The 144,179-nt window shown below is 44.9% G+C and overlaps 2 long non-coding RNA genes across 13 annotated transcripts; one reads left to right on the forward strand and one right to left on the reverse strand.

Moving 5' to 3' along the window:
* Positions 1 to 12,732: 12,732 nt before the first annotated feature.
* On the reverse strand, positions 12,733 to 66,452 carry LOC140454077 (uncharacterized). 5 transcript variants are annotated; one of them, XR_011952614.1, is made up of 9 exons: positions 66,336 to 66,452; positions 65,233 to 65,347; positions 57,776 to 59,061; positions 48,308 to 48,444; positions 44,747 to 44,875; positions 38,881 to 38,984; positions 33,704 to 33,838; positions 23,691 to 23,818; positions 12,733 to 18,355 (listed from the first exon to the last, which is right to left on the reverse strand). It is a non-coding gene; the product is annotated as an uncharacterized lncRNA (long non-coding RNA). The 5 variants fall into 5 exon arrangements; XR_011952613.1 differs by lacking the exon at positions 38,881 to 38,984 and having other exon boundaries at positions 66,342 to 66,452; XR_011952611.1 differs by lacking the exon at positions 38,881 to 38,984.
* Positions 66,453 to 66,972: 520 nt separating this feature from the next.
* Positions 66,973 to 106,313, forward strand: LOC140454078 (uncharacterized). Of its 8 annotated transcripts, XR_011952622.1 has the most exons (7): positions 66,973 to 67,101; positions 73,950 to 74,043; positions 79,541 to 79,666; positions 85,889 to 85,997; positions 89,250 to 91,355; positions 92,711 to 93,283; positions 103,841 to 106,313. It is a non-coding gene; the product is annotated as an uncharacterized lncRNA (long non-coding RNA). The 8 variants fall into 8 exon arrangements; XR_011952616.1 differs by lacking the exon at positions 103,841 to 106,313 and having other exon boundaries at positions 92,711 to 93,487; XR_011952621.1 differs by lacking the exon at positions 103,841 to 106,313 and having other exon boundaries at positions 89,250 to 89,336; positions 92,711 to 93,487.
* Positions 106,314 to 144,179: the final 37,866 nt, after the last annotated feature.

Below are 144,179 nucleotides of genomic sequence, written 5' to 3' on the forward strand. Positions count from 1 at the left end.
GGAGGCTTGGCCGAGAAGATTAGGATGAATCCACAAAAGTACTTTAAATATATTAAAAGAAAAAGCAATAGCTCCAGAGAAAATAAAACCCCTCAAAGATCAAAGTGGACAAGTACGTGTGAAACGATAAGAGATGGGTGAAGTCCTCAACGAATATTTCTACTCTACGGTTACCGTGGAGAAATGCATGAATACTGGGAAATTGAGGAATTTAGCCGTGATATCTTAGGGACAATCAATATCAAAGTAGAGAAGATTTTGGACGCAATTTCTCTTTAATGCCCAATACTTTGCAGCCCTCGACTCTCAGATGTGTCAAAATCCATTGACACCCACTCGCACCCCCCAAACATTTCAGTGATGTAGCCTCCCCTAACTGTCTGGTCCCAACCCTCACTACCATCTGAGAGAAGGAAACGCTCCCACACATATACCTTGGCCAATTGATATGAACAAAAGATATGAACACACCATCAGAGTGATTGGCCCTGATATCATGGCAGTAATTGACTGAGCAAGGTGTCAAGGAGACTGAACAAAATTGAACTTGATGGGAATCAGTTGTAAACTCCCCACTGGTTGGATCATTCAGAACACAATGGGGCTGGTGGACATCAATCCTCTCAGTCCCTGGGTATCTCTGTGGGCAATCGCAGGATAGCTTCTTCGGCACAAACATCGTCAGATGCTTGATCAATGTCTTTCCCTCTGTCATACGGTCAGAGGTGGGGATGTTCTGTGAAGATTATATAATGTTCAGAACAATGAGTCACCTCCTAAGGTACTAAAGTATCAAATCTGGACAACATTCAAGCTTGTGCTGTTAATGTATAGGTAACATTAATCAAAAGTACTGCTGGGCACTAAACATCTCCACGGTTAAAAAGAAGGAACCCTTACTGCAACTCTAGCTGGTTTCACAGTAATATAAGAAAGCCATTCTGCCCTTCAAAACTATTGGATAAAAACAGGTGGACCACATTTCCTCTCTCCTGCCTATTCCACAATAAGACAATTTAAAAAATACAGCATCTTTGAATCCAAAATACACACGCAGGAGACTGGAAGAACAGAATAATCAAGGCAGCATCAAGAATATAACTCTTCATCACCCCTGGGGTTAGGAGAAAAGGGGTCTATAGATAAAGGGGCGGGTGAAGGAGGAGGAGGCAGAGTGGCGAGATGGGCATAAGTGAACACAGATAAAGGGTATCAGCCGGTTGGTGATGGTGGGACTGAATCCAGTTTGTAGCTGGATCAAGTGTTGATCAGAGGAAGGCAAGGAGGGGAAGGCGTGGGAAGGGGATCATAGGATTAGAAGGAAGGGTATTTGAAATTGGAGAATTCAATGTTGAGTCCCCGGGGTGCAGGTTGCACAAGTGACATATGAGATCTTGTTGCTCCAGTTTTTGGTTTGGTTCGTTGTGGCAATGGAGGAGGCCAAGGATGGCCATGTCAGAAATGGATTGGCGGGGGAGGGCGGGGGAGAGAATTGAAATACGAAGTGATTGGGAGATCAGGTCAGCCCTTAGAAGCCTGACTGCAATACTCTCAAATCATTCACTTCATTTACATTTAGTCTTCCTGATGCAGTGAGACCACATCGGGTGCACCAGATGCAGTAAACTAAGTTTGGATCCCACCACCTGGCACATCTGCTACAAAACTGTCCCCGTCGTTATCGTGCCACACTCCACACCAATCTCCCCCATAACCCCCAGGTACCTTCTCCTGCAACCGCAAAAGATGCATCACCTGCTGGCACACCACCTCCTCCACCTCCTTATAGGGCTTCAAACAGTACTTGCAGGTTAGACAGAGGTTCACCTGCCTTTCTTCCAACTGAGCTTACTGCATCAGATGCTCCCGATGTGGTCTTTTCTACATTGGGGAGACCGAACATAAACTAAGTGCACATTTCACCGAGCATCACAGCCGGGCCTGCAGGGGCCAACTTGACCTCCCAGTCACCGCCCATTTGAATTCCTCTTCCCACTCCCTTTCCGACATAATCACTCCTGGCCTCCTCTGTTGCCTTGGTGAGGCAGACCGCAAATTTGAGGAACAACAGCTCATCTGCCTGGCAAGCCTACCACCTGGAAGATGTAACATTGAGTTCTCCAGTTTGAAATAACCTTACTACCCATCTCCTTACTCCATTTTCTGCCCATACTCCTCCCTTCCATTCCACCTAACGACTCCGCCTTACAGCTCCCAACTGGATTCATCCCTCCCATCGCCCAACCAGGTTGCATCCATCACCTGTGTCCACGTAGCCGTACCTCACCATCCCGCTGCTCTCCCCATCCCATCCACTCCCTTCCCTCTTTATCTGCAGCTCCCACTACCTCCCACTCCCAGTCCTGAAGAACTGTTTTACCTTAAATTTTGACTTTCATACCTCATGATGCTGCTGTGTTCTTCCCTCCTCCTGTTTGTCTCCTATAATTCAGGAAGATAGAGTCGAGTCAGCACAACATGCTGGTAGGCAGGAACCATGGGTTGCCCATTGAAGTCCTTGAACCTCTGCCCTCAGGCCAGGAGTAAGACATTTTGTCCCTCGAGACACTGACTCATGATCAGAAGAGGCCATTCAGTCCCTCCTAACTGTTACACTGAAATACGAGGATGTCATTGATCCTGCAACATGTCAAACCAATGAGGCATAGACTGCAAACACAGACTGCTCCATGTTTTTCATCCTGGCTCCATTGCTATTGGTGCACATTTGTTCTGTTAACATGGTTTGCTGACCATGAGGAGGGAAAGTGATTAGTTTGTACCAAGTCCCAAGGAGGCATCTTCCATCTTCGAGATATTACGGCTAGACCACACAGAGCATTCTTAAGCAGGCATCCCAGAGCATAACTTTGAAACTTGTGTCGGTAAGTGTACAATGAAAATTACCCGGAGTACTTTAACTCGGTTGACTACAGATTGTTAAACAGACAAGAACCTTATTCATAATATTACACAATGAAACACTGATGTGTTGTTTGTTTGCAATACTGTAGCCACCTGAACCCCACATCCCTGCCCCCACCAAAAAAAAACGTAATCAAGACGTTACGATGCTGATCTCTCCTCCACTAGAATAGGTATCAACCAATAGATTTCCAGTGGGCATATTTGCACTCCATTGCACAAGAAGTGTGGATTTGCCTGGGTATTTCTCTCGTTGCAATAAGGCAATTTTGTATCTTCAACACACAATGCGTTTCTGAACTGTTTTATAAATTCACAAACACATTAATACATTTGATTGGCTTCATTCAGTAAGTCTTACATTTTTTAAACTCTGTCCAAAGCCAAATGTGACATGTTGTCACAAAGCCGGTCCCTTTACAAGGTTTTCTTGTCCTTGATTTTCTTTTCCCAGAGACGTTATAAACGACCCAAGTTTCCAACATTCCTGAATTTTGAATGTTTCACCGGGGCCCCTTTTGTTTATACCGAACAGATAATTCCTCAGGCAGAAGGCTTTCAAGTCTTTCAAGTAAAACTGATACAATGAAGGGCGCGTGGCCAGCTCTCTGGTTGTGCAGGTCAGTTCAGTTCAGGGGTTAGTTGAGTAAGGGTCACTGTTGAAACGGGACGCTATCCCTCCCCTTCTGCCCTTCCGATTTTGTAACATGTAAGCGTTTTGAGTCATTTTTACTCTTTATGCTAAGGGGTTTGTTTTTTTGGGATTGTTGCATGTACTTTGGAACAGCATCCTTTAGTCGGGATAGCCTGTTGGGTTTGGATAGGATGAGTTGTTCGGTATTCTGTTTTCGGTTCATTTTGTTTCATTCCGTAATTTCGTAAATAAATGCTGTTTGTTAAAAAGTCGGCAGTGTGACCAGCTAATTCCCTCATTGAATATGCACTGTTCACTTACATTCAAATACCACAGTTACGGTCTGGGTTACGTGCTTCAAAATATTTGAGGGGTCTGGCCTTGTCCTTAACAATGTGCAACAACCTTGTTCATTATAACCCAAGGATTAATGCGTCAGGGATGGAACGAATCTGATATTGGCTGGGAGGCAGAAAGGACTGGAGCCAGTGGCTGAGCAGACGTGAGGGGAGGACAGTAACATCTCCCAGTCAACCCTAATTCTTTCTCACAAATAGAATAAAATGCAATGCAGAGAGTTAGAACAGATGACATTTGGGCGATGGAATGCTGAACGACAATGTGAATAGAAAAGGCAATTTTAAACGTGATGGATAGAGTTATAATTTACAGATTGAGTATTCAATCATAGGCTGTACAGGTTGATAGGATAGCTTATCTTAACAGGATATTCAGAATTAAAAAACAGACACATAACAACATGAGTGGGGTTACAGGGAGTTACTGCAGAATAAGAGTGGGGATATTGCTCATTCAGAACTGGTATTGAGATAATAGTCTGAGTGACCACCACCTTTGTTGTAATTAATTTGTGAAATGTATTTAAATGCTTTCAGAGCATGTGGGGACAAGCTTATTAATAAAGGACACAAATGATGTCATCATCAATAATCTATTCCTGTTGTTTCATAAAGTGTGGAAGTGAGGACTGCAGATGCTGGAGATCAGAGCTTAAAAATGTGTTGCTGGAAAAGGGCTTATGCCTGAAGCGTCAATTCTCCTGCTCCATTGATGCTGCCTGACCTGCTGCGCTTTTCCAGAAACACATTTTTTGTTTCAAAAAGTGTAGCTATCTCTAAAATGTCTTTCAAATCAAAATAAATGTGTTGAGATTCGAGCATTTAAGTGGACCTTGACAAAAAAAAGTTATTTTTAGATCTTGAAGAAGAAACAGAATCCAGTTTAATCCGAGTGTCACCGGCACAAGTCACGGGAACAGGAATGGAGCAAATTGTTCAAATATAACATCTCGACCCATCCAGAAAAGCAACACATTAGAGATAATGGAAATCAGACATACAAGCACAAAATGGTCGAGACGTGCAACAGGTAAGGCAGGATATGGAGAGAGAAACAATGATAACGTATTGAGGCTGATATGAACCTGTTCTGAGCAAGTCATACTGGACTCAAGATAGTTAATTTTGTTTCTCTCTGTTCCAATGCTGCCAGAACTGCAGAGTTTATCTCCAACACTTTCAATTGGCATCATAACAGGCCACAGAGAGGAATGGTGGGTGGTTGCTTTTAAGAGTGAGGCATGTGACCAGCAGTGTTCCACAGAGGCTCATTTTGGGTTTTCATTGTTCGGTCATTTATGAAAATGATGTGGCTGACAATATAAAGAGCATGGTTCGTAAGTTTGCGGATGACACCAAAACCGGTGGCACAGTGGACAGTGAAGAAGCCTTTCTAAGATTACAAAAGGATCTTGATCAAATGGGTCAACAGGCTGACAAATAGCAGAGACAGTTCAATCTGGATGATTGCGAGGTGAAGACAATAGTGTCTGTTTGCCGCTGTCTGATGCACTGGGAATGGAATGATGTTATTCGCCATCTGCTGTGGTACAACACAAAAATGTCCTCCCTAATCTTTTCGAGGCCTTGCCGTCTCCCTTGTTACCCTCTTGCTCTTAACATATTTGTACAATATATTTAGTTTATTCTGAACCTTATCTGTCCATGCTCTCTCATGTCCCCTTTTTGCTTTCCTCATTTCTCTCTAAGTAATGTCCAACACGCTTTATATAGTTTAAGAGATTCGATTGATTAAAGTTGTCTATATCTAAATTAAGATTATCTTTTATTCTTGAGTAGAGCTTCAATACCTTTAGTCATCCACTGTTCCTTATTCTTACCAGAGTAACCCTTCACACTAACAAGAACATAATGCCTCTCAGTTCTCATTATCGTACATTTGAATGTCTTCCACTCGTCACACGTTCTCTTCACCTGCTAAAAAACTCCTTCAATCAAACTTGGAAGGTCCTTGTCTCATGCCATTAAAGTTTATGGTACTCCAATTAAAAAGATAATATTAATGGAAGGCTTATCCTTTTCCATAACCATTCTGAAATGAATAGAATTATGTTCGCAACAGCCATCATATTCCCCCACTTTTACTTCGGTCACTTGCCCTGATATTGCACAAAATAAGGTCTAGTTTTGTTCCTCCTCTAGTAGGAGCAACCACATATTGCTAAAGAAAATTTTCTTGAACACATTTGACAAATTCTTCATCGTACAAACTTTTAACACGAAGGTAGTAGCAATCAAGTTTTGGAAATTTATTATCCCCCCATTATTACAATCTTATTAAGTTTACATATATCTGAGATCTCCCTACATATTTGTTCTTAATTTCTTCCTTACTATTGGGGAGCATAGAGTACAATTCCATCAACGTGTTCATTTCTTTCTGACTTTTAATTTCTACCAATATATTTGCACTGGACGATTTGTCACAAACGAACACTTCGCACAGTCTCTTCGAAGTGTTCTTTACTTTCTTATCTTAAATTTCTAACCATATATTATAAATGAACGCATTTTTAGTAATATCTCCCCAAGTTAGAGCAATAATTTATTCCTGAATCAAAATTGACAGTCTTGCCCCCCACTGCTCCCCCACCCCATGTCTCCTTTTCTGTCCTTTCTGTAGCATCTAACACCTGGAAGATTGAAGTACCACACTGAGAACAAAAAACATAGAACATAGAACAAAACAGCGCAGAATCCCCCATTCGGCCCTCTATGATGCGCCGACCTTTGAAGTATTCTCAGCTCGTCCCCTACACTATCCCAAAGTCATCCCTGTGCTTATCTCAGGATGGTTTAAATCCCCCTAATGTGGCTGAGTTGACTACATTAGCAGGTAGAGCATTCCAAGCCCTTACATCGCTCTGTGAAACAAACCTGTCTCTGACATCTGTCTGAAATCTATCACCCCTCAATTTGTAGCTATGCCCCCTCATATAGGCTGGCATCAACATCCTAGCAAAAAGACTTTAACTGTCTACCCATCTATTCCTCTGATCATCTTGTATGTCTCTAACAAATTCCCTCTTAGCCTTCTTCTTTCCAATGAGAACAGATCCAAGTCTCTCAGCCTTTCCTCATGCGACCTTCCCTTCAGACCAGGCAGCATCCTGGTACATCTCCTCTGCACCTTTTCCAATACATCCACATCCTTTTTGTAATGGGGCGACCAGAACTGTACACAATATTCCAAGTATGGCCGCACCAGCGTTCTGTATAATTGCAGCATGATATTGTGGCTCCGGAACTCAATCCCTCTATGAACAAACCGTATGCCGCCTTAACAGCACTATCAACCTGGGTGGCAACTTTCAGGGATCTATTTACATGGACTCCAAGATCACTCTGCACATCCACACTACCAAGAATCTTTCCATTAACCCAGTCGTCTGCCTTTATGTTATTCTTCCCAAAGTGCATCACCTCACATTTAGCTGGATTGAACTCCATTTGCCACCTCTCAGCCCAATTCTGCTGTTTATCCAAGTCCCCTGCAACCTGTAACATTATTCCAAACTGCCCACAACTTCACTGACTTTAGTGTCGTCTGCAAATTTACTAATTCATTCAGCTGTGCCTGCGTCTAAGTCATTTATAAAAATGACAAACATTAGTGTTCCCAAATCAGAATCTTGTGGCACACCACTAGTAACCGGACTCCAGGCTGAATATTTTCTATCAACCACCACTCGCTGCCTTCTTTCAGAAAGCTAGTTTCAAATCCAAAATGCTAAATCACCATCGATTCCACGCCTCTGCATTTTCTCCAACAGCCTACCATGTGGAACGTTATCAAAGGCTTTACTGAAGTCCATGTATACCACGTCAACTGCCCTACCCTCACCTGCATGCTTGGTCACCTTCTCAAAAATAAATCAATATGATTTCTGAGAAATGACCTGCTTTTGATGAAACCATATTGACTATCTGAAATCAAATTGTTGCTTACTAGATGATTATAAATCTTATCTCTTATAATCCTTTCCAAAACATTTCCTATAACAGATGCAAGGCTCACTGGTTTATAATTGCTTGGGTCATCTCTACTACCCTTCTTGAACAAGGGCACAACATTTGCAATCCTCCAGTCCTCTAGTACCAAACCTGTAGACAATGATGACTCAAATATCAAAGCCAAAGGCTCTGCTATCTCCTCCCTAGCTTCCCAGAGAATCCTTGGATAAATCCCATTAGGTCCAGGGGGTTTCTCTACTTTCATTCCTTCCAGAATTGATAACATCTGTTCGTAACTAACCTCGATCCTTTCTAGTCTAATATCTCATACTTCATACTTCTCCTCGACAATATTCTCCTTTTCCTGAGTGAAACCCGATGAGAAATGTTCAATTAGCAACTCTCTGATCTCCACAAGGTCCACACTCAACTTCCCGCTTCTGTCTTTGACTGGCCGAATTCCTACCCGAATCATCCTTTTATTCCTCACATACCTCTGGAAAGCTTTAGGGTTCTCCTCTATTCTATTTGCTAAAGACTGCTAGTGTCCTCTCTATTCTCTTCTTAACTCTCTCTTTAAATCCTTCCGAGCTGATCTGTAACTCTCCATCCCCTCATCTGAACCATCTTGCCTCATCAACACATAAGCCTCCTTCTTCTTCTTAACAAGAGATGCAATTTCTGTTGTAAACCACGGTTCCTTACCTTATCACTTCTTCCATGTATGACAGGGACATACCTATCAAGGACACACAATAACTGTTCCTGAAACCAGCTCCACATTTCCACTGTCTGCATCCCCTGTATTTTGCTACCCCATTCTATGCATCTTAATTCTTGCCTAATCGCATTGTAATTGCCCTTACCCCATCGATAACTCTTGACCTGTTGCATGTACCTATCCCTTTCCATCGCTAAGCTAAACATAACCGAATTATGGTCACTCTCTCCAAAGTGTTCAACTACAACTAAATCAAACACTTGGCCTGGCTCACTGCCAAGCACCAGATCCATTGTGGCCTCCCCTCCTGTCGGCCCTTCGACATACTGTGTCAGGAAACACTCCTGTACACACTAGACAATAACTGATCCATCCGATGTACGAGAGCTATAGCATTTCCAGTCAATGTTAGGAAAGTTAAAGTCCCCCATAATGATCACCCTGTTCCTTTCACTCCTACCCAGAATAATTTTGCTAATTCTCTCTTTCACCTCCCTGGAACTCTGCGGAGGGTATAAAAAAAAACTCCAAGCAGTGTGACCTCTCCTCTCCTGTTTACTAACCTCAGCCCACACTACATCAGTAGACGAGTCCTCAGCAACAGTTCTCAGAGCCAGCATTATAATATCCTTGGCTAAAAAGACCACACCTCCTCCTCTTTTACCGTTTTGCCTGTTCTTATTGAAAGATCTTGAACATCTTTCACCCAGGTTCCTATAATAGCTATGATATCCCAATCCCATGTTCTCAAACATGCGCTGAGTAGATTAGCCTTCCCTGTAAATCCCATTGCACTGAAGGAAATGCATTTTAGTTCTTCAGAATTACTATATAATCTGATTCTCTCATCTTTCTTTTCCAACTGGCATGCTCTCAGCATATTCAGAGATATCTTCATCCATCCTGCAATTTACACTACTACTTAGAGTACCTCAACTTGCCTCATCTGTCAATATAAAGTCTGGCTTTATAGGGTGAGCAAATCTCCCTGCTAAGGTATCGGTGGCTTTCCGTTTAGATTAGATCAATCCTTTTGGAGCGGGCCTTTTCTATTCCAAAAGACATTCCAATCTCCCAAAAATCTGAATCCGTCAACAACACAGCAGCTCGTCATGCCATTGAATTTTCTCATTTAACCTTTTTTTTTTCCCTTCCCCGCTTGAATTTGTCATTGGGAGCAAACCAGTAATTACTATTGTAAGGTTTTGTTTTTGACCCTCTACATCACCTCTTTAATTAACTGCGGACTGTTTTAATCTTTTCCCTAAAAATGTCATTCATACCAATATATACAATAATTTCGGGCTTCTAAATCACACCTTCAACAATATGCTTGAGACTTTCTGGGACGTTCTTAATCCTAGTACAGGGAGAACAATAAACTATCCTAAATTTTCGCTGACTGTCACAGAATCTCCTGTTTATGCCCCTGACAGGGGGCATAATGCTGCCTAATATAAGATTTATTCCAACAGTCCAATAACCGATGGCTCTTCCATTTTCCTCAGAGAGACTAACCCCTTCATCAGTTCCAAAAGCTAGATATCTGTTTGATAGAGGAATTGCCACCGGAGATTGTTGAACTACCTTCTTACCTGTCCTGACAGTCACCCAGCTATCTGACTGATTTTGTTGCATAACAACTTCCAGCCATCTCCTTCTCTTGCTTACATATATGGCCTTAATATTATTATACCTATAAACAGAATTTTTCATGACATTAAAATAGAAAATATATCCGTATACATATCAAACATATAAAAAATAAATAAAATCAACCATTTGAAAAACTAATTCAACAAAAATATTCCTCTTCAATAAATTTCTCGAAGAAAAAAGTCTCCTCCAGAGCTGAACGCGTGTAGGACTCCTGAATAAAGGCACATCTTCATTTTAAAAAATAGTTTTTGAAACAAAAAACTACTTTTGCATTTAAAACAAAGAAGAAGACTTTTGAAACATATATAGACTTTTCTAGTTTATTTTTGTAGACCCACCCCCCTTGAAAAGCTCGTTAAAACAATGTCTGTTTTGAAAAAAAAATGATTTTTTTTTGCTTGTTTTCTTTTGGTTTGTTTTTGAATTTTAGTAAAACAGAATGGAAAAAATAATCTTATATTAATAAACTATATGAACTTCATTAAATGGGAAATAAAAACTATAATTAATCTTAAACTATGCTTGCAATCCAAGGAGCAGCTGTAAGATCCATACTGCTCTAAGAACGCGTATTAAAACTGTTTTTTTACAATTTAAAGAAGAGTGGGCATATGTTCTAATAATTTGCTTCAAATGCAAGGTAGACTTTGCGATATGATTTGATCTCCTAACATGTGTATATGTGCAGCATTTATTTGAATCTTTATCCTCATCTCTCCAGCTCTTTCAAGCAATCATATGAGCCTGTGTCCATTCTGCAGATGAACAATTCCTTCAGCTCTGAGTATTGCAGGGAATGTTACAAAGAACATTATCCAGGTCCACGTAAAATACAAATGTTGCAGACGAAGTAAGCCCAACACTAGTCCAATATTAAACACATGCAAGCATTATGAATAAAACATACAGAGACGAATAGTATAAAAGGAGAATTCAGCTACATGTCAAAAAAAAATCTGTGGCTCTCCAAAAAAAAAAATCCTCAACTGCATCACGCTGTAAATTCACCAGAATAGGAAGAACAAGAGACTGAAATTCTTAATTCTTCTCCTTTGAACAACATCTGAAGAACACGAGAAATAAGACAAGTCTTATCTGTGAGCTTCATAACTGATGATGATGAGAATGTGAGGGATGGATTTTGGGGGGAATGATAAATAATGTTATGGATGACACAAAGATTAGGTGGGTGGTTCACAGTGAGGAGGAACATGTTCGTTTAAATATGATATAAATGGCTTGTTCAGGTGGCTAGATCAATGGCTGATGAAATTTGACTGATAAATGTGAGGTGATACATTTCAAAAGTAACCAGACAAGAGAGAGTACTCAAACGATGATGAGGAGTTAGATGTTTTTGAAGCAGAGGAGGTTGAGAGGGATTCCTGATTGAGGCATTTAAGAGCATGATGTTTATGGACAGTTTGAACAGAGAGCAGCTCTTCCCCTTACTCGAGTGCTCAATACAAAGGAGACATAATATTGAAGTGAAAGTGATCTCACCATTAATCTGTAAAGCTTAATTGCAGATTGATGTTGAATTTAGATTCCAGCATTTGAAGTGGCGGCATTGGAATCTGAGTTCCCAGAATATTATCTTGATCGCTGAATCAGCAGTTGGCGATAATACCACCAGAACATCACTTTCATCTTATCATAGTTTTCTTTGTTAAGGTATTAATAACGTTTTATCTTTTTGCAATTCCTCTTCCACTCAGGAATAAACTTTAATTGATGTGTTTTTACTATCTTCCTAAGTATTTGCCATTATTCTTCAAATGTTCTGCCCTTCAATGTTATTTTTTCGAGTCCACTCAGGCCAATCCTTCCATATAATTATCACTGCCCGATACTAAAACCCTTGTATCTTTGAATCTGAATGTGAAACTCCAGCATGTTACAGTCACTCTTTCTAGAGGATCCTCTGCGATAAGATGATTTATCACTCCTTCCTCATTATTCACACCAAATTTAAAAGCCAGTGTTCTTGTTTGTTGTCCTAAGAAATAATCCCTCATACATTCTGTGCATCGTTATTTGAGGCTACCCTTGCCAAATAGATTAATTAAGCCACAGATTGCTCACTCTTGTGCCCTTCTCACAAACCATAGTTATTCCCTGGTTTTTGAAAGTATGTTTGGAGGATGGGAGTATTGTGGCATGAAATTACTCCTAGAAGCAGGTTTGCTTCCATGTGCTTTATTTGGATCCAAACTGATTTGTCATTTTGGCCTCCCGCGCTAATGTCATTTTTAATGCAGCCTTGATATCATTCTTAATCAATGCAGCAACTCAACCTGCTGTACGTTCTTGTCTGAGTACTGAGTACCCTTGGGCATTTCACTTCCCAACACTGACCTTCCTGTAACCACCTTTCTGTAAGCCCCACCAGGCCGTATCGTTTTAACTCTGTTTGTGCTGTCATTTTTTCCAAATATTCCATGTATTCAGGTACAAGGTATTTACATAAGTTTTATTGGATTGGTTTATCTCCTTTAATACTTTTGGCGCACGTCACACACTCCATTCTTATTTTTTGATCTCCGATAATACCGAACATATTATTTCCACTCACGTTTTTTAAATTGCTATGATTATTTTCCTCAGCATAGTCATTAGTCTGGCCCTGCCTGTCTATTCTATTAAACTCTAATTTCAGCTCAGTTGCTGTCCTGCTGCTCTAATTTTCAGTCTCCTGCATTATTCATTTAACTCCACCTAAGATGCATCATCAAACCTCCCTGCCAGGATGTTGGTGGCCCTCAAGTTAAAATGGACCCTGTCCTTTTTTACAGGTCCCACCTGCCTTGGACAAAATCCCAACGAGCCATAAATCTGAAACCCTCTTCCTGAACCAGTTCTTCAACCACATATTAAAGTTTTCTCTCTTCATCTTCCTTATCCCACTTCCACCTAGCACGAGGAGTAACCCAAGATTACAACCCTGGATATCCTGCCTTTCCACTCAGGCCACTCCCTGCACTCTCCTTGCAGGATCTTGTTACATTTCCTGCCAATGTTATTGATACCAATGTATACCACTGGCTGTAAACCCTCCCCTTCAGTATGCCCTGAGCATTCTTGGAGACATCCCTGACACTCGCACCAAAGACACTTTTTGTGAAGAATGCATAGAATCGTCGAATCACTATATTGTGGAAATAGGCCATTTGGGTCAACATGCCCATACTGACCCTCCAAAGAGTAACCCACCCAGACCCGTCAGCCTATTCTCATACTCTACATTTACCCCTGACTAATACACCTAACCTACACATCCCTGAACACTATGAGCGGAGTAACCTGGCCAGAGCCAGTCTCCTACCATATATGGATTCTGTTTTCGCACCACAGATACTGCCAGTACTTCTGAGCATTCCCAGCAACTTCTGGTTTTGTCACCAATGATGATCACATACTGATCAAAACGTATCCAACTCAGATCTGAAAAAAAAACTGAATTCATTTTCTCAATAAAAATCCAAATATTTGATCATTCAAAAATCACCGCAAATATCCATTAAATTATTTTTGTTTGGTCCATGATTGTCATTTGTTCACTTTGCCAATCCATGAATAAAAGACATGTTTGCATGTTTTGTGCATTATCTTTTGGGAGGAGGTAGAGAGAGGTGATGGAGGGGCTGGGACCGGGGGTTGCTGGGAAGTTTAATTTCCCACCATAAACGGACTTACCTGGAGCATCAGGCCTCCATTTGCAGCAACGGTGAGAGCGAGGAGCGGAGTGGGAGAGGACGACTTGTGCGCTGGGATGGTAAGTGATCTGACATATTTTTCCAGCGATTGAACGAGAAACACTACACATGTACAATGTCTCCCACCCCGAACTCCTCATCTAACCAAAGCAAAAGAACTCTGTACTGTGTTGATAAGGTGCTTCTCTTCTTTTTTTTAATCCTGTGATTGGTTAAAGAAAACCCTTCCCTTTACCGTATATCAAATTTAAGACCAAGTTAAGCTTTAGAGTAAAAGTGACAGGAGATCTCAGAGCCATGTTATGCTCCACTTGCTCAATGTGGGAGCTGAGGGACACAGCTGCTGTCCCTGTTCTCATGCAGGACGTGTGTCCATATCCCTGCACTCTCCTTGCAGGATCTTGTCACGTTTCTTGCCAATGTCATTGGTACCAATGTGTACCACAGCCGCTGGCTGTTCAGCCTCCCCTTCAGTATGTCCTGAGAATGCTCGGAGACATCCCTCAAACTCGCACCAAAGGCACTTCTTATGAAGAACACATCGACGGGATGATGGCTCTGGAGCGGCGGATGGACTCACCTTGGAGCACCCACAATGTGGGGTAGATAGCACATTCAGTGAACTGATCACATCACAGATTAGGATTGCTAAAGGAGAAAGGGAATTTGTGACCAAAAGCAGAGAAAGAGAGGTGACTCTGCGGTCACCTCTCTCCTTAGCAGGTATACTGTTTTGGATCCTGTTTGGAAAGATGGCTCACCAGGAGAAGACAGCAGTAGCCCCGTTAAGTGCACCGTGGTTGGACCTGCTGTTCAGAAGGGCGGGAAAAATACTGGAAGGGCAAAGTCATAGGGGATTCAATTGTAAAAGGAGTAGATAAGCATTTTTCTGTTCGAAGTCAAGTCTCCCGAATGGTATGTGGCCTTTCAGGTGCAAGGGACAGTAATGCCTGGGATCGACTGCAGAACATTCTGAAGGGGAAGGGTGAATATCCAGTTTTCATGGTCCATGTAGGCACCAATGATATAGGTTTAAAAAATCAGGATGAGCTCCTACAAACAGAATTTAGGGAGTTAGGAGTCAAGTTAAGAAGTAGGACCTCAGAGGTTTTAATCTCAGGATTGCTACTAATGCCACGTGCTAGTCAGAGTAGAAATGAAAGAATAGAATTGCTTGAGAGATGGTGCAGGAGGAAAGAGTTCTGATTTTTGGGACATTGAGACTGGTTATCTGGGAGGTAGGACCATTACAAATTGGACAGCCTACACCTGAGCTGGAATGGAAATAATGTCGTTCGGGGTACTTTTACTAATGCTGCTTCGGAGGGTTCAAACTAATGTTGTAGTGGGATGGGAACCAAATGAGGAGCTTCGTCGATATTAAGGAAATAACAACTGCAGCCTGTAAGGAAATAGATAATGAAGTCAGCGTGAATTAGGGGAAGAGTCGGCAGGGAGGAGATGATGAACACAAAGGGACAGGTTATCTGAGGTGCATTTGTTTTAATGCAAGAAGTGTAGTATTTGCAGATAAACACAGGGCTTGGAGTTGATATTATTGCTATTACTGATACTTGGTTGAGGGAAGGGCATGATTGGCAAGTAAAGATCCCAGGATATCAATGCTTCAGGTGGGATAAACTGGGGGGGGGGGAGTAAAAGGGGTATAGGAGTTGCATTACTGGTCAAAGAGGATACCACAGCTGTGCTGAAGGAGGGCACTATGGAGGACTCAAACAGTGAGGCAATAAGGGTAGAGCTCAGAAATAGGAAGGGTGCAGTAACAATATTGGGGCCTCCCAACAGTGAGCGTGCGCTGAAAGTACAAATATGTAAACAGATCATGGAAAGATGTGGGAACAACATGGTGGTGGTGAAAGGCGATTTTCGCAACATTGACTGGGGTTCACTTAATATTTGAGGACTGGATGGAGCAGGATTTGTAAAGAGCAGCCAGGAGGGTTTTTTGAGCAGTATATAAACAGTCCAACACTGGAAAGGGCCATTTTTGTCCTGATGCTGGGGAATGAGCCTGGCCAGGTGGTTGAAGTTTCAGTTGGGGATAACTTTGGGACTATTCATCACAATTCCATACGTTATAGAATACGCAAGGACAAAGACGAGAGTTGTCCTAAAGGAAGCGTGCTAAATTGGGGGAAGGACAACTATACCAAAATTCAGCAGAAGTTGAGGAATATAGATTGGGAGCAGTTTTTTAAAGGTGAATCCACATTTGATGCGTGGGAAGCTTTTAAAGAGAGGTTGATTAGAGTTGAGGTCAGATATGCTTCTGTGGAAATGAGGGGTAGGAATAGCAAGATTAGGGAACCATGGATGACAGGTGTAACTGTGAGACTAGTTTAGTGGCAAAAGGAAGTGTACATAAGGTCTAGACGACTGAAGACAGACAAAGCTTGGGAAGAAAGTCGGGAATGTAGGACCAATCTGAAACAAGGAATTAAGAGGACTAAAAGGGGGCATGAGATATATTTAGCAAACATGATTATGGAAAATCCCAAAGACTTTAATTCATATGTAAGGAGCAAGAGGGTACCTAGAGGAAGGGTTGGACCACTCAGGGACAAAGGAGGCAAGTTATGCGTGGAGTCAGAGTCAATGGGTGAGATTATTAATGAGCAGTTTGTATCAGTATTCACCAAGATGAAATGTTGAGATTAGGTATGGATGCTTGATACCTCTAGGTCAAGCTGAAATAAGGAAGTGTTGGTTATTCTAAAAGGCATTAAAGTGGCCAGGTTCCCAGTTCCGGATGGGATCTTGGATGAGGGAGGAAACAGGTGGGACCATATCTTTGCAGCATCTTTGAGCACGGGTGAAATCCCGTAGTACTGGGAAATTGCTAATGGTGTTCCCTTGTTTAAGAATGGCGACCCTGACGTTAGTGGTATGGAAGCTGCTGGAGAAATACTGAGGGATAGGATATATTCCCAGTTGGAAGAAAATGTGCTCATCAGTGATAGGCAACATAGTTTTGAGCAGGGAATGTCATGTCTTGCCAACTTAACAGAATTATTTGAGGAAGTGACAAAGTTTCTTGTTGAGTGACGGTAATTAGATGTCATATAAATGGACTTTAGTAAGGCCTTTGATCGGGTTCCCCATGATACGCTGTTTGACAAAGTGAAGTCGCATACGGTCCAGGCTGTACGAGTTAGATGGATAGTCCAGTCCCCTATTCCCTTTCTTCTTCTTGGCTGTCTTTTCTGTAGCGTGATCTGCTCTCTGTGTGAGCTATTCCTCGAACTCTCAGCATCACAGATGTCCCATAGAGTCTCTAGTTACTATCTGAGCTCCAAGACCCAGTGTCCATCTAGGACACGAGCAGGGGCTATGACTTCCCAACGGAACAGAACATACTTTCCATCTAACAAACATGTCTTGTCATGTCTTAAAATGCAACATTTCTAGAATAACTTAATTAATTACTTAGAATTCAATTAACATCAGGGGGAAAAAAACCAATATGGTTAACTCCCTTATATAACTGTGGCTTGCTGAGGGTAATATATATATTGGCTCAGAATTTCACTTCTCTCTCTTATTTCTGAGTTCAATCCTTATTTCAGAAGTTGAAAAAATAAATTTGCTAACTTCTATCAATTTACTGACAGTCGCTAATAATCTGCCAATGAATTTACAGCCTTTTCTGTGAAGGCTCTTGTACTTCTTCCAAACTCAGTGCAGGCAGGTCCCAGCAGCAGAAAGTTATCTCTGTGACGCCCAGGTAAGAGTAATCCTCCAGCTCCCACTCCACTCTGCTCCCTCACAGGGTCACCGTCTCTATGACTCCCAGGTCCGTGTAATCCTCCAGCTCCCCCTCCACTCTGCTCCCTCACAGGGTCACCGTCACTCTGACTCCCAGGTACATGTAATCCTCCAGCTCCCACTCCACTCTGCTCCCTCACAGGGTCACCGTCTCTGTGACTGCCAGGTACATGTAATCCTCCAGCTCCCACTCCACTCTGCTCCCTCACAGGGTCACCATCTCTGTGACTCCCAGGCACGATTTGGCCATGATCTGCAGTGCTGATTTATATCCTCCCACTTTGCTGCCTCTGTAAATCCCAGGTGTGACTGAGCCTCATGCTCCTGCTCCAAGTTGCTCCGTCACATGGTCACTCCCTCTGTGACTCGGTGCTGATTTCGAGCCTCCTGCTCTGCTGCTTCTCCAACTCCGAGTCCCAGTCAGCCCCGATCCTCGCTGCTGATTAATATTCTCCCGCTCTGTGCTGCTCTCTCGCAGGCTCTCTCCCTTTGTGACTCCCAGGTAATGATAGGCCTCAAGCCTCAGCTAAGATTTTCACATCCCATTCCGCATTGCTGCCTTACAGAATCGCTGTTGTGCCTGGAAGACAGTGGGAAAGAGGAGGATTAGACAGAGCAGAGGGTGTTACAGTGGTTGAGCGAGCTATATGGGGTGGAACAGGTTATCTGGGGAGCTAGGCAGACCTGCAGTGTCGAAAACAGGTTATTGGAAGATACAGTGAGAGTTGCAGACACCAAAGAAGGCGAAGGAAATAGAGATAGTAGCTTGTTCATGATGGAGCTCTGTAGAGTCAAAGTGTTTTTTCTGTGCTGCTTACAGAGATGTGTAGACTTCAACAAATACAAATTGAGAGCCAACAAGTGTTGTTTGGTAGTGGAGACTGTTGGGTGTTACAGAGTTAGAAGACGTAGAATAACTGGGGGGAATATAAACTTTTGGAGCATTGGTGGTGTTCAAAGACCCTCAGGACATGAGGAGGTGCAGAGAATGGGAGCATTCGAAATAGTGGGATTGTGGGGGCTGGAAGTCCCGAGATGGATAAGGAGGATGAAAAGTTCCAATTTACCACACGCAACCATCATAATTATAGAGATTTAAGGAAGGGTACCTGTGCTGTCATTGATTACAGTTATATGGAGAGTTACAGAAGCTGAAGGGGTTACACATTTAAAAAGGGAGAGATTTTAGGTGATCAGAAATTTAAACAAGAATAAAGAAATGTTAGAGATCTCTAACACAGATGGGAATGGAAGAGATGAGATAGTGTGAGGAACTATAAGAGTTATAAGTCGGGGAGGATGTCAGATATAAAATGGACAGCTGCATTGTCTGTGTGCAGTTTGAGACATGAGGAGTGTTGTAGCGCCTGCTGGAGGCTACATGGATAACAACAGTCCCAACTGCTGGTGCAGTGACTCAGGAAGGCAGCTCACCACCACTTTCGCAGGGACCACTCCAAATCAAAGCTCATGTTCACCAATGAATGCAGGAATAAAAGATCTACAAGTAGCACTGAGGTCACTCAGGAAGGCCCTTTCAACAGCACTTCATAAACCCGGAACCACTATACCCTGGAAGGACAGGAGCTCCAGGTGCATGGAAACATCTGCATTTCCATGGTGCCCTCCAAGGCACGCACCATCCTCCCAGCACTGTGTCTGTCCCTACACCCAAAGGACTGCAGTGGGTCAGGAAGGCAGCTCACCACCACTTTCTCCAGGGAATTGCAGATGGGAAGGTAATGGTAAAACTCTGCTGTTTACAGCCAGATAGAAAAATAAATCTAGCAGTGTGTGTGAAATGAAATTTCCGTTTCAGAACAACTTGCTGAACGTGGATAGATGATTTGTCTGATTGGCACAAGGCAGAGAGTGTGAAGAAAGGGGTCTTTTTCACGATGGGAACTGGTGATGGGGGGAGCACCGCAGGGGTCAGTGTTGGGACTACACTCTACACGTTATTCATTCAGAGTCTGAACAAAGGATGTGAAGGGGTAAGAGAAATGGTTTTCCAAGAAAGATTTCAGAGATGAAATTCGTGTCATATGAGGAGCAGGTGAAGTCTCTGGGTCTGCACTTGATGAAGTTTCAGAGGTGTTGGCAGAATCTCATTCAAACTTACAGAATACTGAGGGGTCTGGATGGAGTGGACGTGGGCAAGATGTTTCCACGAGCAGGAGAGACTAGGGGCCAAGGGCACAGCTTCAGAATGAAGGGACGACCCTTTAGAATAGAGATGTGGAGGAATTTATTCAGTCACAGGGTGATGGATCTGTGGAACTCACTGCCTCATGGGGCTGTGGATGCGAAGTGATTCAGTGTATCTTACTCGGAGATAAGCAGGTTCTGGATGAATAAGGAGGTCAAGGGTTACAGGGAGTGAGAGAGTGGGGTTGAGAAACAATTCATACACAATCGAATAGTGGAATAGACCTGATGGATTGAATGGTCTAATTCTATCCCTATACATGATGGTCTTATGGACTGCGCTTATTCCATAAGTTTCTAAGTGTGCAGTTAGTATTTCTGGCATATCGTTTAACATACCTTCCAGCACTTTCGTGATTATTGCTGTCAGCTCTTGGTTTCAGATCAACTGCAGAACGCTACGCTCTGGCGTCACTTGGGAATCCTGGTGTATAAATCTCAGAAAGGTAGCATACAGGGACAGCAGCTCATAGAGAAAGCAAATGGAATGCTGGCATTGATTTCAAAGGGAATGGAGAATAAAAATAGGGAAGGCTTGTAATAAATATAGAGGACTCCTGTCAGCCCACAGTGAGAATATTGTGCACAGGTTTGGTCCCATATCTGGAGCGAAAATGCCCTTGCATTGGAGGCAGCCCAGAGAAGGTTCACCAGGCTGATCTTCAAAATGGAGGGATATTGATGAGAAGAGGTGGATAGGTTGAACTTGCAGTCGTTATAATTTAGAAAATGTGGCAAATTTATTGATACACCAAAGATTCTTGTGTTCTTACAGATTCTGTACTGAGACATTGTTTCACTGAGCAAGGATCTGTAACCGGAGATGAAGAGGAATACAGTTACCAGAGAAACTAACAGAGAAAAGCTGGGCTGTGGAGACTGGAGGATGTTACAGAGTTCGGTGGTTTGAGATCACTGTTGGTGGTTATAGATCAGGTGGTTGTCGGGCTGAAAAATGTCAAGTAGAGTTACAGGATTATCAGTTCTGAAGGATTTACAAAGACCGGGAGGAATATAGGGACTAGAGATGACACAGTAGTAGTTGGAGCTACAGAATTTTTAGAGCAAGGGAGTGTTATAGACACTGGAGGGTAGACAGATGGGGTGGTATTTGGAGCTACAGGCGTTTATCGAGAAAGGAAGGATTGGAGGGACTGGAGAGTACACAGGTAGGGGTGGTTGTTGGAGCTGCAGGTGTTTATAGAGACTGGGAGGATTGTTGGTGCTGGTAATCACACTGACATGGACAAGAGTTGGAGCTGCAGGAGTGAGTGAGATAGGGAGGTTTGAAGGGGCTGGATCAGTTCACACAGCCAGGGAGAAGTGGAGGGATTGGAGGAGACAGAGATGCTGAGGGTTGTAGGGCTGCAGAAGTTCAGAGAGTTACTGAGGACTGTGAAGGCAGGTTTGCAGCATTCCCATCAGTTACACAGAGATGTAGAGTGCTGTTCTGGAGTGGGTTACAAAAATCAAGAGGGTTGCAGATACTGGAAGATATGACAAAGACAGTGAGCTGCAATATTTGAGGAGGTTACAGCGAGAGGATGCGTTGAGGAGTTAGAGGCTGCTACAGGTGTTAAACATGCTGCAAGGGATCAATAACCTTACTCGATCAGGGGGATTTGAAGCTCTGGAGATAAAGGATGAGAATTGCAGTAACTGAATAATATCACACAGATGGGGAGAAACATATGAGTTAGAGGAGTTATGACATGAGATGGGCTGTATTCAATTGAGTCAGGAAAGATACAGCGAAATCTGAAGGGACCACAGGTGATCAAAAGGACAGGGAGGCTTCTCACTGTCGGATTGGGTCAGTTTAAGCAGGCATGGGGTATTTTATGGAATTGTGCTACTTACAGAGATTAAGAGAGTTGTATAGAATTGAGGAAAGAACAGCGATATGGAAGGCTGTAATTAATGAAGACTTTTGTTGATGTCAGATGCTGAGGTTCTGGAAGGAATATGGACCGGCAAGCTGTACAATCTGTCAGAGCGTACAGAGACAGGAATAGCAATAGATTCTGGAGACACAAACACAGATAGGGAACATTGCAGACACTGGAGGAGGTTTCTGCTTTAGGGATGGTTGTAGGGGAGTGTAACGTTTACACAGATAGGGGTGTAAGAGCAGATGAAGGTTATGGAAATGATTAGATTGATGGGGAGACTGGATGAGCTTACATTGATAGGGCGGGTGATAGCGACGGGAGGATGTTACATAGATAATAAGTCTTGTAGAAACTGATCGGGAGTCACAAGCATTGGAGCTGGTTCCACAGATCGGGGGTTTTACAGGGTCCTGAGAGGATTACGCAGATATGGAGGTTTGTAGGATGTCCACATTTTCAGAGTGTTTCAGGAATGGGAAAGGTTACACGGTTAAGGAAGGATGTTGGAGCTCTGGGAGTTCACAGAGACTCGGAGGTTTGAAGGGGTTGGGGCTGATTATGGATAGATGGATATATTTAGGGGCAGTAATATGGAACACAGAGGGAGAGTTTAGATTTGATTCCCTACAGCATGAGAACAGGTACTTCGGCACAACAATTCCACACCAACTCTCCAAAGAGTAATCCACCCAGACCCACTTCTCTCCGACAATGCACCTAACACTATGGACAATTTAGCATGGCAGATTCACCTGACCTGCACATCTTTGGACTGTGGGAGGAAACTGGAACACCTGGAGGAAACTCACGCAGACACAGGGAGAAGGTGCAAACTCCACACAGACAGACAGTCACCTAACGCTGGAATCAAACCTGGGTCCCTGGCACTGTGAGGCACCATCGATCACCACTGAGCCACCGTGCTGCCCCAAATTGCAGCATTACACAAAGAGAGAGTGTTTGAGGTGCTGGGAAGACTGTAGGGAGTGGACGAGCAAACAGAGATGTGGAGTGCTGCTGTGGCTTGAAAAGGGTCTGGAGGTGTTCATATCGGTAAGGAGGTCGGTAGGTTTGGGAGAAGGTTACTGTGGTCGGGTGGTGCTATAGGCCAGGAGGCAGGAGTGTGATCGGACCTGCAGAAGGTTACAGTGATATCATGTTTTCTTGGGGCTTGAGGAAAGTACACAGGTGGGTATTTTGCTCCAGGCTGTAGGATTTTACAGAGACGGGGTTACTGTAAGTATTGTGCAAAACTACAGAAATGGGAATTATTGTACTGAGTGCAGGATGAGATTGGGCATGTTATCGATATTGGAGCAATTTACATACAGGGAGAGTCGTCAGCATCGGAGTAGTTTTCAAATATACAGCGGGAATTTGGGAGGGGTGTAGGTTACAGAAATAGGAACATTTCTGGGAATTATGAGCATTCAAGACATTGGCACAAACAAGTTAGACCGAAAGGCATGTTTCCTTGCTGTATAACTATCACACGACAAGAGATAGCGTGAGGAGGGAATATCGAACAGAAAGATCCCAGGTTTCAATACCATCTCCTTGAGGGAGGCCAGCTTTCCCCTCTGTTGAACTGATCCTCACGAAGACTGCACAGGCCTGAATTTATAACTGTCAACTTACTGTATTGACACAGGAAGGCTCAGTACAGCAGAGATGAAAATTATCAAGAGATGGAGTTTGAGCCTGGGACCATCATGCTCTGTGTTTACCCTTCCACACTGAATCTGTGTCACGTCTTCTAGACCAAAGTTCGATCCCTTAAATGCACTCTGTTCTGTTCACTGTGAGTGATCTTACCTCGCTGCAGGATTTACTGAAGGTTCCAGATCTCACACTCCATCTCTCTGGTTGACCAATTGTCTTGAGTGTGGTGATGGACAAGACAGGAATTGGGAATACTGTTGAGTCAAGAGCATCCTGAGTATCTACAGGAGATAGAGAAACAGACAGAATAGGAAATTAGACTGATGCAGTGAGGGTTACTGGCACTGACAATGGCACTGAGTCCAATAGAGATCTGCAAAATCCCAGTCTCCATCCCTGGTCTGTGTTGCCTTATCTCCCTGGAGTGGAGAATTCTGTTGGCTCAGTTAATGCTGTCATTCCATCTGCCTTGTTGCAAATGCATGGCGCGTGCCACCGAGAGAGGGCATTTGAGGGATGGTTAGAGGTCACAGAGTGGGAGAGATGTTTGGGGGCTCGACAATGTTGCAGGGTTGAACGTAGTTACAGTTGCTACAGAATGTTCGCAGGACAAAACATTTTATTGTTTGGAGGAAGTTAGAGAGATAAGGCGTCTTTGATTAGACTTCAGAGATAGGGATATGTGGGGTTGTGAATCGTTACATGGACTGTGTTGGTCAGGGCGTAGAAACATTCACATAATTCCAGGATGTGGTACATTTAGCAACAGTTGTGGGATGTGGAAAATATCACAGTGATAGGGACGATGGTATGGACTGGAGAATATTACAGGGAAAGGGAGGGTAGTATGGACTGGAGAATGTTGCAAGCACATGGAAGATGATATAAGCTGGAGAATGCTGCAGCAATAGAGGGGAGTATATAAACTGGAGGATGTTGCACGGACAGGGATGAAGTTGTAGACTGGATACAGTTAGAAGGAGAGATGAATTTATGCACTGGAAGGTATGTCAGAGAGAGTGAGTGGTGTGCATGCTGCAAGATACGACAGGAATTGGGAAGTTTCTTGAGACTGGAGAAGAGAGTGATAGAGAGTCTTGTGAGTGATCAGATTCACTTATGAGCATAGGATGTGCTACAGTGAGTAGAGCCTTTTGCAGATATAAATGAGGATAAAATGGCCACAAAGCCGTAACACCTATATATAGGTATATAGGAACTGAAGGAATTGAAGAGATTACACAGGCTAGGAGTGTTGTGTGCAGTGGAGGAGATTAACCTGATAGGGAAGCTTTTAGAGACTCAAAAATGTTAGGAAATAATGGGAGTTGCAATGGTGAGAGCAGGTTTCAACAATTCGGAGGATATAGACCTGAAGGAGCTTTGACAGATAGCGATGGTACAGTAAAGGAATTGTAGTGGCTTCCGTTTCATAAACAATCCATAAGCACTTAAAACAGCCTGTTTGACATGTGCATTATCTCTCGACCATTCATCAGACAGCGCTGCAAATCTTTCACTGGCTCTGCCTACCAGCTTAGACTAAACTAGCATTACCCAGAAGACCTCGGGCCACTCTATCTGTCGATGCAATATTTCAAATGAAATACAGAGTTCCTTGACAGTAGAGTCACAGGCAGTTAGGATAGTGAAGAAGGCGCTTGGTATGCATTCCTTTATTGGTCAGAGTATTGAGTACAGGGGTTGGGAGGTCATGTTGCGGGTGTACAAGACAGTGGTTAGGCCACTTTTGGAATGCTGCATGCAACTCTGTTCTGCTTCCGATCAGAATGATTTTGTGAAACGTGAAATGGTCCAGAAAAGATTTACAACAACGTTGCCAGGGATGAACGAAAGGGAGATTTTGAACAGGTGATGGTTGTTTTTCCTGGAGAGTCGGAGGCTGAGGGTGACCTTATAGAGGTTTATAAAATCAAGAGGGGCATTGATAGGGTAAATAGACAAAGTCTTTCTCCTGGGGTGTGCGAGTCCAGAATTATAGGGTAAGGTTTAGGATGAGAGTAGAAAGATATAAAAGATAAAAAGGGGCAACTTTTTCACGCAGAGGATAGTACATATATGGAATGAGCTGCCAGAGGAAGTGGTGGAGGCTAGTACAATTGCAACAGTTAAAAGGCATCTGGATGGGTAAATGAATAGGAAGGGTTTAGAGGGAGGTGGGCCGGATGCTTGCAGGTGGGACTACATTGGGTTGGGATATCTGATCTGCAGGATGGGACCATGAATGGGTTGTGGATCCTGCAGGGTGTTATGATTTGAACCACAGGTAATGTTTGATTGGATCTTTCAGCGAATCTTACAGATGGTACAATTGCAACATTTAAGAAGCATTTGGATGGATATATGAATAGAAAGGGTTTGGAGGGAGATAGTCCAGGTACTGGCAATCTAGTCCCAATCTGGGACTAGATTGGTTGGAATGTCCTGTCGGCATGGCTAGGTTGGAATGAAGGGTCTGTTTCCATGCTGTGCATCTCTATGACTGTAAGATCGGTTGAATGGTCCAATCAAAAATTACCTGTGGTTCAAATCATAATATCCACAAGGTTCCACAAGCCATCCCCTGTCCTCTCCTACAGGTTCAATGAATCCCGGAACCTCTAACCTTCTACAAGTCCCACATCCCTTCCGACATTTGGACCATCCTCCAGGTTCTGCAGCCCTTCATACCTCGGAACATGGCCCAGACTCTCCAACTCCTCCTTCCTCTGCAATGTTGCCCAGAAGAGCACTGGAGGATGGTGGGGGTTACAGAGATACGGAGGGACATCAGGATGGGAGGATTTTGCAGACATTAGGAATATAGGGACTTGAGGAGGTTTCACAGTTTATGAGTGTTTTAGGGACTGGAGGAACTTACAAAGATAGGGATAGTTTTAGATTGGAGGATTCTGCAGAAAACCTTTACGTGGTTAAAGGCAGGAATCTTAGCAGCGTGCAGGAACAAAGGGATCCTGTGTCTCTCAGGTTACCATCCAAGTTGACAGGCTGTTAAGAAGGCGAATGGTGTGTTGGCTTTCATTAGCAGGGGGATTGAATTTAATAGATGTGAGACTTTGACGCAGCTCTACAGAACTCCAGTTAGACCACACTTCAAATATTGTGAACAGTTCTCTTCACTTCATTATAGGGAGGATGTTGAAGCTTTAAAGACAGTGCAGAAGAGATTTAGCAGGATGCTGCCTGGACTGGAGGGCATGCCCATAGAAGGTAGGTTGTTGAAGCTAGGGCTTTTCTGATCAGAGCGAAGGAGGAAGAATGGTGACTTGTTAGAGGTTTACAAGGGAATGAGAGGCATGGATAGAGTGGAGAACGAGAGATTACTTCCCATGGCGAAATGGTTATCACAAGGGGACACAAGTTGAAGGTAATTGGCAGATTCTTGAGATCACACTTTGGAAAGCCTCCCATTTGCCAGTTGTTCCTTTTCCTTCAAACAGACTCACCCAATCGATTAGAATCATAATGTGGAGGTGCTGGTGTCGGAATGGGGGTGTACTAAGTTGAAAATCACCCAACACTCGGTTCCAGTTCAACTGGTTTATTTGAAAGCACTAGCTTTCAGAGCACTGCTTCTTCATCAGGTGGTTGTGGAGCACAATCCTAAGGTACAGAATTTATAGCAACAGGATGGCAGTGTCATGGAATATAATATCAAACAAATTTAGTTTAAGCCTTTCATCTGTTACAGTGATCACCAGCGCTTCCAAAGCGAGTTGGATTATAACTGGGCATTGTGCAATTTTAAATTCACGGCATTGACGCTGGCCAGATCCTGCAGAATGACCCCAAACCTGGCCCTGTTCCAGTTTTCTTCTTCAATCTGTGGACCTGCTGATCTTTTTTCCATAACTCTGAAAAAACGAAGACAGTTGTGGGCACTGGACCCAAAGTGCTCTCTGAATGACACTTCAGTCACTTGCCCGAACACCTTTTCTGAGGGGAGGTCCAGTGTTGCACCCGCCTGAGTAGAGTAGGGCCCTCTGCATATTGATTTAGGAGCCTTCCTTGGACACACTGACAAATTGCCCTCCGGCCAGTTCTTCTTACACTCTATGTGGCCCAGTCAATACAGGGAATATTAAAATCTCCAGCCTGCACTCCTCTATTATTCCTATAGTTATCTGCAATCTCTCTACACAGCTGCTCCTCTGGTATCTGTTGGGTCTACGACAGTCTACAATACAGTCCCAACAAAGTGACAAACCCCCCCCCTTCTTCTTTCTAACATCTAACCATGTGGAATTTTAAATGAATATATGTTTCAAAAATTGGAATTAACAATCCATAAATAAGTATTGATAAAAATCCAAACACTTGACCTTCAGAAAAAGACAACAGTTCACTCTCATGTGGTCTGCACGACATACCCCCAGCAAAGTGTTTGCCTCTCAATAACCCTGTGAAATGGGCGAGCCAGCTGTTTAGCTCAAGGGCAGCAAGGGATGGGCAATAAAGGCTAGTCAGCCAGAGACACCCACGTCACATACCTGATTTTTTTAAAAATCCATTCAGATTGGTCCCAGCACAGTACCAGTGGAACAATGTCCTGGCCAATCACGTTGGTAGATTTATGGACAGGACTTTAAACTGACAGAGAGGATACAGGGACAGGCTTCAGGTGAAAGGAGCTCTCCAAATCCAAAGAGAAAACGTGAAGCATCAGAGCAGCGTGGGAATGTGACCGAAGACAACAGAAAGGAACAGGAAGGCACAAAGTTTAACTATAACCTTAGATTAGTAAATCCATTTGTCACAGGAAATTGTGGGAACGACGAAATTATGTTTTTTATTAATGGACAAAGTCTCTGCAACAAGGTAGTTGGATTTGTGACACAGAGATAAAAGGGATTTAGACACCAGAGAGATGTGGTTACAGGGCGAAAAAAAGGTGGAACGGAAATATTCAATAGTTCACAACCTTGTGCAAATTCAGGCAAAATGGACGACGCTAACAATAATGGGTAAGAAAGGCAATACAGAGAAAGTATTTGGCATCAGATCATGAAGTAGAGTCAGTCTGAATGTAATTTCTCGCTACTACGTGCCAAGGACACAAGCAGCAGAACAGTTTTAGACCACCCACCGAACAGCATTTCATGGCTCGTCACTGCAATAAATAGGAATTCATTGGAATGTTTAATAAAGGCATGGTGAACATTTAGTGAAACGTCAATATTCGCAACGTCTGGGACAATCACACTGACAACAGTGATATTGGAAGAGGAGTTCAGAGACGTTTTTTCAGTGTTTCTTAGAATAACACATTGTGCAACTGGCGAGGGACGTAACTGTCTCAGAGTGACTGTTGTGTGATAAAACTTAGTGAATGAGTAATGTCACCTGGAGAGATCCTCTGGGAAATTGTGATAAAGTGCAGTTTAAAGAACTATAAAGTTTTAAAGTGCAAAATTGGTGGATAGAATACTTTCACCAGCGGGTGTACCACAGGGATCTGTGCAGGAACCATTGAACATTATTAACTCGGATGTGAAAGCAGACGATATCAAGAGTAGGTTTACAGATGACATAAAAGGTGAGGGTGTTGTTCACAGTGAGGAGGATGGTCTCTGTCTGCAGTCCGATGTCGATCGGATGATAATCTAAGCAGAGTTTAGTTCTGATCGAAGTGAGGTAATACTCAGTGGGAGGTACGATAAGCGAAGGACAGACATAATAAACGGTAGGTCTTTGTGGAGTACTGAGGAATATAGGGACCTTGATGGACAAGTCCATAGATCCCTGAAGGTGTCAGCACAGGGAGACAGGGTGGGAAAGGCACCTCAACTGAGAGTGGGAGAGGGACCCATATCCTGGTGGGGTGAACTGCTCGAGCTGCTTGAGAGGATATAACCTAGTCTGGCAGGGTGTTGGACCTTAAATGAACGTAAGGCCAGAAAGAAGATTGAGGTTGGTACACGAGTTAAAGACAGCAATTTCAGCAGACAAGGCAGGCAAGAACATAGCAGGGAAATGGGGGAAAACTGATGATTAAACTGCATTTATTTCAATGCAAGGGGCCAGACAGCTAAGGAAGATGAACTCAGGGCATGGATTGGAACATGGGACTGGGATAGTATAGTTATTACAGAAACACAGCTGAGGGATGGGCAGGGCTGGCAGTTCATTGTTTCAAGTTGGAGATGCTACAGGAAGGGGAGGCAAGAGAGGACGTGTGGTGGTGGGTTTTGATTGCATGAATCATCACAGCAGTACTTAGAGAGGATATTCCTGTGGGATTGCCCAGTGAAGCTATGTCAGTGGAACTGAGAAATAAGAATGGGTCATCACTTTGATACGATCGGACTGGTGACGCCGAATAATCTGTGGCAGACTGAGGAACAAATATGTTGGGACATCTTAAATATCAACTATAATAATAGGGCTGTTATGGTTGGGGTTTTCCAAACCATAGACTGGGACTGCCAGTGTCCAGTGTTCCCAAGGTAGGAATTTGGAAATTGTCTTCCAGAAAACTGCCAAACAATATGGAAATGGCCTGAAAAGAGAAAGGGGCAAAACCTGACCTCCACTTGGGAATTAAGGTAGGGGGAGGGACTGAGGTGTGAGTGGGAAAGCATTTTGCCAAAGTGACCACAGTTCTAGTCGTTTGAAAACAGCTTTGGAAAAGGACAGGCCTGGTCCACAAGTGTAAGTTATAAATTGGAGCCTGACCAATCTTGATCGTATTAGCCAGGAACTTTCAAAATGTGATTGGGGAAGGGAATTATTTACAGCGAAAGGGAAGTTTGGCAAGTGAGAATATTTTAAAAGTGAGATAAATTGAGTGATCAGCGCCAGCATTTTCCTGTTTGTGTGCAGGTCAATGCTGACAGCATTCGGAAACACTGGCTGTCCATTGAGGATCTGGTCAAGGAAAAGGGGGCACATGTCAGGTATAGCCAGCTGGATCAAGGGACTCCCTGAGGATATACAGGGGCTGTAGGAGTACACTTTGAGTAGAAAACAGGAATGGAGAAAGGCTAAATGAAGTAGCCTCAGCAGAGAAGGAAAGGGAAATCCAAAAGTGATTGTATCAGTATATTAAGAGTACATAAGTAACTCAGGACAAAATAGTCAATTAAAGATCAATGATGCCATCGATGTGTTGAACTGAAGGATATTTGCTCAGATCCTAAAAATTTTTTTCATTCCAGAACTTACTGTGGAGAAAGAATGGGGAACTCAGGGAACAAGAGTAATACATTAGACCACAATTGGAGTTCTCTGCAATTCCAGTCTCTCTGCTACAGGAAGGATGTTGTGAAACTTGAAAGGGCTCAGAAAAGATTAACAAGATATTGCCCGGGTTGTTGGTGAATAAGCTGGGGTTACTGTCACTGGAGAATCGGAGACTGAGGGATGACCTTACAGAGGTATGATGAACATGAGGGGCATGGATAGGGTAAGCATTCAAGGCCTTTTCCCAGAAGTTGGGGAGTCCAAAACTAGAGGGCATAAGTTTAAGGTTAGAGGTGAATGATTTACAGAGGAACTGAAGGGACAGCTTCTTCACACACATGGTGATGTGTGTATGCAATGAGCTGAGAGAGATAGCAATAGAGACTGATACAATTACAACATTTAAAAGGTATCTGGATGGGTACCTGAATAGTAAGGGTGTAGACGTATATGGGCCAAATGCTGGAAAAGGGAATGGATTTATTTAGATCTTCTGGTAAGCCTGGACGAGTTGGGGACCGAAGGGTCTGTTTCTATGCTGTATACCTCTATGACTTGAAAAGAGTGCATGTTATAGAAGAGGTGGTGCTGGAGGTTTTAAAACACAAAAGCGATGGCAATTTCCGGAACCTGATTAAGTGTATCACAGGACACTGTGGGATGCTAGGGAAGAAATTGTGGAGCCCCGAGTAAAGGTATGTATACTACTGACAGCCATGTGTGATGGGCTGGCAGGCTGGAGGGTGGCATCATGGACAGTGAAGGAGGTTTTCTGAGATTACAAAGGGATCTTGATGGAGGGTGTGAATGGGCTGAAAAACTACAGATGGAATTCCATCTGAATAAATAAGAGGTAATGCATTTTTTAAAAAAAAACAAGGGTAGAGCTTATACAATTAATGTTAAGGATTCGGTTCGTGTTTTAGAGCAGAGGGTCCTCCGGGTTCAGGTACATATTCCTTGAAGCTTGCATCACAGGATGGATAAGACAGTGCTTGGCATGCCTGACTATTGCTCAGTCCATTGAGTGGAGGATTTGGGACGTCATGTTGAGATTGCACAGACATTTGTGAGGCCTGTTCTGCAATACTCTGTCCAGTTCTGGTCGCCCAGCTTACAGGGAGGATATTATTAAGCTGCAGGGCACTCAGAAGAGATTTACCAGGATATTGCTGGGTATGGAAGTCTTGAGTTCTGAAAAATGGCTGGATAGGCTGAGTCTTTTTTCACTGGAGCCTGGAGGTTGAGACATTATGCTATGAAGGATTATGAAACAAAATGAGGTATATAGATCAATTTAATGGTAGTTGCCTTTTCCTCAGGACGGGGGAGTCTCAAGAGGAGGGGCCACATTTTTAAGGTTACAGGGGAGAGATGTTCAAAAAAAAGATATGGGGTAATTTGCTACACAGAGGGTGGTTTGAGTGTGGAATGAACTTCCTGAGAAAGGGGTTGATGTGGGTACAATTACAACATTTAAAAGATATTTGGATAAACAGGTGAATAGGGAAGGGTTGGAGTGATATTGTCCAGCAACAGGCAGCTGGGAAGAGTTTAGATTTAGATTATGGTGAGTATCAACTGAAGGGTCAGTTTCCATGCTGTATGGCTCTATGACAAGAATATGGTTTGATTCCATTATTGAAGAAAGGATCAGGGCTGGGTCCACTGATGTGCATCAACTACATAAACAATTTGGTTAAAAATATAGGAGTGATTGTGCGAAAGTGTGTTGATGATCAAATGAATTGTGCAGTGGGCAGTAAATACGGTTATCAAAGAGGATCTTGACCAACTGGGCCAGTGGGCCAAGGAATGAAAGATGGAGTTTAATTCAGGTGTTGGATTTTGTTAAGACAAACCAGGGAGGACTAACACAGTTAATGGAAGGGTTCTGGCCAGTGTTGTCAAACAGAGAGAGAGAGAGAGAGACCAGGGGGTGCAAGTTACATTGTTCCTCGGAAGTGGCATCACAGGTGGACAGGGTGGGGAAAGCGACATTTGGCACATTTGCCGACATTGGCCAGCACTTTGTTACATCCGTTGGAGATATTTGTAACATTGTCCTAAATATTTCCCTTGGGCAGAGGAGGCCACGGGGTGACCTTAACAATGTTGAATAAGCAAGGATAGGTGAGTCCAAAACTAGAGGGTATAAACGGGAGGAGAGAGAGCAAGGATTTAAAGAGGAAGCTGAGGGGGAACATTATCCACAGAGGATGGTGCATAAACGGAACAGACTGCCTCAGGCACATGGGAGAAACAAGAACAATTACAACATGGAAAAGACATTTGGGCAGGTACATGGAAAGGAGAAGGTTTGAAGAGATAAGGGCCAAATGCAGGCAAATGAGACTCCTTCAGTTTAGGTAACATGGGCAGCATTGAGGAGTTGGACCACAGGTTCTGTTTCCGTGCTGTATCACTCTGTATCCAGTTAAAGAGGATTAGTGCACCGAAATAAGGCATGTTGTAGACACTGAAGCAAGTTACAGAGCGATAGGGATGGTAGTCTGGATTGCAGTACATTTCAAATATGTGGAGGGACTATCGGGAATAGAGCAGGTTACAGGGACAACTCCTGTTATAGGAGTTAAAAATGACTGAAGACAGTGGTGCACAAGCCATGCCACAGATAGTGTTGCGGAGTAGTGAGTCTTAGTACAGTGTTAGAGGGAGAACACGGAACAGAAAGATCCCAGGCAGCATTCCCAACCTCTCGTCAGAAGCCGGCTTTAACCTCTGTTGTCCTGATGCTCACTAAGACAGCACAGGACTGGATTGATAACTCTGAACTCCCGAAGCTGTCTTAGTGCAACATAAGTTAAAGTACACGTGGTGATTGAGCATGGGGTGTGTCTATACTGTGCTCCCAATCCAGCACTGTATCTATATCATGTCTTGTTAGCGATGTTTGGAGCCCTCTCATTGCTCCCTGCTCTGTGCACTATGAGTGATCTTACCTCACTGCAGGATTTATTGAAGACTCCACATCTCCCTTCCCTTTGTCTCTCTGGCTGACCAACCATCTTCAGTGAGGTGATGGATGAGACACACAGCAGTTGGGAAGTCTATTGAGTCAGCAACTTCTTGAGTACCTACAGGAGACAGAGATAGACAGAATGGGAAATTAGACTGATGCAGTGAGGGTTACACAAGGAGAATGGACATGAGCCCAAACAGATATCTGGAAAATCCCAAACTCCATCCCTGGCCTGTGCTGTTGCGTCTTTCTGGAGTGGAGAATTCTGTTACCTCAGGATCTAGAGTAGCTGCAAGAGTGAGAGACGCTGACAGAGGCCGCAATTAGACCCACACAGTGAGGGATACCACATGGAGAGAGACTAAGTGATATCACTGGATTGCTGGAAGACTTCAGGATCACACAGTCATGTGGGAAGAATGGGTTTAGCTTCATGTGTCAGTGCTCAGGGATGAGCAACCAGTGAGCAGGTGACGTGATGGCCTAGTAACATTATTGTTCGGATATTTGTCCAAAACCTCAGCTAATGTTCAGGAGAGGCAGGTTTGAATCCCATCATAAGAAATGGTGGAATTTAAAAATCAATAATCTTAAAAATAGCAATTAACAATCCATAAACAAATATGAAACCATTGCTGATGTACAAAAATCACAATCCCTTAGATTAGATTCCATACAGTGTGGAAACAGGCCTTTTGACCCAACCAGTCCACGCCATCCCTCCAAAGAGTAACCCACTCAGACCCATCTCCCTCGACCTAATACACCTAACATTATGGGCAATTTTGCACGGCCAATTCGCCTGACCTGCGCATCCCTGGACTGTGAGAGGAAACCGGAGCATCTGGAGGCAATTCACGCAGACACGTGGAGAAGGTGCAAACTCCACACAATCGCCCGCGACTGGAATCGAACCTGGGACCCTGGGACTGTGATGCAGGAGTGCTAATCACTGAGCCACCATGCCGCCCACTTGCCCTTTCAACAACGAGATCTGATCATCCTCACATGGTCTGAACGACATACCCACAGCAAAGTGTTGCCTCTCAATTGCCCTCTGAAATGGCCAAGCAAGCTACTCAGCTCAGGGGCAGCTAGGGCTGGGCAATAAAGGCTGGTCAGCCAGAGACACCCACATCCCCTACCTGATTTATAAAAAAATCCAATAGGATGGTCCCACTGGAACCGTGATGGGACCAGTGTCCTGGCCAATCATGTCAGTAGGTTTATGGACAGGGCTTTAAACTGACAGAGAGGATGCAGGGACAGGGTCCAGGTGAAAGGAGCTTTCCAAATCCACAGAGAAAAGATGAAGCATCGGAACAGTATGGGGATGTGGCTGAAGGTAATCTGAAAGGTACAGGATGGGACAGCGATTAACTAAAACTGTACATAAGTGAATAGGTTTGTGACAGGAAATTGTGGGAAAGAGTAAATTATGTTTTTTTTTCAATGGACGAAGTCTTATCAATAAGGTAGATGGATTTGTGACACTGAGATAAAAGAGGTTTAGACAACAGAGAGACATGGTTACAGGGTGAACAAAAGGTGGACATAAATATTCAATGGATCAAAACCTTGCGGAAACTCAGGCAAAATGGGTAACACTAACAATAATGGATAAGAAAGGCATCACAGAGAAAGCATTTGGTCTCAGATCATGAGGTAGATTCAGTCTGAATGTAAATTCTGATTACTACTTGCCAAGGACACAAGCAGCAGAATATTTTTAGCCACCAAACAACATTCCGTTGCTCATCACTGCATTACACAGGAACTCATTGGAATTTTTTAACAAACACATTGTGATAATTTTGGGAAACATCAATATTCAAAATGTGGGACAGTCATACTGGCAAGAGTGATATTGGAAGAGGAGTTCAGAGAATTAGTTTTCAGTGTTTCTTTGAATAAGAAATTGTGCAAATGGCGAGGGAAATAACTATCTCAGAGCGACCATTGTGTGATGAAACTTTGTGAATGAGTAATGTCACCTGGAGAGATACTCTGCGAAATTGTGATAAAGTACAGTTTAAAGAAATATAAAGTTTTAAAGTGAATCACAGAAAGGACAAGCTACAAGTAGAAACAAAAATAACCAATAACATGAGTTGGAGAGGAGAACTGACCAAGGTGAATAGGCTAAACAGACTGAAATATGTGCCTGTCAATAAACAGTGGAAAACATTTGAAGGAACAGTGTAAAACACTCAACAAAAGGACATTCCATTGAAACAGACAAATCCTCAGCAAGAAATCCCCATCGGTCCCTCACTCAAGTAAAAAGGATATGAGATTATCGGGCTTAGAGGATCACCAAAAAGTACTTAAAATCCTGAAGTGAGAGAATGTTTTAGGAGTAAGTTTTAAAGGGATTGCAAAGGGTCTGCTCGCAGGAGGTGGTCAGATGGAAGAGGGAATAATTATAAAGTTTTTATGTCACAAAAGGAACTGGGAGAGCTGAAGGTGCTGGAGGTGGTGAGAGTGTTACAGAGAGTGGTCAGGGTCTGAACGGTGTTTCAAAGCAGGTACAGATTGCTGCCGCTGGAGCTGTTTGCAGAGGTAGGGAGGGACAAATGTATTTTTATTTATTCATTCATGGGACGAGGATGTCACTATGGGACCAACATTCTTTGCCCCACTGCTAATTACCAAGAGTATAGCACAGAGTCAACCATATTGCTGTGGGTCTGGTGTCACGTGCAGGCCAGACCAGGTTAGAATGTCAGATGTTCTGCTCTAAAGGACGTAAGTGAACCAGATGAGTGCTTTCTACTGGTCAACAATGCTTTTATGGTGGCCTCACCAATGTCCTGTACAGCCACAACATGACATCCCAATTTCTACTCTCAATGCTCTACCCAAAGAAGGTAACCACCCCAAACGCCTGCTTCACCAACCTGTCTACCTGTGACACCACTTACAAAGAACTGTCTACCTGCATCCCTGGGTCTCTGACTGACAACACTACCCAGGGCCCCGAACATTAACTGTACAGGTCCCACCCTGGTTTGTTTCACCAAAATGGAACACCTCCCATTTATCTAATCAACCTCCATCTTCTATTCTTCAGCCACTATCCCAGCAGGACTGTTCATCCTGTTGTATCATAGATAACTTTCTTCACTGTCCACTTTACCAACAATTTCAGTGTCACTCAAAAAACTGACTTACCACAAAACCAATATTCCCATCCAAATCATTTATCCAAATGACAAACAACAGTGGACCCACTTCACCGCTGGTCACATGTCACCAGTCAGAAAGATAAGATGCCTCCCATCACCCTCTGTCTCCTACCCTCAAGCCCAATTTTGTATCCAGTGGACTAGCTCCTCCTGAATGCCGTATCCTTTTACATTGATCTGAGCTTATTACCCAGTTTACCATACAGAACGTAGAACACAGAACAGTACAGCACAAGACCCTTCGGCCATGATGCCATGCCCATCTTTTACCTGACTATAAGATCAAACTAACTTACATACCCTTCATTTTGCCCATCCAAGAGTAAGTTAAAGTGTCCCCTTACACCCACCCACCACTCTCTGTGTAAAGAACCTACATCTGAGATCTCCCCTTACCCATCCTCCAATCACCTGACAATTATGCCCCCTTGGACCAGGTATGCCATGGGATCAAGAGGTCTCGCACTGTTCTCTCTATCGTTGCCTCACACCATCTTGTTCACCTCTACCAAATCACACCACACTCTTCTTCACTCAAATGAGAATAGCCTTCGCTCCCTCAACCTTTCTTCATAAGACATGCCCTCCAGTCCAGGCAGTATCGTGGTAAATCTCTTTACCCTCTCTAAAGATTCCACATCCTTCCTGTAATGAAGGGATCAAAACTGAACACAATATTCTAATTGGGATCGAAACAGGACTGTATAGAGCTGCAGCATAACCTCATGGCTTTAAAACTCAATCCCCCAGCTAATGAAAGCCAATACAACATCTTCTTTCTTAACAACACTATAAGCTTGGTGGCAAATTTGATGGATCTCTTGTCATGAAATCCAAGATCCATCTGTTCCTCCACACTATTCAGTATTCTGCCTTTACCCCTATATTCTGCATTCAAGTCTCACCTTCCAGAATGCATCACTTCACACTTTTCCAGAGTTGACTTCATCTGCCACTTCTCAGCCCAGCTCTACATCCTGTCAATGTCCCATTGTAACCTCAAGCAGACATCCACACTATTCACCACTCCACCAACCTTTGTGTCATTGGTAAACTTCCTTTCCCACTCTTCCACTCATTCAAAAATCACAAAGAGCAGAGATTTCTTTGACCTCTCCCTGCAGAAAACCATTGGTCACTGAGCTCCAGGCTGAATGATTTCCATCTGTCATCAACCTCTGTCATCTATGGGCCAGGAATTCTGTATCCAGACAGGCAGGTTTCCCTGTATCCCATGCTCTGTACTTTCTCAATGAGCCATAAATGTGTTTTGTCACATTCTCAAAGGATTCAATCAGAGTTGTGCTGCATGACCTGGCCCTTGCAAAGCCATGATGACTTCCTCTAATCAAACTATGGTTTTCCAAGGAATCATAAATCCTGACTCTCAGAGTCCTCTCCAATAATCTGCACATCACAGACAGAAGACTGACAGGTCTGTGATTCCCAGGATTATCTATATTCCCTTTCTTGGGCAACGCATGGCTGATTCACCTAACCTGCACATCTTTGGGCTGTGGGTTGAAACCGACGCACCTGTCGGAAACACATTCCGACATGGAGAGATTGTGCAAACTCCACGCAGACAGTCGCCTGGGGCTGGAATTGAAATCGCGTCCCTACTGCTCTAAGGCAGCAGTGCTAACCACTGAGCCACCGTGCTGCCCCATGTAACTCTCTAGAGCCCTGCTTCTGATCCTTGGTTCCTCAAACCTAAGTTAGCTTCCTTCTTCCTCTTGACTAGATGTTCTACATTCCTTGGAACCTTGTCAAATGCTTTGCTGAAGTTCATGTAGACAACGCTGACTGCTCTGCCTTCATCTATCTCTTGGTCAACCCCTCGAAGAGTCAATCCGGTTTGTGAAACACGGTTTCGCACTCACAAAGCCATGCTGACTATCTCTAATCAGCCCTTGCCTTTCCAAATATATGTAGCTCCTTTCTCTCAGAATTTCCTCCAACAACTTACCCAGCACTGGGATCACTGAGTTGTGATTTCCTGGCTGCTCCTTGCAGACCTTAAGTGATGGAACAGCATTAGCCACCCTCCAGTCTTCCAGTAACTTATTGTGTCTGTTGATAATATAAATATCTCTGTAAGGGACACCGCAACCTCTTCCCCAGATTCCCACAATATTCTAGGATCGACTTAATAAGTGACTGAGGATTGATCTACCTTTATTTGTTTTATGATTCCAGCACTTATTCTTCTCTTTTGAGGATTCTTTCCAAGATATGGTAGGGTTCTTAGTCAGGTGGAGGAACAGAGGGATCTTGGGGTCTATGTACATAGATCTTTGAAGGTTGCCACTCAGGTGGATAGAGTTTGTAAGAAGGCCGATGGAGTATTATCGTTCATTAGCAGAGGGATTGAATTCAAGAGTCGTGAAGCGATGTTGCAGCTGTACAGGACTTTGGTTCGGCCACAGTTGGATACTGTGTGCAGTTCTGGTCGCCTCACTTTAGGAAAGATGTGGAAGCTTTGGAGATTTACCAGGATGTTGCCTGGAATGGAGAGTAGGTCCTACGAGGATAGGTTGAGAGTTCCCGGCCTTTTCTCGTTGGAACAGCGAAGGATGAGGGGTGACTTGATAGAGATTTATAAGATGATCAGAGGAATAGATAGAGTAGACAGTCAGAAACTTTTCCCCCGGGTACAACAGAGTGTTACAAGGGGACATAAATTTAAGGTGAAGGGTGGTAGGTAGAGGGGAGATGTCAGGGGTGGGCTCTTTACCCAGAGAGTGGTGCGGCATGGAATGCGCTGCCCGCGGGAGTGGTAGAGTCAGAATCATTGGTGACCTTTAAGCGGCATTTGGATAGGTACATGGATGGGTGCTTAATCTAGGTTAGAATTTCGGCACAACATCGTGGGCCGAAGGGCCTGTTCTGTGCTGTACTGTTCAATGTTCTATGTTCTATGTTCTATATCGCTATTTATTTCCCCAACTTCTTGAGCTTCCATGTCTTTCTCCACAGTAAATTCTGACAACACTATTTTGTCTAATATCTCACCCACCTCCTGACAGTTAAGGTGTCCTATTCTCTACCAAGTTATTCTTTAGCCCTTATTGAAACTTGTGTAAACGTTTCTGAAAATTCAAATAAACCATATCTTCGGTACAACCACCCCTACACCTGTATCGATACTGCCATTTATATTCACACCAATAAAAATAAAATCCAACATGCTCAAAAACACATTCTCTTTTCATTAAAAGCGTTTCTAAGGGTCCAGTTATTGTTCATTGGCATATCCTTTCAAACATATTTCAGCTCCCGACCTACTATCAGGCTAACACTGTTTGGTTTCAGACTGGCAGCAGAAAGGGTTATGGTAGTTCGTGTTTATCTATCTGAAAAATGTAGCTTACAGGCTCAACAGGTAATAGATGTTTTGGAAATAAGGAGGGTCGTGGGGACTGAAGAACATTATGGAGATAGGGAGTGATGTAGGGACTGTATGAGATTATGGACACAGAGAGTGCAGTGGTGACTGAAGAACATGATGGAGATACGGAGTGATATGGGGCCTGAAAGGGGCCAAAGAGATCTGCAGGACTCTTGGGCCTGAAGGAGGTTGCACAGATTAAGAAGATCATGGGGATTGAAGGAGGTTACTCGGAACGGGAGGGTCGTTGGCTCAGGATGAGATTATGGAGATAGGGAGGGTCGTGGGGCCTTTTGGAAGTTATGGAGTTCGGGAGGTTTGTGGGGAATGATTCAGGTTACTTAGATAGGAAGAGTCGTGGGGACTGAAGGAGTTAATCAAGATAGGGAGGGCTGTGGGGACTGATGGAGGTTATATAGATAGTAAGTTTATTGAGAAGCACAGGAAAGAAGAGCAGGTATCGGCCATTTGACCACAGAGTCAGTCCCACCATTCAATATGATCACGACTGATCATTAACCCAGTACAGTATTCCTGCTTTCACACCTTACTCTGATATTATAGTGACTACTGACATTTAGTGATACAGCGGACTGTAGTAACTGGGACAGGGGGGTGGGAGGTGTCTTACAGAGATAGGGATGGTTTTGGAAGCTGGGACAGGTGACAGATACAGGGCGCGTGTTAGGAATGGGAGGACTTGACAGGGATTTGGAGGAATGCGGCGATGGGACGTGGTAACAATCACAGGGAGGGTTTTGGGAGCTTGATCTGAGACGGGTCCAGCTGAGAACAGAAGGGAGTCAAACAGTCAGGACAGGCAGGGACAAGGTAGGACTAATAAATTAAACTGCATTTATTTCAATGCAAGGGGCCTAACAGGGAAGGCAGATTAACTCTTGGCATGGTTAGGAACATGGGACTGGGATCTCATAGCAATTACAGAAACATAGCTCAGGGATGGGCAGGACTGGCAGCTTAATCTTCCAGGATACAAATGCTACAGGAAGTATCGAAAGGGAGGCAAGAGAGGAGAGGGAGTGGCAATTTTGATAAGGGATAGCATTATAGCTGTGCTGAGTGATGATATTCCCAGAAATACATCCAGGGAAGTTATTTGGGTGGAACCGAGAAATAAGAAAGGGATGATCACCTGATTGGGATTGTATTACAGACTCCTGAATAGTCAGAGGGAAATTGCCAAACAAACTTGAAAGGAGATCTCAGCTATCTGTAAGAATAATAGGGTTAGTATGTTAGGGGATTTTAACTTTCCAAACATTGATTGGGACTGCCATAGTGTTAAAGGTTTAGGTGGAGAGGAATGTCTTAAGTGTGTAAAAGACAATTTTCTGATTCAGTATGTGGATGTACCTACTAGAGAAGGTGCAAAACTTTAGGTTAGGAAAGGTTAGGAAATAAGGCAGGGCAGGTGAGTGAGGTGTCAGAGGGGGAACTCTTTGAGGCCAGCGATCATAATTCTATTTGTTTTAAAATAGTGATGGAAAAGGATAGACCAGAACTAAAAGTTGATGTTCTAAATTGGAGAAAGGCCAATTTTGACGGTATATGGCAAGAACTTTTGAAAGCTGATTGGAGGCAGATATTCGCAGCTAAAGGGACGGCTGGAAAATGGAAAGCCTTCAGAAATGAGATAACAAGAATCCAGAGAAAGTATATTCCTGTCACGGTGTAGGGGAAGGCTGGTAAGTATTGGGAATTCTGTATGACTAAAGAAATTGAGTGTTTGGTTCAGAAAAAGCAGGAAGCATGTGTCAGGTATAGACAGGATAGATCGAGTGAATCCTGAGAAGAGTATAAAGGAATTTGGAATATACTTAAGAGGGAAATCAGGAGGGCAAAACACGGACATGAGATAGGTCTAACAAATAGAATTAAGGAGAATGCAAAGGGTTTTTACAAATACATTAAGGAAAAAAGGGTAACTAGGGAGATCAGCAAGGCGGCCTTTGTGTGGAGCAGCACAAAATGGGGGAGATACTAATTGAATATTTTGCATCAGCATTTACTGTGGAAAAGCATATGGAAGATATAGACTGTAGGGAAATCGATGGTGACATCTTGCAAAACGTTCAGATTAGAGAGGAGGAAGTCCTGGATGTTTTGAAACGGTAACAGGTGAATAAATCCCCAGGAACTGATCAGGTGTACCCGAGACCTCTGTGGAAAGCTAGAGAAGTGATTGCTGTGCCTCTTGCTGAGATATTTGTATCATCGATAGTCACAGGTGAGGTGCCAGAAGACTGGAGGTTGGTAAACGTGGTGCCACTGTTTAAGAACGGTGGTAAAGACAATCCAGGGAACTATGGAACGGTCAGGCTGACCTCGGCGGTGGGCAAGTTGTTGGAGGGAATCCTGAGGGACAAGATGTACATGTATTTGGAAAGGCAAGGACTGATTAGGAATAGTCGATATGGCTTTGTGCGTCGGAAATCATGTCTCATAAACTTGATTGAGTTTTCTGAAGATTTAACAAAGAATATTGAGGAGGGCAGATGATAGATGTGATCTATATGGACTTCAGTGAGGCATTCGACAATGTCCCCCATGGGAGGCTGATTAACAAGGTTAGAACTCATGGAATACAGGGAGAAGTAGCCATTTGGATACAGAACTGGCTCAAAGGTAAAAGACAGAGAGTGGCGGTGGAGGGTTGTTTTTCAGACTGGAGGCCTGTGACCAGTGCAGTGCCACAAGGATCAGTGCTGGGCCCTCTACTTTTTGTCATTTACATAAATGATTTGGATGTGAGCATAAAGGGTATAGTTAGTAAGTTGACAGATGACACCAAATTTGGAGGTGTAGTGGACAGCGAAGAGGGTTACAACAGGATCTGGACCAGATGGGGACAATGCGCGAACTGGCAGATGGAGTTTAATTCAGATAAATGCAAGGTGCTGCATTTTGGGAAAGCAAGTCTGAGCAGGACTTATACACGTAATGGTAAGGTCCTAGGGAGTCTTGCTGACCAAAGAGACCTTGGAGTGCAGTTCATAGCTCCTTGAAAGTAGAGTCACAGGTAGATAGGATAGTGAAGGCGGCATTTGGTATGCTTTCCTTTATTGGTCAGAGTATTCAATACAGGAGATGGGAGGTCATGTTGTGGCTGTACAGGACACTGGTTTGGCCACTGTTGGAATATTTTGTGCAATTCCGGTCTCCTTCCAATCAGAAGAATTGTCGTGAAACTTGAAAGGGTTCACAAAAGATTTACAAGGATGTTGCCAGGATTGGAGGATTTGAGCTACAGGGAGAGGCTGAACAGGTTGGGGCGGTTTTCCCTGGAGCTTCGGAGGCTGAGGGGTGACCTTATAGAGGTTTACAAAATTATGAGGGGTATGGATAGGATAGGATAAATAGACAAAATCTTTTCCCTGGTGTCAGGGAGTCCAGAACTCGAAGGCATAGTTTGAGGGTGAGAGGGGAAAGATATAAAAGAGACCTAAGGGGCAACCTTTTCACGCAGAGGGTGGTACGTGTATGGAACGAGCTGCCAGAGGATGTGGTGGAGGCTGGGACATTTGCAACATTTAAGAGGCATTTGGATGGGTATATGAATGGGAAGGGTTTGGAGGGATATGGGTCGGGTGCTGGCAGGTGGGACTAGATTGGGTTGGAATATCTGGTCGGCATGGACGGGTTCGACCGAAGGGTCTGTTTCCGTGCTGTACATCTCTATGACTCTATCACTCATAGACGTTATAGAAATAAATTGTGTGGTCGCGTCTGGAGAAGATTAAAGGTATAAAGGTTTGCAGTAACCGAAGGAAATTACATCAATCGGGACCAGCAGAGTTTACAGAGATTGAATGCGTTTTAGAGACAGAAAGAGTTCATAGTCATCATTAGAAATGGAGAAACTAATTTATGAGAGAAGCAGGGTCACTCTGCACTGTGCCCAGAGACAAGGAGGAGTCTAACAGCTGGAGGGGGTTACGAAGATACAGAGCTTTATTGTTGTCGTGACGGAAAAGGTCACAGAGATCATGAAGGTGGTAGGAGTTCAAAAAAGTCACAAAGACAGGGAGGTTTTTCAGGTCTGGAAAGGACTACACTGAACAGGATGGCTTAAGGAACTGAAGAGTTGTTTTTCTTCAGTTAAGGAGTGATGTGACAGAATCCGGGATTAAAGGCAAAGGCAGAACTAGGAGAGTTTTACTGATATGAGGAGCTTACAGGGATAAGCAGAATTGTAGGGGCTGATAGAGATCGGGGAAGTGGTATCGATGAAACAGACAATGGAGAAACTGACAGACAGAGGGAGGGTTCTGTGGAACAGATGAATTTACAGACAAGATGGTGATAATGAAGCCTGAGAATTTTCTCATGTTCCTTGCCCAGCATTGTTCCGACATCATGCCCTCAGGGTCTGAATTAAAGTCCACTAACTCCTCCCTGTGCTGTTTACTGTGAGTGATCTTACCGGCTGCAGGATTTACTGAAGGCTCCAGATCTACCTCTCCATCTCTCTCTGGCTGACCAACTGTCTTCAATTTGGTGATGGCTGAGGCAGGAATTGGGAATTCTGCTGAGTGAGGGACATCAGGAATACCTACAGGAGACAGAGAAGTAGACAGAATGGGAAATGAGACTAATGCAATGAGGGGTACACATGGAGAATGGCACTGAGTCCCACAGAGATCTGGAAATTCCCGGTCTCCATCCATGGCCTGTGCAGTTGCTTCCCTCTGGTGTGGAGAATGCTGTTGGCTCAGGATCTGGAGTAGATGCAAGAGTGAGAGACACTGACGGAGGCTGCAATTAGACCCACTGGTACCACATTATGCAGTGTGCTACAAATGGACACAGATGAGGAGGGGGACAGGTCTGAGGTGAATAGAACTTCCCAAGTCCAAAGAGAAAGGTTGAATTATTGGAACACCATCGAGATGTGAATGAAGACCAAAAGAAAGAAACAGGAAGGGGGTGAGTTTAATTAAAATACAACATTGTCAAACAGATTTGTGACAGGAAATTATTGGTTAAAATAAAGTAAATGCCACCCTCACAATTCCGCAAACACCACAAGTGACATCATTCCCGCCCCTCACATCATCGCTGATGTCACACACTCAGTGACTTCCTCGCCCCCCCACTGCTTTGTTTGCCACCACTTCCGCCCACACCAATGTCACTCAGCTGCATTCTGCTGACACCACCCCCAGGTCCCACCATCACCATCCCTGCCCCCAGAACCCTGAGGGTAACACCACCCCTGCTCATGACTCGATCCCCATTCCCCCTAACACCACACCCACTCCAGTTACAGGCTCCGTCGCCTCCCCCAGCTCCACACCTACGCCTGGTCCCAGCTCCCATTCCTGCCGTGTTTTCACCATTCCCCCTGACCTCCCCCTCACTGAGGACGAATGATCAGTCCTCAGCAAAGGCCTCACCTTTATCCCCTTCCATCCACACATCAATTAATTTAATACACGCCGTGACATCGAACACTTCTTCCACCACCTCCGCCTCAGAGCTTACTTTTACAATGAAGACTCCCGCCTATTTTCTGAGGACCCCTTTGCGTGCCTCCAATACACTCCATCCGCCTGGACACCCCGCGCTGGCCTATTACCTGTCTTCGATTTCTTCATTTCCAACTTGCACCGAGATATTAACTGCCTCACCCTATCTACCCCCTCCCCTACTCCATCCTCTCACCCTCACAACGTGCAGCCCTCCACTTCCTCTGCTCCAATACCGACCTCACCATCAAACCAGCAGATAGAGGGGGTGCAGTGGTAGTCTGGTGCACTGACCTCTACACCGCTGAAGCCATGATGCCAATTCAAAGACACCTCCTCCTACCACCCCCTCTACCATGACCCACCTCCCATCACCAAACCGTCATCTCCCAGAGCATACAGAACCTCATCACCTCAGGAGGAGATCTCCCACCCACAGCTTCCAACCTCATTGTCCGGGATCCCCCACTGCCCGGTTCTACCTCCTTCCCAAGATCCACAAGCCTGACCACCCTGGCCGACCCATTGTCTCAGCATGCTCCTACCCCACCAAACTCATGACTGCCTACCTCAACATTGTCCTGTCCCCCCAGTCCAGGAACTACCCACATTCATTCGAGACACCACTCACACCCTCCACCTCCTCCAAGACTTCCGTTTCCCCAGCCCCCAACGCCTCATCTTCACAATGAGGGATATCCAATCCCTCTACACCTCCATCCACCATGACCTCCAAGCCCTCCGTTTCTTCCTCTCCCGACGTCCACAACAGTACCCTTCCACCGATACTCTCATTCGTTTGGCTGAACTTGTCCTCACCCTTAACAATTTTTCCTTCAAATCCTCCCACATCCTCCAGACCAAAGGGGTAGCCATGGGCACCCGTATGGGCCCCAGGTCTGCCTGTCTCTTTGTTAGCTACGTAGAACAGTCCATCTTCCGTAGTGACAATGGCACCACTCCCCACGTCTTCCTCCGCAACATTGATGACTGCATTGGCACCACCTCGTGCTCCCTCGAGGAGTTTGAGCAATTCATCAACTTCACCAACACATTCCACTCTGACCTTAAATTTATCTGGACCATCTCTAATACCTCCCTCCCCTTCCTGGGCCTCTCAATCCCCATTAATGACAACCAACTTTCACCAACATTTTTTACAAACCTACCGACTCCCACAGCTACCTAGATTACACATCTTCCCACCCTACCGCCTGCAAAATTCCCAACCCCTATTCCCAATTCCTCCGCCTCTGCTGTACCTGCTCCCAGATGGGCCAGTTCCACCACAGAACACATCAGATAGCCTCCTTCTTTCGAGATCGGAATTTCCCTCCCCACGTGGTAACAGATGCCCTCCAACGCATCTCGTCCACATCCCGCACCTCCACCTTCAAACCCCACCCCTCCAACTGTAACAAGGACAGAACGCCCCTGGTGCTCACCTTCCACCCGACCAACCTTCGTATAAACCAAATTATCCACCGCCATTTCCTCCACCTCCAAACGGACCCCACCACCAGGGATATTTTCCCTCCCCACCCCTCTCCACTTTCCCTCCGTGACTAACTGGTCAGTTCCATGCCCCCCAAAAACCCACCCTCCCTTCCTGGCACCTTCTCCTGCCACTGCAGGAATTGCTAAACCTGTGCCCACACCTCCTCCCTCACCACCATCCAAGGCCCCAAAGGAGCCTTCCACATCCAAAGCTTTACATGCACATCCACCAATATCATTTATTGTATCTGTTGCTCCCGATGCGGTCTCCTCTATATTGGGGAGACTGGACACCTCCTAGCAGAGCACATTAGGGAACATCTCTGGTACACCCGCACCAATCAACCCCACCGCCCTGTGAGCCAACATTTCAACTCCCCCTCCCACTCTGCCGAGGACATGCAGATCCTGGGCTTCCTCCACCGCCACTTCCTCACCACCCGACGCCTGGAGGAAGAACGTCTCACCTTCCGCCTCGGAACACTTCAACCCCAGGGCATCAATATGGACTTCACCAGTTTCCTCGTTTCCCCTTCCCCCATCTCACCCCGCCTCCAGCCTTCCAGCTCAGCACCGCCCTCATGACCTGTCGTAATGGCCTATCTCCCGTCCCACCTATCCATTCCACCCTCCTCTCTGACCGATCACCCCCATCCCCACCCCCATTCACCCATTGTACTCTTTGCTACCTTCCCCCATCCTCCACTCTGACCTATCACCTCCTTCCCCATCCGATTCACCTATTGTACTCTATGCTACTTTCTCCCCATCCCCACCCCTCTCTCATTTATCTCCCCACTCTGCAGGCTCCCGGCCTCTGTTCCTGAGGAAGGGCTTTTGCCCGAAATATCGATCAGGCTGCTCCTCGGATGCTGCCTGACCTACCGTGCTTTTCCAGCACCAGGGTGTGCGTGTGTGTACTGTGCTCCCCTCCAGCACTGTATCTATGTCATGTTGTGTTAACAGATGTTTGGAGCACTCTCACTGTTCTTTGCTCTGTGCACTTTGGGAGACCTTACTTCACTACAGGATTTATTGAAGGCTCCAGATCTCCTTTCCCTTTGTCTCTCTCTGGCGGACCAACTGTGTTCAATGAGGTAATGGACGATCCACCCAGCAGCTGGGAAGACTATTGAGTCAGGACTTTCCTGAGTACCTACAGGAGACAGAGAAATAGACAGAATGGGAAATTAAACAGATGCAGTGAGGGTTGCACATGGAGAATGGCACTGAGTCCCACAGAGATCTGGAGAATGGAGCGATATTAAGAAATAGTCCCAGATTGCTGGAAGATGTCAGGATCACACAATTGTGTTGGAAGAATGGGTTTAGCTTCATGATGCCCTGGTATCAGTGCTCAGGGATGAGCACCCAGTGAGCAGGTGAAGTAATGGCCTAGAGGTATTATTGCGAGAGAATGTAACCAAAACCTCAGCTAATGTTCAGGGGAGGCAGGATTGAGTCCCGCCATCTGAAAAGGAGACATTTGAAATCAATAATTTTAAAAATAAGAATTAACAATTCACAAATAAGTATGAAACCATTACTGATGTAAAACAAATCCAAACATTTGTCCTTTAGAGAAGGACATCTGCCCATCCTCACGTGGTCTGCACTACATCCCCACAGCAAAGGGTTTGCCTCTCAATGACCCTCTGCAATGGCCAAGCACGTTACTCAGCTCAAGGGCTTCTAGGGCTGGGCAAGAAAGGCTGGTCAGCCAGAGACTCACACATCCTATACCTGATTTAAAAAAAACTATTAGGATGGTCCCCCTGGAACTGTGCTGGGAGCAGTGTCCTGGCCAATCATGTCGGTAGGTTTATGGACAGGGCATTAAACTGACAGAGAGGATGCAGGTGAAAGGAGCTTTCCAAATCCAAAGGGAAAAGGTGAAGCAATGGAACAGCATGGGAATATGGCTGAAGACAAGCATTCGGAACAGGATGGGACAGAGTTTAACTAAAACTGTACATCAGCAAATAGATTTGTGACAGAAAATTGTGGAAGAGAGTATCTTATGTTTTTTTTTTGAATGGACAACGTTGCTGCAATAAGGTCGACGGATTTGTGACACAGCGATAAAAGAGATTTCGACACCAGGGAGACATGGATACAGGGTGAACAAAAATATTCAGTGGTTCGTCATCTTGTGCAAACTCAGGCAAAATGGGCAACGCTAACAATAATGGATAACAAAGGCATTACAGAGAAATCATTTAGCCTCAGATCATGAAGTAGAGTCAGTCTGAATATAAATTCTGGCTACTACTTGCCAAGGACTCAAGCAGCAGAATAGTTTTAGCCACCGAACAGCATTTCATGGCTCGTCACTGCATTAATCAGGAACTCATTGGAATTTTTTAACAAAGGTATTGTGATAATTTTGGAAAACTTTATTATTTGTATAATCTGGGACAATCACACGGTCAACCTTGATATTGGAAGAGGAGTTCGGTTAATTTTTTTTCAGTGTTTCTTTGAAAAACACATTGTGCAACTGTTAAGGGACATAACTATCGCAGAGGGACCATGTAATGAAACTTAGTGAATGAGTAATGTCACCTGGAGAGATCCTCTGGGAAATTGTGATAAAGTGCAATTTAAAGAAATATAAAGTTTTAAAGTGAATCACAGAAAGGACAAGCTACAACTAGAAACAAAAATAACCAATGACATGAAGTTGAGAGGAGAACTGACCAAGGTAAATAGGCTAAACAGACTGAAATATGTGCCTGTTAATGAACAGTGGAAAACATTTGACAACGCAAAATACTCAACAAAAGGACATTCCATTGAAACAGTAAAAACCTCAGCAAGAAATTCCCACTGGTCCCGCACTCAGGACAAAAGGGATCATACTAGATTATGAAGCTGAGAAGATCACCAATGAGTACTTAAAATCCTGAAGTGATCGAGTGATTTAGGAGTAAATGTTAATGGATTCCAATGGGTCTGCTTGCAGGAGGGCTGCGGGAAGGGGAGCAACGGTCAGGGTTCATTGACACAATAGGAACAGGGAGAGGTGAAGGTGCTGGAGGTGGTGAGAGTGTTACAGAGAGTGGTCAGGGTGTTACAAAGCCAGGACGGATTGCTGCAGCTGAAGGTGTTTGCAGAGGTACGCAGGGACATAGGTATTTTTATATATTCATTCATGGGATGTGGGTGTCACTGCCTGGAACAACGTTCTTTGACCCCTCTGCTAATTACCCAGAGGGTAGCTCAGAGTCAGCCATATTGCTGTGGGTCTGGAGTCACATGTCGGCCAGACCAGGTTAGAAAATCTGATGTCCTTCCCGAAAGGAGGTTAGTGAACTAGATGAGTTCTTCCTACTGATCAACAATGTTTTAATGGTGGCCCCACCAATGCCTTTTACAGCCACAACATGACATCCCAACTCTTACTAAAAATGCTCTCCTGAATGAAGGTAACCATCCCAAACACCTGCTTCACCAGCCTGTCTACCTGTGACACCACATTCAAAGAACTGTATACCTGCATCCCTGGGTCTCTGACTGAAAACACTACACAGGGCCCGAACATTAACTGCACAGGCCCCACCCTGGTTTGTTTCACCAAAATGGAACACCCCAGCTTTATCTAATTAAACTCCATCTGCTATTCTTCAGCCCACTATCCCAGCAATACTGTTTATCCTGTTGTATCATAGATAACCTTCTTCACTGTCCACTTTACCACCAATTTCAGTGTCACCCAAAACAATTACTGACCAGGAAACCAATGTTTCCATCCAAACCATTTATCCAAATGACAAACAACAGTGGACCCACTCTACCGCTGGTCACATGCCTCCAGTCAGAAAAACAACATGTCTCCCACCACCCTCTTTCTACAACCAACAAGCAAATTTTGTACCAGTTCACTAGCTCCTCCTGAATGCCATATCCTTCTTCCACTGATCTGAGCATATTACCCAGTTTACCAGACTGAACACAGAACGCAGAACAGTTCAGCCCAAGACCCTTCGGCCATGATTTCATGCCAACTCTTTGTCCAACTGTAAGATCAAAGTAAACTACATACCCTTCATTTTACTATTATCCGTGTATCTGTCCAAGATTCTATTAAATGTCCCGAAAGTAATTTTACTACCACCATTGGCAGTCCATCCAACCACCTACCATTCTCTATGCTCTTATCCATCCTCCATTCACCTTAAAATTATGCCGCCTTGTAATAACCATTTATGCCACAGGAGGAAACGTCTCAGACTATTCACTCACTCTGTGCCTCTCATCATCTTGTTCACCTCCACAAAGTCGCCCCGCCCCCTTCTTCAGTCCAATGAAAAAAGCCTTAGCTCCCTCAACCTTTTTTCGTAAGAACTGCTCTCCATTACAGGCAGCATCTTGGTAAATCTCCTGTGTACACTCTCTAAAACGTGCACAGACTTCCTGTAAATAGGGGACCAGAACTGAACACAATATTCCAAGTGTGGTCTCACCAGGACGTTATAAAGATGCAGGAAAACCTCACGGCTCTTACAGTCAATCCCCTTCTAAGAGGAGCCAACACAACATATGCCTTTTTTACAACCCTTCAAACGTGCGTGGCGATTTTGAGGGATCTATGGACACCGACCCCATGATCTCTGTTCCTCCACACTGCCAAGTATGCTGCCTTTCACCCTGTATTCTGTATTCAAATTCGAACTTCCAAAATGAATCACTTCACACTTTTCCGGATTGGACTCCATTTGCCAATTCCAGCCCAGCTCTGCGTCCTGTCAATGTCCCATTGCAACCTACAACAGCCCTCCACAATCCCCACCACTCCACCAACCTTCATGTTATTGGCAAACTTACTAACCTACTCTCCAACATCCACATCCAAATCATTTACACAAATCACAGAGAGCAGAGTCCCAGTGCCAATTGTTACAGAACACCACTGGTCACTGAGCTCCAGGCTCAATACTGTCCATCTGCTGCCACCCTCTGTCTTCTCTGGGCCATCCAATCCTGTATCCAGACAGACAGATTTCCCTGTATCCCAATTTTCCTTCTTTTCTGAATGAGCCATCAACATATTCTGCCATATCCTCAAAGAATTCAATAAGGTTTGTGAGGCATGACCTGACTCCACACAAACCCATAACTGACTGGCTAATTTAACTCTCGTTTTCCAAGTCGTCATAAATCCTGTCTTTAGAGTCCTCGCCAATAATCTTCACACCACAGACATTTGACCAAATCTGAAATTCCCAGAATTCTACCTCCGTAACATGGCTTGGACTTTACACATCTTCCCTCCTCTGCCATGTTCCCCAGAAGGACACTGGAGGGTGGTGGGGGTTACAGAGATAGGGATGGATATCAGGACAGGAGGATTTCGCAGACATTCGGAGGATTGCAATGCCAAAAGTAGGCTTCAGTAATTTTGTGGTTTCATGGTGATGAAGGCATTTCAGGAGGGAGGGAGTTGGGGAGGATTGTAGGGAAATGAGAGGGTTCGCAGTTTAGGTGCTTTGTTAGGACTGTAAGTGGTTCCTGAGTTGGGGAAGGTGTAAGCACTGGTGGATATTACAGAAACATGTGGTTTTGGTTGCAATGCAGGAAGAGGATTCAGGAAGCTGGAGAGTATGGGGTCTGAACGAGGTTACACAAATGGGAAGAGTTGTCAGGAGTGGAGGTGTTTACAGAGACAGCAACGGCCTGATCTGGAGCAGAGGACCCAGATTGGGAGGAATATGGGGATGAAAGGTAGTTTCACAGGGTGGGAGGACCATAGACCCACAGGAGGTTACAGAAATGTGGAGAGCTGTAGGGCTGACAGGTTCATGGAGATGGGAATGTTGGGAGGGATAGAGAAGTTTACAGGGATAAGGATGTTTGTAGGACAGGGCTGGATCACAGGCAGGGAGTGTTTTAGGGAGCTGAGCAGATTACAGAGATAAAGATATTTGTATCTACTGGAAGAACAAACAGAGATATTCAGGGGAGTCGTGACTGAAGATGTTTGTAGACATAGGAAGGCTTAGGTTCTGGGGGTTATGGAGGCTGTGGAATCTGGATTTCTTTTCAGACACTGGGATAACAATTTTGGTCAGACACAGTTTCACAGATAAGGGAGCATAGCGCAAACAGGAGGAAGTTGTAGAGGAAGGTGACGTTTAAACAGATAGTGGTGTAAGAGCTGGACAAGGTTATGGAGATGGGTAGATGGTGGAGAAACACAGGAGGCGCTTACATTGACATGGGGGTGATAGTGACAGGAGGGTGTTAAATAGATAGTGGGTTTTGTAGGGACTGGATTGGGAGAGGAACAGGCATGGAGTGAGTTCGACAGATCAGGATTACTGCAGAAACCTGAGAGGATTACACTGATAGGGATGGTGGTCGGGTCTCCACAGACTGTTGGTGTTTAGGGACTGGAAGAGATTTGGTCGATAGGGAGGGATGTAAGAGCTGCAGGAGCTTATGGAGAATTGGAGCAATTTGCAGAGGTAGGTTTCTCAGACAGGAGTAGGTTATAGATAGTGAGGGTTGTGTGGTCTGAGTAAGTCAAAAAGAGGAGAGTTTTCGCGTCTGGAAGAGGTTACACTGACAGGGACAGTTGAAGAGACTGAAGCAAAAATGCATGGAGAAGGTTACACAGATAGGGAGGTGAGTAGGGACTGAAGGTGAATACACAGACATGGAGGGTTGTATTGTTAGACGGAGCTGAGAGGGATAGGGACTGGTGTAGGGATTTACACAGATAGGGAAGGTTGTTTTTTGGAGAAGGTTACACTGATACAGACAGTGTTAGGGAGAGTTTAGTGGACTACAGAGGAGCTCAGAGAGAATGTATTATGGGGAGTGGAGGAGATTACAGACACAGAGATGGCTGTCGGGGTGAAAAGACCTTCTACAGATCCTCAGTGCTGTAAGGCTGGAGGGAGATTATAACAGTGAGTGTTGCCAAGACTTAATTACTTCACTGAAATAGAGCAGGTCTCAGCACGTAACTGTCAAAGGGAAATTGAGACAGTCCAGATGAGTTTTCAAAGATACAAATGTTTATGGGAGTTTCAAGAGGGAACAATGATTGGGAGTGCTGTACCAAATGGTAATAGTTATAGTGAGGGTTCTAAAAGCAGAAAGAGGTGACAGACATATCGATCTTTGTCAGGACTGGAGAAGGTTACATAGGCAAGGAATGTTTTAGAGTCTGGAGGAGATTACAGTGTTAAGGAGAATATTGGGATAAGGCAAGGTGTAAGAGACGGTGATGTTTGACAGAGCTGGACAATAACCTGAATAGATTAGACATCGTGTGCAACCAGGCCATTCGGCCCAACCAGTCCATTCCAAAACTCTGAAGAGCATCCTACCCAGACCCACCCCTCTACCTATACATTAAACCCTGCATTTCTCGTGGTGAACTTACTTAAACCACACATTCCTGAATACCACAGTCAATTTATGATGGCCAATCCACTGATGGTGCAAATTTTGGACACACACACACACACTCACACTCACAGCAAGGGAGCGACACGCAAACACACACAGTGAGGGAGATACCCGCAGACACACAGCGAGGGAAGGACATGCGCACACGCACAGTGAGGGGGATACACGCAGACACACAGCAAGGGAGATACACGCAGACACACAGCGAGGGAAGGACATGCACACACACACACAGTGAGGGGGATACACGCAGACACACAGCAAGGGGGATACACGCAGACACACAGTGAGGGAAGGACATGCACACACACAAAGTGAGGGGGTTACACGCAGGCACACAGCGAGGGAAGGACATGCACGCACACACAGAGTGAGGGGGATACACGCAGACACACAGCGAGGGAAGGACATGCACACAAACACACACACAGTGAGGGGGATACCCACAGACAAACAGCGAGGGAAGGACATGCACACACACACACAGTGAGGGGGATACACGCAGACACACAGCGAGGGAAGGACATGCACACACACACACAGCGAGGGGGATACACGCAGACACACAGCGAGGGAAGGACATGCACACACACACAGAGTGAGGGGGTTACACGCAGGCACACAGCGAGGGAAGGACATGCACGCACACACAGTGAGGGGGATACCCGCAGAGACATACGCAAATCGAGGGAGGAACACACACACGCCCAGCGAGGGAGGGACACACACACACACAGCGAGGAGGACACGCGCACACACACACACACACACACACACACACACACAGCGAGGGAGGGACACGCACAGACACGCAGCGAAGACACACAAACACAAACACACAGAGGGAGGGACACGCACACAAACAGCAAGAAAGGGATACGCACACACAACGAGGAAGAGACATGCAGACACACAGTGAGGGAGGGACACGCACATACACTCCAACGGAGGGACATGGACACATCGCGAAGTAGGGACAATCACACACATGTCGAGGGGGCGGGCATGTGCACAGAAATTGAGAGGGGGGACACACACACAGCGAGAGGGGACGCACACAGACACGGCAAGGGTGGGACACACACACTCAGCAAGGTGGTCACACACATAGGGGATGGACACGCACGTGCAAAGCGAGGGAGGGGCACGCACACATACATACACACACACAGAGCAAGGGAGGCACATGCACACACGCTCACACAAACACAAGGGATGGACACACACGCAAAGCAAGGGAGGGACACACACACGCACACACGCACACACACAGCAAGGGAGGGACATGCACACACACAGAGCGAGGGAAAGACACACACACACATACAGCGAAGGAAGGGACACACACACACGTCGAGTGGGAGGGCATGTGCACAGAAATTGAGAGGGGGCACACACACACAGCGAGAGAGGACACACAGACATGGCAAGGGTGGGACACACGCACTCAGCAAGCTGGTCACATACACACACACACACACACAAGGGATGGACACATACATGCAAATCGACGGAGTGACATGCACACATATATACACCACACAAACACAGAGCAAGGGAGGGACATGCACACGCACACATGCACACAAGGGACGGACACACACGCAAAGCGATGGAGGGATATGCACACCCACACGCACACATAAACACAGAGGAGGGACGGACAAGTGCACACACAGTGAGGGAGCTACATACAAACACAGTGAGCGGGTTATCCGCAGACACACAGCGTGGGAGGGATACACACACAAACACACACACACAGAGCGAGGGAGGGACACACACACACACACACACACACACACACACACACACACATATACAGAGAATGAAAGGACACACACATGTCAAGGGGAGGGCATGTGCACAGAAATTGAGAGGGGGCACACACACACACAACGAGAGGGACACACAGACACGGCAAGGGTGGGACACACTCACACAGCGTGAGAGGGACACGCACACACAGCGAGCGAGGGACACACAAACAGCAAGGGAGTGAAACACACACACACACACACACACACACAGAGCGAGGGAGGGAAGGACATGCACACACACAGAGCGAGGGAGGGACGTACACACACAGCGAGAGAGGGACACACGCACACAGCAAGGGAGGGACACACGCATACACACACACACAGCGAGGGAGGGACACGCGCACAAACAGCGAGGAGGAGACACATGCACACACAGCAAGGGAGGGCCACACACACACACACACACGCACGCACACACAGTGAGGGAGGGACACACACACACACACACACGGAGCGAGGGAGGGAAGGACATGCACACACACAGAGCGAGGGAGGGACGTACACACACAGCGAGAGAGGGACACACGCACACAGCAAGGGAGGGACACACGCATACACACACACACAGCGAGGGAGGGACACGCGTACAAACAGCGAGGAGGAGACACATGCACACACAGCAAGGGAGGGCCACACTCACACACACACGCACGTACACACAGTGAGGGAGGGACACACACACACACACACACACACACACACACACACACACACACACACACACAGCGAGGGAGGGACACACACACAAACACACACACACAGCGAGGGAGGGACACACACACACACACACACACACAGAGCGAGGGAGGGACACAAACACACACACACACACACACACACAGCGAGGGAGGGACACACACACACACACACAGCAAGGGAGCGACACACACACACACAGCGAGGGAGGGACACACACACACTCACAGCGAGGGGACACACACACACAAAGTGAGGGAGGGAAACACGCAGACATATGCACACACAAACACACACATATTGAGGGAGGGACACGCTCACACACACAGTGAGGGAGGGACATGCTCACACACAGCGAGGGAAGGGGACACACACACACACACACACACACACACACAGAGAGAACAATGGAGGGACACGTGCACACACAGTGATGTGTCTCCTCGGACGTGTAATCGTCCAGCTCTCACTCCAGTCTGCTCCCTCACAGGGTCACCGTCTCTCTGACTCCCAGGTACAACTGGGCCTAGATCCTCAGTACTGATTTACATTCTTCCAGGTGTGAGTCAGCCTCAAGCCCCTGCTCCAAGTTGCTCCCTCACACGGTCACTCTCTCTGTGACTCGGTGCTGATTTCGAGCCTCCTGCTCTGCTTTTCATCCAAATCCAAGTCCCAGTCGGCCTTGACCCTCGCTGCTGATTTATATTTTCCCGCTTTGTGCTGTACTCTCTCAGGTTCTCTCCCCTTGTGACTCCCAGGTAATGGTAGGCTTCAAGCCTCAGCTGAGATTTATAACATCACAATCCGCACTGCTCTCTTACAGGATCGCTGTTGTGCCTGGACGACAGTGGGGAAGAGGTCAATGAGACAGAGCAGAGGGTGTTACAGTGATTGAGGAGCTGTAGGGGATGAAACAGGTTATCTGGGGAGCTAGGCAGACCTGCATTAATAAAGAACGTTACTGGAAGATACAGCGAGAGTTGCAGACACTGAAGAAGGCAAAGGAAATAGAGAGATGGTGGCTTGTTCATGACGGAGCTTTGTAGAGTCTAAAGGGCTTCAACGTTTGTGAGAAGATTTGTAGCACGGGTGCTCGTTGTTGTGGTTCTGTTCACCGAGCTGGGAATTTGTGTTGCAGACGTTTCGTCCCCTGTCTCGGTGACATCCTCAGTGTTTGGGAGCCTCCTGTGAAGCGCTTCTGTGATGTTTCCTCCGGCATTTATAGTGGTTTGTATCTGCCGCTTCCGGTTGTTAGTTCCAGCTGTCCGCTGCAGTGGCCGGCATATTGGATCCAGGTCAATGTGCTTATTGATTGAATCTGTGGATGAGTGCCATGCTTCCAGCAATTCCCTGGCTGTTCTGTTGTTTAGCTTGTCCTATAATAGTAGTGTTGTCCCAGTCGAACTCACGTTGCTTGTCATCTGCGTGTGTGGCTACTAAGGATAGCTGGTCGTGTCGTTTCGTGTCTAGTTGGTGTTCATGGATGCGGATCGTTAGCTGTCTTCCTGTTTGTCCTATGTAGTGTTTTGTGCAATCCTTGCATGGGATTTTGTACACTACGTTGGTTTTGCTCATGCTGGGTATCAGGTCCTTCGTTCTGGTGAGTTGTTGTTGGAGAGTGGCTGTTGGTTTGTGTGCTGTTATGAGTCTGAGTGGTCGCAGTAGTCTGGCTGTCAGTTCCGAAATGTTCTTGATGTATGGTAGTGTGGCTAGTCCTTTGGGTCATGACATGTCTTCACTCTGTTGTCTTTCCCTGAGGCATCTGTGGATGAAATTGCGTGGAGTTTGACCTCACGCCACAGCTCACCAATAGGAAAAACAACACACTCAGAAACCTACAAAAAAAAGGACAGATAACCAGGTTTGACCTACAGAGAATGAAACCTGAAAGTAAGAACACCCTCAGAATCTATGGACTACCTAAAGTGCACAAACCAGCCATCCCACTCAGACCCATAGTATCACTACCAGGGACACCATCACACAAACTGGCTAAAGAACTTCAGCAGAAACTGAAACACCTGATCAGTGGATCCAGACACTCTGTACAGTCAACACAGAAATTCTTGGACATCATCAGAAATATACACATAGACAAGGAAGAAACTATGGTCTCATTCGATATAACGGCACTGTTCACCTCTATCGACAAAACCCTAGCCAGAGAAACAATAGCCAATTTGCTGGACATACAGAACAGACAACAGGACGTTGAACCTATCAACAAAGACGGCATACTCAAACTACTAGACCTGTGCCTCACAACACACTTCACATTCAACAACCAAATATATGAACAAATCAACGGCACACCCATGGGCTCACCCATCTCTGGACTCATAGCAGAAGCAGAAATGCAAAGGTTAGAACAAACAGTCTTACCGCAAATTCAACCCAAACTCTGGGTCAGATATGTAGATGACACCTTTGTAATAATTAAAAACACAGAAATAGAGAACACACACCGGCTCATCAACGCCACACCCACAGGAATCCGATTCACTAGAGAGGAAGAAAAGGACAACCAACTCCCATTCCTAGACGTGATGGTGCAGAGAACACCGAATGGATAATTCACCACAAAGGTTTACAGGAAAGACACACACACAGACCAAGTCCTGAACTACGAAAGCAACCACCCCAACACACACAAAAGAAGTTGCATCAAGACACTGTTCAAAAGGGCCACAACACGCTGCAGTACATCAGAACTGCAAAAAGAGGAAGAAGAACACCGATACAAGGCATTCGCCAAAAAAAAACCCCGCAATTTCATTAGGGTTTGTCTGTATGGATTTGCTAGACGACTGTCCTCTGATATTGATGAGGGCAGTGCAGATGATGTGGTTTATATGGAGTTCATTAAGGTCTTTGACGAGGTCCCACACGGAAGGCTGGTCCAAAAGGGAAGATCCGATGGGATCCAAGGTAAGTTGGTGAATTGGGTCCGCAATTGGTGGAGGGTTGGTTTTGTGATTGAAAGCTTTTGTCCAGCGGGTGTACCACAGGGATCTGTGCAGGAGTCATTGCTGTTCATTATAGACATTAATCACTCGGATGTGAAAGCAGAAGGTAACATGAGTAGGTTTGCAGATAACATGAAAGGTGAGGGTGTTGTCCATAGTGAGGGGGATGGACTCAGGCTGCAGTCTGATATCGATCAGATGATAAACTGAGCAGAGTAATGTGAGACAGAGTTTACTTCTGATCACTGTGAGGTAATGCACTGTGGGAAGTCTAAGAAACGAATGATATACATCATGAATTGTCGGTCCTTCTGGAGTACTGAGGAATACAGGGACCTCGGTGGGCAAGTCCCTGGATGTCTGAAGGTGTCAGCACAGGTAGACAGGGTGGAGAATACACCTGAACTGGGAACGTTCCTGATGGGGAACGTTGCTGGAGCTGCTCGAGAGGATTTCAACTTGTCTGGCAGGTCTGTGTGAACCCAAAGAGTTGTAAGGCCAGAAAGAAAGTTGAGGCTGGTACAAATGTTAAAGAGAGGAATATAAGGAGACAAAACAGGCAAGAACATAGCAGACAATTAGGGAAAACTGGTGGATTAAACCGACGTTATTTCAATGCAAAGGGCCAGACAGATAAGGCAGATGAACCCAGAGCATGGATGGGAACATGGGATTGGGATACCATAGATATTACAGAAACACAGCTGAGGGAGCAACAGGAGCAGCAGCTCAATGTTCCGGAGACAGATACTACAGGAAGGATAGAACAGGAAGCAAAACAGGAGGAGAGCTGGTGGGTTTGTTGGGGGAAAAATCCCAGCAGTGCCTAGAGGGAGTATTCATGCAGGATCACCCAGTTAAACGATATTAGTGGAGCTGGGAAATAAAAATTGGTCATTAGTTTTCTACGGTCGTACTACAGCGATAGGCAACGGGAGATGAAGGAGAAAATATATCAGGAGATTTCAGATATCTCTTAGAATAATAGGGTTGTAATGATAGGGGACCTTAACCGCTCCAAACCTGGACTGGGATTGCTGCTAAGTTAAGCATTTGGATGGAAAGAATTTGTTAAGTGTGTTCTGAAAACTCCCAGTCATTATGTAAATTGCCCAACTGGAGAATGGGGCTAAACTTGACCTCCCCTTAGGAAACAAGGTCATGAACGGGACTGAGGTGTTAGTGGGGGAGCACTTTGGAAAGTTACCACAATTGTATTAGTTTGAAAATAGCGATGGAAAAGGACAGGCCTGGTCCACAAGTTAAAGTTATTCAATGGAGCAAGATAGTATTAGACAGGAATTTTTAAAGTAGATCTGGGGAGGTTATTGGCAGGTAAAGGGAAGTCTGGCAAGTAGGAATATTTTAAAACCGAGATAAAAGGAGTGTTCAGCACCAGCGTGTTCCTGTTAGTGTGCAGCTCAATGCTGACTGAATTAGGAAACACTGACTGAGTTTCGAGGCTGTGGTTATGAAAAAAGGGGTCACATGTCAGATATAACTGGCTGACTCAAGAGAATCCTTTCGGGAGCATCAGGGTTGTAGAAATACACTTAGGATGGAAATCAGGAATGTAAAAAGGGGACACAAGATCGCTTTGACAGAGAAAGTTAAGGAGAATCCAAAGAGACTCTACAAGTATATTAAGAGCAAAAGAAGAGCTCGGGACAAACCCGGTCTCCTTAATTATCAATGAAGGCAACAATGTGCGAAACTACAAGATCCAAAATAAATATTTCACTTTGGAACTTACTGTGGATAAAGACTGGGGCGCTCAGGGAACTAAACAGTGTTTGGCCTGACCACTATTGGAATACTGTGTGCAATTCTGGTCTGCAATTCTGGATGTCATGGAACATGAAAGGTTTCAGAAGGAATGACCAAAGATGTTGCCAGGGTTGGAGGGTTTGTACTTCAGGGAAAAGCCTGAATAGGCTGGGGCCGTTTTCAGTTGAACATGGGAGGCTGAGGAGTTAACCGATAAAAGGTGTTTAAAATCATGATGGTCATCGACAGGGTCAATAGACAAGGTCATTTCCCCAGGCGAGGGAAACTTTTCAAAGGGGTATAAAGGACAACTGGCTCCCGCAGAGTGGATGGAATAAGCTGCCAGAGCAAATAGTGGAGGCTGATAGAAATACATTTAAAAGGCATGTGGATGGGTGGATGAATAGCAAGGGGTCAGAGGGATATTGGCAAAATTGTGGCAAATGTGACTAGAAACGTCATGCAGGAGTTGGTCCGAAGGGCCTGTTTCTGTGCTGTTCATCTCGATGTCTCAACATCTTGAAATGAGTCCACATTATAGAAAAGGAGGTGCTGGAGGTTTTAAAACACAAAGGTAGATAAATCCCCACCACCTGATCAAATGGATCTCAGGACATTGTGGGAAGCTGGTGAAGAATTTGTAGGGCCCCAAGCAGAGATATTTGGACCATAGAGAGCTATGTGTGATAGGCTGTTAGACTGGAGGGTTGCATTGTGGACAGTGAAGAAGGTTTTCTGAGATTACAAAGGGATCCTGATGAAATGTGTGAATGGCTGAAAAACTGTAGATGGAGTTCAATCTGAAAAAATCCGAGGTAATGCCCTTGGTACAACAAACACGGGCAGGACTTATACAATTAATGGCAAGACCTTCAGTAGTGTTGTAGAACAGAGGGACCTCAGGGTTCAGCTACATAATTCTTTGAAGTTTGCAACATGGAGGGACAGGAAAGTTTAAAAAAGGTGCTGGCCTCACTTGCTTTCATTGCTCAGTCCTTTGGATATAGGAGTTGGGAAGTCATATTGAGATTATACAGGCCATTGGTGAGTCCTCTTCTGGAATACTGTGTCCAGTTCTGGTCGCCCAGTTATAGGAAGGATATTATTAAGCTGGAAAGGGTTGGGAGGAGATTTACTGGGATGTGGCTGGGTACGAAAGGCTTCAGTATAAAGAAAGGCTGAACAGGTTGGTATTTTTCTCTGAAACCTGAATGTTGACAGATAACATCATAACAGTTTATAAAATCATGAGGGGGATAGATAGAGTTAATGGGAGTTGTCTTTTCCCATGGACAGGGGAGTTTCAAGACAAGGCACTACATTTTTAAGTTTAGAGGAGAAACATTTAAAAAAAAAGACATGAGGCACATTGTTACACAGAGGGTGGGTTGTGTGTGGAATTAACTTCCCAAGGAAGGGGTGAACATGGGGACAATTACAATGTTTAAAAGACATTAGGATTAGTACAGGAATAGGAAAGGTTTGGAGGGATATGATCCAGGAACAGGCAGGTGAGATGAGATCCGTTTTAGAGTATGGTTAGCGTTAACCAAAGAGTGCAGTATGACTCTCTGACTATGATTATAATGTTGTGTCATTAATTAAGAAAGGCTGCAAGAGAAAGCCATGGAACTACAGACTGATGAGCGAGACATCAGGGTGGGTCAGTGGTTGGAGGTAATTCTGAGAAGTAGGCCTTACATGCATTTGGAAAGACAAGGCCTGATTACGGACAGCCAGCATGGCTTTGTGCATGGGAAAACATGTCTCACAAACTTGACTGGAGTTTGCTCAAGATGTGACCAAAAAGGTAGACGAAGGCAGAGCAACAGACATTGTTTCTGGCTTCTGCAAACCCTTCTTCAGGGTGTAACATGATACATTGGTTAGTAAGGGTAGATCACATGGGATCAGGGAGAGCTAGCCAACTGGATACAAAATGGGATGACAGTGGGAGACAGAGGGTGGTGGGAGAGGGTTGTTGTTCAGACTGGGGCCTCTGACCAGCAGTGTGCTGGAAGGATTGGTGCTGGGACCACTGTTGTGCACCATTTACATAAACAATTTGAGTGAAAATATAGCAGTCCCTGTTAGTATGTTTGTGGATACCAAGATTAATGGAAGAGTGGGCAGTGAATATAGTTATCGAAGGGGATGGTAATCAACTGGGCCAGTGGGCCAAGGAATGAAAGATGGAGTTTAATTCAGGTGTTGGGTTTAGTTCAGACAAACCAGGGAGGACTAACACAGTTAATGGTCGGGCCCTGGACAGTGTTGTAGAAAAGAGAGAGACCAAGGGGTGCAGTTATATTGTTCCTTGGACTGGCATCACAGGGCGACAGGGTGTTGAAAATGGCAATTGGCACACTTGTCTTCATTGTTCAGAGCATTGAGTACATGAGTTGGAGATATTGGTAACACTGTCGTCAATATTTCTTATAAAGGTTTATGAAACCATGTAGGGTCTAAGGAAGGTGAATTGCCAAGAGTAAGTGAGTCCAAAGCTAGAGGCATAAACGTGAGGTGAGAGAGCAAGGATTTTAAGAGGGAGCTGAGGGGCAACATTATCCACAGAGGATGGTGCATAGATGGAATGAACTGCCAGAGGAAATGGTAAAAACAAGTACAATTACAACATGGAAAAGACACTCGGGCAGGTACATGGAGAGGAGAAGGTTTGAAGGGATATGAGCCAAACACAGGCAAACGCGACTCAGTTCATTTAGGAAACCTCGGCCGAAGAGTCATGCCGCACAGAAACAGACCCTCTGTCTCCAGTTATTGGAGGAGGAGACTATCGAGACAAGGCATGTTGTAGAGACTGAAGCAAGTTACAGCGATAGGATGGTCATCTGGACTGGAGGTTTCAAATATGTGAAATAATTGGTGAGAGGGGAGGAGGTGACAGAGATAGGAACTGTTATAAGAGTTAGAATGATTGAAGACACTGGTCCTCAATACAAGCCATAGATACAGTGTTGGAGAGGGAATAGGGAACAGAAAGATCCCAGGCAGCATTACCACCCTCTCGTGGGAGGCCTGCTTTCCCCTCAGTTGTTCTGATGATCCCTAAGGAAGCACAGGCCAGGACTGATAACTGGGAACTCCCGATGCTGTCTCATTACAACAAAACTTGCAACAGGCGTGGTGATTGAGCCTGGGGTGTGTCTGCACTGTGCTCCCCCTCCAGCAAATTTCTCTATGTCATGTCTTGTTAGCTGATGTTTGGATCCCCCTTATTACTTTCTGCTCTGTGCACTGGAATGATCTTACCTGGCAGCAGGACTTATTGAAGACTCCCGACCTCCCTGACTTTGTCTTTCTGGCTGACCAACCATCGTACCAACCAGCAGTTGGCAGTCTATTGAGTCAGGAACTCCCTGATTACCTGTAGAAGACACAGAAATAGGCAGAATGGGAAATTAGACTGATGCTGTGAGGGTTACACATGTCGAATGGCACTGAGCCCACAGAGATCTGGAACTTCCCAGTCTCCATTCCTGACCTATGCTGCCTCATCTCTCTGGAGTGGAGAATTCTGTTGGCTCATGATCTGGAGTCGCTTCAAGAGTGAGAGACGCTGACAGAGGCAGCAATTAGACCCACACAGTGAGGGATACCACATGGAGAGGTACTGAGTCACATCACCAGAGTGCCGGGACAAACAATTGTGCAGGATGAAAGACTTTTGATTCATGTTGCACTGGGATATACAAACTGTGAGCAGGCGAAGTGATGGCCTAGTGGCATTATTGTGTGACAATTTATCCAGAAACTCAGCAAGTGTTCTCTGGACACAGGTTCAAATCCCACCATTGCAAATGATTGAATGTGAAATAAATGCTTCAAAAACGATGTAATTAAAAACCTGCAAGTGAGTATTAAACAATTGCTGATGTTAAGAAAAATCCATCGGGTGCATTCCTGTCTTTAGTGAAGTAATCGAAGATGGGACTGGGATATCACAGGTATTACAGAAACACATTTAGGGAGGGACAGGACAGGCAGCTCAATGTTCCAGGGGACAGATGCTGCAGGAAGGACAGAAGGGGAGCTGAGAGAGGAGGAGAGCTGCTGGTTCTGATTGGGTGAAACATCACAGCAGGACTGAGAGAGGATATTCCTGCAGGACCGCCCAGTGAAGCTGTGTTCGTGGAATTAATCAATAACAATGGGTCTTCCCTTTCCTCTGATTGTTCGACACACCCCGAGAGCCCCGCCCTCCTGCACCTTGACCTTCTCAAGATGGCGGCCCGCAGGTCCGCGCTCCCTCTTCCCTCAAACAAATGGCGGCCGTGACCCTGGGCCGCTTCCCTGATCAGAGACCGCCACCTCTTTCTCCGGGCCTGGAGGGTCTTTTTCGATTTTTTTTTAACCTTTACTTGTGAATTCTCTCCGCTTCTTTCTCCCAGCGAGGGTCCCGCACACCGGCTCTGAACGTCACTCTCTGAAGCCGATCGCAGTCGCTGCCGGAGAAAGCAGCTCCATGTCTCTCTGCACTGACCAATGTGACATTGCGCATGCTCTGCACAGAAACCAAACTGCGCGTGCGCCTAAGGTTATGTGTGGGTTCACAGAGAATATTCATATCTGCACAGACTGATAGGCAAAATATTAGTCATTAACAATTGTTTTGTCGTGTTACAGTCATAGAGATGTCTAGCATGCAAATAGATTGTCCGGTCCAAATCAACCATAACGGCCAGTTATGTAAATTACCAATCGTTCTGGGAGTTTGAAAAGAAGTTTCTTACTCGAGTTGTGCAAATCGATTTGAAATATGTACGTTATCAGATTTACATTTCAACGACAGGATTTCTTAAAATCTCACATTGATTTATGAGAGAGATTTAATGCTCCACTATGCAGTGAGAATGATCAATCCTGCAAAATTGTTTGCTCTCTGACCAATCTTGTAGCGTTCACTTCCCGAGAATGCTTTAGCCCCACTCCTCACTCACGTTGGAGGACCGGCCGCTACTCGGTACTTCTGTTCCGCCTCTTCCTCCCAATTGCAGAGTTGATTCAGGCGTGACTTAGCAGGCAAGGGACAAAGGAAGTTCGAGTCGATGTTTTGTGATGCGGTGAAAATATCCCGAATCTTGGACCGAGAGGCCTGGGTTCAATTCGCAGCTTGTGCAGGTGTGTGTAACAACAACTTTTAGCAGGTTAATTAGGAAAAACAAGGGAAGTCAGGAACAGAGACAAAACAATAGAAAATGCATGCAATGTGGTGGGGCTGTCAATGCTCAGATGATTTGACTCTTTACCAAGCGTTTCAGGGTCCCAGTCCAGGCTGTTGCACTCCTCTTAGTGCACAGCCAGATACCACCATTGTGGGGCAAAATGTTGTGGTGGGATATAGTGGTGCCTTTCTGGAAGGTGCTCGGATTTTGTGGTGAAAACAGTTGAGAAGGAGTCGGGTTTTGTATGGAGCTACCTGTCCCCCTCCTGTTGCAGCATCTTATTATTGCCCTGACTCTATGTCGTACATGGAGAAAGTGAGGACTGCAGATGCTGGAGATCAGAGCTGAAAAATGTGTTGCTGGAAAAGCTCAGCATGTCAGGCAGCATTCCCTACCTCGAACATGTTTGGTAGAGATCAGTGACACTTCGTAAGCTCACAGTACAAGATCCATCACTCTGTTTAAGACAGTAAAAAATACTTGTAGCACAATCGCCAGAGAACAACACAGTGCAGAACAGGTCCTTCAGTCCTTGATGTTGCGCCGACCTGTGAACTATTCTCAGCTCATACCCCTACACTATCCCAAAATCAACCATGTGCTTATCTAAAGGATTGTTTAAATCTCACTATAGTGGCTGAGTTAACTACATTGGTTAGGGCGTGGAATCCATTACCTACTAGTCTCTGAGTAAAGAACCTGCCTCTGACATCTGTCTTAAATCTATCACCCCTCAATTTGTAGTTATGCCCCCTCATACACACTGATGTCATCATCCTAGGAAAAAGACTTTCACTGTCTACCCTATTTCAGCCTCTGATCATCTTGTATGTCTCTATCAAATCCTCTCTTAGCCGCCTTCTTGCCAATGAGAACACGTTCAAATTGCTCAACCTTTCCTCATAAGACCTTCCCTCCAGACCACACAACATCCTGGTAAATCTCCTTTGCACCTCTTCCAATGTTTCCACATCCTTCCCGAAATATGTGCACCAGAACTGCACACAATATTCCAAATATGGCCGCACCAGTGTTTTGTATAGTTGCAGCATGATGTTGTGGTTCCAGAACTCAATCCATCTATGAATAAAACCTAACACACTGTATGCCACCTTAACAGTACTGTACACCGGGGTGGCAACTTTCAGGCATTTATGTACGTGGACTCCAACATCCCTCTGCACATCTACATTACCAAGAATGTTTCCATTGACCCAGTACTCTGCCTTCCTGTTATTCTTCACAAAGTGTATCACCTCACATTTAGCTGCATTGAACTCCATTTGCCACCCTTCAGCCCAATTCTGCAGTTTATCCAAGTCCCCTTGCAACCTGTAATATTCTTCCACACTGTCCACTACTCCACTGACTTTCGTGTCATCTGCAAATTTACCAATCCATCCACCTATGCCTGCATCTAAGACTTTTATAAAAAATGACAAACAGCAGTGGTCCCAAAACAGATCCTTGTGGCACACCACTAATAACCGGACTGGAGGCTGATTATTTTCCATCATCCACCAGTCGCTGCCTTCTTTCAGAAAGCCAGTTTCTAATCCAAACTACTAAATCACACTCAATTCCATGTCGCTGCATTTTCTCTAAGAGCCTAACATTTGGAACCTTATCAAAGGCTTTACTGAAGTCCATGTATACCACGTCAACTGCCCTACCCTCATCAAAATGCTTGGTCACCATCTCAAAAATACTCAATGAAGTTTGTGAGACACGACCTGCCCTTGACGAAACCATATTGACAATCTGAAATCATATTGTTGTTTGCCAGATGATTACAAATATTGTCTCTCATAATCCTTTCCAAAACCTTTCCTACAACAGAAGTAAGGCTCACTGGTATATAATTACCTGGGTCATCTCGACTGTCCTTCTTGATCAAGGGCATAACATTTGCAATCATCCAGTCACCTGGTACTGAACCTGTAGGCAATGACGACTCAATATCAAAGCCTAAGTATTTGCTATCTTCTACCTAGCTTCCCAGAAAATCCACGGATAAATCCCATCCAGCCCAGGGGACTTGTCTACTTTCAATCCTTTTAGAATTGATAACACCTGTTCGTAACTAACCTCGATCCTTTCTCGTCTAACATCTTCTACCTCATTATTGTCTGCAATATTCTCATTTTCCTGAGTGAAAACCAATGAGAAATATTCGTTTAGCAACTCTCCAATTTCCACAAGAGATGCAATTTCTGTCGTAAACTACAGTTCCCTTACCTTATCACTTCCTCCCTGCCTGACAGGGACATACCTATCAAGGACACACAATATCTGTTCCTTAAACCAGCTCCACATTTCTATTGTCTGCATCCACTGCATTTTGCTACCCCATTCTATGCATCCTAATTCTTGCTGAATTGCATTATAATTGCCACTGCCCCCTCGATAAGTCTTCACCTGTGGCATGTACCTATCACTTTCCATCGCTAAACTAAACATAACTGAATTGTACTCATCTCTCCAAAGTGCTCACCTTCAACTGAACCAAACACCTCGTCCGGTTCATGACCAGGCGCCAAATCCAATGTGGCATCCCCTCTTGTCGGCCCTTCGACATACTGTGTCAGGAAACCCTCCCGTACACATTGGACAAAAACTGATACATCTGATATACTAGAGTTATAGCATTTTCAGTCAATGTTTGGGAAGTTAAAGTCCCCCATAATGACCACCATGTTACTTTCTCTCCTACCCAGTGTAATTTTGCTAATCCTCTCTTCCCCCTCCCTGGACCTCTGCAGCAGCCAATTAAAAAGTCCAAGCAGTGTGACCTCCCCTCTCCTGTTTCTAACCTCAGCCCACACTACTTCAGTAGAGAAGTCCTCATCAAATGTTCTCTCAGCCACCGTTATACTATCCTTGACTAACATGACATGCATGGGCCCATTGCGGTGCTTCAAATTCCATGAGGCAGCCATACTGTCTACGACAGACAGACTCAGTCCAGAACCTCCTCTGTCCTTAAGACTTTATGCACTGCCTGCACTCCTCGATTTCCCCTTTGCACGTTCCCTTTCCAACCCACCACACCTGCATCACTCCACAATTGGAGCTGCCAAGGACAGAAGTCTGTGGAATACCCTCCCTAACCTTCTCTATCCTCTTTTAAGATGTATTTTAAAATCATTCTCTTTAATCAATGTTTTGATCATCCATGAAGCACCTTAGGAGATTTGCTATTCTGAAAGATTCCATACAATGCAAGCAGTTGTTTTTATTGCCATACATTAGGAGAAACAAGAATGATGCTTTCAAATTGTTAACAAGAAAGTCACTGATAGGCACAGTGTGTAGGTAAAATAATAACGTCACATTGGGATCGGCAATAAACAAAGAAGTAACTAACGCCTGTAAAAATGGCATGTCTATTACCATGGGTGATTTTAATCTACATGTAGATTGGTCGAACCAGCTCAGTCAGGGTAGCCATGTGGAGTTCATTAAGTGTATCCATGATAGTTTTTTTGAACAGTATGAAATGGAACTGACAAGGAGCAAGCTATCCAAAATCTGGCCCCTGTGCAATGAGCCACGAATAATTAATGATCTCAGAGTTAGGGATCCTCTTGTAAGAAGTGATCACTGTAAGGTTGAATTTAGAACACATATGGAGAGTGTGAAGATAAAATCTAATACCTTGGTCCTGTGCTTGAACACGGGGAACTAAAATAGAATGAGGGAGAACCTGGATAAAGTAGACTGGAAACAAAGATTTTATGGTGGGACAGTTGATGAGCAGTGAAAATTTTTCAAAGACATTTTAGGAAGTGCTCAGCAAAAACATATTCCAGTGAAAAGGAAGGACTGTAAGAAAAGGTGGTGGACAAAAGATAGGGAATTCTACACCAGTTAGTTTATTTTCTGTAGTTGGAAAGATGCTTTGGTCTATTATCAAGGAAGAAATAGCAGGGAATCTCGATAGCAATTGTCCCATTGCGCAGACAGGGCATGGATTCATGAAGGGCAGGTCATGCTTGACAAATCGTTTGTAATTCTGTGGAGACATTTCGAGCAAGGTGGACAATGGGGACCCAGTGGATGCGGCGTGCCTGGATTTCCAAAATGCCTTCAACAAGGTGCTGCACAAGAGGCTATTGCATTGTCTTAGGGTGCATGGGATAGAGTATTAGCATGGATAGAAAATTGGTTGATTAACAGGAAGCAAAGACTGGGGATAAATAAGCCTTATTCTGGCTGGCAATCAGAAACTAGTAGCGTGCCTCTAGGATCAGTGTTGGGATTGCAATTATTTAGAATTGATACAGATGATTTGGAGTTGGGGACCACATGTAGGGTGTCAAAGTTTGCATATGACATTAAGACGAGTATCAGAACAATGTGTGCGGAGGACTGGGAAACTTTGCAGAGGAAACGAGATACATTGAGTGAGTGGGCAATGGTTTGGCAAGTCGAATATTATGTTCATAAATGTAAAGTCATACTCTTTGGTTGGAGTAATATTAGTAAAAAGATTACTACTTGAATTTTTAAAAAATGCATTATTTGCTATGCAGAGGCACCTGAACATCCTTCTGTATGAGGGTTGGTCACCAGGTACAACAATCAATTCAGAGGACAAATGGAATATTGTCCTTAATTGCTGAAGGGATTGTGTTTAAAAGCAGAGGTGTGCTATAGTGGGTGCTGGTGAGCCCACACCTGGAGTACTCCATGTAGTTTTTATCTCCTTTCTTGCTCAAGGATGTACTGGCACGAGAGGGGGTGCAGAGGAGGTTAACTATGTTGACTCCGGAGGTGAGGAGTTTGGTTTAACAGAGACTGAGTAGATTGGGATTATATTCATTGGAATTCAGAAGAATGGAAAGATATAAAAAATAATGAATGGAATGGATAAAATAGAAATAGAGAGAATGTTTCCACTGGCAGATGAAGCTAGGACAAGAGGGCATCACCACAAGATTACAGGCAGCAAATTTAGGACTGAATTGAGAAGGAACTTCTTGACCTCTATGGAGTGCATTGCCCAGGGAAGTAGTTGATGTTAGTTCAGTAATGTTTTTAAAGCTAAGTTAGTTTTTTAAAAAGAGAAATAATTAATTAAGGAATACAGGAAGAACGTGGGTAAATGGTTCTGCGTCCACAAAATGATCAGCCATGATCTTATTGAATGGTAGAGCAGGCTCGAAGGGCAGGACGGCCTTCTCCTTTTCCTAGATCTTTTGTTCTTGTATTATGCATGCCTCCATCACTCGTGACTTGGAGGTGTTGGATTAGGATCGACAAAATTATAATTCACAGAACACCAGGTTATAGTCCAACAAGTTTATTTGGAAGCACTACTTTGCTGGTCCTTCATCAGGTGGTTGTGTGATTTTTAACTTTGTCTCTCACTCTTGTAACTGAGAAACAGCAACAAAAGCCGTGCGCAAGCTCCAGCCAACAGTTGTATTGTGGACAATGAAGAAGGTTATCTCAGAATACAATGGGATATTGATCAGATGGGCCAATCGGCTGAGGACAAGCAGATAGGATTTAATTTAGATAGATTAGGTTTGGATATCTGGTTGTCACCGACAGGTTGGACCGAAGAAGTGATTGATGTCAGCGGCGGACCAATGCCTAGACAGGGGAGGAGCTGGAGGACCTGGCGGGGCAGTTGGTCCTCCGGCCAATCAATGAATGAGGGGGGGGGGTACTAGACTATACCACGTGATCATCCTCCGCGGTGGGCGCGGATGTTCGGAATGTGTGTGCGCGGTGAGCTGTCGGTAAGGAAAGAAATACACAGCAGGAAGTGGGAGGGAAATGGTGTTGGTATGGTCTGAGAGGTTTTACAATCATTTGCTGCACATCGGAAAATACAAATTTGAAACTTACAGTCCCGTTTTTGCAGCAAATGGGAATGTGCCTTGTTGAGTAATCGGCCTGAGTGAGCGCCGCCATCTTTATTCGTGGCAATGATTCACTGGACACGTGCGCGGCTGCCAGCTTTGTAAGGGGCAAAGTTCAGAGGGATATTTGTACAGCCTTCCCTGGTAAAAAAGAGTCATAGGGCAGGATTTACACAGAGCACATTCAAACCCAGAGAAATGGATTTTTTTCTGGATTTGTTTCGTCATTCATTTAAATGATTTGGATGTGAATAGAGGCCGTATAGTTATTAAGTTTGCAGGTGACACCAAACTTGGAGGTATTGTGGACAATGAAGAAGGTTATCTCAGAGTACAGTGGGATATTGATCAGATGGGCCAATGGGCTGAGGAGTGGCAAAAAGGATTTAATTTAGGTAGATTAGGTTAGGATATCTGGTTGGCATAGGTTGGACCGAAAAAGCCTGTTTCTGTGCTAGACATCTTTGACTGTGGGATCATAAAAGTGAACTCTGCTCTGGTTCAACTCTGGGTTCTCTGATGTCCACTTGTTCATTATCTAGCTTCCTCAGTCTCTCATGGGTGTATTTTTGCTCTGTATAGTATTTTACTATTACTTTCACAACTGATTTGTAAATGAATTGAAAAATGTAGAGCTGGAAAAACACAACAGGCCAAGGAGCATCCAAGGAGCAGGAGAATCGACGTTTTGGGCATAAGCCCTTCTTCAGGAATGTAAATGAATTGTCCACTGCTGCCCGGCTCCTGACCATACGCTGTTCCATTATCAGGTTATTTTTTCCACAATATCTTTGACAGTCAAGAATTCTTTTTTCCAATAAGCGAGTGCATTTTCCTTCAATTTCTGACAGTCAAATTCTGCACCATTTTCATTCCCTATAATTCATATTGCACTTCCTGAAACATCAACTGTGTATTTCTCCTTCCACAGAAACCAGTGATCAATGCCAAAGCCTTGTTGCCTGTGGAGAGGGTGATGTTTGACTTCCTTGTACTGCTGCAGTTTGTAAGGTGAAGGTGGTTGGGTAAGAGACATTACAGATTATTCACTCAGCGATATTGAAGAGTAGAAGATATCCTTACAAATCATCATGGTTTTAATTTCACAAAAAATATTATTGAGAACTTTTGACATAAGGCTACAGATGGCGAATATTGTGTCCAGTGACCACAACCATTGCCAAATAAGCAGTTTTTCAAGAATGCCTTAAAGAAAGAAAGCAGATCTTAGAGGGTTAGAGTGGGGATTCCAGACCATGTTCCTTTGCAGTCTATAGAAACCGTCACACAGGTGAACTCAAATTTAAACACATCATTGAGAGTCTGAACTAAAATGAGTTATTGAGATATGAAAGGGTGTGTGGTGCAGGGAGACAGGAATGATTACAGCCAGGAATTATTTCAAATGTCCGAAAGTAAATTGTTGTTGCTTAAAAATGGGAGTCTTTTGATTGATCGGCAAGTTTTGGTACAAGTGAGCACTTCAGCAGTAGAGTTTTCAATATTCTTGAGATTATCGGGAAGGTGAATGTGGGATGCTGGTTTAGATAATGAAATCTAGAGTTAATAAATGGAATGAATGAGAGTTTCAGCGAATGAGCTGAGACTGTGGTGAGGTCAGGTGATATCACTGAAGTCGAAATAGTGGTCTTGGAGGGGGGCTGGTCTGTCATCCTCACCTCATTCAGCTGATTGTCAGTTTGTGAATCAAGTCTGTCACAAGCTCAGGAGCTGATTGGCCCTGGCAGAACCCAAACTGGGCATCGGTGAGCAGGTTATTGCTGAGCAGCTGCGTGACAACACTGTTGATGACACCTTCCATCACTTCACTGCTGAGCGAGTGTGGACTGATGGAGGGGAATTGGCTGAGTTGGATCTGCCCTGTGTTTTTGTGTTGGAACATCCCTGAGTAATGTTCCACAAAGTCAGTAGGTGCCATTGCTGGAGCAGTACTTGCCTTGGTGGGCAGCAGGTTCTGGAGCACAGCCAACAGTATTATTGCCAAAATATTGGCAGGGCCCATACTTTTACACTGCTTATCCATTTCTTGATCTGATTTGAAATGAGTTTTCAACCAAGTCGATTCATATCTGTGATGTCAGGGACCAATGGAGAAGGCTCATCCACTTGGCACTGCTGGCTGAAAATCGCTGCTATTGCTGTCCTCTTATCTGTTGCATGAATGTGTGAGACCTCTCCATCTGTAAGGGTGGGGATATCTGTGATGCTTCCTCCAGTGAGTTGTTTAATTGTCCATCACTATTCTTGACGAGGTGTGGCAGAACTGCAGAACTCACATCTAATCTATTGGCTATGGGATCACTTAGTTCTATTTAGTTTTGCTTGTGCTGTTTGGCATGCAGGTTTGTTAGCTTCACCAGGTTGGCACCTCATTTTTAGGTATGCCTGGTACTGCTCCTGGCATGCCCTCCTGCATTCACCATTGAACCAGGGTTGATTCCCCTGGCTTGATGTTAATGGTTGAGTGGGGGATATCAGGCCATGAGATTTCAGATTGGGCTGGAGTACAGTTTTGCTGCTGCTGTTGGCCCACAGTGAGGTGGAAGTTGCAGGGTCAAGAGGGCTGATTGTGTTGTTGTATTTTCCAGTGCATTGGTAGATGTAATGTGGTCCATCCAGTTTCATTCCTTTGTTGAGACTGTGCAGTGATTAATACAATGAGTGATTTGATGGGCCTACTGACGGGTTTCTTTCCCTTAAGGACATTGTCAATAGCAGAAAAACATCCCCAATGGTTCCATGGCAAACAGTAGATTCTTCATTACAGTTGTTTTTTCTTGACTTCAGAGCCACCCTCTACCGATTTGGGATTCAAACCTGAACTTCAGTTGTATATTTTAATATTCTTGATAAATGATAAATACGACAGGTTTGTTCACTTATTTTTAGAATCACTATCACAGGTTTTGTTTATTGTTTTGGAAATAAAAAGAATGTCCATTACCATGTCTCCTCCATCCTCCCCTCCAACAACAAGAGTGAGGAGCACATGGAGTTTCTCTGTCCATAACATTGAAACAATCTGATCAGCTGCCTCTGCTTCTTTCCTCCCTCTCCACTAGCCCACCGAGCCAAACTGCCTCACAAGGGTGCTCCTCAATTTAGTCCTAAACTTGCATTTCCTCAAGTCCCTTGTCGAGCCTTATTAGAGGTCATCTTGACCATTTACACTAGTGTAGCTAAATCATGGACATTCCAAATCTCTCTCTCATCCTCCTGCTTGTCACCGCTCTTCCCCCCCCCCCCCCGCCCCCCCCCCCCACACACACACACCAACATTGCAATATTGTTCCATGATCTGTCTGTCTGTTTTTTCTGGTTATGTCCTTCTCTCCCATTCGGCTAAAACCTAATATTTGACCTCACCATCATTGGAAAATCCTGCTCCATCTCCACTCTCCCTTTCCTTTCTGAGTTCATTGTATTTGGTGTCCCTCCAGGATCTATCCTTGGCCCGTCCTGTTTCTCACCTACACACTGCCAGGAGGTAACATCGCCCAAAAGCACCGTGTTAGGTTTCCCATGTACACTGACAGTGCCCAGCTCTCCCTCCCCATCATCCCTCTCCATTACTCCATTATTACTCAGTTATCAAACTGCTTACCATGCTTCGATTAGCTGCAGTTGAATCCAATGAAACACTGTAATTGTTAAACCAATTGCCTTCAGTTGCTATTCCAAATTCATTTCCCATACTGCTGTGTCCCTCCCTCTCACTGGGAAGTGTCTGAGGCAGAACTACATTCTTCACAATATTGCTTTCATATCTGACCCCAAGGTGACCTTCTGATCAGACATCTACACAATCACAAACACCAGGAATTCCAATCTCTTAAACGTTGCTTGTCTCCTTTTCACCCCAGCGCCATTGCTACTGAATCCCTAACCTGTGTCGGTGTTGCCTTTAACTTGACAAATCAGAAACAGAACCCTTGATTCCGCGACTGACCCAGAATCTGGTTCAAGACTCACCCGTAATGGGACACATCCTCTCCATATTTACCCTGTCAAACCTTGACAGAATCCTGTATGTTTCAAAGAGATCATCTCCCATTCTTCCAAAGTCCAGTGAGTATATTCCCAACTTATTCAGCCTTTGCTTACAGGATAATCCCTTCAAAACAGGGATCATCCCAATGGATCTTCTCTGAAATGCCTCCAATAAACTTCTCTATTTCATGAACTAAAGTGACCAAATCTGTTCACGTTACTCCAGATGTGGTCTCACTTGCCATTTGTTTAGTTGCCCTAAGGTATATATTCCAAACTCTTATATTGCAAACTCTTTGAAATAAGGGACAGCATTCCATTCCCCTTCCTGATTCCATGTTGTAACTGTGTGCTCGCTTTCTGTGTTTCCTGCTCATTTTCCCCAGTCCCTTTTGTGGTGCAGCTTTCGACAGTTTATCCCAAGTTATAGTCTATTTGCCAACTTGTTGCCCAGGTTTCCTGTGAATATCTCTATGTAAACTGTTTATAACCTTTTGGAACTTTCCTGTTATGCCTTTTCTAGGAGATGTCCCCCCTCATTTTTCGAAACATGTACTGTGAGCACTGGGCAGTGGGAAGCATGCACGGTTGTTATCTTTCAGGGATACCCTGTTTAATGACTGGGAGGAGCTTGTTGCCCATTGGTCAGAATGGAGACATCTTGCCCATCAAGGTGCATGAGCCTTTCACACCCCATGTCTCATTGAGGAGGAACAGCGGCAGCACGGAAGGAAAGAAAAGGAAGGAAATCCTGCTCTCCATATCTCACTGAATCTTGGGATATTCTGTCCAATGTTCAGTCACATGAAGCCCCAAGGTGGAAACTCATAGAAACCCACACAGATTTGCCCCTGAATTGCCTGCTAACCTCCACCAGGGGTAATATGTACAGTCCTCCTGGGCCAGGAGGAGGGGATTGTATGAGTTTCAAACTTGAACTGACAGTGACGGATTTTATAAACTTGTATTACAGGCAGATATTCAGATGGTAATCTCAGTCACTGTAACGGCAAACTCTGACAGAATTACTCAATACATCAGGCCCTGGATATTCATATTGTGTGAGAGTATTGTGTTCCAGATCAATACCATTTGCTGAATAAAAGTTCTCCTTTGAATCAAACCATCCTCCCAATAGATCTTCCCAAATCTTCAACATGTGTCCTGTAATCCTTGTATATTGAGCTGAAGGGTCGAAGGTTGATTATAATGTGTAACTTTTGTAAACCGCTTTGTCACAGCTCCCCAAATTTCCTTTGCTACAAGGAGAACTCCTCAGTTTCCCCAAACCCCTGATTCCCCAATGTCTGTTTGCTCTCTATAAGGTTCACATCAGGATTGTATTAGAACATTCTCCACTTGCCTGCATCAGTGCACCCCCCCCCCCACCCAACGATATTAAACAAAGTGAACATCCTCCAGGATAAAGTGCTGTACCTGAGAGGTTTCCCATCCACCACCTTCAGCATTCCCTTTTCCCACCCTCGCGGCACAGTGGCATCACTGTGTAAAAGATGAAGTCAGCATTGTCCTACCCGACCATAGGACTGCTCTCTCATTAGAGAGAGATATCTAGTAGTGGTTAACCTGAATATTACCACAGCACAGGCAAGGGGAGAGGTTGAAAATGAGAGTCCATTAATTGTGGATGGTTATTCTTGATGTGTATTAGCAACACACATTTCACGTGAACAATTAAGTTAAAAAAGCCCCACACATTCTGCAACTAAAATCCCTCATTCCTTGAACCATCCTGGGAAATATCCTGTGCCCCGTCTCAGGGACCCTGCCATCCTTCACAATGTGTGGGCGATCTGTGGTTCGCACAGACCTAGCTGCTCGAAACCCTGTGGGTGATAGCATAGAGCAACAGTTGCACTAAACCTCACTGTCTGGAAGAGAGTGAAAGACAGAAATCCAGAAGGCATTTAAAATCTATTTAGGAACACGCTTGCAAGGCCAAGGCTGACAGGTCTATGGGGTCTGTGCTGGAAAATGCGATTAAAATAGTCAGCTGGAAGATTTCTTTACAGCATAAACCCAATGGACCACAAAACCGTTTTCCGTCATGTAGACAACAGACGCGTAATATAGGAATGTGACTAGCCACAATAGAAACCAGGTCAGAGAAGGTGATATTAGAATAGATGTTACGTGATTAATTAACATTTTTGGAGGAAAATGTGACAGAGGTTAAGTGGGACATTGTGGAGCTCTGGGTGTAGGAATCTGAAATAAAAATGGGTTATCCTGAAGGCTGGAATTAAAGAAAGGCACATCACAGAGATTTGTGAGGGTGTACAAGATGAAAGATAGAGAGTGTGTTGAGACTGGAGGAGATTAGAGATTGGAGGATGTTGCAGAGATTGAGATGATTTTGATGCAGAGATAGTGATAGTTCTGAGGCTCGAGAGGAATTATAGAGATAAGGATGAGTTGTTAGCTTTCCCAACACTACCTCTTTACTGATAATGATTGTTTCTCTGTCCTCATCTGCCATTGCCTCCATAGACTTGCGTCAATGAGAGTACACAGACAGTATGTTCCTGTTAAGGCCAAGGCTGGGAGGCGTCGAGAATGCTGCATGATCTGAGAAATTGAGTCTCTGCTCAAGAAAATGAAGGGAGGATATGGCAGGTACAAAACACTGGGTTTGAGTAAGTCCCTAGGGGACTATAAGGGAACAGCAGGAGGTGGGAGAGATTCTGTCAGTATTTCATGTCAGTTTGTACTGAAAGGGGATATGGAAGTTAGAGATGTTGGAGAAATAAATAGTGATAACTTGGCAAGTGTTCATATTACAGAGGAGGAGGTACTGGATGTCTTAAAACGCATAAAGGTGGATAAATCCCTGGAATCTGATCAGGTGTATCCCAGAACTTTGTGGGTAATGAGGGAAGCTTTTGCTGGGCCTCTCGCTGCGATATTTGTATCATCGATCGCCACAAGTGAGGTGCGGTAAGACTGGCGCCATTATTTGAGAAAGGTGGTAAGGAAAAGCTAGGGATCTATAGACCGGTGAACCTGAAGTCAGTGGCAGAGATGTTGTTGGAAGGGATTCTCAGGGAAAGGATTTACATGTCATTGGAAAAGCAATAAATTATTAGGGAGAGTCAGCATAGCTTTGTGCATTGAAATCATTAACTTGGACTTGAGAAAGACACAAGGTTTCACATAACACACTGGTTAGCAGGTTCAATACCATAGAATTCTGGCAGAACTAGCTGTTTGGATACGGAATTGGCTGGAAGATCAAACAATCATAGATGGACAGCACAGAAACAGAGACCCGTCGGTCCAACCAGTACATGCTGATCAGATATCACAACGCAATCTAGTCCCACCTGGTAACACCCGGCCCATATCCTTCCTATTCATATACACATGAAGATGCCTTTTAAATGTTGCAATCGTAATGGCCTCCACCACTTCCTCTGGCAGCTCATTCCATCCACGTACCACCCTCTGTGTGAAAACGTTGCCTCTCAAGTCTCTTTAAAGTTTTTCCCCTCATACCATAAACCTATGCCCTCTAGTGCTGGGATCCCCCACGCTATAGAAAAGACTTTGTCTATTTATCCTATCCATGCACCTCATGTTTTTATATACATAGATAAGATCACCTCTCAGCCTCCGACGCTGCAGGGAATACAACTCCAGTCTATTCAACCTCTATTCAACCCCCAGCATAGCTAAAATCCTCCAACCCTGGCAACGTTCTTGTAAATCTTTTCTGAACCCTTTCAAGTTTCACAACATCCTTCCAAGAGGAGGGTGACCAGATTTGTACGCAACGATCGAAAAGTGGCCTAACCAATGTCCTGTACAGCTGCAACATGATCTCATAACTCCTGTACTCAATACATTGTCGGATAAAGGCAAGCATACCAAACGCTGCCTTCACTATCCTATCTACCTGCACTCCAAGGCCTCTTTGTTCAGTAACACACCTCAGGACCTTACCATTAAGAGTATATGTCCTGCTAAGATTTGCTTTCCCAAAATACCACTGCTCAGCCATTCACCCATCTGATCAAGATCCCATTGTACTCTGAGGTAATCTTTTTCACTGTCCACTACACCTCCAGTTTTGGTGTCATCTCACTAACTATACCTCCTATGTTCACATCCAAGTCATTGATATAAATGACGAAAGGTAGTGGATCCAGCAGTGATCCTTGTAACACTCCACTAGTCACAGGCCTCCAGTCTGAAAATCAACCCTCCATCACCACCCTCTGTCTTCTGCCTTTGAGACAGTTCTGTATCCAAATGGTTAGATCTCCCTGTATGCCATGAGCTCTAACCTTGATGAGCAGTCAGTGTCATAGTGCAGGATGCTTTTTGGACTGGAAGCCTGTGATGAGCAATATGCTGTCAGGCTGGGTACTGTGTCCACTGCTTTTTGCCATTTATATAAATGATTTCTATGTGAATATAGGAGCTATGGTTAGCAGGTTTACAATAGACACCAATATTGGAGGTGCAATGGATAGCAAAGTTACTTGAAAGTACAATGAGACTCCGATCAAATGGGCTGAGGAGTGGCAGATGAAGTTTAATTTAGATATATGTGAGGTTCTGCATTTTGGAAAAGCAAATCAGGGTGGGAATTATACACTTAATGGGAATGTCCTGGGGAGTGTTGCTGAACAAAGAGATCTTGGAATGCAGGTTCATAATTCCTTGAAAGTAGAATCATAGATAGGCAGGGTAGTGAAGAGAGTGTTTGGTGTACTTGCCTTTATTGGTCAGTGCATTGAGTACAGGAGTTGTGACGTCAGTTTGCGGCTGTACAGGAGATTCATTCAGCCACTTCCGGAATTCTGCTTTCAGTCCTTGTCTCCCCGCTATTGGAATGATATTGAGAATCTTGAAAGGATTCATAAAAGATGCAAAGATGTTGCCAGGGTTGAGGGATTGAACTATAGGGAGAGGCTGAATAGACTGAGGCTGTTTTCACTGGAGAATCGGATGCTGAGAAGTGACCATAGAGGTTGATAAAATCGTTAAGGGCATGGATAGGGTAAACAGCCAGGGTCTTATTCCTGTTTAGTTGAGTCCAAAACTAGAAAGCACAGGCATGAGGGAAAAGATTGAAAAGGGATATTAGGGGCAAAGTTTCAAGCTGATCGTAGTATGTGTATGGAATGAGCTGCCAGAGAAAGTGTGGAGGCCGGTACAGTTACAACATTTAAAAGGCATCTCACTGGATATGTGATTAGGAAAGGTTTCGAAGGCTATGGGCCAAGGGCTGGCATGTGGGACGAGATTAATTTAGGATATCTGGTCGGCATGGACAAGTTGGACTGAAGGGTCTGTTTCAGTGCTGTACATCTCTATGGCACTAATAAATTAAAATTAAGATAGGTTTCTCTTTTATGGAGAGTTAGCAGAAGGTCAGACAATTCTCCTTGGACCTGAGAAGGTTAAGCAGTGATTTCGACCAGGAGTTGATTTGTTTCCAGGGTATTTCATTTACAGAGAGACAGAGTGAGAAATCTTTAACGTCACAATGTTAGTAACTATTTTCAGGTAACAGGCAAATAATGCAAAGAAAAATGTGAAGATTATTTTGCTCACTAAGTTCTGAGCATCTGCAACAGTTTGACCGACGGCTGGATGCAGATTCAGTAGTTATTGTCAAAACAAATTTGAAATTTAACATTTTTAAGGAAGGATTTGGAGGGCTATGTCCAAATGGAAGGTGAGTTGGGACTGACTGGCACCATCTCCAGAGGGAGAGAGTACAGCCCCATTGGGCAGAATAGCCTCCAGTCCCTGTGCTCTGTGATACTGACGCATTCACTGTGAATGATGAAGCTCATCACAGGGCAGAGCCGTAGAGATGCTGACCAGATATCCCAACCTAATCTAGATCCATTTGCCAACACTTGGCACATATCACTCTACACCCTTCCTATTCATAAAGCAATCCAAATGCCAAATGGTTTAATTGTACCAACATCCTCCACTTCCTGACAGAAGATTCCATACACGAACCAACATCAGTGGGGAAAAATATTGCCCCTCAGATCCATTTTAATTTCTTCCCCTCTCATCTTAAACCTATGCCTTCTCATTCTCGACTCCCCGACCCCAGGGAAATGACCTTGTCTATTTATCCTACCCATGCCCCTCATGATTTTATAAACCTCTATGAGGTCACCCCTCAGCCTCTGATGGACCTGGGAGGATCCCACCAGTCATGTCACAATGGGGCCTGGCTGATTGACACAACTTCAAACCAATAGGAGAGTTGGCATGATCCTCCAGCCATTGGGAGTGAATGAGGTGTGGGTCCAGCAGGCCCACACATGACCATCAGCTTTGCAGGCGCAGTGTCACTGTGAGGGGGGACTGAATGTGAAGGAGTGGGAGAGAGAGCAGATACTGGGAGAGAGATGGAGTTAGTGTGGACTGGGAAGGTTGATAAGCACTGTTTCAGTCTGTTGGACCTGAATTAGATACTCTGGGTAAATTAGAACCTAAAGAACTTCGGATGCTGTAAATCACACACAACAACCAGAAGGTGCTGGAAAAGCTCAGCAGATCTGTCAGCATCTGTGAAAAGAAATCAGTTGCCATTTTCGATCCAGTGATGCTTCCTCAGAAACTGATTTTACTGAGAAAAAAAAGTCTGTTTTATGCAGAAGGTAGGGGTTAAGGAGTAAATGATAGGTGGGGATAGAGTCCAAAGAGAGAGATAAGAGCAGTTGGACAAAGGAGTGGATAACGATCTGACGGGGGGAGGGTGAATAGCTGTTTATGGGGACTGTTAGTGGCTAACCATAGGTAGTGTGTAATGGCAGGCTACGTAATAACAAGGCCTGGTATGTGGGGTAGGGGGCAAAGGCACTAAGACGTGGGAGAGTTCAGGACCTAAAATTATTGAATTTTATGTTGAAGCCAGAGGGTTGCAGGGTCCCCGAGTGGGAGATGAGGTGTTGTTCTTCCGGTTTGTGTTCAAGTGTGGCGCTGGAAAAGCACAGCAGGTCAGGCAGCATCCAAGGAGCAGGGGAATTGACGTATTTGGTATGTCAGCAATTTATCAGAAATGTGGGTGGTGGAATATGGCTGAGAGATAAATAGGGAGGGGTGTTTGGAGTTGGAGGGAAGGGAGCTAGGGTGGCAATAGGTGGTTGTAGATGGAGGGTCGTGGTGAGAGGGTGGAATGGACAATTGGAAAGGAAGATGGACAGGTGGGACTGTTCAAGAGGCCAGTGCTGAGTTGGAGGGTTGAATCTGAGATAAGTTGGGGATTGGGAGATGAGGAAACCTTGACGCCGTGTGGTTGAAAGTTCCCAAGGTGGAAGATGAGCTGTTCTTCCTCCAGGTGTCGGGTGGCTCGGATTTGTGGATAGAGGACTTGCATGTCCTTGGCAGTGTGGTGACGGAGGGGGTGGGGGTAGCCGAAGTGGTCGGCCGGGTTGGTTGGTGCATGTGTCCCAGAAATGTTCCATGAAATATTCCACAATTTGGTGTCCTGAGAGCAAGGGACACAATAGGTGAGGTGTTTGGGTGGGCAGGGAAATCTCTGCTGGATGTAGGAGGATGCAGTGGTGCCTTGGATGGAGGTGAGGGGAAGGTGTGGGCACAGGTTTCCACCTCTTGCAGTAGCAAGCGAAGGTGTCTGGAGTGGAGGGTGGGTTGGGGGGGGGAGTGTGGACCTAACGTGGAATTCACAGAAGGTATGATCTCTGTGGAATGGTGAAAGGGGTGGGGAGGGAAATATATCTCAGGCGGTTCGATCTGATGGTGGAAAGAGCAGAGGATGAAGCGTTGTATCTGGGTGGAAGGTGAGGATGGTGGGATTCCATCTTTGTTGCATTTGGAGGGGTGGAGTTCAAGGGCAGTGGTGTGGGAAGTGGAGGAGATACAGTGGAGGGCATTGTTAACAACATGTGAGGGGAAATTGCAGTCTTTGAAATAGGAAGCCATTTTGTATGTTCTGAAGTGTTCTTCCAGCTTGCATCAAGCTTCACTGGAACACTGCAGTAAGCATGAGACAGAGATGTTGGACAGGGAACAGGCTTGTGTGTTAAAGAGCAGGCAACCGGAAGCTCAGGGTCTTTTTTGCAGGTACAATGTAGATCATCAGCTGCCATTTCCACCACCGCCACTGAGATGCTGGAAGGTTCCTGTCTCCTCCATTAACAGCTTTCCAACTTCCCACTCCTTTAATTTTCCAAATGTTCCTGTGTCTCTTTGGGCTCTGTCCCCACCTATTATTTACTCTTTAACCCCTATCTCCTGTAGTCCAAAGATCTGTAGGTTCGGTGAATTGGCCCAGCTAAGGTTCCCGTAGGGTTCAGGGATGTGCATTAGTTCGGGGAAATGGAGAGTAATAGAGTAGGAGAATGGGTCTGGATGGGATAAACTTTGGAGGGTGGGTGTGGAATTGTTGGGCCAAAGGGCCTGTTTCCTGAAGGGATTCTAATTTTCCCAGCTGTCATCGGTTCTGAGGAAGGGTCACTGGACCCATGATGACCCATGGTGTGTGCAGGAGGCGGAAAGGGGAGAGTGGCAGCAGAAACCGGATGAAATGTATCAGTGTAGACTGGGAGGGTGTAGTTACACTCTGGGCAGGTAGTTAGTCTGAATTAGAAACTCTTGATCCCACGTTTGCAGCAAAGGGGAAGATGGCTTGGGCCTCAGGCAGTGAGAGGTCCTGGGTTATGGCCACCATCTTTATTTGGGGCAAGGTACAGCAAGGAACATGCACGTGTCCTCTACCTGGGTGGGGGCGGAGTGATTTGAAGAGGAGCATTTACACATCAAACACATACCAAGAGAAGTGTTTGCCTTCACTATTCATCTTGCACTGACTGAGCTTTGTTTTGTGAATTCATTTTATAGGATATTAATTGAGAATAATTGAGACTGGGATCTCAATAAACAAGTTTCTACAGTCAGTGGAGTCATCAGGATCTGAATATCATTGGCATTTAACTGTGGAACGAGAAAGGTTTGTCTGTTCTGTCTGTGGGAAAATATCTTCAATAGTTTTGTCAAGCCAAAAGCAGACAGATGTTCAAGTTCATGGTTGTATCACCCTTGGGGTATGTGTTCAATTCTTGGCCCTCTCGCTGTGGAGGGAGATATTGGCCTGAGAGAGAGCACAGATTTATCCAAATTGCACCTCGTCTTTTTGCAGGAACTTTCAGATTTAGTCTCAATCATCCACTTTATAATGTTAATCTGTAAACTCCCTACTTCCAATTCTCTGCAAATTTCTCGTGTACTCAAATTCCAGCACCATTTCAGGTGGAACGTTCCAGATTCTGACAACTGTCTCTTCATTCAGAAACTGCTGAAGTCCATTTTGACTCTGGGGTTACAAAGGGCTGAATTGAAAGATGCAATGCTGGTCGTGAGCTCCCATTGAGGTGCATTGGAACAGCACAGGAGGATGAGGGAAGTGTAGGTGTGAGCAGAAAATGAAAATGACAGGGCTCCACTTTTAATGCTGCTTGGCTCAATGAGGGTGTTTTAGAGTTGGGTGCAAAAAGTGAGGTGAGACAGGGAGAAGGTGAAGCTGAAACTCAGTTTTAGTTCAGGCCTTTCAGAAATTCACAGTCCAATGGGAATAGCCAATTTGTCAGTGATACATGTGGAGTATTTAAGTTTTTAAAGTATGACATATCAGCTTAAGTAAAGTTTTTTTTGTTACTATAATGGACAAGTTTGAAGTGAAGAAAGGTTACTCGCTCATTTAAATTCTCTTAATGGGAGTAACTAGGTGAATGTAGAGAGACGTTGTGACAGGAGCCCTCAGACCCGTGGTGTGCTCCTCTTGCACAATGTGGGAAATAAGGGCCGATTCCAGTGTCCCTGACGGCTATTTGTGCAGCAAGGGTTCCCATCTGCAGCTACTGGGAAACTGCTTTACAGAGCTGGAGCTGAGAGTGGACTCACTGTGGAACATCTGCAATACTGAGAATGTTATGGACAGCACGTTTAGTGAGTTAGTCACACTGCAGGTGAGGGTGACACAGATCACGTAAAAGGCTCAGGAAGCGAGTACAGGAGTCCCCCGTTGTTATCCCCTTCTCATACAGACACTGTATACCACTTGGGATTCTGTAAGGGCTGAATGGATGGGGTAGCTTCTCGGGAAATCAGCATCAGCCAGGTGAATGACACCACAGAGATCTCTGCTGCTCAGAACAAGAGGAATGAGAGTGGCAGGGCTATAGTGGCAGGGGATTCAATAATCAGGGGTACAGCCAGGCATTTCTGTGCCCGCAGACATGAATCCAGGATGGTATGTAATCTCCCTGGTGCCAAGATCCATGATATCATGGAGTGGCTGCAGGACATTCTGGAGCTGGAGGGTAAACAGCCCGTGGTCGTGCAACACACAGATACCAACGATATCACTAAACAGAGGGATGAGGGCCTGAAAGCTGGATATAGGGAGAGCAGAGATGCATTAAAATGTAGCTCCTGAAATGTAATAATGTCAGACTTACTCCCAGTGCCATGTGCTAATGAGAGCAGGAATGAGAAGGTAGATCAGCTGGATGTGTGGCTGGGAAAATGGTGTACCAGAGAAAGGTTATGATTCTTCAGGCACTGGGGCTGTTTCTGGGTGGGACCTGTACCAGCCTGACCGGTTACCCCTGGGCAGAGCTGAGACAAATCCGGTGGGGGCCTTTGCCGGTTCTATTGGTGAGTTTGTAACTAGTCTTGCAGGGGGATGGGAACGAAAGTGTAGGCTTAGATGGATCAGAGTCATGACTGGGAATGGGAGGTAGAATATTAGTGATGTAGTTAGCGGCTCAGAAAGCCAAAGGAAAGGAGGATTAAACGAAGATTGAGGCCCTCTTCAGCCATCAGTCCTGACATCCCAGGAAGGTGAGTCAACAAAACCTGGAGCTGTTTACATGTCTATGACTCTGTGCTTCAGCAAAATGGTGGAAATCTACAAAAAAAAACAAAGCGCTGGAGATCCTCAGCAGGTCTGTCAGCATCTGAAATGGTGACAGATGCAGGAAACATTGCAGCCTTGAAGAAGTGTTTAGATGATCACACCAAGCACTACAATATCGATTACACGCTGAGTGCCAGAGCGTTGGACTAGCATAAATAGGTGCTTGATGACCAGCATGAATACGATGGGGCTGGAAAGTTGACGTTTTGGGTCAGGGTTATTTATCAAGACTGACAAATGGTTCCGACCCAAAACATCAACCTTCCTGCTTCTCTGATGCTGCCTGACCTGCTGCACCTCCCCAGGTCCACATTGTACAGACTCTGACTTCCAGCATCTGCAGTCCTTAACTATCTTCACATCCCAGGACTCATCTGGTGATCTTCCTTTACACTCTATCAATAACCAGGAGAGCCTTCCTTGGAAAAGGGGAACAAAGGTGTACACAGTACTCCAGGTGTGGTCTCACCAAGGCCCTTCCAGAAAGGGATCCCTGCCCCCATCTTATCCATAATGGTCATCAAGCGCACATGCCTGGTGTGATCATCTCAACACTTAGTCAAGGCTGCAATGTTTCCTGCATCTGTCACCATTTCAGATGCTGCCAGACCTGCTGAGGATCTCCAGCGCTTTGTTATCTCCTCTGTAGAGTGTTGAAAGGGGAGATTTGCAGTTGAGAAATTCAAATTGAACTTCACGTTACTTGATCCGTGCTGATCTGAATATCATTGGCCTTTTCATCTGGAAGGAAAGGTTTGCATTCTGTCCGTGGGCGAATATTTCAAATGTCCGTGTGACGAAAAAAGTACTGAGACAGTGAAGTCCATGTTAGCGTGGGGACTTGGTTTTTGAAAGTCTAAAAAATCATGGCACATTTCCCTGGAACAGGTAAGCCACGGATTGGTTTTGTATGAGGACAATTAGCCATAAAACCAGAAAGACCAAAGGATTCCTGCATCATGGAAAAAGCTATGAAAATGGGATTGTTGTAATGGAGTGAATTATCAATCATTGATTGTAATCCATTGGTATTGTCACATCGGTTCCAGCGCCGTGGGGAAACACAGGAAATGTGATGAGTGCAGTGTAGGTTTCAGTTATTCAACTGGAAAGGTGAAGAAGAAATTTGCAAGGATGATGCCAGGTCTCGGGGCCTGAGTTACAGGGAGAGGTTGGACAAGTGAGGACTTTTTTGTTTAGAGTAGAGTAGGGGGAATATTTTATAGAAGTTTATAAGACCATGAGAGGCATGGGTAAGGTGAATGCACTCGGTCTTTTTCCCAGGGACTCAAGGATTGGAGGGCATCCGGTTAAAGTTAGAGGAGAAAGAATACATGGGAAACTGAGCAGCAACTGTTCTACACAAAGGTGGTATGTATATGGAATGAGCTGCCAGTGGAAGTGGTTGAGGTGGGTATATTAACAACATGTAAAAGACATTTGGACAAATACGTGGATAGGAAAGTTTCAGAAGCAGATGGGCCAAGTGCAGGGAAATGGAGTTAGCATGGATGGACATTCTGATTGGCGTGGGCCAGTTTGGGCCAAAGGGCCTGTCTCTGCTGCAGGACGCTATAACTCTAAGTGCATGTGCTATTTCTCCCCCTAACTCTGTTGGTATCATGGGATGTATTCCATCAGGGCAAGGAGACTTGTTTACCTTTAGCTCCATTAGCTTACCCAGCTCTAACTCTTTCGTGATAATGATTGTTTCTTGGTCCTCACCTTCCTCAGTCTCCTAATCAATTACTGGCATGTTCTTCGTATCCTCCACTGTGAAGACTGACTGCTGTGTACTCATATTCCTGAACCCTGCTGGATAGGAATAACCAGGCACAGAACTCTGAGAGGTCTTCTTTGAGTCTTTTATTGATGAGACACGGCAGTTATTTGGATAGTGTGCATGCAAAACACCTCCAGGCAGCATCTGGTATCTCCCCGCCTGTCCGATGTGCCACTCCCATTCTTAAACCTTGAATAGAGACTGTCTCTCAGTATTATCTCCATGGCAACGGCAATTAGAAAGTCTAGTTCAGTTCAGCACTTTGAGGTTAAACCACACCCCGCCCCCCCTCCCCCCACGGCCCTGTGGCTCCCTCAAGTACCTGACAGGCGGTTCAGTTTCGGTGGAGCTGTCTATCGGGATTCTGATATGGAGGAGCCGGGGTTGGGGTGGGGTGGACAAAGTTAAAAATCACGCAATGCCAGGTTATAGTCCAACAGGTTTATTTGGAAGTCCAAGCTTTTGGGGTGTGCTGTGATTTTTAACTTGATCAGGATTATCTCTATGGTAACAGTTAAGTGCTTCAACAATTACAGAGGCCATATGTTCCCCACACAATAGATTCCCCTCTAGCAGTGTAAACTGTTATTCAAGCCCTGGGCATAGCTATTAATCACTTTTCTCCCCCAATCCCATCTCGCTTTCTGTTGATCTTTAAAGTTTTTCTAATCTCCTTGGTCTTTGCCAATTTGTATGCATTCTATTTCAGTTTGATTGACACCCTTATTTCCTGAGCCACCCACGGCAGATTATTCATTTTCCTACAATCCTTCCTTTTCCCTGATAAATACTTTTGCTGAGCACTTCAAAAAATTGCTTTGATATTCCCGCTCTGTCCGTCAACTATCCCACCATAAAGTCTTTTTTTCCAGTCTACATTAGCCAACTCCTGCCTCATCCTTTTGTAATCTGTTATTCTGGCCCTGGGGATAGCTACTCTTCACTTTTTATCCCAATTCCATAATGCTTTCTGTTGATCTTTGAAGTTTTTCCAATCTCCGAATTTATCCTTGTTCTTTGACAGTTTGTATGCCTTCTTCTTCAATTTGATAGACTCCCTTATTTCCTTAGACATGGCAGATTATTCTTTTTCCTAAAGTCCTTCCTTTTCACTGATATATACTTTTGCTGAGAAATTTGAAAAATTACTTTGATATTCCTCCACTGTCTGAGAACTGTCCCACAGTAAGTCTTTACTTGCATTCTGCATTCGCCAACTCCTGCCACCTCCTATTGTAGTCTCCTTTGTTTAAGCACAGGATCTTTGGATTGGATTTAATCTTCCCGCTTTCCAACTGTGTTCTAAATTCTATCAGACTTATGACAAGTCTTTTTATCAGATTACGAGGGGAGGCGATGTTTCTTGGGCGTTTTGGGTTTCATTGTCAGCGACCTTGGCTTTGTAATAAAGTATAGGATAGATATTCACAACAGATTATTCTGGACGGTGTGAATGTACTACACAGACTAAAACCATAAATCACTGTCTCCCCTCAGTTTAAAATTGCAAAATCATGATCGCCTACACGCTTCCTCACTACCTAAGTTTGGAACGCTAATCCAACTGACTATCCTGCTGTTTCTGAAAATCTCCTTTGGTGAATGTGGTGAGTTTTGGATGCATCTTTCTGGTTATTACCGGAAGAAGATAAGCCCTGGGCACAGGAGAGGCAATGCAGCCCTTCGAACCAGCTCCACCATTTAATACCATGATGATTGAGCTCACCTCGGTCTCAGCTGGATTTTCCCGTCTGCTCTCTCTCACGCTTCAACCCATTGCAAATTCAACATCTGTATCTCTTCATTAAATTGGCTCATTGTCCCGGCATCTACCACATTTTTAATAGGAAATTCCACAGATTCACAGCACATTGAGATAGGTACATTCTTCTTCATGAGAATAGAATAGAGTCCCTAAAGTGCAGAAACAGGGTATTCGTCCATTGATTCCACACCAACCCTATGATGAGCATCCCATTCAGACCCACTCATTCTCTGTCACCCTGCATTTCCCGTGGCTAATTGCCTAACCAGCACAAGCATGGACCCTGTGAGCAATTTGGCATGACCAATCCACCTAACCTGCACATCTCTGGCCTGTGGGAGGAAACTGGAGCACCGAACAAAACCAGGCAGACATGGGGAGAATGTGTAAACTCCACACAGTTGCCTAAGGCTGGAATCAAACCCGGGTCCCTGACGCTATGAGGCAGCAGTGCTAGTCACTGAGCCACCTCTACTTAAAATCTGCTGCCCATTATTAACCTCCCCACCCCGAATTTGGCTGCATGTATATTCCTTACGTCAGAAATCGAGGTGTCTAAGCGGATGTCTAAGTAAATCCCCGTGACGGCCCACATGTCCTGTGTGTCTGAATAGATATCCTATACACAAAACCCTCCAGCCCACACTTTCTCTCACTTTCCAGGGACAGGTCTCCAGAGGCTTCATGGGGACTACAATTCCGACAGTCCCTGAGGCAGGGACCACACGTGTGTGGGGAAACCCACCACTGTACATGTACAGAATATGGGTGGGTTTTGGAGCATGTTCTTTGGAGTAACGAGCGGAAAGCATTTCACACTGTGATTGGCAGGAGAAGGGACGCATCTGCCCATAATATTGATCAGTTGTATCCAGGATCTGCCATCTCCCTTTCTGTTTCCTTTTGTTTCATTCTGCTGTTACATTATTGACTTGCAGCAATTGAAGGGAAAGGAAGTGAACCCAGAAAGGGTGCAGAGTCTAACCAGGGAGGGGAAGTGGTGGCATGGATCTGTTTATCAGTAACACCATGAGAATGTAGAGAGTTTACAATAGGGGTAGTAGAGTTAGAATGGTGGGAGAGAGTAAGTGGGCTGGAGGGTTACAGCTTTGGGGGAAGAAAGGGGAAAAGGGTATTCCAGAGAAACTAGAATTGTCTGCTCTGAATTTCTAATCTGTACATATTCATTTATTCAAGGTGCTAGATAGTGAAGATTTGCAGACTGAAATCTCAAAATCACATGCAAATCATGATTAAGTTAAACAACATTTGAAGAACCAAAGATGGAGAATCACTGGGCCAAAATCCTGCAACACTCTCTCTCCCAGCATTCTTGTTCTATCTGTGCCAAATGGACTGCGAATGGTTCAAGACAGCAGCTCACTACCATCTTCTGAAGGGTACCTAGAGATGGGGAATAAATGCTGGCTGAGCCAGTGATGCCCATATCCTGGAAATGGTTTCTGTCTCTCGTTGCTGAAACCCAGTTGATGTTACTGCAGGATGATGAGGGAGGCTGAGTGCATCCTCCAGGAGGCAGCACCATCACATTACCCCTGCCTACACCCACACAGTAACACCGCAACGTCGCTGGAACAAAAGGCAGTGAAACCAAAGGAGGACTTGGATATAGTTTTTCGAGGTAAAGCCATGTGAGGGGATTGGAACACAGCAGGAACTTGAGATTGAGCTGGATGGTCAGCTGTTTCCCATTGAATGGTGGAGCAGGATTGAATGGCCGAATGGTCTCCTCCTGCTGTTATCTCCCAGGTATGTATATATTCATGGAGCCCGGATAGGAAGAAGTGGGCAGGGATTCTCCAGGAGATTGCACTTCCACAACAGTTTCCAGTGAGGGATGGTTTGATGGATTTTATTTAACATTTATCTTTAACACAAGGTTTGTAAATTTTGGTTTTAAAATGTTGTAAGAGCTTTTTGCACCGCAAGTAAAATTAAAGAAAATAAATTGAACTGTTTGAATATAACAGTTTTAAAGCTTTCAACCTCCTGTAAAACAAAATCCTGTCTATTCCCAGTCGCCATCACTTTCCAGCTCCTCAAACTCCAGGGAAATATTCCCTCCGTGTCTGAACCTTTGGTTTGATGTAACAGATTTTCAGTTGTTGTTCTATGAGCTGTGAAGCGTTCTTTTTCCCCATTTCTCTGACCCAGAAATGTTATCACAGCAACCTTCCCACCATCAAAATCATCATTATACCATTTTGCTTTTGGTTAACATATAATCGCCAGCAGTGCAAAAGTGAGGACTGCAGATGCTGGAAACTAGAGCCTAGATTAGAGTGGTGCTGGAATGGCCTTTTGCCAAAACGTTGACTTTCCAGCTCCTCGGATCCTGCCTGACCTGCTGTGCTTTTCCAGCACCACTCTAATCTAGACAGATAATCACCAGCAGTAAACCATTTGTGTAACCAATTGAATATTTCCAAACAAAGCCCATTACAGGCCAAGCAAACAATTACAAGTGACAGAGTGAGAAGGGACTAAATCAAAGTAGAGTTGTGGGGAGGGGGCAGCGGTGGAGATAAAGCACTATGTCTCCTGCGGTGCCCACCTCTATCTAAAGGCATCGAGAGCAGTGATCCACACTACATGCTCCTTCTCCAAGGACACCCTGCTGTGTAGCCTTCGAATAAAATCATAGAATAAAATCCCTACAGTGTGGAAGGAGAGCATTGGCCCATCAGACCCCACCGACCATCCGAAGAACATCACGCCCAGAGCACTCCATCACTGTAACACTGCATTTCCCATGGCTGATCCACCTACTCTGCACAATCCTGGATACTGTGGACAATTTAGCACGACTGATCCACCTGACCTGCACATCTCTGGCCTGTGGGAGGACACTAGAGCACCTGGAGGGGACCCACACTATCATGGGGAGAATGTGGGAATTCCACACAGGCCATTGACCAAGGCTGGACTCTAACCTTGTACCTGATGCTGTGAAACAGCCATGCTACAATCACAATTTAAATCAAAACAGATGATCCCTGCTCATTGTCACATTGCTGTTTATGGAGACTTACTGCCCAGAGAGACATTCAGAGTTTCAGAAAGTGGCAATGTAAATTCAGTCACCTCCACCCCAGTTAATGTGATTAACAACATCAATACTCCAACAGTGTCATCATGTACAAGGTCCACTCCTGACTCTGATGGACAGTAACATCAGAATCAGAGTCCTGCAGTCCACATGGAGCAGGGGGATGACCACTTCCCTGTGAGCACTCACTGGTCTCTCAATCGTGTTGAAGACGCAGCAAATGCCTTGTCACACAGAGGGTTGAACAGCTCCTACCCAGAGTGAACCCAGTGGAGTCTCGGAGGCAGGATGAATCACTGAATCCCTTCTCCCTCACTAAGCATCTTAATTGCCTCTCCTCTGTGTGGGCTCCATGGGGTCTCAGCAGGAGGGATGAATCACTGAATCCTCTCTCCCACACTGACCACCTGATTGTCCTCTCCCCCTGTGTGGGCTCACTGGGGTCTCAGCGGGGCAGGATGAATCACTGAATCCTCTCTCCCACACTGACCATTTGAATGTCCTCTCCCCCTGTGTGGGCTCACTGGGGTCTCAGTGGGGCAGGATGAATCACTGAATCCCCTCTCCCACACTGACCATCTGAATGGCCTCTCCCCCTGTGTGGGCTCACTGGGGTCTCAGTGGGCAGGATGAATCACTGAATCCTCTCTCCCACACTGACCATTTGAATGCCCTCTCCTCTGTGTGGGCTCACTGGGGACTCCACAGGTACGGCATTTGAGTGAATCTCCCCCCACACTGGGAACAAGTGAATGACCTTTCCCCAGAGTGAGCTCGCTGGTGTTTCAGCAGGTCAGAAGACTGAGTGATTCCTTCCCCACACACTGAGCAGATGAATGGCCTCTCCCCGGTGGGAATGCACTAATGTCTCCGCTGGTGAGAGATTTGAATGAATCCTTTCTCACACATGGAGCAGGTGAAGGGTCTAAATCCACTGTGCCATCTCTGGGGCCTCAGCAGATTGTAAGATCGAGTAAATCCCTTCCCATACGTAGTGCAGGTGAACGGCCTCTCCGCAGTGTGACTGTGTCGGTGAGTGTCTCACTAGGAGGGGTGAGTGAATTCCTTATTCTGATTGAGTATGTCCTCCTGTTTTTTCAGTTATTATTGACAATCTCATTCCCCTCGCACCACAACCTGTTCCAGTGTTACAGAAACGGCAGAATGGTCAGCTGCAACTGGTCACCTGACCGATCACTGGACACAGACGGTTCAGTCTGCACAGATGCTGTCAGACCTACCGAGGTTTTCCAGCAATTTCTGATTTTGTTTCTGATGTCCCAGCATTTGCAGATGTTTAGTTTTCCAATACTCATCTTGTGTGTTGCAGAGTAGTTTATTGATGAAAGTAGACGGTTTTGAAAGTTGTACGTTAAGTCACACATCAGCTATGATCATCATGAATGGCAGAGCAGAGTTGAGGGGCTGAATGGCCTCCTCCTGTTCCAATGAAAGTTATCCATCGGCAGCTTGTGGTAACATTTCCCCTCAATGCTCACTTAACCTACACGTCGAACACACTGTTACTGACTGAACAAACCTCCTGTGTTTGAACTAAACCTGCTCATGTTCAGTGGCTCCCTCTCCTGCCACCCGGGTTTAACTCTCATCATGGAATGCTGTCTCGTGTTACTGCGGGAATGCCCACAAGGACTAATCCTGGAGTCTGTATCCCCTGGGATCCACAATCACAGTTTATTTCCTTCTTCCTCTTTCATTCTGGCATTGAACTCTCGGTTTCAATCCTTTCTCCTGTCATGCTCTTCAACATGTCCATGTGGGTGGAGTAGAGGTAGCAGGGATTTAATGAAGGGAAGTGAGAATTAGCAGGAAGCATGAGGAGAGGCGACAGCAAACACAGTTCTCATTGTAACGGCAGAGTTTCTCCGTGACCCAGTGATTGGCGAGGCACCTGAGATTGTGGGGGGAGGCAGATTCAATCAGGGATTTGGTAAGACACTAAGACAGTGACCTGTCCATCTGATTGTTAACTCAGATAGGTCGAAAGAAAAGTGCACATTTAGATAGCACCTTTGATGATCTAGTGCAATGAAACATGCTTCCAACCCAATGATTTCAACCACAAATCTCTGAAAACACAGACGCAAAGCTTTCTACTTGTACCAGGCGGTCTCTGAGCCTCCTCTTTTCTTGGGAAAAGCGTTTTGAGCTGTTCAGCCTTTCCTGGTGATTATAACCGCTATGTTCCTGTAAGATTTGTGACGGAACCTTTACTTTCCTGTTCCTTGTGAGTGATGAAAGGAGCAGAAACAGTTCCTGACCTGTGCGGGGTTTCGGTTGGAGTATTTATATTTACAAATCCATTCCCACCCTCACATACAGTGTGAAATTGATGTAAAACTGAAGGGAATGAGTGAGTGAGCACCCACAGAATCATATGTGTGAGTTGAATGAACCTGGCATGAGGAAAATGGGACAACACTCGCAACTAGTTAGAATCACAGAATCCCGTGTGTGCAGAAAGAGTCTATTCTGCCCATCGTGTCTGCAATGACCTGCTCACCCACCCTTCCCATAACCCTACATTAACCATGGCTAGCCCAACCCACATAAATTGCACACTGCAGCCATGTTAGTATGGCCAATCCAGTAACGTTACACATCTGTGGAAGGGACACAAATTACATCCAAATGCTCGGAATTGTGGATGAAGGTTCACAAATACTTGACTCTGACACAAATGCTATGCTTTTCAAAATAAAATCTGGGGGAAACTGCAACTGGAAAGATTTCTGATTATCTCAGGAGGAAGAGAATTCAAAATTCGTGCCATTGACCCAGGGGGCGTAGTGATAGTGACAGAGGTCTGGGAACCATCAGAAATGTAACAGGTTGTGTGCAAGGTGGGGGTGAGACAAGGACATAAAGACAGTCTGTCACACGGCTGAAGGCAGGAGAGATTAAACAGCAGAAATGGTCGTCCCTCAAAGCCACGGTGAATAGAGTTAGGGCTGGGAAAGAAACAAGGAAACAAGGTGTACAGCTGTCAGAGAAATATGTTAAAAACAGATTATAAAAGCATAGAGGGCAGAGTACAGTCTGAAATTGTTGCTCTCAATGGTGAGTACAAAAAGCTTTAAAGCCTGGGGAGTTTACAGCCAACACATACTCAGGATTGGCCAAGATCTACAGAACAAGAGAAAATTAATGACTATCATGACTTTGCATATTTCAGCTTTATGACTGCAACATTATCAAATATTTTCTGAGGAATATTGATTGAGTGGAATTAGATACATTTTGCTATGACTAACTAGAAGAAAGTATATAGAGAATACTGTGATTATTGGAATGGACGATGATACCTCCACATAATCTGCTGATATTGTGATTGGATATACAGTAAGTGTCAGAATCAAAGTAAATTATAATCAAATCAATTCAAAAATGTTTCCAAGTTTAAGATAAATACAATATTCACAATGATTGAGAGATTGTACATTGTAATGACCTTGCAGTATTTATTGTACAGAAGCATAATTCCACATTTGTAGCCCTTACTAGATTGCACAATTATTAGATATAAGATATATTAGCAACAAACGGATTTTAAAAATATATATTCGTGAATTTCAGAATAATGAGATATCTCATCTTGATATTAGACTGAGTAATATGTAGAAATAAAGAGTAATATTGCAGGGAAAAGTAATTGGAATTCTCTAAATTTCAAAGGCTGAGATAATTGCTATATTTCACCTGAGCAAAAATCAGACATTTACAAAGAATTTTGCAAGGGATATTATTGGTCGTTTGGTATGTGCATGGGCCTGAACAAATAGGTATTAATATAGTAGCATTGACAATAAGAAATAATGAATGAAATTTTCAAAAAAACACTACATTTTTACAAAGTCTATGTTAAATTGCTGTGCAATTATTCTAATTGATAATTGCTTTTAGAATCCTGACAGATAAATTGACTTAATATTTTGAAAACACTTTGCTCTGATGTTGATAGGATATTCATTAAGATTAAGAAACTGAAAATTAAAGCATAAAATTTAGCTGGATGGTGTGAAAAAATCATTCAGCAGCAATTGAAAAAAAAGATTTTGTTTAAAAATGCAGGCAATGCAAGATTTATATGCTTCCAATAGTTTTCTTGAAGAGTCATGTCAATTTTGTTGATGTAATTTTTACCACAATAAATGTTCCGATACTTATTTCAGAATTAGGAGGAAAAGAATTAGGCCATCAAAGTGACTATTATTGTGAACAAAATGCAGGGTCACTGACATTTGATACGGAAAGGAATTCTCATAATTGTGTGATTATTGTTCACTGCCATCTAATATGGGAGGAAAAGGAGAATTGTCAACATTTCCAAGCAATTTTTTTCTTCTAATGAAATGAAAATAAAAATAATTTTGTAGGGCAATTTGTTTGAAAGAAGGAAACAGTCATTTCATATGACATTTGAGCTGAAGACTCGTTCCCGTTTCCCCCATTGTAGTCTTCACAATCATTTAAAACTTAGTGTTGGTTGAACGAAAGAACAAATGGATATAATCGAAATGTTTCCTTGTACACCAAAAAAAGTAAATGTAAAGCAATTTTATCATGAAAATTATATCGCTCTGAATGTAATCATTTCACACACAATAAATGTATGGTTGAATTGAAATGTCATCATAGCTGTAGAATTGTTTTCACCTGGCAGGGAATGAGGACTCAGGAGGCAATCTGAGCTCAGGCATGTGGAAGATGTTTACTCATGCAGCAATCAGTTAATGAAGGGATCGTCCCCCGAGACCAATATCGGAAGGGAGATCCATGACACACTGTAACATGTACAGTAAAAAGCAGCATTTTTATGGACTTTCTGCATCTCAATGGCCACATGCAATGTGGTTACAGCCCTTCCCTCCTCATCCAGCCACCCGATTGAAACACATAATCGCAGATGGGCATTGTAATGGACATCCTCAGATTCCTATTGGGATCTTTCCATGCATCTTATTGACTTAGATTCCAAAGTTATTCCTGAACTCCCTCGGGCCTCTCAGGATACCTTATCAGCTGGGATATTTTGCGCTCTGCTATTCATTATATTTTATCAAAGCCAATTACCCCTCATATCATTCACTATCTTAATTATATATGTACAAAGAAATAGAAAAGACAGTTAATTTTAGCTTACTTGCTATAAGATTAGTAATATGACTTGTGTTATAAAGTTTGTTATATTGTGTAAAATTATACAGCTACTCTTGATGAGCAATCAACATCATACCGTGAAGTTAAAACTAGCTAACTTCAAATCTCTGTCGAAATGCTTTTGTATAATGCTTTTAGTAGGCATTGGTTACATATATCAAACTTATGTTGCAGATTTCCCCTATTATACTCAATAATCTGTAATTAGCACCTTTGTTTAATATTCTGAGTAACTGTAAAATAATAACTATATCTGACAAATGAGCTCTTCTGTTGTCATGATTGCTGCTTAGTGAGTTAACTGGGCTGCACCCTGCAGCTGCTGTTTATTCATTTACTGGGACAATTATCCTTTCATTTATGAAGATCAGGATTGGTCATTTGTCTGTATGTCAGCATGCTCTTATCAAGAAATGTCAGGAATGCTGTAGTCCTGGCGTTGGAGTAGGTCCATTGGTAGTGTGATTTATTTTAATTTAAGGCTGGAACAGAATGTTAGTCTAGTTTATCACCCCCCTGACACCTTGTATTTTAGTTCTAAGGTAGGCTGCCTGTTTTTGATTGTCAGGCATTTTGTATGAGCCAATATGGACCATTCTATTCCAGGTGGGGGCAAGTCATGCCCAGAACAGCAAATCAACTAAGATTCAAGTATTGAAATAAAAATCACCATTCGCTACCATTGGTTTCAGTACAATGCAATACGTTTACGTCACTGAGCCTTAATTTCACACTTAAAACTAGATATACTGTATTTGATCAATTCTTCAATATTAGATATAAGCAACAATTAATCTTAAAAACATTTCATAGCAAACTTTAAAATGATTAGAAATCTCATATAGCTGCCCGTCTTGTGTAAAAATGAGCAGCATTTATTGGAGTGTAAAATAATCAGACGTCTCTTAATATGTAAGGCCGAATATTAATCCAATGATTTCTGTATACGTTCAAATGAGAAGGCAACAGATATTATCTGTGAGTGTTGGATAGGGAATCATTAATTAGTTTGTGTTTGTGTTATCTTGGAATAAGAAAACTATTATTCTTCTTTTAATATTGACTCTAAGAAATAATGGATTAAATTAAAATGTGAATTTGACGATGTTTGTTACAAAACCTAAACTGAATTACTATGTGATTTTTGTAATGGCAATGAATTGATAATTAATTTTAGAACTTTGGCAAAATAAATGATTCAATATTTCCAAATGGATTTGCTCTGATGTTGACGAGATATTTCTTCATCTGTCAGCTGAGAATGCAAATTCTGGCATGATGACATGGAAAGACATTAGACATTCAGTGAACGTTGATCAGAAATGGTTTGTCATTCAAAATTCTCAGATCTTCAAGATTTCTATACTTGGTTTCTCTACTTTTCTTCTGGAGAAATATAATATATAATAAGCACAAATTCTGCATTGTATTTAATTCATGGATATTTTCATATTTAGACATTTGAGTCAGAATTATAATGAAAATAAGTCAATAAGGAAGATTTATTTTCACAGAAGCATACAGTCAACAGCATTTATCAATGTATTTGTTTCAATATTGTCTCTGAATAAACGGTTAAATACGTTTAATGCGGATCTGTTGACAATGTAATGAACCACAATATCATTTTTGTCATAATTTTTGGTTTGGAAATCAATCAGAAAAAAAAAATCCTATATTCAGGACTTGCTTCATCTCGATACATGTTACACGTAGTATCCTCAGGCATAAGTAATAAGGTTTTATCATTGATCTGGGAAAGATGTAGTGTGTAAATTATAATAAGGTGTCTCCTCCATATGTTTGGATCTGGTGAGACTGTGATGTTTGCTATGATTATTCATCCTGAGAACAATAAGGCACGTAGAAAGTGTTTTTCACCGAACAGTAATTAGGTGGTCTTGAAGACCGTTACAAGTACTTTGATTTCAATAATGTTGAGCTGATTTCCATGACCTGGGAAATGTTTCACAACATTTTACCAAAATTCTGGATTCTAAGCATTCAATGGGTTTCGTGCAAACACCCTTCACTTGTCGTCATTCTCAAGTGAGGTGTCTAATGCTCAGGCACTGGCTGCAAGTCAAGGTGCCAGGAAGTCTGCTTCAACCTCTCCAAAACACAGCTCTTGGGCTGGTTGTCACAGAGTCTCCCGAACCTTTGTGAGCTCTTTGACCGGGCTTTCCACTGTTTTCTGGAGCTGCTTACTTTGTCTACTGTTTCCTTTAGTTTGACCTTTTTAGCTCTGCTTTCCCCAGCTGTAGAAATATTTAGAATGTTACATTTTGGGCCACAGGTCACTTGACCTTAGCGGACAGATAAAATATGGTTCACTTATTGTAGTAATAACGAATTGAGAAAGAATATTTGCATTTTAACAAATAAAATGTTTCAATTTTATCAGTGGTTTACAATGACATTGAGTAGATAGTCATTAAGAGAGATCAACTGATAATTGTAAGCTATTTGCAGGATTATTGAATTGAAAAAGGATACAGACGTACAGAGATCTTTTTGGAAGGCATTGCTTTTTCATTCTAATATCTTTGTTGTTCAAGAGGTCTATGTAGCTGTTCATTGGTTCTCTTGTCCAGATGCTAATTTATAATTCATATCGCTTTTATTGTGCCGGAGTTTTGAGATTTGTATCAGATTAAGAAGAAAACGAGGAGCTATTAAAATGAGAACTTGAGTGAATAGAAAGCACAGTACATTTAAATTACAGAGGAAACAGAGAGTATTTGCTCCAAATAAGCAAATATTTTTTGTGTCGAAAGTGTGGTGGTGGAAAAGCACAGCAGACCAGGCAGCATCCATAGAGCCGGAGATTCCCGATGAAGGCTTATGCCTGAAACATGGTTTCTCCTGCTCCTCAGATGCTGACTGACATTCTGTGCTATTCCAGCACCACATTCTTGACTCTGATCTCCAGCATCTACTTTCCTCACTTTCTCCAAATATTTGTAATGGACATGAACTGAAAATTTTAGCCTCGGCAGTTGAACAAAACCAAATTTACACTTTTTTGTGCAATATTTGGACTGAAAATTGTTTGTGATCATGCAACACATTAGGACATATGAACACCTCTTCCGTTAGAATCCTTTGCCATTCATAATAAAGAATAACCACTGCTTTGAACAACCAGTATCGTTTGTAATTACTGAACTGAAATACCAGAGGACAACTTCTGCATTTATTGGAGGGAATGATAACCAGATCCTTACTGTGGCAGTGGGGATTGATCTCAGGAACAATCCGATAGTTATTCTGATTATTCCACTGAACAGTAATTAGATGGTCATGAAGACCTTTGTGTGGCCTCATGTTTAGTGTTTTGTGTGAACAATGATTTTAAAAATATTGAGATATTTTACAAGATTTAGGAACACTGATAATCAAGTGTTAAAGGTATTAACTAAAGTCAACTTTTAAAAAGTTAGAATTGCTTAGAGAAACGCAATTAAACTACTGTAGAATCCCTGTTAGCACAGTGTGGTAACAGGTCATTTCGTTGAATAAAGTGACCCTCCAAAGAGTAACACAGACAAACACATTCCCAACCATATTCCTCTACATTTACTGCTGACTAATATACACATCCCTGAACACAATGTGCTATTTAGCATGGCCAGCTCACCTAACCTGCACGTCTTTAGATTGTGGGAGGAAACCACAGCAAAGTCACATAGACTTGGAGAGAATGGGCAAAGTACACAAAGACTGTTACCCGAGGATGGGATCAAACTGAGATCCCTGGCACTGTGAGGTAGCATTGTTAATGACTGAGCCACTGTGCAACTATATGCAATAAGTAAAATCAGTGAGAGGTGTGCAAAGACAAATTTCAAATAAACACCCTCTGCTATTGTCAAATCACATAAAATTTACATTCAATACGAATAGATGAATGGAAAACAAAAGAAAACTCCAACAATTCACGAATGAAAAATAATTAGAAATTTAATTTGATCAAATGTAATTCCAATATTTAGATGAATTGCAATTTTTAATAACAAATGTAGGTAATAAGCTGACTAATGAATAATTGGAAGTGTCATATGTTTACTTTACAGACGAAGAAAGCGACTTGTTTTCTCTCCTTGTAACACGGCAGAATAACAATGTGAATGTCCGAAATGTTTGAATCAAGCTCTTTCGAACAAATAACTAATCACTTACGATCAGTTAGCCTTTTCACCTTTAAGACCACAACATTCTCAAATATTTTTCAGGAATTTAGAACCAGCAGAACTAGTTAATTTCTTTTCTTGGGAACCCGAAGAAGAGAATAAACAGCAGATACTGTGAAGGAGTCATTCAATGCGAACATTCAACTGAAGACAACATTCCTTCTTCCTAAAAAATGTTCAACTTTCAAAAATTCAAAATTTATTGTAATTGTTTCATGAAGTGATAAAGAGATGCTGATGCTTTTTCATTGGATTTTGTTGCATGAAAAATGCTTAAGTCTTAAGTGTTAGCATTGAAGATAAATATATTTACATTAATACAACTATGTTTCAACAGGTAAAATAAATATTGATTGTTACAATGATTGAGAGATTGTACACAGCAATACATATGAAGAATTAACATGATTCAATATTTCAAAAGCACTTTACTGTGATGTCGATTGAGTATTTATTAAGATCAGTGAACTAAGGAATAAAACATAGTAGCTAGCTTTACGTATTAAAGAAAAAATGAGACATTCAGTAATTATTGAACAAAATTCTTTTCTGAACTTAAAAATTTATGCAATATACAAATTGCGAATTTCTTTCCACTGGATTCCTTGTAGAGATGGTACGTTGATTACTATTATAATCAAAGTGTCAGAATTAGGAAGAGAATTAATAGATCATGAAAATGAGCATGAAAATAAACAAACAATGAAGTCACTGCTGGGTGGTATATGAAGCGATTGTAATAATTGTGTCATTATTCTACAATGATGGATAATGTTGGAATTGAAACAGCAAAAAATTCAACACTTCTTTTCTTACAATGCAATGAAAGCAATAATCATTTTGTAGCATGCATGATTGGAAAAAGCAGTCTTTTAATATGACATACAGTGAAGACTAACCTTTTTGCAAAACTGTAAGAAGTTCATAAACTCAAAACGTAGCGTTTGTTGAATTTGCAACAAAAATGGTTATAATTTGAATTGTCTCTTGCACACACACAACAGAAGAGGAGCTTAAAGATTGTTAGAATATTTTTTTAAATGTTTCCAGTGTTATTGTACTACAGTCAATATCCATGACAAATTAGAATTATTGTTTTAAACAACATAAATCGCCGTTAACAACTGAACTGAAATATAAGATATCAAATGCACTTACTGTATGGACGAGTAAACAAATGCTTACTGTTGTCATTAGTCTCAGGAACAATAAGATACTCAGGTTATTCCACTGAACAGTAATCAGCTGATGATGAATATCTTCGTGTCGCTTTATGTGCACTGTTTTGTGTGAACATTGACTTCAAGAAAATTGAGATATTTACATGAATTAGCAACAGATTGGTAATTGGGTGTTAAGGATCTTATTTAAGATTAGACTTTTTAAATAGTTGATAGAATTGCTGAGCAAAACACACTTCAGACATCATGCAATAAATGAGATAAGTGATTGTGTGAAATGAAGTTCAGTCACTTCAATAACTTCAGTCCGGAACAAGACCTGAATCAGTAATATCATTTATTACGCTGTTGCAAGAGGGGTGTGGTGTCCACTGTCCACAAGGCACACGCACACACACACACTGAATTTAACGAGTACACAATATTTATGTAATTCGTTACTCGTCCCTCCTCCCATTGCTCCTTCACTGTTTACAACTATTTCTAATCTAAACCGGCTGTTTATCTCTGAACTCATCCAGCGTCGTCCCTGACATAATGTTTATGTCTGGCCTCACAAGGCCATTTGACCACCTCCCTCTGTGTTCTTATTGTTATTTGTCCTTCTACACTGCCATCTATTTCCTTGCTAACCAAAGCATAATTTCTTTTTATTCTTTATTTACACCGAGCCTTATGACCTTTTGATGGTGTTATTTTGTTCCTGCTGAAGCGGGAAACAGATGCTTGTAACTGTTTGTACAGGCATATCTAGCTTAACCTACCCCCCTCCATTCACAGCACCTTAACTATTTGTCTATAACATCTACCATTATTTGCAGACACATTTCATTCTTGTACGCAAATTTTAGCTAATACAAAAGCAATAATATATTTCCTTCACATAGTTTTTATTCTTGTTAACTCAGCTCTTGGCTGAAACAATTATACACTGGTGCGAGTTCATCTACCTTGAATAAACAATTATGATTGCAGAAGTAACACTGCTTTATATATATCCCACATGTGCAAAGTCAAATTTCAAATGAATGCACTTCCATATTTTCACAGCAGTTCAATCTCACATTCAATATAAATAGGTGAGTGGAAAATGAAAAACAAATTTCACACAATTCATAAACATCAATAATTAAAAAGTGATAAATAAAAAGAATTGGCATTTGTTTATTTGACTGAACAAGAATTGTATTTTTTCTCCTCATTTTTATAGCACTGGAGCATCAAGGTCTATGTACTGTTTGAACTCAGCTCTTCAGAACAGAAGAAAATAAATTGATATCATTACTTTGTATATTTCATCTGTATGACTGCAACATTCTCAAATATTTTTCAACGAATATTGAATGAGTGGAATTAGATACATTCTGTTATTAGTGACCTGAAGAAAATTAATAGCAAATACTGTGATTATTCGAATGAACAACAGATGGAAACATATCAAATATTGAATTGAAAGGCAATTCAATTGATTCTTAGATATTTTCTAATCAACATTCAGAGCTGCTCTGGCACAACTCTGTGCAAAGTGGGAATTGAAACTGTACCTCCTGGTCTGGTAACAGAGACACTATCAGAGCTGCACAACATTCCTTCATAATGTTCCCAACGAGGCTGGGCAGGTCTATAATCACATGCTCACTGTGGTTACTCAAGTAAAAATTAATCAGATGTTTATTGTGATAATTGGATTGGAATAAAATGGATGGATCCTGTGTGTAATGTACTTAAAATTAGATAGTAATTTACAATAATTATGGGAGTTAACAGATGTCTTAATTAAATATGATTTTTATGATAATTTGTGGAATGACAACTTGACAGATTTGTGTGATTACTGTAAATTGATAAATAAAAATGAATACAATAATTCTACATGTTCATAATAGTTTCTCATTTTATAAAATGCAACGTAAATTTTGTTTGTTCTTCACGTAAATTGGAACAAAATGATGAATTGGTCAGTCAATGTTACTATTCAGCTGAAGACAACTTTCATTGTTTCTGAAAATGTATGATTTCTAAGAAGTCACCATTTCCCGTGAGTGTTTAATGAAACAAGAAAGATGTCAATCCTTTTTTGTGTACTTCAAAAAAAATTCATCGGAATTTAAATAATTGTGCACAAGAAAAATATTAAACTATTATCGTGATTAGAAGCACAATAAATGTTAACATTGAAGTGAATTACAATCAAATCATTTCAGAAGTGTTTCCAAGTTTAAAATGAAAAGCAATATTCACAATGATTGTGAGATTCTACATTGCTAAGTTCTTGCAATAGTTATTACATGGAACCATAATTCCACACTTACATCCTTTGCCAAACTGAACAATTATTTGATATTAGCAACAAATTGATTTTAAAACTACCTATTAATGAATTTAAGAATAATGAGGTATCTCATCTTGCTATTCCACTGAGTAATGTGCAGAAATGAAGAGAAATATTGCAGTGTAAAGTAACTGGTGTTCTCTGAATATCAATGACTGTGATGATTGTGATCGTTCAAATGAGCAAAAGTCAGATATTTACAAAGGATGTCGCAAGGGCAGTTATTGGTCTTTTCTGGGTGTATTGGCCCGACCAAACAGGTTTTTATATTGTAGCATTCACAATAAGAAATATGGAAAATATTAATAACACATTAACTTAGACTTCATAACAAGCACAAAGTGCTGTGTAATTATTGTAATTGTTAATTGTTTCTAGAATATTGATAGATAAATTAAATTAATATTTTGAAAGCACTTTGCTCTGACATCGATTGCGTCATAATTAAGATTGATAAACAGAAAATTAATATATAAAAAGTCGCTTTAATAATTCCAAAAAATACTCAGCAACAATTGACACAGATCAACATTGGGTTTTTTTGTTGAGTCATGTTTATTTTTTAAATTTTTATCGTGATAAATGTTTAGACATCTATGTCAGAATAAGGAAGAAAATAATTAGACCGGGAAAGTGAGTACTATTGTGAACAAAAGGTCAAATAAATGACATTTGGTATAGAAAATTATTTTGCACAAAATGACTGATAATTACGTGATTATTGTTCGTTGACAACTAATGCTGGAAGTAAAAGAAACAGATTCTAACATTTCCAAAGCAGGTTTTTTTTCTTATAATGAAATTAAAATACAAATCATTTTGTATTGATTTGAAAAAGTGTTATTTAATGTGATATTTGAGATGAAGAATCGTTCTTTTCCCCCCAGTGTAGTCTTTTCAATAATTTAAAATTTAGTGTTATTTGAGCTAAAGATCAAATGGGTGTACCTGCATTGTTTTCTTCCGTCCAAAAGAAGTAAAGTCAACAACATTTTTAAGTTTCGTAGAGTTAATTAGCAAAATGCATTGAAGCTATCGTGCATGAAGTGAGATAAGTGAGAGAGAGAGACAAATTAAATGTTCAAATGAACACGTCGATATTTTGAAAGCATATTAATCTTATGAATTGGTGGATGGAAAATAAAAACAAATTCCTGACAATTCAAGAATGATTAGTAATAAGAAATTTATTTTGTTCAAAGCACATAACACTATTTAGATGAATTGCAATATTTAGTTACAATTGTAGGTGATCAACAGACCAATGAATAATATGAAGTTGCATTTGGTTATTTTGCTGAAGAGGAATTTTAACTGTTTATTTTTTCATCTTTATAATCCTGGAGAATAAGGATTTTTGTGCTTGAAATGTCTGAACTCGGTTCTTTCAAACAGAGAAAAACAGATCAGTGAGTATCATTTCTTAGACTCTTCCAACTTTAAGATTGCAACATTCTCAGTTACTTTTTCAAGGAATGTTGAACTAGCAGATATGATACGTTTTATTAGTGACCTGAAGAAAATAAGTAGTAGATATGGTGACGGTTGAAATGCACAGCAGATTGAAGTATATTTCATGTTGTTTTGAAAAGCAGTTCAATCTATGCCCGGTATTTTCTCATGAATATTTGGAGCTGCTCTGACACATCTCTGCTGAAGGTGGGAATTGAAATCATTCCTCCTAATCTTGTCGTAGAGACACTGTCAGAGCTCCACACGGACCCTTCATAATGTCCCCACCCCCGGAAGGGTAGGACCATAGTCACATGCTTACTGTGGCAACACAAATGAAAACGAATCACATGTTTATTGTAATAATTTGTATGGGAATTAATTACATATTTTCTGTGTGTAATGAACTGACAAAATGAATTAGTAATTTACATTAAAGTTGTAACAAAGCAGTAATGACTTTAATTAAATATGAATCTCATGAAGATCCATGATAGGAAAAAAAGCCTAATCATTTGATTATTGTACACTGATGAACAAAAATCAATAAAATAGTTCCATATGTTCAAAGCAAGTTTTCACAAAATGAAAAGAAAATTAAAATGCTTTTGCAACATAAATGAATAGGAAAATAAATGAATTAGTCACACAATACGACTATTCATCTGAAGACAACTTCCCTTCTTTCCCAAAATGTTCAAATTCCCAAAGTTCAAAATGTACTGTGACTATTTCATGGAACAATAGAGATGTTAGCTCCTTTTGTTGTACTTCAAAACATCACAAGAATTTTAAATTATTTTGTTGCATGAAAAATGATTAACTTGTATCGTGTTTATAAATACAGTAAATGTTAACATGTAAGTGAAACATAATTAAATCAATTCAACTTTTGCTAGGGTTAAAATAAAAATTGATACTAACAACACACACTGCAAATCTTTACATTATTTCATGCATGAGCCATAATTCCACAGATATACCCCGAACTATATTGAACAATGATTAGATAATAGCAGCAATTGGATTGTCAAAATTCTATCAGTTAATTTAAGAATACTGAGAAATCTTAGTTGATTATTTCACTGAACAATGTGGAGAAATGACCAGGAATTATTCTAATGAAAAGTAATTACAGTTTTCTGAACGCTTCAGGCTGAGATTACCGTGATCATTCAAATGAGCAATCATCAAATATTTACAATGAGGCATTGAATGGGAAGTCATTGGTTCCGTTATGGGATCGTTCAGCTGAACAGTAAATTGATTTTTATATTGTAGGGTTCGTACTGAGAAACAATTGATGCAATTAAAATGCGAATCTCACTATATTTGTTAGAAAGATTAACTCCAATAATTGTGCAATTATCGTAAAAGCAGTGACTGGAAAAATAACATTATAATCTGAAAAAATAAATTGATTTAATATTCTAAAAGCACTTTGCTGTGATGATTATTGGATATTCATTAAGATCGATAAACTGAGGAATACAATATAATGGCTAGCTTTATGGATTCACAAAAAATGATCCATTCAGTTCTTATTCAGCAGAATTGTTTTTGGGTCAAACATGCAGGATTACAAGAATGACATGTTACCATCCATTGTTTTGCTTCTTGACATGTACTTTTAATTTATATACTTTTGATCATGACCAATGTTTCGACATTCCTGTCGGAAGCAGGAAGTTAATAAGTAGAAGTGAAAGTGCGTATGACAGTGAACGTAAGATACAGGGAACTTCCATAATTTTGTGATGATTGTACATTGATAAATAACTTTGGAGTAAAAAAAGTAAATCAACATGTTCAAAGCAGTTTTTTTGCTCATAACAAATTGAAAATTAAAAAAATCCTTCTGCAGTGCACATGATTTGAAAATGCATCAGTCACCAGTCACAAAAAACATCGGCACAAGACAATAAGACCCTTGTGAAGGGTATTCTACTCAACAGTAATTCAAGGACCTTGAACATCTTCATGTCGTTCGTGCAAAGAACACTCTTATTTTTCCTAAAGTTTTATTATCATAAATATTTCGACATTTGTATCAGAACTAGGAATAAAATGAGAAGCGATTCACATGAGTATTTTCATGAGTGAAAGTCAAAATAAATTTACAGTGCCATCTTTCATTATTTTCTCTGAATAAGCAGATAAAGATTTTTAAGGTGCAAGCTCAATGTGTTTTCACCTACCGTTGTACTAAGCCAAAATACATCATTTTATTTTGCGATACTTCAACTGGATTGGAAATCTGCTATGTATGCTGACATTAGCGTCCTCGCTCATTTGTAATAAAGCATTGTAATTGGTTTTAGTGAAATATTTCGTGTGCAATTACTGAAGTGAAATGTGAGAAATCAAGTGCATTTATTGGATGGAACTGCTCACCAAATGTTTATTGTGGTGCTTGTTCTCATAAACAATAAGATACTTACTCAGGTTTTTCTCTGGAGCAGTAATTAGATGACCAGGAAGACATTTGTGTAGCTGTGTGTGACGTGTTCAGTGAGCACTTTGTTTCAATTACAACTATATTTTAAGAATATAGGAAGGGATTAATAATCGTGTGTTAAAGATCTTAATTAAAGTCATATTTTCTTTTAAAACTTACGAGAATTCCTTTCTGCAACAATAATTTGGAGATCTCGGTCTTGGACTAGAGTGGACAAAGTTAAAAATCACATGACACCAGGTTATAGTCCAACAGGTTTATTTATAAGCACTAGCTTTAAAGGCTGTGGCTCTCCATCAGGTGATCTGGTCTCTTCGGAGAGACACGACTCGAGATACACAAGTGCCTTTCATTATCTTCCCAACAACGAAGGGTGGGATTATAATCAATTGGGATTACTCAAATGAAAACTAACCAGTGTTCATTCCGATAATTGGGCTGGGAATTAATTAGACTGTTTCTGTGTAATGGACTGAGAATGAAATAGTAATTCACTATAATAATGGTACTAAGCACATATGCTCTTACTTACAAATTAATATCAGAATAATTGGAAGAAAGATAAATCGACATATCATGACCTTATTGTGAATTCATAAAAAATAAAACTGCTGAATACGTTTAAAGCAGTTTTTTTCTTATCAAGAAAAAGATAATGAGAATGTTTAGCAGTCGGACGGAATCGGAAGAAAAGGTCATTCACTGTGACTATTCAGCTGCTGACATCTTCTCTTCCTTCCACAAATGTATAACTTGCAACAATTCCAAATGTTTTCTGATTGATAAAGGAAAGAGCAAACACCTGTAAATTCTATTTTTTTGTCTACAAAAAAGTCACAAATTTAAATAATCTTTCTGTGATCAGAATTACAATAAATCTTTGTGTTGAAGAAAAATATAATCAAATCAAATCAAAATATAGATCGATATTCACAATAATTGGCAGAGTGAACACTGCAATATCTTTCCATCAGTGGACGTACTGAGCCATATTTCCACTTTTCTATCCCTGACTGGATTGATCAATGGTTAGATATTAGCAATAACTAATTTATTAATATGCTGTCAGTGAACTGAATATTAATGAGAAACATCACATTGCCGTTTGAACGAGCAATGTGTCAAAATAAACAGTAATTATTGGTGAAATGTCATTAGATATCTCTTAATCGATGAGGCTGTGATTACTTTGATTGATGAAATGAGTAGTATTACAATATTTCCAATAAGCATGGGATGGAAAATCGATGCTTTTTGGTGTAGAGCTGAATTCTTTTTAACGTAGTATTGGCAGTAAAAATCAATGGATTAAATTATGATGCGCATCACACCTTACTGAATATTTTCAAGTTTTCTAACAGGTTTCTAGTCCAATCTTCAATTTAAAAAGGGTAATTTTGGCTCAGCACATCAGTAACTGCAAACATTTTCAACACATCTCCAAAGTTATTAATCTTATAATTAAAAAAAATCAAAAAATTACCTGTGTAAATGTCAATGACTCTATCTTTAGATTATAGTCAAGTTTGTTCTCTACTTATTTTCTTCCTATTTCTGACACCAGTGGCTAAATATTGATTAGATTAAATGTCACATGAGTGAGGTATTAGTTTTCTCTGAAAGATGTGTGCAGCACAGGAATGGGTCCTATGGCCTGTAATGTTGTGCTGAATATAATGCAAAAGAAACTCATCCCTTCTGCCTATCCTTGGTCCATATCCGTCCAACTTATCTAAATGAACATTAAATAGCCTTAATGTATCTTTCTCCACCACCAACCCTTGAAGTTCATTCCAGACACCTACCACTCCCTGTGTAAAAAGTAAATGCCCCTCACATGCCCCTTGAACTTCCCCCCACAACCTTAAATGCATGCCTCATAGTTTTGACGTTTCAACTCTGGGAAGAAACCCTGACTGACAACACTACCTAAGTATCTCCTGATTGCATAGACTTCAATCAATCCTTCCCCTCAGCCACCGCCACTCCACAAAAAAGCAGCCTCTCCAAATCCAGGCAGCATCCTGGTAAACGCCCTCTGTGCCATCTCCAAAGCCTCCATACCCTTCCTGTAATGTGGTGAACAGAAGTGAATACAATACTTTAATATGCCTTAACCAAAGTCTTACAAAGTTGCAAAATGATATTCTGACTCTTGTAACCAGTTCCCTGACCAATAAAGGCAAGCATGCCATTTGCCTTCCTTACCACCCTATCAACTTGCATGGACACTTTCAGGGAGCCATGGTCTTCAAAACCAACATCCCTTTGAACAACAAAGCTGTTCAGGGTCCTGCCATTAACTATCTACTTTTCCTTAATATTTGAGCTCCCTAAGTGTGACACCTCACACTTGTATGGATTAAGCTTTACCTTTAATTTCTCTGCCCATAGCTGCAGTTTATCTTTTTCCTTGCTGCATTCTTTGAAAACCTTCTATATTATTCACAACTGCACTGAACCTTGTATCATCTGCAAGCTTATTAACTCACCCAATTAGGTTTTAAATCATGTCACTTCTATATATTTGTATCGTAACCAGAAGAGTTCCAGTACAGATCCCTGTGGAAAAAAGACAGAAAATAAGGGAAATTTCTTGAATAAATGTGTTTTTTCAATTACAAAACAATTCTGATGAATCATCTCTGAAGTTGTGATTTTTGTTTTAAATTAACCCAATATTTTAATTCTCAGTTTACTGATCTTAATGAAAATCCAGTACTTTGAATACATTGAATCATTTTAAGTGTTGAGTTCTAACATTAATTATTATTTGATTGTCATTTCAATTCTCACACCATCATGAGATTCACATTTTAGTTGAATCCATTACTTCTTAGTGCCAGTATCACAATGAAATATGAACATTCTTTTCAGGTCAACACACCTGCAATCAAACAGAGTTTTCTCACCCAACACTCATAGTAACTATCTCATTCTCTTTCATTTGAATTCTCGTATTAATGGAAGGATTATTAATCAGCCTTATCAATTAAGAGATGGCTAATTATTTTTTACTTCAATATTTCAGTTTTTTCAGATGTACTGCACAATTACATTGCAATAAGGATTTTCTTATCAACCTTAAATTTGGTTTCAGCCATTTTAAAAACTAATTATTGCTAATGTCTAACTGGTAATCATTGTTTAAATGCAATATATCCAGCTGTCGATGTGGAACAATGGCTCAATACATCAACGGACAAACAATATTGCACTCTACAATCTCTTAATCTTAGCAAAATAATTTTCAGTATGGAAGCTTAGTTGGATTGAATTGGCTGTGAGCAAAAATACATTCTGAAGAAGGGTCACTGGACCCAAAGTATTAACACTGAATGCTTCCCACAGATGCTGCCAGACCTGCTGTGTTGTTTTCCAGCAATTACTGATTTTGTTTCTGAGTTCCAGCATCCACAGTTTTTTTGCGTTCTTGTACTGATTGTATTTCACTTCAATGTTAACATTTCTATATTTTTGATTATTACAAAAGAGCTAACTATTTTTCACATTAAACATTATTTAAATTTCATGTGTTTCTTGTGTACACAAACCTGAATTAACAAATGTTTGATCTATTCTTTTACAATAAATCTTGAATTCTTGGAAATCACAATTTTGTGAAACTGAGGAAAGTTGTCTTTCGCTGAGTAGTCACGTTGAATGGCGAATGCTTTATTTCCAATTCATGTGCGTTACAAAGCAGGTCAATGTTAATTTATGTATATGAAAACTGCTTCAAACATACTAAATTATTTGATTAGCATGAGACATATTTATTTAAGATCATTGTCGCTTCGTTCCATCATTATTAGAAATTAGGAATTCTTTTTATCCATTCCACACTGGAAGTGTTTAATATAATCCTAGTCAAATTATCACGATAAATATCTGAGCAGTTTTCCCTGTTAGTAACCACAGTAAGTATGTGATTATAGTCCTGCCATTCCTGCATGGGAACAATATGGAGGTTTCCGGTAATGTCTGTACTAATAGACCATGAGGCAGGCGTTCAATTCCTACCTTAAACAGAGATGTGTCAAAGCACCTCAGAGTTGATTAGAAAATATCTAAGTGTCAATTGAATTACTTTTCAATCCAACATTTTCTCAACTTGTATCTGTTGTTGATTATAATGGTCACAATATCTTGAATTTATTTGCTTCAGGTCACTGATTAAAGTATGAATGTTATTAAGGTGAGGGGGAAAGTTTTAAAAGGGATCTGAGGGGCAACTCTTTTCACAACGTGTGTTTGGCATATTGAGATGAGCTGTGACAGGAAAGTCAGCGGCTGGTACAATTACAACATCTAAAAGACTTTCGGACAGTTACATGGATAGAAAACATCAAGAGGGATATGGGACAAACACAGGAAAATGGGACTAGTTTAGTTTCGGAAACCTGGCCGGAATGCCAAGTTGGGCTGAATGGCCTGTTTCCATGCTATATCAGTCTAACTTTCTACAATTCAAACTTGACTTTGATAGGTAAAGGAAAGCAAAAACGGGTATTAATGCTATTTTGTGTCCATGAAAAAGTGACATGAATTTTAAATAATTGTGTCACATTAAATAGTTCACTCTTATTGTGATTAGAAATACAATGAATGCGAGCACTGAAGTGAAATATAATTGAATTAATTCAACTGTGTTTCGATGGTTAAAATAAAAATTGATTTTCACAATGATTGTGAGTTGGTACACTGCAATATATACACATCAGTTCACTTACTGAGCTATTATTGCACATTTATACCTCTTACTGAACAGAACAATAGTTACATATTAGCAACACATAGACTTTTGAAAATATATCAGTGCACTTCAAAGAAGGAGATATTTAATGTTACTATGTGACTGTGCAATGTGTAGACATGAACAGCAATCATTGCAGTGAAAAGTAATTACAGTTCTCTGAATGTATAAGGCTGAGATTACTGTGATTATTCAAATGAGCAAACGTCAGTTTTCAAAGCATGTTGGGTACAAAATCATTGGTTCCATTGTGCGATACTTGACCTGAAAACAATAGTATTGTTACAAAGGATTAAATGAAACAATGGATTAAATTAAAATATGGATCTGACTATACATGTTAGAAAGACAAAAAAAATGTAATTATTATAAGGATAATGAATTCATAATAAATGTTGTAATCAGAACAAATAAGTTGACTCAACATTTTAAAAGCACTTTGCTCTGATGTTGATTAGATATTATTAAGATCGGTAAACTGAAGACTAAAATCTAACAGCTGGATTGATGGATTGAGGACAATAAATGAGCCATTCATTAATTATTGAAAATAAATGACTTTTGCTCAAAATGCAGACAATACAGAAGGAATGTATTTCATTCAATTAGTTTACATGTAGAAACGTATGTTTTTAAATTATTTAATTTTATCCCGATCGATGTTCAAACATTTGTGTCTGAATTAGGAAGAAAATAAGGAGATAACGAAAGTTAATATCAGAGTGACCACAAGATACAGTCCATGACATTTGATAGAAAAAGGAATTTGCATAATTTTTTAATTATTAAACATTGTTAACCAATTAACTGCTCAGGTACTGAAGCAGTCCAACCCCAAGAACAACAAGATCTGGACAATATCCAGGTTTGGGCTGACAAGGAGCAAGTAACATACATGCCACACAAATGCAGGCTGCGACCATCACGTATAAGAAATGACATAACTACCATCACTTGACATTCAATGCTGTTACCATCACTGAACACCCACTATCAACATTATCCTGGGGATAATTATTTATCAGAAACTGAATTGGTTTCACCACACAAACACAGTGGTTACAAGAGTAATTCAACTCCTGGCTCCTGAAAGCCTGCCCAACAGCTCCCAGGCACAAGTCAGGAGTGTGATGGAATACTCCCCAAAAGCCTGGATTAGTGCAGCCCGAACAACACTCAAGGAACCCATGGCCACTTCCATCTCGAAGGACAAAGGCAGCAGCTAGATGGAAATACAACAACCTTCAAGTTCCCCTCCAAGGTACTAACCCACCCTGACTTGGGAAAATATTGCCATTCCTTCACTGTCGGTGGGGGAATGTTCTGGAAATCCCCACTCCAATGGCATCGTGGGTCAACACACAGCAGGTAGACTGCAGCGGTTCAAGAAGACAACTCATCACCAATTTCTCAAGGGTAACTAGGGACGGGCAATAAATGCTGGGCCCAGCCAGTGACAACCAAATCACATCAAATAAATATTAAAATAATGTCTGCAAGATCAAAACAGCTCCAACGCTGTCCTAGCTGCAATCTCTGCCTCTTCTTATTGACAAAGATAAAAGGTAACCTTGCTCAACTTTCTCATCAGTACAGTATTCACCCCAGCCCTCTCTTATACCAACCAGCAGCATTTCCATAACCAGCAGCAACTCCGCTTAAAATATTTTGTCAGTAACTTTTCATTAACTGGTTACTTCAATTGCAATGCAATCTCTACAAATAGACCAAGGACATTTTAGGCAACAACAAATTTTCGAACAACTTTTCTTGATCTCTCTCTGCCATTCTTTTTGGTTATATGAGGTAGGGAGGGATTGGATCACCACAGTGATGTAAGATATATGTAACACAGTGAGACAGGAAAGCTAGTATGGCTCACGTTGACTCTTAGACCCCACACAGTGGGACAACACATTCACTGCATAATAAACACAACACAACATTTCAACCCGGTGTGACAGTAATAAAATGTGGATCGGTTGGACAGGCTGGATTTGTTTCAGCCGGAGTTTGGGAGAATGAGGGGTGACATGACTGAAATGTCTAAGTTCCTGAATGGTTTGTTAAAGAGGATGTGGAAAGGATGTTTCCTCTTGTGGGTCATACGTGAACTCGAGAGAACTGCTTTAAAATTAGATTCACCCTTTCAGGACAGAGATGAGGAGATTTATTTCCTCTCAGAGGGCTGTGCAACTTTGGAACTCTCTGCCCCAGAAGGTGGGCTCACTGAGTATTTTAAGATTCAGGTTGATAGGTTCTTGTTAAGGGACGTTGGGGGAAGATGGAACACAAATTACTAACAGATCAGGCCTGGCCTTATTGAATGATGGAGTGGACTTGAGGGGCTGAAACTTCACCTTCTGTTTCTTTCTCACATGACACAGGACTAAGAGCTTTGTTGAAAATTCATTCACTGGATGTAGATGCCACTGGCTATGGGCAGCATTTATTACCCAGAGGGCAGGTAAGAGTCAACCACATTGCTGTGGGTCAGGGGTCACATGTAGACTAGATCAGGTAAGGATGGCAGCTTCATTCCCTAAAGGACATCAGTGACCGAGTTGGATGTTTCCTGACAATCGAGAATAATTTCATCAATAGACCCATAATTCTAGATGATTATAGAATTCAAACTGCTGAAACTGACTGACCATGTGGCTGGCAGTGAATCCAACACAAGTGAATGGAAACATTGCTCAGAGTCTGGTTCTGGAACATTCAATACAACCAGGAAATGGAAAGTGAATACTTAGCTGAAAACAAGGCCACTGCTCTGTTCGAGACAAAATCGATCAATGTTCAGTTACTGAACATTATTGACTCACAGAATATGTGAACCTGCAGAATCACAGTAAAAGGGGAAAAACATAGAACATAGAACATAGAAAAATACAGCTCAGAACAGGCCCTTCGGCCCACGATATTGTGCCGAACGTCTATCCTAGATTAAGCTCCCATCCATGTACCTATACAAATGCCGCTTAAAGGTCGCCAAAGATTCTGACTCTAACACTCCCGCGGGCAGCGCATTCCATGCCCCCACCACTCTCTGGGTAAAGAACCCACCCCTGACATCGCCTCTATACCTTCCACCCTTCACCTTAAATTTATGTCCCCTTGTAACACTCTGTTGTACCCGGGGGAAACGTTTCTGACTGTCTCCTCTGATCATCTTATAAACCTCTATCAAGTCACCCCTCATCCTTCGCCGTTCCAATGAGAAAAGGCCGAGAACTCTCAACCTATCCTCGTACGACCTATTCTCCATTCCAGGCAACATCCTGGTAAATCTTCTCTGCACCCTCTCCAAAGCTTCCACATCTTTCCTAAATTGAGGCGACCAGAACTGCACACAGTACTCCGAATGTGGCCTAACCCAAGTCCTGTACAGCTGCAACATCACTTCACGACTCTTGAATTCAATCACTCTGCTAATGAACGATACTACACCATAGTCCTTCTCACAAACTCTATCCACCTGAGTGGCAACTTTCAAAGATCTATGTACATGGACCCCAAGATCCCTCTGTTCCTCCACCTGACTAAGAACCCTACCATTAACCCTGTATTCCGCATTCTTATTTGTTCTTCCAAAATGGACAACCTCACACTTGGCAGGGTTGAACTCCATCTGCCACTCCTTAGCCCAGCCCTGCATCATATCTAAGTCCCTTTGCAAACGACAAATGCCCTCCTCACTGTCCACAACTCCACCTATCTTCGTATCATCTGCAAATTTACTGACCCACCCTTCGACTCCCTCATCCAAGTCATTAATAAAAATTACAAACAGCAGAGGACCCAGAACTGATCCCTGCAGAACTCCACCTGTAACTGGGCTCCAGGCTGAATATTTACCATCTACCACCACTCTCTGACTTCGACCGGTTAGCCAGTTTTCTATCCAATTGGTCAAATTTCCCTCTATCCCATGCCTCCTGACTTTCTGCATAAGCCTACCATGGGGAACCTTATCAAATGCCTTACTAAAATCCATGTACGCGACATCCACTGCTCTACCCTCATCCACATGCTTAGTCACGTCCTCGAAGAATTCAATAAGACTTGTAAGGCAAGACCTACCCTTCACAAATCCGTGTTGGCTGTCCCTAATCAAGCAGTGTCTTTCCAGATACTCATAAATCTTATCCCTCAGTACCCTTTCCATTACTTTGCCTACCACAGAAGTAAGACTAACTGGCCTGTAATTCCCGGGGTTATCCCTATTCACTTTTTTGAACAGGGGCACAACATTCGCTACTCTCCAGTCCTTGTAGTGAATGAAACCATTGAGGAGTAGGTGTGCATGCTGGAATGGTTAGAGATTGAGGAAGCTGATGTGCTGAAAATTTTGACAAACATTAAGATTGACAAGTCGCCAGGGTCAGTTCAGATTTGTCCTCGGCTGCTTTGGGAAGTGAGAAATGTGATTGCTTCACCGCTTGCAAAGATCTTTGCATTCTCGCCTCTCCACCGGAGTTATACCTGAGGACTGGAGGGAGGCAATTGTAATTCCTCTCTTCAAGAAAGGAAATAGGGCAATCCCTGGCAATTACAGACCAGTCAGTCTCACATCTGTCGTCTGCAAGGTGTAAGAAACGATTCTGAGGGATAGGATTGATGACCATCTGGAAGACCATGGCTTGATTAAAGGCAGTCAGCACGACTTTGTGAGAGGCAGGTCAAACCTCACAAACCTTATCAAGTTCTTTGAGGATGTTTTTCGACAAGTTGATGAGGGTCGAGCAGTGGATTTGTGTATCTGAACTTCAGCAAGGCATTTGATAAGGTTTCCCATGGTAGGCTTGTTCAGAAGATCAGAAGGAATGGGATACAGGGGAACTTATCGGTCTGGATAGAGAATTGGCAGGTCAACAGAAAACAGTGAGTGGTAGTCGAAGGAAAATATTCTGCCTGGAAGTCTGTGGTGAGTGATATTCCACAGGGATCCGTCCTTGGGCCTCCACTGTTTGTTATTTTTATTAATGACTAGGATGAGAAGATGGAAGGATGGGTCAGCAAGTTTGCAGACGACACAACGTTTGCAGGTGTCATTGACAGTACAGAGGGCTGTTGTTGGCTGCAGCGGGACATTGACAGGATGCAGAGATGGGCTGAGCGGTGGCAGATGGAGTTCAACCTGGATAAATGCGAGGTGATGCATTTTGGAAGGTTGAACTTGAAAGTTGAATACAGGATAAAAACCAGGATTCTTGGCAGTGTGGAGGGACAGCGGGATCTTGGGGTGCAGGTACATAGATCCCTTAAAATGGCTACCCAAGTGGACAGGGTTGTTAGGAAAGCATGTGGTGTTTTGGATTGAGTTTAAGATACGTGAGATTTTGTTGCAGATCCATAAAAATTGGTTAGAACGGACGTGAAATATTGTGTCCAGTTCTGGTCGCCCTATTATAGGAAAGATGTGGATGCTTTGGAGAGGGTTCAGAGGAGGTTTACCAGGATGCTGCCTGGACTGGAGGGCTTATCTTATGAAGAGAGGTTGACTGAGCTTGGACTTTTTTCATTGGAAAAAAGAAGGAATAGAGGGGACCTAATTGAGGTGTACAAGACAATGAGAGGCATCGATAGAGTCGATAGTCAGAGGCTTTTTCCCAGGGGAGAAATTGTTAACACAAGGAGTCATAGTTTTAAGTTGTTTGGCGGAAAGTATAGAGGGAATGTCAGAGGTGGGTTCTTTACGCAGAGAGTTGCGAGAGCATCGAATGCGTTGCCAGCAGCAGTTGTGGAAGCGAGGTCATTGGGGATATTTAAGAGACTATTGAACATGCATATGGTCACAGACATTTGAGGGTTCATTCACTAGGTTTACCTTACATGAGAATCAATGGTGGGCACAACATTGTGGGTTGAAGGGCCTGTTCTCTGCTATACTGTTCTATGTCCTATGTTCTATGTTCTATGAAGTTTATCTGTACCTTTCGACCATCTGCACCCTGTACTGAGAGATAGTGCTCCCTCAATACCTTAGAAGCCATCCCCTCAGTAAGTTTATCCCCAAAACACTTCAACAGAACATTCATGCCCTCAACACCTCAGAAAGCAAACCTGTTGCCCCCTTGGACCGTGTTCATCCCCAAACCTGTTCTCACTGTGATGACCCACTGCCACCTCCAAGATTGGAGCCCAGGGCCCAGAACATTATTTGAGTCTCTGGATTGATCATAGATTCCCTAAGATGTGGAAGCAGGCCATTCGGCATATCAGGTTTACACTGACCCTCGGCAGAGCATCCCATCCACCCACCCCCCACTCCGCATCCCCCCATCCCTGGATCCCTTCATTTCCTCTGGCTAACCCACCTAGCCTGCACATCGTTGGACAGTGGGGGGGAACTGGAGCACCAGGAGGCTGACACGGGGAGAATGTGCCAACTCCACACAGACAGTCGCCCGAGGCTGGAATCGAACCCGGGTGGGGTGAGGCAATACTGAGCCCCCGTGACAATCCCACCATCTCCTCCCCGTTGATGATCGTTTGATGTCTATATCCGGGGAGTATCTAACTTGTCTAGCGTTATTTAAGAAAGATTAGGGATCATGGTATTGTATCCACAAGCTCAAGATGCTCGATCCCCCTTGAAAAAATATTTATATCAATTTCAAAAGGAGACTTCACTCACAAAAAATCTTAACGTACAAATATAGACTCTAAAGTTCGGTTCTGTACATTCTTTACAACAAGTCTTTGTCATGACATATATACTCCCCTTGGCTGATGAACTGAAATGTTACGTCTGAGCTGTTCCTTCTGAATTAACATCACAAAGTTAAATTGAGAAGGATCTTTGTGAAGTGCCTGTGTTCTGTGTCTGTTCTCCCATGTACCCCACCCTCCTAATACAATACCTTACACAGCCTTAAACCTGTTTGTCAACTTTCAGCAGAAGCAGCCTCAGGGCATTGAACAAAGACTGAATTACTCAGTGACGCTTGGATCAGGTCAAATTCTCAAGCAAACAGATGGCTGGGGACATTCAGCAGGTAGCAACAGTGAAAAGAGAGAGAGGAACAATTCGCATTTCAAGTGACCTTTCTTCAAAACGGTCTGATCTGAAGGAACTTTCCCGCAGGAATCACTGGATTAAAAGGTGAACTCTCTCTCTGTCTCTTTCTCCCTCCCCCTTCAGAGATGCTGCTGGGCATGATTAGCTTCTTCAGCAATCTCTATATTGATGTTTCAGGTCTGCGTGCGTCCGTACAGATTGATATTAGTGTTGAATTCTCAATCTTGCTCTGTTCAAGGGATTGAATCCCTCTGATAAAAAGGGGGGTCAGTTACCACAGCTAACAGGTTCGTGATGCCAACATTGGTAGTTCGATCTCTATCATGTCTGAAATGACCATGAAACCCCCAGCTTCTCAACCTCGCCCCTCACCTGAGGTGTGTGACCCACCAGGCCTCTCTCTCTGACAAGACAGCAGCTCTCGGGTCCTCCTGGTCTATAATAACTTCCTAACATTAAAAAGGCACTCCAGTAAGAGAGCTCTTTACATGGTTCAGGTCAAACTCCTGGAGCTCCCTCCCTAACATCACTGTGGGACACCCAAGGACTGCAGCAGGAGAGTTCACCCCACCCCCACCTTCCATGCAACTATTAGAGGGTGTGGGAATCACAAACAAGCCACATTTGAAAATAAGTTTTATAACAGGGTCACGGTGGATGGTCACTTACTCTGTTTCTTTACCTGTGTTGAAATCAGCGTAATGAAGAAGCTAAGGGTCGTTTGAAAATGACAATGATGGTCTTTTGTAGGTTGGTGTTTATTAGAGTTTGCATCGACAGTATGAATGTTTGAGCACTTATTCAAGGGCATGCAGCGAGCTGCCAGAGGAAGTGATGGGGGCTGGTATAATTGCGACATTTAAAAGGCATCAGGATGAGTATGTGAATAGGAAGGGTTTAGAGGGATATCAGCCAAATGCCAGCAAATGGAATGAAATGTGATGAGAATATCTGGTTGGTATGGATGGGTTGGACAGGAGGGTCTGTTTCCAAGCTGTGCATCTCTGTGACTCTGTGCCTCTGAACATTCTATTGCAGAGTTTCAGACAGGGCTTGGTTTGTGTGTCTCTCTCATGCTTCCTCAGAATCTGAACAACCCTATGTCTCAAAATTTCCACAAGACTCTATGAAATAGAAAAAGAAAGGGTCAGAACTGAGGGAGTGCTGCACTGTCAGAGGGTCAGTGCTGAGGGATTGCTGCACTGTCAGAGGGTCAGTACTGAGGAAGTGCCACACTGTCAGAGGGTCAGTACTGAGGGAGTGCCAACTGTCAGAGTGTCAGTACTTAGGGCGTGCTGCACTGTCAGAGGGTCAGTACTGAGGAAGTGCCACACTGTCAGAGGGTCAGTACTGAGGGAGTGCCACCTGTCAGAGTGTCAGTACTTAGGGAGTGCTGCACTGTCAGAGGGTCAGTACTGAGGGAGTGCTGCACTGTCTGACGATCAGTACTGAGGGAGTGCTGCACTGTCGGAGGGTCAGTACTGAGGGAGTGCGGTATTGTCTGAGGGTCAGTACTGAGGGATTGCCGCACTGTGAGAGCATCAGTACTGAAGGAGTGCTGCACTGTCAGAGGGTCAGCACTGAGGGAGTGCTGCACTGTCAGTGCATCAGTACTGAGGGAGTGCTGCACTGTCAGAGGGTCAGTACTGAGGGAGTGCTGCACAGGTCAGAAGGTCAGTACTAAGGGAGTGCTGCACTGTCAGAGGGTCAGTACTGAGTGAGTGCTGCACTGTCAGAGGGTCAGCACTGAGGGAGTGCTGCACTGTCAGTGCATCAGTACTGAGGGAGTGCTGCACTGTCAGAGGGTCAGTACTGAGGGAGTGCTGCACAGGTCAGAAGGTCAGTACTAAGGGAGTGCTGCACTGTCAGAAGTTCAGTACTGAGTGAGTGTTGCACTGTCAGAGGGGCCACTACTGAGGGAGTGCTGCACTGTCAGAGTGTCAGTACTGAGGGAGTGCTGCACTATCAGAGGGTCAGTACTGAGGGAGTGCTGCACTGTCAGAGTTTCTGTACTGAGGGAGTGCTAGGTAAAAACAATGACTGCAGATGCTGGAAACTAGATTCTGGATTCGTACTGCTGGAAGAGCACAGTAGTTCAGGCAGCATCCGAGGAGCAGTAAAATCAACATTTCGGCCAAAAGCTGAGGGAGTGCTGCACTGTCAGAGGGTCAGTACGGAGGTAATGCTGCACTGTCAGAGTGTCAGTGCTGATGGAGTGCGACACTGTCAGAGGGTCAGTACATTGTGACTGCCACACTGTCAGAGGGGACAGTACAGGGGGAGTGCTGAACTGTCTGATGGGTCAGTACAGAGGGAGTGCCACACTGTCTGATGGGTCAGTACTGTGGGAGTGCCACACTGTCAGAGGGACAGAACTGAGGGAGTGCTGCACAGTCAGAGGGTCAGTGCTGAAGAAGTGTCACACTGAGAGTGTCAGCACTGAGGGAGTGCTGCAATGTCAGAGGATCAGTACTGAGGGAGTGCTGCACAGTCAGAGTTTTAATACTGAGGGAGTACTGCACTGCTAGAGTTTCAGTACTAAGGGTGTGCTGTACTGTCAGATGGTCAGTACTGAGGGAGTGCCACACTGTCAGAGCGTCACGACTGAAGGAATGCTGCACTGTTGGAGGGTCGGCACTGAATGAGTGCTGCACTGCCAGAGGGACAGTACTGATGGAATGCCACACTGTCAAAGGCGTCAGTACTGAGGGAGTGCTGCACTGTCAGAGGGTAGGTACTGAGGGAGTGCTGCACTGTCAGAGGGGTCAGTACTGAGGGAGTGCTGCACTGTCAGAGTTTATGTACTGAGGGAGTGCTGCACAGTCAGAGTGTCACTACTGAGGGAGTGCTGGACGATCAGAGGGTCAGTACTGAGGGAGTGCTTCACTGTCACAGTGTCAATACTGGGAGTGCTGCACTTTCAGAGGGTCAGTACTGAGGGAGTGCCACACTGTCACAGGCGTCAGTACTGAGGGAGTGCTGCACAGTCAGAGGGTCAGTACTGAGGAAGTGCTGCACTGTCAGAGGGTCAGCACTGAGGGAGTACTGCAATATCAGAGGGGTCAGTACTGAGGGAGTGCCACACTGTCAGAGGGTCAGTACTGAGGGAGTACCACACTGTCAGATGGTCAGTACTGAGGGAGGACCACACTGTCAGAGGGTCAGTATTGAGGGAGTGCCACACTGTTAGGGGGTCAGTACTGAGGGATTGCTGCACTGTCAGGGAGTCAGTACTGAGGGAGTGCCACATTGTCAGAGTGGTCAGTACTGAGGGAGTGTCATACTGTCAGAGGGTCAGTACTGAGGGAGTGCTGCAATGTCAGAGGGCCAATACTGAGGGAGTACCACACTGTCAGATGATCAGGACTGAGGGAGTGCCACACTGTCAGACCATCAGTACTGAGGGAGTGTCAAACTGTCAGAGGGTCAGTACTGAGGGTCCGCTACACTGCCAAAGGTGCAATACTGAGGGAGTGCTGCACTGTCAGAGGGTCTGTACTGACGGAGTGCTGCACTGTCAGATGGTCAGTACTGAGGGAGTGTCACACTGTCTGAGGGTCAGTACTGAGGGTCTGCTACACTGTCAGAGGGTCACTACTGAGGGAGTGCTGCACTGTCAGAGTGTCAATACTGAGGGAGTGCTGCACTGTCAGAGTTTCAGTACTGAGGGAGTCCTGTACTGTCAGAGGGTCAGCACTGAGGGAGTGTTACACTGTTAGAGGATCAGTACTGAGGGAGTGTCACACTGTCAGAGGGTCACTACGGAGGGAGTGCTGCGCTGTCGGAGGGTCGGCACTGAATGAGTGCTGCACTGCCAGAGGGTCAGTACTGAGGGAGTGCTGCACTGTCAGAGGGTCAGTACTGAGGGAGTGCTGCACTGTCAGAGTTTCAGTACTGAGGGAGTGCCGCACTGTCAGTGTTTCAGGACTGAGCGAGTGCCGCACTGTCAGAGGGTCAGTACTGAGGGAGTGCTGCACTGTTGCAGGGTCAGTACTGAGGGAGTGCTGCACTGTCAGAGGGTAGGTACTGAGGGAGTGCCGCACTGTCAGAGTTTCAGTACTGAGGGAGTGCCGCACTGTCAGAGTTTCAGTACTGAGCGAGTGCTGCACTGTCGGAGGGTCAGTACTGACGGATGCTGCACTGTCAGAGGATCAGTACTGAGGGAGTGCTGCACTGTCAGAGTTTCAGACCTGAGCGAGTGCCGCACTGTCAGAGGGTCAGGACTGAGGGAGTGTTGCACTGTCAGAATTTCAGTACTGAGCGAGTGCCGCACTGTCAGAGGGTCAGTACTGAGGGAGTGCCACACTGTCAGAGGGGTCAGTTCTGAGGGAGTGCTTCACTGTCAGAGTGTCAGTACTGGGGGAGTGCCAAACAGTCGGAGGATCAGTACTGAGGGAGTGCGACACAATCAGAGGGTCTGCATTGAGGGAGTGAGGCAATGTCAGAGGGTCAGGACTGAGGGAGCGCTGCAATGTCGGAGTGTCTGGACTGAGGGAGTGCTGCACTGTTGGAGGGTCAGTAGTGACGGAATGCTGCACTCCATAGTGTCAGTAGTGAGGGAGTGCTGCATTGTCAGACGGTCAGTACTGAGGCTATGCCACACCATCAGAGAGTCAGTACTGAAGGTTTGTTGCACTGGTAGAGGGTCAGTACTGAGGGAGTGTTGCACCGACAGAGGGTCAGTACTGAGGGTTTGTTGCACTGGTAGAGGGTCAGTACTGAGGGAGTACCACACTGTCAGATGATCAGGACTGAGGGAGTGTTACACTGTTAGAGGATCAGTACTGAGGGAGTGTCACACTGCCAGAGGGTCAGTACTGAGGGAGTGCTGCACTGTCAGAGGGTCAGTACTGAGGGAATGCTGCACTGTCAGAGGGTCAGTACTGAGGGAGTGCCGCACTGTCAGAGTTTCAGTACTGAGGGAGTGCCGCACTGTCAGAGTTTCAGTACTGAGCGAGTGCCGCACTGTCAGAGGGTCAGTACTGAGGAAGTGCTGCACTGTCGGAGGTTCAGTACTGACGGAGTGCTGCACTGTCAGAGGGTCAGTACTGAGGGAGTGCCGCACTCTCAGAGTTTCAGTACTGAGGGAGTGCCGCACTGTCAGAGTTTCAGTACTGAGCGAGTGCCGCACTGTCAGAGGGTCAGTACTGAGGGAGTGCTGCACTGTCGGAGGGTCAGCACTGAGGGAGTGCTGTGTTGTCCGAGGTTCAGCACTGACGGAGTGCTGCACTGCCATAGCGTCAGTACTCAGGGAGTGCTGCACTGTCAGAGTGCCAAACCTTGGGTGGCGTACAGCGAGTGGGTCAGTACTGAGGGAGTGCTGCACTGTCAGACGGTGAGTACTGAGGGAGTGTGACACAATCAGAAGGTCTGCACTGAGGGAGTGAGGCAATGTCAGAGGGTCAGGACTGAGGGAATGCTGCAATGTCAGAGGGTCTGTACTGAGGGAGTGCTGCACTGGCAGAGGGGTCATTATTAAGCGAGTTGCCACACTGTCAGAGCATCAGCAATGAGGGATTGCTGCACTGCCAAAGAGTCAGTACTGAGGGAGTGCTCCGCTGTCAGCAGTTCAGTACTGAAGAAGTGCTGCACTGTCAGTGGGTGGGCATGAGGGAGTGCTGCACAGTCAGAGTGTCAATACTGAGGGAGAGATGCACTGTCAGAGGGTCTGTACTGAGGGAGTGCTGCACTGTTGGAGGGTCAGTAGTGATGGAATGCTGCACTGCCAATGTGTCAGTATTGAGGGAGTGCTGCATTGTCAGACGGTCAGTACTGAGGGTATTCCACACCGTCATCGGGTCAGTACTAAGAGTTTGTTGCACTGGTAGATGGTTAGTACTGAGAGAGTGCTGCACCGTCAGAGTTTCAATACTGAGGGAGTGCTGTACTGTCAGAGGGTCAGCACGGAGGGAGAGTCACATTGTCAGAGGATCAGTACTGAGGGAGCGTTACACTGTCAGAGGGTCACTACTGAGGGAGTGCTGCGCTATCGGTGGGTCGGCCCTGAATGTGCGCTGCACTGCCAGAGGGTCAGTACTGAGGGAGTGTCACGCTGTCACAGGCGTCAGTAATGAGGGAGTGCGGCACTGTCAGAGGGTCAGTACTGAGGGAGTGCTGTACTGTCAGAGGGTCAGTACTGAGGGAGTGCTGCACTGTCAGAGGGTCAGTTCTGAGGGAGTGCTTCACTGTCAGAGTTTCAGTACTGAGGGAGTGCTGCACTGTCAGACGGTCAGCACTGAGGGAGTGCCACACTGTCAGACCATCAGTAATGAGGGAGTGCTGCACTGTCAGACGGTCAGGACTGAGGGAGTGCTGCACTGTCGGAATTTCAGTACTGAGGGAGTGCCGCACTGTCAGAGGGTCAGTACTGAGGGAGTGTCACGCTGTCACAGGCGTCAGTAATGAGGGAGTGCGGCACTGTCAGAGGGTCAGTTCTGAGGGAGTGCTTCACTGTCAGAGTGTCAGTACTGGGGGAGTGCCAAACTGTCGGAGGATCAGTACTGAGGGAGGACCACACTGTCAGAGGGTCAGTACTGAGGGAGTGTGACACAATCAGAGGGTCTGCATTGAGGGAGTGAGGCAATGTCAGAGGGTCAGGACTGAGGGAATGCTGCAATGTCGGACTGTCTGGACTGAGGGAGTGCTGCACTGTTGGAGGGTCAGTAGTGACGGAATGCTGCACTCCATAGTGTCAGTAGTGAGGGAGTGCTGCATTGTCAGACGGTCAGTACTGAGGGTATGCCACACCGTCAGAGAGTCAGTACTGAAGGTTTGTTGCACTGGTAGAGGGTCAGTACTGAGGGAGTGTTGCACCGACAGAGGGTCAGTACTGAGGGTTTGTTGCACGGGTAGAGGGTCAGTACTGAGGGACTGCTGCACTGTCAGAGGGTCAGTACGGAGGGAGTGTTGCCATGTCAGAGGGTCAGTACTGAGGGAGTGCCACACTGTCAGAAGGTCAGGACTGACCGTATTCTGCAATGTCAGAGTATCAGTACTGAGCGAGTGCACACGATCAGAGGGTCAGTACTGAGGGAGTGCCGCAATGTCAAAGGATCCGTCCTGCGCGAGTGCTGCACTGTCAGAGTGTCAGTCCTGAGGGAGTGCCACACTGCCAGAGGGTCAGTGCGGAGGGAGTGTCACACTGTCAGAGGTTCAGTACTGAGGGAGTGCTACACTGCCAGAGGATCAGTACTGTGGGAGTTCGGCAATGTCAGAGGGTCAGAACTGAGGGAGTGTCACACTGTCGGAGGGTCTGTACTGAGGGAGTGCCACACTGTCGGAGAGTCTATAATGTGGGACTGCAGCACTGTCGGAGAGTCTATACTGTGGGACTGCAGCACTGTCAGAGGGTCAGTACTGAGGGAGTGTCACACTGTCAGGGTCAGTGCTGTGGGAGTGTTGCATTGTGAGAGGGTCACTACTGAGGGAGTATCACACTGTCAGAGGGTCAGTACTAAGGGAGTGCTGCACTGTCAGAGGTTCAGTATTGTAGGAGTGCTGCACTGTCAGAGGGTCAGTACTGAGGGAGTGCTGCACTGTCAGAGTGTCAGTCCTGAGGGAGTGCCACACTGCCAGAGGGTCAGTGCGGAGGGAGTGTCACACTGTCAGTGGTTCAGTACTGAGGGAGTGCTACACTGCCAGAGGATCAGTCCTGTGGGAGTTCGGCAATGTCAGAGGGTCAGAACTGAGGGAGTGTCTCACTGTCTGAGGGTCTGTACTGACGGAGTGCCACACTGTCGGAGGGTCTGTACTGAGGGACTGCTGCACTGTCAGAGGGTCAGTACTGAGGGAGTCTCACATTGTCAGGGGGTCAGTACTGAGGGAGTGTCACACTGTCAGAGGGTCAGTACTGAGGGAGTGTCACACTGTCAGGGTCAGTGCTGTGGGAGTGTTGCACTGTCAGAGGGTCACTACTGAGGGAGTGTCACACTGTCAGAGGGTCAGTACTAAGGGAGTGTCACACTGTCAGAGGGTCAGTATTAAGGGAGTGCTGCACTGTCAGAGGTTCAGTATTGAGGGAGTGCTGCACTGTCAGAGGGTCAGTACTGAGGGAGTGCTGCACTGTCAGAGGGTCAATACTGAGGGAGTGCTGCACTGTAAGATTTTCAGTACTGAGGGAGTGCTGCACTGTCAGACGGTCAGCACTGAGGGAGTGCCACACTGTCAGACCATCAGTACTGAGGGAGTGCTGCACTGTCAGAGGGGTCAGTTCTGAGGGAGTGCTTCACTGTCAGAGTGTCAGTACTGGGGGAGGGCCAAACTGTCGGAGCATCAGTACTGAGGGAGTACCACACTGTCAGAGGGTCAGTACTGAGGGAGTGTGACACAATCAGAGGGTCTGCATTGAGGGAGTGATGCAATGTCAGAGGGTCAGGACTGAGGGAATGCTGCAATGTCGGAGTGTCTGGGCTGAGGGAGTGCTGCACTGTTGGAGGGTCAGGAGTGACGGAATGCTGCACTCCATAGTGTCAGTAGTGAGGGAGTGCTGCATTGTCAGACGGTCAGTACTGAGGCTATGCCACACCGTCAGAGAGTCAGTACTGAAGGTTTGTTGCACTGGTAGAGGGTCAGTACTGAGGGAGTGTTGCACCGACAGAGGGTCAGTACTGAGGGTTTGTTGCACTGGTAGAGGGTCGGTACTGAGGGACTGCTGCACTGTCAGAGGGTCAGTACGGAGGGAGTGTTGCCATGTCAGAGGGTCAGTACTGAGGGAGTGCAGCACTGTCAGAATATCATTACTGAGGGAGCGCTACACTGTGAGAGGGTCAGTACTGAGGGAGTGCCGCACTGTCAGATGGTCAGTACTGAGGGAGTGCCACACTGTCAGAGGGTCAGTACTGAGGGAGTGCCACACTGTCAGAGGGTCAGTACTGAGGGAGTGCCGCACTGTCAGAGGGTCAGTACTGAGGGAGTGCCACACTGTCAGAAGGTCAGGACTGACCGTGTTCTGCAATGTCAGAGTATCAGTACTGAGCGAGTGCACACGATCAGAGGGTCAGTACTGAGGGAGTGCCGCAATGTCAACGGATCAGTCCTGCGCGAGTGCTGCACTGTCAGAGTGTCAGTCCTGAGGGAGTGCCACACTGCCAGAGGGTCAGTGCGGAGGGAGTGTCACACTGTCAGAGGTTCAGTACTGAGGGAGTGCTACACTGCCAGAGGATTAGTACTGTGGGAGTTCGGCAATGTCAGAGGGTCAGAACTGGGGGACTGCTGCACTGTCAGAGGGTCAGTACTGAGGGAGTGTCACACTGTCAGAGCGTCAGTGCTGAGGGATTGTTGCACTGTCAGAGGTTCAGTACTGAGGTAGTGCTACACTGCCAGAGAATCAGTCCTGTGTGAGTTCTGCAATGTCAGAGTGTCAGAACTTGAGGGAGTGCTGCCCTGTGAGTGGATCAGTATGGAAAGAGTGCAGCACTTTCAGAGGGTCAGGACGGAGGAAGCACTGCAATGTCAGAGTGTCAGTACTGAGGGAGTGCTGCACTGTCAGGGGGTCAGTACTGAGGGAGTGCCCCACTGTCGGAGGGTCAGTACTGAGGTAGTGCCACACTGTCAGGGGGTCAGTACTGAGGGAGTGCTTCACTGTCAGAGTGTCAATACTGAGGGAGTGCCACACTGTCAGAGGGTCAGTACTGAGGGAGTGCTGCACTGTCAGGGAGTCAGTACTGAGGGAGTGCTGCAACGCCAGAAGGCCAGTTCTGAGGGAGTGTCACACTGATGGAGGGTCTGTCCTGAGGGAGTGTTGCACTGGTCGAGGGTCAATACTGAGGGACTGCTGCACTGTCAGAGGGTCAGTACTGAGGGAGTGTCACACTGTCAGAGGGTCAGTACTGAGCGAGTGTTGCACTGTCAGAGGTTCAGTACTGAGGGAGTGCTTTCCTGCCAGAGGATCTGACTGTGTGAGTTCTGCAATGTCAGAGGGTCAGAACTTGAGGGAGTGCTGCACTGTGAGTGGATCCGTATGGAAAGAGTGCAGCACTGTCAGAGGGTCAGGATGGAGGAAGCACTGCAATGTCAGAGTGTCAGTACTGAGGGAGTGCTGCACTGTCAGAGGGTCAGTACTGAGGGAGCGCTGCACTGTGAGAAGATCAGTACTGATGGAGTGCTGCACTGTGAGGGGGTCAGTAATGAGGGATTCCCGCAATGTCAGATGGTAAATATGGGAGCAGTGCCGTACTGTCAGAGTGTCATTACTTAGGGAGAGCTACACTGTCAGCGCATCAGTCTGAGGGATACCTGCATTGTAAGAGAGTCATCTCTGAGTGAGTGCCACAATATCAGATGGGCTGAATGGCCTGATTTCTGCTTCCATGTCTTGATTTCTAAGAGGAATGTCTGAAAGTGTTCAGTACATTTCTGCCACTGGGTCCTTCATATCCAACTCAGCAATGATTCCTACATCCAGATTCCAGAGATTGTGTTCAAACAGACCGTCTTCATTTGGTTATTGAACCTGAAGAGCTTCCACCCTCTTTTCACAGGGATTGAGTTTTTGTTTTATTCCTCAGCTTCTCTGTGCTCATCCCAAATGATTCCCACTGAGCCATACTCAGCACAGTCGTGTTTTCATTATTTCTGAGCTTCCCAATGCTAATCCACATCCAGAATGACATCCCGCACTCCTCCAAATCGTATCGCAGGCTAATTGCCTGGGAGAGAGCTGTGCTAAGAGGGGAAATAGAGTTCTGAAAGTACCTTACAGTGACATTAAGGGTGAATTGCTAATGAGAGAAACACAGTGATAATTTGTGCATGGACCCAGAGGCTATAGTGAATAGATGCATTTTGTCAATGCTCATTGGGACAGGGTTGATATGAAATCGTGGAGATGCTCTGTGATACAATTAAATGAATTAGCATATATATAGAGAGAGAGATGGTTCTGAGTGGTCTGGCCCGCTTACAACCCAATAACTCTCCAAAGACGGTGGAAATGTATCTCAGTTTACCGAATGAGGTCATGGAGGAAGTAGCATTTTCAACATTTGAAACATTTTCAAATCCCCTCTGGCCACAGGAGAGGTGTCATCGGACTGACCATATGGTACTGTTATTCAAGAAGGAACATGGGATATATCAGGCAGCTACAGGCCAATCAGGCTAATATCATGGATGGGATGTCTGCTGGAAGCAATTTTGGGAGACAGAATTAATCAGCATTTAACGAGACTGGAGTTCATGAAGAACAGTCAGAATGGTTGTGTTAAGGGGAGCTCGGGTCTGACCAATGGGATTGCACTTTTTAAGGAAGTGACCAGGTGTGTAAATAAGGGCAATACTTTCCTGTCGCCTGCTTGGAGCTCAGTAAGGCTTTTATCAGGACCCATACTGGAAACTGATAGTGAACATAAAAGCTCAAGATCCAATGAATTTGGCGCAGAATGCTGAGTGGCAAGAAGCAGACAGTGATGGCCCAATTAAAAATCTCTGTCTGTTCATGTCTCACTGTTGGGGTCTTGCTGATGTCGTTGATAGAAAAGATTTAGATTTGAATGGTGGATGGTTAATCATTGGGTTCATGAATGATATGAAGATTGGTTGGGTGATAAATACTGAGGATGATAGCCTTAGATTACAGAAGCATGGAGATGACCTTGTCAGATGGACTGATCAGTGGCAACGGGTGAGGTGCGTAAAGACTGGTGGATGATTAATGATGTGCCATTATTGAAGTAAGGCTACAAGGAACAGTCATTGAACTATGGAGCTGTAAGCCTGATGGCAGTGGTGGGTAAGCTATTGGAGGGCATTCTGAGAGACAATTTACAAGCATTTGGAAAAGCAAGTGTTGATTAGGGATGGTCAGCATGGCTGAGTGCATGTGTGTGTATCTCTGTGTGTCTGTGTGTGTGAGAAAGGGATTATGTATTTTTGTACGTGTCCGTCTGAGTGTGTGTTTTTGTGCGTGTGTGTGGGAGGAATGTGTGTGTATGAGGGAGTGAGAGTGCGTGTTTGTGTGTGTGTGTGTGAGAGAGTGTGTGTTTGTGTTTGAGGGAGTGAGAGTGTGTGTTTGTGTGTGTGTGTGTGTGAGAGAGAGAGAGAGAGAGAGAGAGAGAGAGAGAGAGAGAGAGTGTGTGTGTGTGTGTGTGTGTGTGTGTGTGTGTGTGTGTGTGTGTGTGTGTGTGTGTGTGTGTGTGTGTGTGTAAACTAGCCGATCTTATCAGGTGCTCATGAATATAAAATCCAGCTGCTGTTTCAGGTGAATTGGTCCTTGTGTCTCCAATGGCACAAAACCTGTCAGGGTGGCTTAACTGGGGGAGAGTGCTGTTCATTCCAGTGGGGATTCATCCAGTAAACCATCCCCACACACTAACATTCCTCTAGCAATGCAGTGACTAGTCCTGCACACAGTGCTCCAGGTACAAACCAATGTAATGTCACCGCAGTCTTACCAGAGCATGGGACAGCTCCTCATTAGAGAACGGTGTCTGGTGGTGTTTTAATCAGAGGGTCACCATGGCCCAGCTGAGGGGAGAGGTTGGGAAGGAGAGTCCTTCAGAGTAACTTCAGCTAGTGTGGTAAGCTAACTGTCCAGCCAACTGAGCTAACTGACCTCACTCCAGGTGCATGCCGTGTAAAACCCAATCATAGCCAGCCTGCACCTCATTAGGAGCCAGGAGCAAGGCCATTCGGCACCCCACTCTAACCCAGAAGGGAGAGCACGGGAAGCTTATGAAGGAAACAAGCCCCTCCCATGTGGCCTTCTGAAATGGAGCTGGAGGACAGGGCAGACCTGGCCTGCTGTTTGCTTCCCCGTGACTGGCCTGCTCCACCTTACAGTGAGAGACCGAGGGGAATCTCGAGGAGATTTCACTTCTCACTGAGGGGCTGCAACTCCAATCCAAATCAGGCTGGTTCCCTCCGAGACTCACGGAAGAGTGCAGCACTCTACAGATCAGGGCCTTGTGGAGTCATAACCTCCAGTGTGGGGGCCGAGAGCTGGGAGGTAGTTTTAAGAACATAAAACCATCCGAAATAGGAACAGGAGACTATTCAGCCCCTCGAGCCTGCTCTGGTATTCAATCGGATCGTGGATGATTCAACATTTGATTTGGGAGCTGAAACTAGGACAATACAGAGACTCTCGGTCCCCTCCATCTCTGTCTCCCCCTCTGTCCACATCTCTCTGCCCCCCTCTCTCCGTCCCCCCTCTCTCTACCCATCTCTCTCTCCCCCTCTCTCTGTAGCCATCTCTATCCCCCTCTCCCACTCTGTACCCCTCTCTCTGACCCCCTCTATCTCCCCCTCACTCTGTCCCCCTCTCTCTGGCCCCCTTCCTCTGACCCCCCTCTCTGTGACCCCCTCTGCCTCCCCCTCTCTCTGTCCCCCACTCTCGGTCCTCCCTCCCTCTGTCCCTCCTCTCTCTGTCCCCCTCACTCTGTCCCCGTTCTCTCTCTGTCCCCATCTCTTACTGTCCCCCCTCTGTCCCTCCTCTTTCTGTCCTCACCCTCTCCGTCCACCCCGTCCCCCCGCCCCCACTCCCTCGATCCCTCCACTCTCTGTACCCCTCTCTCTGTCCCCCTCCCTCTGAACCTCTCTCTCCCCCTCTCTCTGACACTCTCTCTATCCCCCATTCTGTAACCCTCTCTCTGTCCCCCACTCTCTGTCCCCATCTCTCTGACCCCCTCTATCTCCCCCACTCTCTGTGCACCTCTCTCTGTCCCCCCTCTCTCTGTCCCCTCTCTCTGTCCCCCTCTCCCTGTCCCCCTCTCTCTGTCCCCCTTTCTCTGGAGCCCTCTCTCCCCCACTCTGTTCCACTCTGCCCCGTCTCTCTGATCCCGTCTTTCTGACCCCTTCTATCTCGCCCGCTCCCTGTCCTACTCTCTCTGTCCCCATCTCTCTGTCTCCATCTCTCTCTGACTACCTCTCTCTGACTCGACCTCTGTCCCTCTCTCTCTCTGTCGCCCTCTCTCTGTCTGCCACTCTGCCCCCACTCTGTGTCTACCACTCTCTGTCCCCCTCTCTCTGTCCCGATCTCTCTGACCCCCTCTCTCTGTTCCTCTCTCTCTGTCCACCTCTCTCTGACCCCCTCAATCTATCCCCCTCTCTCTGTTGCACTCTCTATGTCCCCCTCTCTCTCTGACCCCCTCTCACTGATGTCCTCTATCTCCCCTGCTCTCTGTAACCCGCCTCTGTCCCCCTCTCTCGCTGTCCCCCCTCTCTGTCCCCCGCTCTCTCTGTCCCCCCTCTCTCTGCCCCCTCCCTCTCCTCAGCTCTCTGTCCAACTCTCTCTGTTGCCTTCTCTCTGCCCACTCTCTGTTCACATTTCTCTGCCCGCCTCTCTCTCTCTCCCACTCTGTACCACTCTCTCTGTCCCCCACTCTCTGTCCCCCCACCGTCTAATCCCCTCTATCTCCCACCTCTGTCACGCTGTCTCTGACCCCGTCTACCTCCTCCTCTTTCCGTCCCCCTCTCTCTGACCCCCTCTATCTCCCTCACTCTCTGTGTCCATCTCTCTGTCGCCCTCTCTCTGCCCCGCTCTCCCTTCCACCCGCCTCACTCTGTCCCCCCTCTCTGTCCCACTCTCTCTCTCTTCCCCTGTCTCTGTCCCCCTCTCTTTGTCCTCCTCTCTCTGTCCCCCTCTATCTCTGTCCCCTCTCTCTGTGCCCACTCTATCTTCCCCCTCTCTCTCTGTCCCCCCTCTCTCTCTCTGTCCTCCTCTCTCTGTCCCCCGTTTCTCTATCCTCCTCTCTCTCCCACCTGCCTCTCTCTGCCCCTCTCTCCCACCTGCCTCTCTCTGTCCCTCCCTCTCTCTGTCGCCCTCTCTCTGGCCCCTCTCTGTCACCTCTCTCTGTGTCCCCGTCTCTCTTTCCATCTCTCTCTGTCCCGTCTCTCTCTCTGTCCCCGTACTCTCTACCCCCATCTCTTTCTGTCCCCCTCTCTATCCCTCCTCTCTCTGTCCACTCTCTCTCCGTCCACCCCTGCCCCCGTCCCCCACTCAGTCCATCCCACTCTCTCTGTCCCACTGTCTCTGTCCACCACTCTCTGACCTTCTCTCTCTCTCCCCCCTGTCTCTGTCCCCGTGCTCTCTCTGTCCCAATCTTTTACTGTCCCCCTCTGTCCCTCCTCTCTCTGTCCTCGCCCTCTCCATTCCCCCGCCCCCCCGTCCCCCACTCTCTCCATTCCCCCACTCTCTGTCCCCCTCTCTCTGTCCCCCTCTCTCTGTCCCCCTCTCTCTGTCCCACTCTCTCTGTCCCCCTCTCTCTGTCCCCCTCTCTCTGTCCCACTCTCTCTGTCCCCCTCTCTCTGTCCCCCTCTCTCTGTCCCACTCTCTCTGTCCCTCTCTCTCTGTCCCACTCTCTCTGTCCCACTCTCTCTGTCCCTCTATCTCTGTCCCACTCTTTCTGTCCCTCTCTCTCTGTCCCCCTCTCTCTGTCCCCCTCTCTCTGTCGCCCTCTCTCTGTCTGCCACTCTCTGCCCCCACTCTGTGTCACCCTCTCTCTGTCCCCCCCTCTCTGTCCCCCACTCTCTGTTTTCTCTCTCTGTCCCACTCTCACTCTGACTCCCTCTCTCTATCCCCCCTCGCTGTTGCTCTCGCTCTGTCCCCCTCTCTCTCTGACCCCCTCTCACTGATGTCCTCTACCTCCCCTGCTCTCTGTCTCCCTCTCTCTGTCGCTCTCTCTGTCCCCTACTCTCTGTCCCCCACTCTATTTCCCTCTGTCTCTGTCCCCCTCTCTCTCTGTCCCTCTGTCTCTGTCCCCCCTCTCTCTGTCCCCCTCTCTGTCGGCCCCCTCTCTCCCCCCTCTCTCTCCTTTGGTCTCTGTCTCCCCTCTCTCTGTCCCCATCTCTCTGTCCCCCTCTCTCTCTGTCCCTCTCACTCTGTCACCGTGCTCTCTCTGTCCCCATCTCTTACTGTCCCCCCTCTGTCCCTCCTCTTTCTGTCCTCACCCTCTCCGTCCACCCCCCCCGCCCCCACTCTCTCCATCCCCCCACTCTCTGTACCCCTCTCTCTGTCCCCCTCCCTCTGAACCTCTCTCTGTCCCCCTCTCTCTGACACCCTCTCTATCCCCCATTCTGTAACCCTCTCTCTGTCCCCCACTCTCTGTCTCCAGTCCCTCTGACTCCCTCTCTCTGTCCCCATCTCTCTGACCCCATCTATCTTCCCCATTCTCTGTGCTCCTCTCTCTGTCCCCCCTCTCTCTGTCCCCTCTCTCTGTCCCCTCTCTCTGTCCCCCTCTCTCTGTCCCCCTCTCTCTGGAGCGCTCTCTCTGGAGCCCTCTCTCTTCCCCTCTCTCTCCCCCACTCTGTTCACCTCTGTCCCCCTCTCTCTGACCCCGTCTTTCTGACCCCTTCTATCTCTCCCGCTCTCTGTCCCCCTCTCTCTGTCCCCATCTCTGTCTCCATCTCTCTCTGACTCCCTCTCTCTGACTCGCTCTCTCTCCCCCTCTCTCTTTCCCCCTCTCTCTGACCCCCCCTCTCTGTTCCCCTCTCTCTGTCCCCCTCTCTCTCTGTTCCCCCCTTTCTCTATCCACCTCTCTCTCCCACCTGTCTCTCTCTGCCACTCCCTCTCTCTGTCACCCTCTGTCTGCCCCCTCTCTGTCAATTCTCTCTGTGTCCCCGTCTCTCTGTCCCACTCTTTCCCCTCTCTCTCTCTGTCCCCGTGGTCTCTCTGTCTCCATCTCTTTCTGTCCCCCCTCTCCATCCCTCCACTCCCTGTCCACTCCCTCTCCGTCCACCCCAGCCCCCCCGTCCCCCACTCAGTCCATCCCCCGCTCGCTGACACCATCTCTCTGACGCACTCTCTCTCCCCCACACTGTACCCCTGTCTTCGTCCCCCACTCTCTGTCCCCCTCTCTCTGACCCCGTCTCTCTGTCACCCTCTATCTCCCCCTCTCTCTGCTCCACTCTGTACCCCGCTGTCTATCCCCCACTCTCTGTCCCCCCTTTCTCTGTCCCCCTCTCTCTCCCACCCGACTCTCTCTGTCCCTCCCTCTCTGTGTCGCCCTCTATCTGCCCCCTCTCTGTTACCCTTCTCTGTGTCCCCGTCTCGCTGTCCCCCTCTCTCAGTCCCCCTCTCTCTGTCCCCCTCTCTCTTGCCCCCTCACTCTCTGCCCCCCTCTGTCCCCCCACTCTGTCCCCCCTCTCTCCGTCCGCCTCTCTCTCTGTTGCCCCCTCTCTCTGTCCCCTCTCTCTCTGTCCCACCTCTCTCTGCCTTCTCTCTGTCCCCCTCTCCCTGTTGCCCTCTCTCTGCCCACTCTGTGTCCCCTCTTTCTGCCCTCTCAGTCTGTTCCCCGCTCTCTGTCCCCCCATCTCTATCGCCATCTCTCTGCCCCTTCTCTGTCACCGTATCTCTGTCTCCCCTCTCTCTCACCCCACTCTCTCTGTCCCCCTCCCACTGTCGCCCTCTCTGTCACCGTCTCTCTGTTCCCCCCGCTCTCTGTCCCCCGTCTCTGTTGCCTTCTCTCTGCCTACTCTCTGTCTCTCTCTCTCTGTCCCCCCTCTCCTTGTCCCCGTCTGTCTGACTCCCTCTCTCTGCCGCCCTTTCTCTCTCCCATTCTGTACCCATCTCTCTGTCCCCCACTGTCTATCCCCCTCCCTCTGACCCCCGCTATCTCCTTACTCACTGTACCCTTCTCTCTGTCCCTTCTCTCTGCCCCCTCTCCCTCCCACCTGCCTTTTTCTGTCCCCCCTCTCTGCCCCCTCTCTCTCTGTTCACTCTCTCTGTCCTTCTCTCTCTGTCCCCTCTCTCTCTATCCCCCACTCTATCTCCCCTCTCTCTCTCTGTCCCTCTCTCTCTGTCCCCAACTCTCTGCCATCTCTCTCCGGCCCCCCTCTCTGTCCCTCTCTCTCTGCCCCCTCACTGTGTCTCCCCCTCTCTCTGTCACACTCTCTGTCTGTCCCTCTCTCTCTGTCCCCATCTCTCTGCCACCTCACTCTGTCCCCCGTCTCTCTGTCGCCCTCCATCTCGCCCTCTCTCTTCCCCACTCTGTACCCCTCTCTCTGTCCCCCATTCCCTTTTCCCCTCCTTCTGTCCCCATCTCTGTCCCCTCTCTCTGGCCCACTCTCGCTGGCCCCCCTCTCTCTGTCCCCCCTATCTGTCCCCTCTCTCTGTCCGCCTCTCTCTGCCCCATCTCTCTCTCTGTCCTCTCTCTCTCTGTCCCCCTCTCTCTCTGTCCCCCTCTCTGTAGCCCTCACTCTCCCCCTCTCCCACTCTGTACCCCTCTCTCTATCCCCCACTCTCTGTCCCCCCTTTCTCTGTCCCCCTCTCTCTCACACCCACCTCTCTCTGCCCCTCTCTCTCCCACCCACTTCTCTCTGCTCCTCTCTCTCCCACCCACCTCTCCCTGTCCCTCCCTCTCTGTGTCCCCGTCTCTCTGTCCCACTCTCTCTGTTCCCTCTCTCTCTCTGTCACCTTCTCTCTGTCCCACTCTCTCTGTCCCCCTCTCTCTGTGACCCTCTCTCTCTGTCCCCCTCTCTCTGTCCCTCTATCTCTGTCCCCTCTCTCTCTCCCCCTCTCTCTGTCCCCCTCACTCTCTGCACCCCCCCTCTCTGTCCCCCCACTATGTACCCCCTCTCTCTGTCTACCCCTCTCTTTCCCCCCTCTCTCTGACCCCCTTCTCTCTGTCTCACTCTCTCTGCCCCCCCTCTCTCTGTCCCCCTCTCTCTGCCTCCTCTCTGTCCGACCGCGCTCTGTCCCCCTCTCTCTGCCCTCTCAGTCTGTTCCCCGCTCTCTGACCCCTTCATCTCTATTGCTCTCTCTCTGCCCCCTCTCCGTCACCGTCTCTTTGTCCTCCCTCTCTCTGTCTCCCTCTCTCTGCCCGCTTTTTCTTTTCCCCTCTCTCTGTACCCCCTCTCCCTGTCCCCCACCGCTGTGCCCCGGTCTCTGTCGCCCTCTCTCTGCACCCTCTCAGTCACCGTCTCTCTGACCCCCCGTCACCCCTCTTTGTCCCCCCTCTCTCTGTACCCTCCTCTCTCTCTGTCACCCTCTCTCTGACCCCTCTCTCTCTGTCCCCTTTTCTCTGTTCCCCCTCTCTCTCTGTCGCCCTCTCTGTCACCGTCTCTCTGACCTTCTCTCTCTATCCCCCCCCCCTCTCTGTCCATCTCTCTCTGTCGTCCTCTCTCTGCCCCCTCTCTGTCACCGTCTCTCTTGCTCCCCCTCGGTCTGTTCCCCCTCTCTCTGTCCCTCCCAGTCACTCTCTTTCTGTCCCCCTCCTTTGTCCCCCCTCTTTGTCCCCCTGCCTCTGCCCCATCTCAGTCACCGTCTCTCTGTGCCCCCTCCCTCCGTCCCCCTCTCTCTGTCCCCCCTCTCTCTGCCCTCTCTCTCTCTGTCCCCCCCTCTGTCCCACTCTCTGCCCTCTCTCTGTCACCGTCTCTCTTTCCCCACTCCATCTGTCCCCCTCTCTCTGTACCCCTCTCTCTGTCCCCCCTCTCTGTCCCCCCTCTCTCTGTCCCCTCTCTCTCTGACCCCATCACTCTCTGTCCCCCTCCCTCTGTCGCCCTCTCTGTCACCGTCTCTCTGTCCCGCCTGCTCTCTGTCCCCCTCTCTCTATTGCCTTCTCTCTGCCCAGTCTCTGTCCTCCTCTCTCTGTCCCCCCCTCTGTCTGTCCCCCTCTGTCTGACTCCCTCTCTCTGCCGCCGTCTCTCTCTCCCACTCTGTAACCCTCTCTCTGTCCCCCACTCCCTGTACCCCCTCCCTCTGACCCCGTCTATCTCCCGCTCTCTCTATCCCGCTCTCTCTGTCCCCCTCTAACTCCCTCTCTTTCCGTCCCCTCTCTCTGACAGCCGCTATCCCCCTCACTCTCTGTGCCCCACTCTCTGTCCCTTCTCTCTGTCACCCTCTCCCTCCCACCTGCCTTTCTCTGTCCCCCTTCTCTGACCCCTCTCTCACTGTCCACTCTCTCTGTCCGCCTCTCTCTGTCCCTTCTCTCTCTGTCCCTCCTCTCTCTGTCCCTTCTCTCTCTGTCCCCCTCTCTCTGTTCCCCCCCTCTCTCTGCCCCCCCTCTCTGTCCCTCTCTCTCTGCCCCCTCTCTGTGTCCCCTCTCTCTGCGACACTCACTCTCTGTCCCCCTCTCTGTCCTCCTCTCTCTGCCCCCTCCCTCTGTCCCCCATCTCTCTGTCGCCCTCTATCTCCCCCTCTCTCTCCGCCACTCTGTCCCCCTCCCGCTGTCCCCATCTCTCTTTCCCCTCACTCTGTCCCCTCTATCTGTCCACCTCTCTCTGCCCTCTCTCTCTGTCCGCCTCACTCTGTAGCCCTCACTCTCCCCCTCTCCCACTCTGTTTCCCCTCTCTCTGACCACCTCTCTGTCCCCCTCTCTCTGTCCCGCTCTCTCTGCCCCCTCCCTCTGTCCCACGTCTCTCTGTCGCCCTCTATCTCCCCCTCTCTCTCCCCCACTCTGTCCCCCTCCCGCTGTCCCCATCTCTCTGTCCCCTCACTCTGTCCCCTCTAACTGTCCATCTCTCTCTGCCCTCTCTCTCTGTCCGCCTAACTCTGTCGCCCTCACTCTCTCCCTCTCCCACTCTGTACCCCTGTCTCTGACCACCTCTATCTCCCCCTCTCTCTGTTCCCCCTCTGTCCCCCACTCTCTGTCCCCCTCTCTCTGTCCCCCACCCTCTTACCCCTCTCTCTGACCCCCTCTCTCTGCAACACTCTCTTTCCCCCTCTCTGTAACCCTCTCACTTTTCCCCACTCTTTGTCTCCACTCCCTCTGATCCCTCTCTCTGTCCCTCTCACCCTGTCCCCCTCTTTCTGAACCCCTCTATCTCCCCCACCCTCTATGCCCTCTCTCTGTCCCCCTCTCTCTGTCCCCTCTCTCTGTCGCCCTCTCTCTGTCCCCCTCTCTCTCCCCCCTCTCTCTGTACCCTCTCTCTCTGTCCCCCGCTATCTGTAGCCCTCTCTCTCCCGCTTTGCATCCCCCACTCTGTACCCCTCTGTCTGTCCCCCACTCTCTGACCCCCCTCCCTCTGACCTCTCTATCACCCCAGCTCTCTGTCCCATTCTGTCGGTCCCCTTCTCTTTGTCGCCCTCTCTCTGTCCCCTCTCTCTGTCCCCATCTCTCTCTGACTCCCTCTCTCTGACCCA

The sequence above is a fragment of the Chiloscyllium punctatum genome, chromosome 28, assembly GCF_047496795.1.
Source record: "Chiloscyllium punctatum isolate Juve2018m chromosome 28, sChiPun1.3, whole genome shotgun sequence".
Lineage (NCBI taxonomy): Eukaryota > Metazoa > Chordata > Chondrichthyes > Orectolobiformes > Hemiscylliidae > Chiloscyllium > Chiloscyllium punctatum.